This window comes from Sorghum bicolor, chromosome 1 (genome assembly GCF_000003195.3).
Source record: "Sorghum bicolor cultivar BTx623 chromosome 1, Sorghum_bicolor_NCBIv3, whole genome shotgun sequence".
Lineage (NCBI taxonomy): Eukaryota > Viridiplantae > Streptophyta > Magnoliopsida > Poales > Poaceae > Sorghum > Sorghum bicolor.
In genome coordinates, this window is record NC_012870.2 from 74,978,411 (window position 1) to 75,113,547 (window position 135,137).

The 135,137-nt window shown below is 42.8% G+C and overlaps 15 protein-coding genes and 1 long non-coding RNA gene across 23 annotated transcripts in view; 5 read left to right on the forward strand and 11 right to left on the reverse strand.

The window, feature by feature from the left end:
- Nucleotides 1-870, reverse strand: part of LOC8057641 (GEM-like protein 1) — a 2,184-nt gene extending 1,314 nt beyond the window's left edge. Inside the window, exons 1-2 of the mRNA XM_002468319.2 lie at nt 512-870; nt 291-392 (exon numbers count right to left, since the gene is read on the reverse strand). Coding sequence (XP_002468364.1) covers nt 291-392; nt 512-728 — 319 coding nt within the window. The 5' untranslated portion in view covers nt 729-870. The remainder of the gene's footprint in view (nt 1-290; nt 393-511) is intronic.
- LOC110432010 lies at nt 1,616-2,349 on the forward strand. The gene is made up of 2 exons (XR_002449457.1): nt 1,616-1,984; nt 2,091-2,349. It is a non-coding gene; the product is annotated as an uncharacterized LOC110432010 (long non-coding RNA).
- LOC8057642 (transport inhibitor response 1-like protein) lies at nt 5,815-8,504 on the forward strand. The gene is made up of 3 exons (XM_002465692.2): nt 5,815-6,489; nt 6,592-7,111; nt 7,184-8,504. The coding sequence occupies exons 1-3, from the start codon at nt 5,963-5,965 to the stop codon at nt 7,943-7,945; spliced, it is 1,809 nt and encodes a 602-aa protein (XP_002465737.1). The 5' UTR covers nt 5,815-5,962; the 3' UTR covers nt 7,946-8,504.
- On the reverse strand, nt 19,388-21,709 carry LOC8081998. The gene is made up of 2 exons (XM_002468320.2): nt 21,199-21,709; nt 19,388-20,142 (listed from the first exon to the last, which is right to left on the reverse strand). Exons 1-2 carry the CDS (start codon nt 21,372-21,374, stop codon nt 19,725-19,727), a joined length of 594 nt encoding a protein of 197 aa, XP_002468365.1. The 5' UTR covers nt 21,375-21,709; the 3' UTR covers nt 19,388-19,724.
- Nucleotides 24,097-45,456, reverse strand: LOC8057643. Its single transcript, XM_021453397.1, has 33 exons — nt 45,004-45,456; nt 43,452-43,678; nt 43,235-43,308; nt 42,968-43,024; nt 42,538-42,884; nt 41,999-42,067; nt 41,812-41,900; nt 39,517-41,643; nt 38,844-38,921; nt 38,637-38,748; nt 38,340-38,390; nt 38,184-38,230; nt 37,769-38,057; nt 33,522-33,614; nt 32,150-32,218; nt 31,904-31,981; nt 31,201-31,335; nt 30,999-31,106; nt 30,551-30,679; nt 29,875-29,990; nt 29,657-29,774; nt 28,831-28,936; nt 28,567-28,706; nt 28,303-28,473; nt 28,115-28,225; nt 27,594-27,705; nt 26,897-27,219; nt 26,697-26,787; nt 25,948-26,043; nt 25,805-25,875; nt 25,240-25,352; nt 24,724-24,817; nt 24,097-24,638 (listed from the first exon to the last, which is right to left on the reverse strand). Exons 1-32 carry the CDS (start codon nt 45,319-45,321, stop codon nt 24,748-24,750), a joined length of 6,135 nt encoding a protein of 2,044 aa, XP_021309072.1. The 5' UTR covers nt 45,322-45,456; the 3' UTR covers nt 24,097-24,638; nt 24,724-24,747.
- On the reverse strand, nt 49,669-52,301 carry LOC8057645 (protein EMBRYO DEFECTIVE 514). The gene is made up of 2 exons (XM_002468323.2): nt 51,817-52,301; nt 49,669-50,194 (listed from the first exon to the last, which is right to left on the reverse strand). Exons 1-2 carry the CDS (start codon nt 52,210-52,212, stop codon nt 49,853-49,855), a joined length of 738 nt encoding a protein of 245 aa, XP_002468368.1. The 5' UTR covers nt 52,213-52,301; the 3' UTR covers nt 49,669-49,852.
- Nucleotides 52,434-56,290, forward strand: LOC8057646 (protein CutA 1, chloroplastic). Its single transcript, XM_002465693.2, has 6 exons — nt 52,434-52,721; nt 53,346-53,437; nt 53,844-53,906; nt 55,537-55,568; nt 55,716-55,810; nt 55,908-56,290. Exons 1-6 carry the CDS (start codon nt 52,462-52,464, stop codon nt 55,990-55,992), a joined length of 627 nt encoding a protein of 208 aa, XP_002465738.1. The 5' UTR covers nt 52,434-52,461; the 3' UTR covers nt 55,993-56,290.
- Nucleotides 56,483-60,799, reverse strand: LOC8081999. Its single transcript, XM_002468324.2, has 4 exons — nt 58,407-60,799; nt 57,269-57,308; nt 57,075-57,120; nt 56,483-56,844 (listed from the first exon to the last, which is right to left on the reverse strand). The coding sequence occupies exon 1, from the start codon at nt 60,762-60,764 to the stop codon at nt 58,644-58,646; it is 2,121 nt and encodes a 706-aa protein (XP_002468369.1). The 5' UTR covers nt 60,765-60,799; the 3' UTR covers nt 56,483-56,844; nt 57,075-57,120; nt 57,269-57,308; nt 58,407-58,643.
- On the forward strand, nt 60,801-63,770 carry LOC8057647 (protein CutA, chloroplastic). Of its 4 annotated transcripts, XM_021452029.1 has the most exons (5): nt 60,801-61,090; nt 61,736-61,827; nt 62,092-62,154; nt 62,906-63,000; nt 63,093-63,770. In XM_021452029.1, exons 1-4 carry the CDS (start codon nt 60,813-60,815, stop codon nt 62,914-62,916), a joined length of 444 nt encoding a protein of 147 aa, XP_021307704.1. In that variant the 5' UTR covers nt 60,801-60,812; the 3' UTR covers nt 62,917-63,000; nt 63,093-63,770. The 4 variants fall into 4 exon arrangements, 2 of the variants coding, with proteins under 2 accessions (XP_021307704.1, XP_021307705.1); XM_021452030.1 differs by lacking the exon at nt 62,092-62,154; XR_002449525.1 differs by having other exon boundaries at nt 61,005-61,090; nt 61,728-62,154.
- LOC8082000 (aspartyl protease 25) lies at nt 64,322-65,979 on the reverse strand. The gene has a single exon (XM_021452028.1). The coding sequence runs from the start codon at nt 65,920-65,922 to the stop codon at nt 64,627-64,629; it is 1,296 nt and encodes a 431-aa protein (XP_021307703.1). The 5' UTR covers nt 65,923-65,979; the 3' UTR covers nt 64,322-64,626.
- Nucleotides 70,909-75,828, reverse strand: LOC110431643 (vacuolar protein-sorting-associated protein 37 homolog 1). Of its 2 annotated transcripts, none has more exons than XM_021450870.1 (8): nt 75,517-75,828; nt 74,909-74,947; nt 74,282-74,497; nt 73,638-73,725; nt 72,181-72,220; nt 71,986-72,032; nt 71,630-71,750; nt 70,909-71,363 (listed from the first exon to the last, which is right to left on the reverse strand). In XM_021450870.1, exons 2-8 carry the CDS (start codon nt 74,932-74,934, stop codon nt 71,203-71,205), a joined length of 699 nt encoding a protein of 232 aa, XP_021306545.1. In that variant the 5' UTR covers nt 74,935-74,947; nt 75,517-75,828; the 3' UTR covers nt 70,909-71,202. The 2 variants fall into 2 exon arrangements, with proteins under 2 accessions (XP_021306545.1, XP_021306544.1); XM_021450869.1 differs by having other exon boundaries at nt 74,282-74,500; nt 75,517-75,827.
- Nucleotides 84,649-95,090, forward strand: LOC110431897 (MADS-box transcription factor 47-like). 4 transcript variants are annotated; one of them, XM_021451665.1, is made up of 9 exons: nt 84,649-84,868; nt 85,008-85,245; nt 89,567-89,648; nt 89,789-89,850; nt 93,777-93,876; nt 93,969-94,010; nt 94,215-94,256; nt 94,348-94,505; nt 94,658-95,090. In XM_021451665.1, exons 2-9 carry the CDS (start codon nt 85,058-85,060, stop codon nt 94,680-94,682), a joined length of 699 nt encoding a protein of 232 aa, XP_021307340.1. In that variant the 5' UTR covers nt 84,649-84,868; nt 85,008-85,057; the 3' UTR covers nt 94,683-95,090. The 4 variants fall into 4 exon arrangements, with proteins under 4 accessions (XP_021307340.1, XP_021307342.1, XP_021307341.1 ...); XM_021451667.1 differs by having other exon boundaries at nt 94,354-94,505; XM_021451666.1 differs by having other exon boundaries at nt 84,675-84,913.
- Nucleotides 95,760-100,892, reverse strand: LOC8057649 (transmembrane protein 131). Its single transcript, XM_021451664.1, has 4 exons — nt 100,669-100,892; nt 98,623-100,348; nt 96,777-97,885; nt 95,760-96,687 (listed from the first exon to the last, which is right to left on the reverse strand). Exons 1-4 carry the CDS (start codon nt 100,773-100,775, stop codon nt 95,796-95,798), a joined length of 3,834 nt encoding a protein of 1,277 aa, XP_021307339.1. The 5' UTR covers nt 100,776-100,892; the 3' UTR covers nt 95,760-95,795.
- Nucleotides 115,433-120,362, reverse strand: LOC8057650 (uroporphyrinogen-III synthase, chloroplastic). The gene is made up of 10 exons (XM_002468328.2): nt 120,079-120,362; nt 118,364-118,451; nt 118,047-118,113; nt 117,657-117,775; nt 117,435-117,530; nt 117,118-117,173; nt 116,437-116,522; nt 116,042-116,176; nt 115,838-115,889; nt 115,433-115,749 (listed from the first exon to the last, which is right to left on the reverse strand). Exons 1-10 carry the CDS (start codon nt 120,253-120,255, stop codon nt 115,735-115,737), a joined length of 891 nt encoding a protein of 296 aa, XP_002468373.1. The 5' UTR covers nt 120,256-120,362; the 3' UTR covers nt 115,433-115,734.
- LOC8057651 (uncharacterized protein At5g64816) lies at nt 125,525-126,492 on the reverse strand. The gene is made up of 2 exons (XM_002468329.2): nt 126,318-126,492; nt 125,525-126,206 (listed from the first exon to the last, which is right to left on the reverse strand). The coding sequence occupies exon 2, from the start codon at nt 126,192-126,194 to the stop codon at nt 125,817-125,819; it is 378 nt and encodes a 125-aa protein (XP_002468374.1). The 5' UTR covers nt 126,195-126,206; nt 126,318-126,492; the 3' UTR covers nt 125,525-125,816.
- Nucleotides 126,691-133,942, reverse strand: LOC8057652. Its single transcript, XM_002468330.2, has 10 exons — nt 132,981-133,942; nt 130,626-131,780; nt 128,930-130,054; nt 128,708-128,749; nt 128,271-128,347; nt 128,065-128,149; nt 127,905-127,988; nt 127,714-127,815; nt 127,543-127,641; nt 126,691-127,204 (listed from the first exon to the last, which is right to left on the reverse strand). Exons 1-10 carry the CDS (start codon nt 133,653-133,655, stop codon nt 127,079-127,081), a joined length of 3,570 nt encoding a protein of 1,189 aa, XP_002468375.1. The 5' UTR covers nt 133,656-133,942; the 3' UTR covers nt 126,691-127,078.

The window sequence follows — 135,137 nt, forward strand, 5'->3', positions numbered from 1 at the left end:
GTCAATGCCCACCATAAATCTCGAATTTAGCGCAAACTAATCAAATAAGGTGAAATTTGAGTCGAATTAGTTGCCCCTCTTTTTGTCTGAGTCTGAGCCCATGAAGAGGGATTCCAGTTCAATTCATTGTGGCTAAGTAACAGTACAGGTTAACGACAACCTAATTCCATACTACAATAACAAAATGTACTTGAAAAATGCACAACACGATTAGCAATTTGATGGAGAACACACAGCAACAACTTCGGAACCCGATTTTGTGGAAAGACGGCAATGGAATCGAAGCTCACAGTGCTGCCAGAAGTTGCCGGTGATGGTCTCGGTCTTGCGGGCCGCCTCGCCGAACCTCTTTCCCATCTTGCCGAGCACATCCTTGACGGAGTCCATCGTATCTGCAAAAACACACCAAACAAGAGCATCCCAGAAAAAAAAATAAGGAACGATCGAAATTTCGGACGAATCGGCAGCTAACGAGGCCAGATTTTAAGGCGCGGGGGGCGAGGGGACGCACTCTTCGGGGCGGTCGCGGCGCCGCCGGCGGGGGAAGAGATGTAGGGGTTGCCTCCGTAGGCGGACGGCGCGGCGGTGGCGGCGTGATAAGGCGGTGGCGGAGGCGGGGCCACCTCATCCGGCGAGAGCCTCGGGTACGGCGCGTACGCCTGGGCTGCCGCTGGCGGCGCGGCGTGGCCTCCTCCGCCGGTGGACGCGGCTGCTGCGGGCGGATTCATGTCGCCGGCGAGGGCGGTGCCGGTGCGGTGCCGCTGGCGATGGGGTCGATGTCCGTAGTTCGTACGTTTCGTGGACGAGATGACACACGACTGCGGGAGGTTTCGGTTGAAATCTGGCCTGGAATTTTATTTCGGGTCTGCCGTGCCAGGTAGTATGTATAGTTGTCCATTTTCCTGCAAAAAAAGAAAAAAAACAATTATCGTGTGAATAACGCGGTGGAGTCGTCGCTAAGCACACACAAATACACAATGCACAGCGCTTCAAAGTTGATCAAGCTCGACTTGACCAGCCAAAAATGCTTAGCCACGAAGGTGTTTTAGTTTTTTTTTAATTATTATTTTCGCGTCCACGCAATTTGAATATGCAAACCGCTCCTGAGTCACGTTCAAAACTCGAAATCCCAGGCCGCGTGATGTTCCGGTGACGCCTCACGGATTCCAAAGGACGCGTTAACGCAATGTTAGGGGCCCACCTGTCGGTCTTCCAGGTAAGCTGACGGGGCCCACATGGGATTCCTCTTTGCCAACGGTTCTATTCCGGGCTTTTTCGACCCCGCCCATGGATCCGGAAGGTTCCAGCCCCACCGAACGGGCTAACGGCGCGTGGATGGTGGTGGACTCCTCTTCCTTTTTCCCGAGCACCCAGCCAGGCCGCGTTCGCGCCGGCCTTGCAGCTAGCCAAACGGCCCAGCTCGCAACCGCAGGCTGCCCGGCGCGGTCCAGGCCTGTCTACCAAAGGGCACAGGCTACCCATGTAGTACACATCCGGCCCAGGAACTGGAAGCCCGTGCCGCCGCCCGCCGCCCTCTCGAACCCCGCGCGCGTGATGGAGACTGGAGAATCTCCGACCTCGGGCCTGCGGCTGCGGGCGTGCAGCAGCGCGCGCCCGTGCGGGAACCAGGCGGGGCCGCGGGGCCGGGGGAGGAGCTCAGGAGCAGATGCGGCCTCGCGTCTGACCCACGCCGGTGCCCCCCGCCGCGGCCTCCGTCCTCTCCTGCCCGTTTTTTCTGCCCACGCCAACGCGCTTCCGTCCGCTGTCCGGCGATCCAATCGACCGCGCGACCGGCCCGACCCGACACACGGCCGTGGCGTCGTCGGCCTTGCGCCGCTCAGATGCAGAGCAGAGCCCGTGCGGCCTACCACCAACTAAAGATCACCTTTGGACATGCACAGCACAGGGGGCCTCCGCGCTCCGGCGCCGGCAAAAGTTTGGCGCCGATTGGTCACTGGCGACCACGCTTCGCACACACCAAATGGTTAGTACTGTCGCTTTAGCCTCATCACGGATCCCTTTGATGACCATTACTACTAATTTACTATAACCATTCGCCACCATCTTCGTTTGCTTACATTGGACTTCAGTATTGATTGAAGCAAGCAAACCCGGCTGAGAGCACGTAAGCTGCAAAAGGCAACGCACTTTCCTTTTGAGAGGGGGGTACAGCCACAGCGGCAGGAAACGGGGAAAGAGGGTGGCCTTTCGCTTCCATGAAAGAAAACCACAGAGATTTATTTACTGATGAAGAGGTTTCTGACATGAAAATGGGGGAAAAAAAGCTTATGTTTTTAGTTTGAACAGAAGTTCCATGAATGAGTTCAGAAGAAGCTTAAATTTGCATAAGACTGTCCTTACTAGTAGTTTTTGTGACTGGCCCTGGATATCAAATCGAACGTCAGTGTGCTCCTTCCTTACCAATCCCCATGTGTGCAGTCATAGATGTGCCTTATTGGAGGAGATGAGCCATATGATCCTATCCTACCTCTTCTGCCCTCGTCCTTATCTTCCACCTCCCTAAATAGCATGACGATGCAGTAATAAAGCTAGATATATGAGAAGAAAAAGAACAATTACCTTCATGCGCCCAAAAAAATAGTTTCTTTCCATGTGCACACTTAACCTTATGCACCAATTAGCTGGTTTTAGGTTGATAGTTTAAATACACTTTTTTAAAATAATGCATGGCATATTTCATCAAAAAATAATGCATGGCATAACTGCATAAGTGCCATGCTACATGTGAGTGCTTAGCATTAGGGATCTATAGACTGTTGGTTCCGATTCCAGCTTGTAAACAAATCGTAGAAAGTACAGTGTATGGTCAGCACTATATAATAAAATTTAACATGGGACAGATCAAAATGTATTCCCACCATGAAATAAAATAGTTTATCATCCCAAATACTCAACAAAAATATATCCTTTCATGTACAGAGGTTGATATGGAGTCACATGGCACCGTGCAGTGTGATATATATATATTTTTTAAAATAAAAGTGTTTGCAGAGTCCGTGTAAGTTTGCTGGACAAATCAATCAGCTACGAACATGCAGATCAGAAAAAATATTGAACGAAAATCGAGATTTGACATCTATGATTTCTTTTTTCCTTTTTATTTATTTTTGCAAGGGGGGAAAGATACTCCTGCCTTGCAATACCGCGAGAGGCCAGCCAGGGTGCAGCAAAGTGGGCAGTCTGAGGTACTAGCTTAGCTGTGTGTGCCTTTTATTATCACCATCTTTCAGCAAGATCGTAATTGACTTTAATCAGAGATTCAGAGAACAAAATCAGAATATCTCTCGTCAGGCGCCTCACCTGGTCATGCATGCATCAAAAGATGAAGAAATCAGATTACTAGCACTCCACCGCGAGTGATGCGCAAAGCCTTTAAACGAAACCAAGTGGATTTGTACTTGAAATCTGCCAAGGACGGTGCACATACTCCCTCCACTGTAAGCTAAGACAGCAGGATGCATGGATCGGTGAGACAGTTGTGTGTGTTCTGCGAACGCATGGTCCACCGCCCGGGTACTTTTGATTGAGCGCTCGAGTTGCAAATGATAAGTTGAACCTGAATATGCCGTGCAGGAAGTCCACTGAGAAAGGTGCCGACTTTTGGCACCAGTTTGCCGTTTCTCCGTGCGGGCAATTGCAATATGATATCGTCAAGTCAAATTATAGTGCGTGGCCTTTTCGGTGTTTGGAGATGGACAGCCCATCTGCAGCTCGTTCGATCGAAAAAGAATCCGCAGTGGCTCTGCTCTAGTGACACCATCGCCGATCTGGGCCTTTTGAATCTCTTGCTAATAAACAAGGAGCAGCAGCAGCAGCAGCCGCCGGGTAAAGTAATTGAGCTGATGCTGCGGATCAGAAGTAAACTAATGCCACACCCACCGGCCAACGTGATGTGTCCAAGCATGATGTGATAACTGCTCTCTCTGCAATCAGAAAATGCACATATATCATCGTCCAACCACATCTCATTGCATTGAAGATGATTTTTTTTTGTGTGTGTGTGGTTGAACGCAGTATTTTCTCCTGTGAGAGAAAAAAGGGAAAAAGAAAGAAAGAAAGAAGAATCTGAAACTGAAAGGATGGATGCTGAAGATATGTGTACTTGATACAATGTTACTCGTGTGCCTGAAACTGAAATTTGGCAGGCATCAGCATCACAGGCCCTGACGGGTGATTGAATAGGACCAAGCTCGCTCGCTCACGGGACAGAAAGAAGACGTGGCCTTGAGATGATCTGAGATAGTGAGATGACTGCGGCACCGAATGCTCATTCTGCACAGCTCTAGTCTAGTGACAGAGTAGGAGGGCCACTGTTGATCGGAACATATCTTCGAGCTGCTGCCGCATCGAGTACTATGCCATGTTCTCCTTGGCATGCATGTCACTCGAAAAAAGGTGAAAAAAGGAAACTTGATTTGGAACTGGGTAAAAGGGAAAAAAAAAAGCGGTGATGGATTCAAGCCATGATCTGGTCTTAGTGCTGCTCTGAACATGGGTTTAGCTATTTAGGGTTCTCCGTTACCGTTCAAATCGAGCATCTCTGCATCGCATACGAATACAAATGCAGCGTGGACATCGAGCAAAGCTCCATCGACGGACGGATGGCAAAAATAAATACAGTAGTTAGTATAGTATCTGCAGAGAAGAGAGAGCGCAGCAATGCAGATGCAGCATGGACAGCCGGAGCCGGGACATTATGAGCTGTGCCCCGTGTTTTTGTAACAGGAAATGAAATGTTTAGGATTTTATTAAGCAGCAGGAGGAGGGGGGAGGTTAAACAAATGCGTGGCGCTAAGAATCCCAATGCCTTGACTGACAGCCATCCCTGCCCGAAAGGGCCGACCAAGCGCAATAAAAGATGTGGGAAGAAACAAAAACAAACGAGCAGTCCCTTGGCTGATCTCCCGCTCTTTCCTACCGCTGCCTTGTAAACTAAGCCCCTCTTGCATGTGGACTCGGCAACAGTGGGGGGCTTAGTTTTTGCGCCGGGTTTTGGACTGTGCTTGCTTTTATGCCAGTGCTCGAGCTGATCCAGCTCCAGCTGACATTGTTCATTTGTTCAACACCAAGGCTTACAACAGCCTCCATGGTTATCTTCGGCAAGAACTGGTTTATACTCGGCACCCTCGCTTTCTTCGTCGCCTGATCTCGACTGACAGACCTGCCAAGTGTCGTTTGCAAATGTTCAGAGATAATTAAGGGGCGATCTTGTTCAGGCTTTAGTAATAAAACAGAAATCTTTGGGTTTTTAAGGATTCAAAATCAAATGGCAGATAGTAAAAGTTTGTCTACGGAGGAGCACTGTCGAAATTCAGGAGCAGGATTAGAAATGTCTCCTCCAAGCAAAGGCAACGGCTCCACCCTCCACCTCCAGTGCTAAACTGGCGGCAATTCCCGACAACGTGAGGGGCCTCGTCAGCATAACGCAAGTGGCTGTGGCCCGATGAGGCCAGGCCACCACACACACCACTACTAATCCTCGTCAGTGAAAATGCGATCACGTGAAATAGATATAAATAAATAAATAAACAGATCCGGGAAAAAGGAAAAACGGAACTGGATTTTTACGGGCGATTTTTTACCCGGCACCTGAAAAATTTGGGACAGATAATCAGATCTACCGCGCTCCCTCCCTGGCATGGCAAAAAAAAAAAGCCAAAGGGAGAAAAGAAAAGAAAAGCCAGAGAAAGAGAGATCTACCGCTCCGCAGCAGCGCGGGGCGGGCGGCTGCGTCGACTGACTGGACTCAGGCCTCAGGCGAACACAAGTACACCTCACACCCACCCCCCGCACCCCACCACCCAGCCCAGCCCGCCGCGCAGAGCAGCTCCACTGCGCAGCCAGCCGCTGCTCCCCCTCCCGCTCCTCCGTTTCCTTCTTCTCCAGCTCGGCCGCCTCAGCCCGCGCCGCGACGTCGTCGAGGGGAGCCAGCCCGCGCGCGATGTCAGAGGAGGACGAGGACCAGCCGCCGCCCAAGCGTCCCACCAGCGCGTCGCCCTCGCCGACCGCGGACCAGGTGCTCGACAACGTGCTCGAGACGGTGCTCCAGTTCCTGGACGCCCCGCGGGACCGGAGCGCCGCCTCCCTCGTCTGCCGCTCCTGGCACCGCGCCGAGTCCGCCACCCGCGACTCCGTCGCCGTCCGCAACCTCCTCGCCGCCTCGGCCACCCGCACCGCGCGCCGCTTCCCCAACGCCAGGAGCCTCCTCCTCAAGGGCCGCCCGCGCTTCGCCGACTTCAACCTCCTCCCGCACGGATGGGACGCCTCCGCCTTCCGACCCTGGGCCGCCGCCGTCGCCGCCGGGTCCTTCCCCGCGCTCGCCTCGCTCTACCTCAAGCGCATCCCCGTCACGGACGCCGACCTCGACCTCCTCTCCCGCTCCCTCCCGGCGTCATTCCGCGACCTCACCCTGCACCTCTGCGACGGCTTCACCTCGCGCGGGCTCGCCTCCATCGCCTCCCATTGCAGGTATCTCTTCCTCTCCCTCCATTTCGATGCGTGCGTTGTTCACCTGTTCTAGACTTGGACTCGAGCTTGACGGATCCTATTCTCCCGACACCAACACGACAGCGGCCTGCGAGTGCTCGACGTGGTGGAGTGCGACATGGCCGAGGAGCAGGAGGGGGTCGTGGACTGGGTGGCCGCGTTCCCGCCGGAGCCCACCAACCTTGAGTCGCTCTCCTTCGAGTGCTACGAGCCGCCCGTGGACTTCGACGCGCTCGAGGCGCTTGTGGCGCGGTCCCCGCTCCTCAACCGCCTGGGGGTCAACATGCACGTCTCGCTCGGCCAGCTGCGCCGCCTCATGGCGCTCGCGCCGCGCTTGTCGCACCTGGGCACCGGGTCCTTCCGCCCGGCGGATGGCGGCGAGGAGGGGGCAGGATTCGGGGAGGTTTTCTCTGCATTCGTGTCCGCTGGACGAGCGCGCACGCTTGTTTCTCTCTCCGGCTTCCGTGACCTCGCGCAAGAGTACCTGCCGACCATCGCCGTGGTGTGCGCCCACTTGAAGAGCCTTGACTTAAGCTACACCGCGGTCACCCCGAATCAGATTCTCATGTTCATTGGCCAATGCTACAACCTTGAGACACTATGGGTACTAGATTGCTTCCTCGACTTGTTTGCCTGGTTTTTGTGCTCTGTTTTGCTGACGAAGACTTGTTTGCAGGTACTTGACTCGGTGCGTGACGAAGGGCTCGAGTCCGTGGGAATGTCTTGCAAGAAGCTCCAATCTCTTCGTGTGCTCCCGTTGAATGCACGTGAGGATGCCGACGAGTTGGTATCAGAGGTTGGCCTTACTGCCATCTCACGGGGCTGCCCTGCTCTCCGTTCGATATTATATTTTTGCCAGACGATGACCAATGCTGCTGTTATCGCCATGTCGCGCAACTGCCCGGAGCTCAAGGTATTCCGGTTATGTATAATGGGACGGCACCAGCCGGACCACGCGACTGGGGAGCCTATGGATGAAGGATTCGGTGCCATTGTTCAGAATTGCAGCAAGCTTACCAGGCTATCCACGTCGGGGCAACTTACTGACCGGGCATTTGAGTACATTGGCAGGTATGGCAAGTCCCTGCGGACGCTCTCTGTAGCGTTTGCTGGAAACAGCGATGTGGCGCTGCAATACATCCTCCAGGGCTGTTCAAAGCTAGAGAAGCTTGAGATAAGGGACTGCCCTTTCGGTGATGCTGGCCTCCTCTCTGGGATGCATCATTTCTATAACATGCGGTTCGTCTGGATGTCAGGCTGCAACCTGACCCTGCAAGGGTGCAAGGAGGTGGCTCAGGGTCTACCACGAATGGTGGTGGAGTTGATAAATGGCCAGCCTGATGAGAAAGAAAGGAATGAAAGTGTGGACATCTTATACATGTATCGTTCACTCGATGGTCCAAGGGAAGATGTGCCACCATTTGTGAAGATCCTGTGAAGCTGCTTCTGCGGAGGAGGCCGGGCATGAGTGGGTGCATGGGAGTATCATGCTGCTGCACTTGATATGCTGGCTGGGTGCAGAGCATTTTATGGAATATATGTAAGTTGTTGAGCTGCAGATATGGTACACTTTTATCTCTTCAATTTCTTAGAAGGATTTCCAAAAGCGGCGGGCAGGGTGTTCAATTGATGTTGTTCTAGTAGGAGTTCATCAGTGTATGCAAAGCGTTCTACGGCAAGACTATAAGCGCAGGAGAGCAGGCTTCTTCGAGGGGGCCTCATGGCTGCCTCAGTTTTGTTTGCTGCTCTGGAGGCTCCAGTTTGAGGACCGTCCTTCTGTGCCGGTGCAACACCATGTTTTCTCTCAATTTTTCGAAATGGAGCTTGTTATATCAGATTAGATTCATTAGAATTCCCCTTCTGTTGTTGTTGTTGCTGCTGCTGCTGCTTCTGCATATTTTCTGTTTCATTATTTCGCATTTTGGAACTATGAGATGAGAAGAACCTCCTGATCTGAGCTACTATATATTGTTAAATTCCAATGTTCCTTGTCTCAAGTTTTGTGATCTGATCTGTGTGTTGATGTTTTTGAAAAGTCCCTGCGCCTGTCTTTTCGATATCTCATCTGAATCCGGAGCTTTGGCTGTTGCTATCATTACTGGAGGACCTACAGTCACAGCCTGAAAGCTCTACCATCCCATGGGTTGGGTTCCCCCACCCTCCTTACTGAAAGGTCAGCAACAGCAAAGGTTCATGGTTTAGGCCCTGGTCCATCAAGTGATGATTGCCTTGCCTGGCGCCCATTTGTCTTGACAGCCCTTAGTTTCTCGCCGACGTGTTCGCCGTCCACAGTCGGCCGGGCGATAAGCGATAGCGACTGGCTGGGTCTTGCTATTAAAGCCCTCCCCATCAACTCCTGCAGGTTAGCGATTATATGATGATGATGACTTGATGATGGGGATTGGGTTTTGCCCCCCCAATGCAAATATCACGATCCATGATCGGACGGAATAGCTGCCACCACGGCCTTTCTCTTTCGTCCCAGCTTCCTTTTTAATTTGGCTGCCTGATGGCCGTACCGGCCACTGTTCTGGCGAAGAAAGAAAAAAACCTGCTTGGATGGCGACCAGTCCTACAAGGAAGCCTCTGGTGGTGGTGGTGGTAGTGGTGGTGGATCCGGACCAGAAGAACGAAAAGACGACGACGGGGAAGATGGCGAATGATGAGGGAGTGATGACCGGTCGATGGCGATGGGCAGATCCATCGATCCGTCGTTTGACTGCCCGTGGCTGCCTCCTGCTCTTCATCAGTCCTCACGAGTGAGTGAGTGAGTGATGAATGAAACGGGGTAGTAGTAGTAGTAGTGCAGGCAGTAGACGCCAAGCGAGCGTGAGGACTAGAGATTCACAAGGACAGTGAAATCTGCAGCTGGTGAAAGGGCTTCCCCAGCAAACTCATTGGCCTCCTTGACCATCCCGCTGTCCCCGGAGGACAGGTGACCCTCTGTACTCTTCCTGTTCTTCGCCGCCGATGATTGAAGGTGCAGTCGAATTTATTGCGAATTATAGCTAGCACTAGACATGTGCAAACGAGTCATACATACTGTACTCCTAGCGTATCAGTATTATCAGGTGGTAATTCTGCCCAGCCCTGTTGTCTGTTTCTGGTAGTAAATCCACCTTTAATTCTGCCCTGTTATCTAAACAAGGTTTGAGCTAGCCACCGATCGCCGCCAGCAATCGTCCGAACGCTACTGATCGCGATCTGCCTAGAAGAACAGGAGATCTCCATCTCCATCTCCATCTCCATCTCCATCCGTTGCTATCGTCCTAGACCGAACTGAGTTATCGCGTGACGATGGTGGTGGTGCCTCGAGGCCTAGCGGTTGGGATCCGTCGCTGTTCTTGAGGCCGCGCGCATCATGTCAAATAATTGGCTCGACTGCTGCTGTTCCAACTCCGCCTCCGGGAAGAAATAAAGAGATCGGGAAATCCGGCCGGCAGATCTAGTGGACCTCATGCTTCGACTGCACTGCATGCAAAGCGGCCGGGCCGCCGGCCATGCAGTTCTAGCTTGAGGCGATGTGCAAGCCTTTGGTTGGTTGTTTTGTTCGAGAAGACGATGCAGGAGTGGGGAAAAGGAAACTCAACTGTGACGGATTATTCACCTCGCGGGAAAGTTGCAACTGCTATGCGCCATGTGGAACAGCAACGCACGGTATATATGTGCAAAGGCAAAGGCTTTATTACTCTACATTAGGGCTAAGGGCCACTGCTACATACAGACAGGAGTGCTGTTTCTTCTTGTTCAGTCCGGTCGTCGTCAAATGTAATGTATGTATCCATCCAGATCCACTTCATCATAAAAAAAAAAGGTGCATTACGGTTACGGTGCGATGCTAAGCAGGGGGGGATTCAGGATTGTTCATGGCAAAGTGCATCCTCCCTCTTACGGTCGTCAAATGATTGCCGTGCCCCGTGCTTTTGGCTCTTCTCATTACGGTCTAAACCACGCCTTTCTCAGGCACATTATGTTGGGTTAAAAGGATGGAAATGATGACAGAAAAGATGATTCACCATGCATGGTGCTGCTCGCCTGTTTTAACCGCTCCAAAACTGGGGAAAAGGAGTTACCTCACCTTTTCAAAGGCCATCAGCACGGAGGCATGTGGATCATCGGGTGTATGTGATGTGGCCAATCGATTATATATCTCTTCTGAAAGTTAGGCGCCATTTCAGGCAGGCAGGCAGGCATGTGTTCCCAAATCTGCAGAGGCAGGCGTTTGCGGTTTTTAATTGTTCATCATTCAGATCTTGTCAGACAGACGGACTTCATGCATGGTTCAACCGAACTGCTGCATATATATGAAGAAAGCATGCATGGCTGGCCGGTCATCGCTTTTGGCGGATCATGATTATGAGGCTATCAAGCGCGAGTTTAACTCCTAACTGCTTCTCTCCTGCTGCTGCGAGCGTGGGCCCGTGGAGAATAGGACTTGTCCAATCATATGAATATGCGAACAGTGAAGAGATTGGATTTCTAGGGTTACTTTATAAAGTGTCAACACCTTAGATCTGTTTTTTAGTTTAATCTTGGGGGTGTGGTTTTATTTTTTTTTTGTCACATCACCTTTTCTCACCACCCCTTTGTTGATTGAGGTAGCAGGGCCATGTTCCTAAATATCCAAGATTACGCATGGGCAGCGTGTCCACATGCATCAGAAGGAGCCCTAGAAAGAGGAGTGCTCCACTAAATCCTAGAGAGAGAGAGAGCATGCACTTGAGCTCTTGACCCTGACCCTGATGCTCAGCTCGTGCCGGCCCGTGGAGGAATCATTCATCTACTACTGCATCCAAATGTCAAAGTTGCTGCATGGTGAAATGAAATGCACCGCGCCAGCGCATCTTTTGTCGAAACATCAGCAGAGGGATATATCTTGCTCTGCTTTACAGAAAAAAGGAAAAGCAAAGCGGCTTTTGAATTTGTGGAAGCTGGATTGCGAGAACATATTCTGTAATCTGAACCGCCGGCGAGATCAGTCAACTGCTTCTGGTACGTGCAATGTTCCTGAATGAGGTTGATTGATTATACTGAACCTAGCTCTAGCTGTGAGGAATCAGTTATTTTTGAACCTAGTTCACCTCATCTAGAAAAACTGCATTGCTCCTGAACAGGCATAGTACTCTGTACTTGAGAGTTCTTCCCTGAATCTTGCTGATGTTCTCATCAATCAACAAATGCCACAGATATCATTCTGAAAACAAGCAGGAGAGCGCGTTTATAAGAACGAATGATAAAATCTTGTACTGAACTTTACACTAATCATGCATTTATCTAGTATTGGTCAGCATTCGTTCTTATAAGGTGAAAGCGAAACACTGACGTTAAATAAAATCTGAGGTATTTATTATCACTACATAAAAAGTTTTTGGAGCCGCATTGCCTCATCAGTCAAGCACTTTGCTGTTGATCAACAGCTCACTTCCCGCCTCCCGGGGTCCGGGACTTGAACATGAACATGCCAATCCACAAGTTGCTCGCTGCTCCCCGTCCATTCCAGCGGCCACGGCCATCCAATCGTCGGAGAGGACAACTCGATCTGGACCGCCCCGACCAATCCAGTTCCGGTCTCCTCGACGAACATGCACGGAACAGCCGCACAGCCGAGCCGAGGCAGCCGCCATCGCTGTCCTAGCAAAGCGGCAGGTGAGTTTCCGTTTCCGTTCCGTGGCGCCAAGCAATGGGGGCCGTGCTCGCGGTTCACCAATCACCATGCATGTGAAGCCAGCCAGTTGCATCGCATCGCAGGTGTGAGTACGCGCACATGATTGAGGCCTTGAGGGGCTCCTCCTCCTCCTCGCTCTGATGTCTGATGAGCCTGAGAGATTTGTAAAGGCACGCAGCAGATTGCAGGCATCAATGTTTCGCAGCGAGCGCAGATCTACAGCAGCGCGGCTGCGGCAGGGCGCTGCTGGCTGGCTGCTGCTTGTGCGCGCAGGTGACAGCCACTACACGAACAGGCACAAGGGGTTGAGGAGAAGAAAACAAGGGGTCTAGTTAGCATTGCAGCACGCCAGGACAAGCCTGAATCGATTCTTTGATCCCATCCTCTCTGTTCTGTTATCTCTATTTTTTTTTTGGCCTTCTTTCATTTAATCATTTCAAAGCAGGTCTGTTCATTGTTTTGTATTATCTATCTATCTATCTATCTTTGCAGCAGCACAAACCTGATTGACAGCCAAGCAGTTGATCATATGGCAGATATTGTATTTTACTGCTAGGCTAGCTGCATGTACACAGTACAGATGCCATGAGTTACTTGGAGCAAGAGACGCTGTTTAAACATTTTTCTGCTATAGTATAACTTTTCTTTTCTAACATTCATCAAAGTGAAAATAAAAAAGGGGAATCTTGCTCATCGTTTCAAACCCCAAGAACCGGCCATGGACTTGTTGGGACACGAACCGCATCAAACTGACCAGTGATAGGAGAGGTAAAGAAGAGCAAAGGCTGCGTTGCCCTTACCTTACCTTGCAGAGGCCAAAGTTGCAACTTGCAGATGCATTTTGCCTTTCATCCCTACTCGCCAATTCTGAACTAGCAGCACTACCAAGTGAAAACTTTTTCACTGACTATCAGCTTTTACTGTGTATCCTACGTACTCCACAATCATCTAGTATGATGCAGGTAAATCTTTTGAGCTTATAGTATATAGTATAAGCTTCAAAACTGAAGCCTTAATGCCTTATTAATCAGGTGGATCAGGTCTCCTCAACTGATAACAACTCAGTTTTGAAGAGAGCGGCAGCGGACTGGTGTTGGTTGTGGCAACTGTGAGACGGTCAAAGGCGTGCCATTCAAACCCCGGTGGGGGCCCGGCCTCTCTTTGCAAAGGCAAAGAACTGTACTGCCATGATCTCCAGTTATTATCAGTGTTCAGTCTCTGCTGGGGCCAGTCCCAATGCCAACGCCAATGCACATCCAATCCAAGGTGATGGATCCACGCCAACCAGAGCCAGCTTCCACAGCCTCCCTCTAGTCGTCTTCAAGGTGACGGGCGGATCCATCCAACTGGTTTTCTGTGGTCATGGAAAGGCTCGAGTGCTGATCGCAAAAGAGCACAAGTGAATGCTGCACAGTGGCACGAACAGAGCACGCAGCAAAGCAAAGGCATCTATCTCTGTGGCTAGATGGATAGATAGTCACTGATGCGGAGGCATGCCTCTGCCTACCTCAAAAGAATGAGTTGGGATCGACTCTGCGTATGATACGCACACCACCTGTGCCACTGTGCCGCTGCTGCTGGAGGATATGCATGCACAATGCTGCGTTGCTTTGCTGGGGTCCTCGCTTCTATCATTGCAATCTTTTGCCATCGCTGAAGATGACACAGGACACCATGATCATATGCCCCCTTGCCGTTTCAGGCTTCAGTTCATTCATTCATCACAGTTTCGCGTCCACGGATTTCATCTGCAAAGTCTGTACCTAGTTATATGAACAGGTGTTGATCCTTTTTTCAAAAAATGGAAAATATCTGGTCTCTGCATCCGCATACAACCGAGCCTTACAAAATTTTCAGCTCAAACACTGAAAAATTGTAGAGGGGAAAGAGCACACTCAAATGTAGAGAAACCAAATGCAACGTCCATTCTTGGCGAAGCAGGAGGTATTCTACATGCTGGACTCAAGTATTTGGATTTTACCACTGAATTTTCATTACTGCTGCAGCCTGCAGTCAATTATTTTCCTAGCTAGCAGGTGGACCATCTAGGACGGGCACTGGGAAAAACAGGTTTGGTTTCAGGCTTAGTCTTTCATAACATTGGTCGGCCCAGATCCACAGCAGGTGCTGCCATGATCTGGCTCTCTGCAGCTCATCACTCTCCAGGTTGTTGGGCACATGATGTATCATAGCTCCTATTGACGTGAAGCAACGAGATATTTGTGCAATTTTGAACGCTCTGTTTAGCAATTTTGTATTGTATCAACCATCAAATGCACTCATTGAATCTTATCTTAACAGCACATGGTGATCATACATGAACTGACAGGGTGAATCTATCCACAAATTAAAGGCATCACATTCAACCCATCCTTTGTGAAATCATGACAGGTATATGTTTTCAGAAGTAAGGATAGCAGAATCATGGTTGCCTACAGGGCAGGATAAGATTCTGCTGCTCTGGTTCGTTGAATGCCATCCAGTTCACCTTCTTATAAAGTGATTCCACGTTTCAGTGCAGAATCCATGCAAAGGTTGAGAAATGCAAGGAGCTTAAACAACGGCAAGAGCAAGATGATGATCCTCCATTTGTCAAACAGCTCTTAGAGATGAATGGTCAAGGTGCCAAACTTTCAAAGCGTCATCCTGGAGTTACACGTAATTCACCCAATTAGGGAATGCTGCATCTTGCTTTAGGAAAACTGGTAGAGTGCTGAACATTTATTATTTTTCTAAAGGTAGTCAAGCACTGAACGTTAGGATTGGATTCTGAAGAATCATGTCATGCAGCCATGCAGGCATGGACACCTCTATTCACCGCTGCAATGGATCATGCTAGTGCAACTGACAAACCGACTATACAGCAACAGGTCAAGGGTCAAGAAAATGATTTTGCTACTCAAAAGTCAAAACTAGGCGTCCTTTTCCTGAATTAAGTTCAAAGCCGATCTATAATTGTCACCGTTTACTATGGTAGGTTAGGCTTTACCTACTTTCTGACCACACTGCACATATGCTCATATCGTACTATCCTACTGAAAATTAAGGCAGTACTAAGTAGGAGCTGCCGCATAGAAGCATATATATAATCACGTCCACTAAGGTAGGTTCTGTCAGTGTCAACGTAGGATATTTGCATAAACAAATCGCAACATGCCAACGAGGTGCACGAGCTCCAGTGAAGAAGAGTCGTAGTGGCGATGATAGAGCTACGTCACATCGATGGAGCATCAGGATTTGGCACCACCAGACCCAGACCACCCTAGAATTAGCAGGCATTTGGCACAAGTGAGCGGAGATGAGTTGACCTGTGCGGCTGTGCCATTGTGTTGTTGGTCAGCATGAGGGAGTAACACTTGTCGGCTGTCAGTATGGCTAGAAACTAGTGCTGGCCCTGCAAGTATTTCTCTGTAGATTCTTCTTCTAGAACCTTGTGAGCATATTCCTCGTTCAACACTTGCCTGCGTATTGCAGTGTTGATATGATGGCTCATCAGGCAACAGCTGAAAGAGAAGGTTACATCTTCGGGCATCCTGTCCATGTCATGCGAGGGGCTATTCTTCACATTTCTGAGTTTTTACATAATATCAGAGCCAATCTACAATGGCCACCTCCTGTAATGCCATGCGAATCCTCTCGTCGGCATCTCTATCTCTGAGAAGTTGTCCAAGAGCAACCATGCAATGTACGTAGCAGGCACAAATTTAATCCTCGCACACCTGATGGGCTAGCACATCGATAGTGCCCCCTGCTGAAATTGACAACAAGGTGGGCAACAAGGTAGGCGTATGAAGAATGGTAGGACAAGCAACAACACCTGTCAAGAACACACTATGTCAGGTGGACTACAAAATTGGGCAAACGGCAAATAGATGCTAACATATACTTCCTCCGTCCCATTAAAAATATTACTTTTGACTTTTAGACTTCTTATTTGATTGTTCGTTCTATTCAATTTTTTTTATGCAAATAATAAAATAAATAGATCATTATTCAAGTGTCTCTAATGAGAAAATAAGTCAGAAGTAAATAAATAATATTTATATAAAAAATTTGAATAAAATGAATGGTCAAACAAGAAGTCTAAAAGTAAAAAACTTTCAATGGATGGAAGGAGTATGTATGACGAGACTTATGTTATGGATCAAAGAAACATGGAAATAGTCACAAACTCCTACAATATGGACAACAACTAGTATATCGACACTGGTGTCACTGACCACCTCATTGGAGAATTAGAAAAGCTTTTAGTTCATGACAAAGTACAATGTCATAGATTAGATTCACACTACTAGCAGTGTAGTTATGAGATTAGGCATATTGGTCTGTCCATTATTCATACCCCTAACTGCAATCTTCACCTTAATAATGTCCTTCATGTTTCTAAAGCTAAGAAAAGACTTGTAACTATCGTCTGTCTTGCTTTAGATAATAATGTATTTCTAGATTTTCATCTTGATATTTCTTTTTGTTAAAGGATCAGGATATGAGGAGCACTCTGCTTAGGGGAGATTGCCAGAAATAGATATATCTTCACATATAAAGCAAGGTTATGGAGTCAATAAACCATCTTCCTGAAAGCTGGCATATTCCGCCTAGGTCATCCTAGTGCGTCTATCACACAAATAATCGTTATAAATTTAATCTTCCTTGTATAATTGAGTACAATAATACTTTAAATTGTGATGCTTGTCAACAAGCCAAGAGTCGGTTGTCGTATCCCAAATCCACCAATGTTTCCTTGTCCCTTGCAACTTGTTTTCTATGATGTTTTCTCTGATGGGTGAATGGTCCTGGTCTCCACTATATATCTCGAACAACCTGCAAAATTAGTGGCAACTGTCATAAAATGCATGATGTTAGGCACAAGAGAGTGGTACATATATATATTTTGGGGAGTAAGCTGATCTAAAGGTTGCTATGAAGACATGCTTCGATGCTTCTTCCACTACTGAAAACTTGAAATTTCCAGACGGTTTTGAATTTTTTTATAGTTATTGCATAAACCTTCATGGTAAATAGCATTATCTTCGCCGTTTGTGAAAAAACACATAGGAAAATTGATATTATCTTGACAGTTCCTGCAAAACACTCAGGGAAATTAAACAACTGTCAGAGAAACTTGTAATCAACTTATGAGTGTACATAACCGTGAGGAAAATACCAAATTCCCAGAGGGTTTCATATTTTTTTACGGTTATTGCATAAACCATCAGGGTAAACAACATTATTTTGACGGTTTCTCAAAAACACACATCTCAAGAACATGGGCAAAAGGTTTTCTCCTTTCAATCTGCGGTCAAATTTTGTAACTAGTCTTTCTCCCTCGTGCTAACTCCAAATGATATGTTTTGTTCTAAAATCATGATTTATCAACTCACAACATTTGTTTGAATACCCATTTTTGAAAAAGAAAACCATTTGTTTGCTATGCATAATTCATCCTTCTATATCCAAATTAAAATAAAATATTTGCAGTAATTCAAAACTTTATTAGAAAATCCTACAAACTTGAATAACAACCTTCGGTGCACCGTCAGATATTTTTTTATTTTCCTATCGCTCTAGCTCTGATAGTGTATCGAGAGAAATCGAATTTATATTTTCCTGATGATATTTTTATGAGTAAAATACACTGGCGGCCCTTTAACTTATCGCCCTGTACCACTTTGGTCCATGAACTTGTAAACGCGAAAAAGAAGCCCCTAAACTTGTCAGCATGTGCCACTTTGGCCCATGAACTTGCAAACGCGAAAAAGTGCCCCCTGAACTTGTCGATCCGTATCACTTTGATCCATGAACATGCAAATACAAAAATAACACCGGCTGCATGGCACTGTTCTGCCACGTGGCCGCCTCTGGTAGGCCATGCATGACACCGTTTATGGTGATGATGTCAGCACTTCTTTTTAAATTTACGAAATTAATATATTTTTATTCGTAGCGCCAAATATATCAAAAAATATATCAATTTTAATCGTCTCGTCGAGCTCGCCAAATATATTATTATTTGATATATTTGACGCTACAAATAAAAATTTATCAATTTCGTAAATTTAAAAAGAAGTGTTGACATCATTACCATAAACGGTGGCATGCATGGCCTACCAGAGGCGGCCACGTGGCAGAACAGTGCCATGCAGCCGGTGTTATTTTCGTATTTTACATGTTCATGGATCAAAGTGGCATGGATCGACAAGTTCAGGGGGCACTTTTTTGTATTTGCAAGTTCATGGGCCAAAGTGGCACATGCTGACAAGTTTAGGGTCATCTTTTTCGCGTTTGCAAGTTCATGGACCAAAGTGGCACAGGGCGACAAGTTATTTTCCCTGACGGTAAGTGCACGGTAAGGGAATTTCAGCATTCCAATAGTATTCTTGCTTTGAAGTCTTCTCCTTCTCCTTGAGTTCTTATGCCATTTCATTGAAACAGTGATCTTGGTGGTGTGACCGACGTTTTCGCCGCATACATTGCACAATGGGATGCGGGCTTGGGATGGACGGACTCGAGGTTGCTTGGAACCCAACGAAGATCTATAAACAACTGGGAACAGGCCCAAGGAACGTTAACATATATACGGTAATTATACATGCATGAAAAAAAGAAGCCTTTTTCGTTCAAAAAAAAAGAAGCCTTCTCTTTTTTAGTTACCTTTGAGCTTAGAAAAAAAGCAATGTATTTCCTCCACCGTCCCAAAATAAGTGTAGTTCTCGCTTTCTGAAAAATAAAAAGACTTTTAATCTAACTAAATATATAAAAAAATATTGATATTTATAGTACATATATAGTTAATACCATTAGATATGTCGTTGAATTTATTTTTATAATAACATTATTTGAGGATAAAAATGATGCTAATACTTTTTATAAATTTAGTCAAACTTAAAGAAAGTTTGACTGATTTAAATATCGTACTAACACTTATTTTAGGACCGAGAAAGTACATCGCAAAACACAGAACTATATCCATTGTATGTAACACTTATATATTTTAGGACGGAGGAAGTACATCACAAAACACGGAACTCTATCCATTGTATAATTAATCAGTTAGGCCTTGTTTGGATGTAGTCGTATTCACATCGATCCACATGTGTTGAGGTGGATTGGAGTGGAACTTGAACTAAATTCCACTCCAATCCACACCAACACACATGGATTGAAGTAAATACGACAACATCCAAACAAGGCCTTAGTTGGTTGACTAACCGAGAGTAAGGATCATCGATCAAAGCTATATATAGCTGCACACCGCATGATCGAGCTGCGCGTATATTATTCCTCTCATGTACCACAACACGAAGCGAGCACCCTGATTAACACCTGAGATCGATCAGCACACCTGAGATCGATCAGCACGTAGTACGTACGATACACTGCTCGATCGATCTCCATGCATGCATGGCAGCACCGCAAGATGCCATGTCTAGTTGTCTACCCCTATACACACACATACACACACACACGTATTATACACCTAATACACGCACACGCACTCGATCGTGTCATCCACGATCGACATCGATATACCACACGGGGTATATGGCTATAGCTAGCTAGTGATCACCTCTTCTAGGAGCTTGTACCTCCGGACCCTCGGCCTGCCACGCGCGACGCCGGGCGACGGCGGCGGTGGCGCGTCGTGGTCGTTGCGGACGACACGGGTGCCAAGGTCCGACGCCGACCGCCGCAGCAAGAGCCGCTGCGCATGCTGCTGCTGCGGCTGCTTCTTGATAGGCTTGCTCAGGTTGGAAGACGCAAAGTCGCCACGAGCGGCAACAACCTTCGGCGATCTTCCGCTGCCGCCGGTCGTCGTGTCACCGCCGTGATGATGAGGAGCCGGCGGCCGGGCAGCCGCTTTGCCGGCGGATCTCGGCGAGTTAGAAGTAGAAGCCACGGCCCCATCCGCCCTGAGGCACCAGTTGCAGGTGCCGTACGACTCCACCTTCGGATACCGATCCGTGCAGTATCTGGTACATACATACATGAACAGCAGAATATATTGTACATACGTGAACAACAGAATATTAGCTAGATGATCATGTAAAATATAGACATATATACTGGCGTGTAGTACGTACGTTATTGCATGCAAAATTATGAGGTGAACATGTCGTACATATTATTCACGTGAACTAATTAAGAGCCGCAGGTAATAATAAATAGTGGCGCTGTTGGATTCGGATAAAAATCAGACACATATATATCTTTTGAATTGAAAGGAAAAAAAAGCTTAAAAATCAACGTCGAGCGAATGTGCATAGGCCCCGTTTCGTTTGACAATTTTGCGACGTGCGGAAAGAAGTGTCCGGAGCAAATTAATTAAAAGGACAGGCGACGAAAAGGATCGTCGGGTAGATGGAGATGAGATGCACGTACACAAACGATAGATGCATGGTTTTATTTTTGGAGTTCTGCTGGCATGGGGGCGAGAATAATAGCTAGCGCTGATGATGAGCTGAGCAGTGTCGTCTACAGGTTCACGTGTTGTCCAGAAAAAAAAGGCTGTGCAGATTGACATCATCAACTCATGAACTATCAGTTCGATCGTGTGGTGTGCATTTCTAGATTCAAAGCAGCCAGATGGTGTGGTTCTTCAAGATTATATTCCGAATTCAACATCTTTTCTTCTTCGAGAATGCGCATGATGAGAACCAAGCATCTTTCCGTTAATTGGAGAAATTTCTAAAACTATCAGGAATAGGACTAGTAGTATATGTGGGCAAGAAAATCAAAGCAGCTAGCGCACGCACATGTATATGGCCCCGATTCGATTCACAAATAAAAGTGCGAAAATAATAAAGTGATGAACAAATCCCCGATGCGCACGGCCACAAGCAAATAAAAGAGATCAATGGAATTTTAATATACTCATAAGTACAGTAATCGATGCTACTGATAGTGCAGATCGAATTAGGGATCGGATCGCTCGCATGTACGGACACGAGCAACGACGACGACGCGCATTTTAATTTTAAGATGAAAAATAAAATTGACTGATTAGGAGAGTGGATGGATGCACGTACGTGTGCTGGGAGCGGACGGAGCAGGCGGAGCAGCGGAAGAGCTCGGGCAGGAGGCCGCGGTCGCCGCACATGCAGCAGACGGCGCCGCCCGGCGGCGACGGCGAGCCGCTCCCGCCGGCAGCGGCGGCGGCGGCGGCGCCTGGCGGGGCCGGGGATGACGCCTTGCCGCTCCCCATGGAGCAATCGATCGAGATCTCAGGAGACGGATGCGTGGAGCATCCGTAGGTGCCGTATGCGATCGATCGGCCGGATCGAACCCAGGGCTGCCGCTGCCGCGCGCGCTCGACTGGTAGCTCGCGGCTCGACGATGGGGCTGGGCTGCTGGCAAACCTGCGGGGTGGACGTCGTGGGGAGGGTGGCTGGACGGCCGGAGGCAGGAATTAAAGGTGGTGGTGGTGCTGGTGCCCGATGCGGTGTCTTGTGGCAGTCTTCTTCACACATCTCAAGATCTTGCGGAAGCTGCCCTCTTTTGTCCTCCTCTTCCTGCCATGGCCGGTAAAGATTTCCTGTAATATATTTTATTCACTGGTTGGTGTTTTTGCAGTCTACGCCTTCATCTTTTATAGTTTTACCTTTTTGACCTGCTCGGCTGTCTTTCTAGATGGTGCTTCGCCTGCAAACATGTATTATTAACAGCAGCGGCAGCCCCCGGCAGCAGCAGCTGATTTGCTTCAAGCATGAGAATTTTGATCCAACAAAACTAAAATACAAAATCTAAATTTCAAAAAGGATCTTGTACAGTGTCTTTTCGTAATATATTATGCTCTTCAAATAAGACACGAACTAAGTTTTTGCTCCATTTGTTTTCCATATTCAAGATTAAGGATTAAGTTTTTTTTCTTTCTATCAAAGCCATAGGAACTTGTAGGTCAATTGAAGCTGTCACTGTAATATACAACATGCTTTCATGACTACACTCTCTGCCGTTCGTTACCATCGACTAAAAAATAATTAACAGCCACGGTGGGCAGGTCGGCCAGGGACTAAAAAAAAGGACTCCATGAATACCATAACTTACAAGGGGCCAGCGCAAAAACTCACCTCATGAGTAAGGCCTTGTTCAGTTCGCAAAAAGTTGTGAAAAACGTCACTGTAGCACTTTCGTTTTTATTTGACAAACATTGTCCAATTATAGAGTAACTAGGCTCAAAAGATTCATCTCGCGGTTTACAGATGAACTGTGCAAATAGTTTTTGTTTTTATGTATATTTAATGCTCCATGCATGTGCCGCAAGATTCGATGTGACGGGAAATCTTAAAAAATTTTGCGAACTAAACAAGGCCTAAATAAAATAATCATATAGCAGAACAAACAAAACAAGACGTCCTTGCGAGTGGCAAGACCGTGAATAGGACGGCATCGAAGGGCCAAACCCTTTCCTCTTGAGGAATAATTGCAGCTGGGTGGATGGACATCGTTGGACGGCCGGGCAAACGTGGGCCGGCCTTCACGGTACGAGAAGCTACCGTCCCTCCACTGCCGCGCGGGGCCCATACGGCAGCGGCCCGCCTGTCAGATCGACGTGGTGCCGTGCGGCGAGAGGAGGTCGGTCGGCTTTGCTGGGTGCACGGTGGCCGGTGGGCCTAAAAAGCAGACGAGCCGATGGCATCCCGTGTAATTTGCGAGCGAACGCGGGGGCGGAGATAGAGTGGTACTGGGGTCCATGTTTGACCCCTCCACATGACGCGACCGCGACAGCCAATAGGAAGGTACGGGGACCACGTTGATCCGACGTGGCAATAACTTGGACCGGCCGGCCCATCCGAATGTGACTAGGGTATTTTCAGTGCTAGATTTATTCTACTTCTTTTCTAGGTATCGTTTTTGTTAAGGTGACATCTTATCTTATTAAATGTGAATTAAACTTTTATTGGAGTTCGGGGGAGAGTTGTTAAACAAGACGCGAGCTAGTGCTTCACGTTAACTAAACTAGCTTAGTGGCAAATTTCGACTTCTTCTGATTCTGATGACTTGATTTGATAATGATGGGTGCCCGCATGCACGTAATACTGAGATTACCATATCATTCTTTGTCTTGACTCTTGCGTCGATGAACCTATTTTTTTCGCAGCGGCAGGCGTGCAAGTTGAGAGACACAAGTTGACGAGGGTTTTGTTTGGTCCAAAGGAAACCAGAATATATGTAATGATGGTTGATGAGGTCTAATCCGCGGGCTGGCCTCGCCGCGCCGACATGCCAACCGGCAGAAGGTAGTGGGCAAGGCCTTCTTTAGTTTCAATTTTTTTTTATTTTGAGTACGGTAACATTTTCGTTTTTATTTGATAATTATTGTCTAACTATAGACTAACTAAACTCAAAACATTCATCTCGTGATTACTGTGTAATTAGGTTTTATTTTTGTTTATATTTAATGTTTCATGCATGTGATGTGACGAAAAATCTTAAAAAGTTTTTGGTTGAACTAAACAAGGCCTAAGTGGCCCGGGCGTGCGTTGCTGAACCTAGAAGTAGAGGGGCATTTAGCTGCATGCGGATCGGTATCGCTCAAGTATTGCTAGGGGGCTAGCTAGAGCCTTCCGGATAGGACCGGCAAGCAAGCACCACATGGTCCCGTCCCCTACTCCCTGAGTGGTATACAACACACAACAGCTTGGGGAAACCGAGGCCGCGTGATGCCAACCATCATCTTCTCATTGTTTGTTTCCAGGCTGCGAGCTGCTGTGGTTTTCGAACACTCCATTCCGTACAAGAATATGAGTCATCATTTACAAAAGACATAATATATCATTAGACAGCTCTAACAACCAAATTTTACATCAAAGAGTGGAAACCATTCTGTTTTTTGAAAGCAACTTTTTATAGCAAATTCGATTTTCTTGCGACCAAAACCATTAATTTTCCGAACGTCCAATCACTCAAATTTGACATCATATATGTCCACACAAAGGCCATCTCCAGTGGTCTCATTCATTGATTATTCATCATACGTCAAAAAGGGGATATTCCTAACCTTAACATACGCAGGACGTACAAAAGGCAATACACCTTACCTAAGCCTAAGAAAATAGACAAAATATATATAGCAAATAAAAAGTAAGTGTTATACAATAACACAGTTTCTACACCACGTCCACAAACTGGAATGACCTAACTGCGGCACGCAGACAATACTGCACATGTACATATGTTATTTTCACTTATTGCAAAATGTCACCTATCTACAATCTGTACAAGGGAATGAATCCACACAGCTTTGCACACGCGTATGAATCATTATACCACCCCAAACCACAACATAATTCCAGTATTTATTGACATCTCAAGTAATAGTTTCAGCACCGGCCCACCTGCTTGTCTATCCAGGTGTGTCTACACTCTATAATCGCAACAAGGCCTCGCGATTTCACTAATTCAAACATAGGCTGCTTGTAGCTTGGATGATATCATTCTTCCAACTAAAACATTTTTCCTGGAAAAGCTAAAACAAAAGGTGTAATTGTGTTTAGCTCACTTTAGCAAACTGATTCCTCTGGATGCCTTAATTTTTATGTGAATACAAGTACCTCAGCAACTCCAGCGATAGTAAATCAGCTCTGGGCACACTCGAAACCTTCAGAAAACTCATGCATCCGGAATCGTTCCAAAAATTCAAAAGGCCTGCATATAATATGTAGTCTTCTCCAAATCAGAACTAAAAGATAATACAAACACACTGTGCTTAGTCAACGTCATTACATTAGAGTATTAGACACAAGTCATGGCAGGGTGAGTAACATCAGCCACGGAGAGAAGCACATGTGTTTATATAATTCAATTTAGCTATTCTTTCTCCTTTTACAATCAAATTGAATTGTTGCAAAATTCATGAAAACCACGAAAATTGAGTAAGCCAAAAGCAAACATACAAGGTGTATGTGGTAATGCACAACCAAAAAAAATCTACTGCTGACCTAATTTCAAAGATTTCTGAGACCGGAAGAAAATGGCGGAATTGTGTCAAATATTACTTTCGATAATTTGATTGAAGAACAGCAATCACAGTAAGGTATCAAGTGTGTAGTAAAGCTTGGATGTCTTACAGTACAATTTGACGGTTCCGACATAACTTCCGCTGATTATTCTCTATGGCACTTAATACATCAAGTTCTGGTCCAGCAACCATAGATGTAGCATTTGCATCAGGTGTCCATAGCTAATAACAAAATAAAAACAGAGTGAGCCATTAAGTGCATCAGTAGAACCTGTTTCAGAGAAAAAGAATATGTGGATCTATTTTAGAGAAAATATACTCCTCGATTCGAAATTATAAGACGTTTTGGCTTTAGATACATAGCTTTTGTTATGCACTTTGATATACACTATGTGTAGAGACATAATAAAACAATGCAGCTAGAAAAGCTTCCTAAAAAAATATAGCTAGAAAAGCCAAAACGCCTTATAATTTTGGAATCGATGGAGTACCACTGAACAATGACATGTCACAACCACTCGCTCATTGCAAGGCTGAGATGAAGGACCAGGGCCAACATGTCACATGTCAGTGATACAGTTGTTGCATATATGAACATAGAAGTCCTTTTATGGAATGCGGGAAACAGCACTGTATTGTATAATCAATTGCATCTAGAAATATAGATTATATACCTTTATCGTGTTATCGATTCCGCTTGTTGCAACAGCACAATCGAAGGGATGAGACTGTATGCAGTTCACGACTATGGAAAATGTAAAACACATGAGAAGCAGTATTAAAAAGGTATCAGAAAAGGAAGTTGAAATATAATTACCAGCTCCATCCCCTGCAAGCATTTTAATAAGCCTTCCTGTTCTCTTCTCCCATATGAACCATCTACCATCATCACTTCCACTGGCAATGAACTCCCCTGTTGTAAGAGGAATAAAGCACAAGAGTCAAGAACCACGTGGACAAGCTCACCTTAACCAACAAATCTTCAATCCAATAGGTTGTTTCACAGGAAGATTGGCCATTTCAATGTGTCCACACGGCAAGGACATTTACTATTTTTATTGACCCGAGCTATGTTTATTTCATGAATTTCATAAGGCAGAGCCAATAGAGGCACTTATGCACAGTAAGTTTTAGGTAAGTCCAGACTCCAGATTTTGCAATACAATCCATCTTTATATTACCTTCAAAACAACAGTATTTAACTAAAGGCTACTTCCTCCGTCCCAAAATAAGTGCTCATCTTGCACTTCGAGGAGTCAATCAAACTTAGACTAAATATATACAAAAAAAAGTATTAATGTTCATGGTACCAAATAGATATCATTAGATTAATCACATCATATATTTTCATAGTAAACCTATTTCGAAATACAAATGTTGATACTACTTTCTACAAATCTAGTTAAAATTATGATTAATTGACTCCTCGAAGTACGAGATGAGCGCTTATTTTGGGACAGAGAGTACAACACAGAACAATTCTCTCTTAGTCTTACACGAATGGTTTCTGCTATTATAAAATCCATAGATGAAAAAATACAACAATGCAACAAAAAATAGCCTAACCTTGCTCGCCAAGAAAGCTGGCTTGTTTTATATCTGTCCCTACATTGCAGTGTGCAACATATCTTTGTTTCATATCAATGGCAACATCTGACTGCATTGCACAAGTTGTGAATTTCCATGCAACAGGCCAACAGCATTAAATGCATGCACATTATTAGGTATAGAAAGAAAAAGGTAAGAATAAAGGAAACAAAGAATACCTGAAAAGCAGAATCATCGGTTTGAGCAGACTCAATTAACCCATTCTCATCAGTGTGTTCATTGGTTTGATCCTCTCTTTGATGAAATCGGAAACTTAAACTACCCCGGAAAACACCTTGATCATTCTCTCGGCTTTCATCACCAGATACCGATGTCTCATAGTCCAATTCCATTTCATCATCATAATCTGAATCTTCTCGTCCCTCCTGTGAGGAACCACCAACATCGGGTCTAAATAATATATCACTCAATGAGCGTAATTTTCCATTAGTATCAGCTTTGGAGTTCCCATTTTGATCTGTTCTGTTCTTCTCAAGCTCAGCTGCTTGCACAAAAGAAATCCATTAAAATAAACAAGAGCAACACATGTTTAAAATTTCAATTCATCAACTTCAACACCGAAGGCATGAAAGTAGAAAGAAGAATAACGGACAGATGGGGGGGGAAAAAAGCAAATGCATGTTCACAAGAAGTAAATTATATGTTCATCTGTTTATCAGTGAACAACCTAAATATGTTCATGGAAACAGCTACCATATAAGGAAGATTAATAAGCACAGTTCATTAGACACAAGAAAAGCATCTTCTTGGCCATTTAGAATACACATAATCTCCAAAATAATCAGAACATATGCTAAAGCCACAAAGCATTACAGCAAAATAAAAAGTTTACGCTGTTATTGTGCATGTACTCACCTGAAGCAACACGTTGCTTGAAATCATCCACCTGCTCACTCAATTGACAATGAGGTGGAAGAAGACTATTTGCCACCTCTGCATACTCAGATGCCTCCTTCAGTCTTCCTAACTACACAAGGCATGGCAGCTATTTATGAGATGGAAGGTTATTGTCATCCTATTTCGTAATCGTAAGCTCATTTAAACGAGGATTTGAATTCCATTAGCAAGTTCCAAAGTCAACAATTTTAAAACCAACTATATTCAATACAGGACTAACAAAACCAAAAGAAGATGACATAATTAAACAAAAAAGGACAGCTTATTGGGATAATTGAGGCCCCTCAAGTAAGAGATTGTTTATGATCATATTTTCCTTAAAAATTTATCAAACCCTTCATGCTAGTGTGAAACTTAATATTCTAAAAGAACATACTCAAGGCAGACTTGACCAATTCCGTATAGATACAAAAGTACCAGACTATTTGACAGTAAATCCATATGTTGTTCTGAGTTCTAACTGATTTACTGATGCTTACCTGCAATAGTGCCTCAGCCATATGTAAGTGTGCTTGATATGATGTGGCATCAATCTTCCGCGCTCTATTGCAATCTCGAATCGCCATGTAAACATCATTTTTCCACTTCCTCTGTAGATCAAAATTCTATGATCCCTACTTTGAATGTGGAACAGAGCTCTCACAAATGATAAAGAAAGCAGACAAACCTTTAGGTACAATGCTGCTCGAGTACACAAAAATTCATGCCTCATGTCATCATCAATATCAGGTTTCATTGATTCAAGAACTTCACTGCATGCTTCAATCCCACGCATTAAGTTCTTGCTTGTCTCCAGAGATCTTGCTGCGACTTGCATAAATTTCTTGCACATATCTACCTGAAACGGGTGCCAAGAAAGGCACAGGGGTTCAATATGTGTCGCAGACCAAGATACGGATATGGTAAAACATGGTGATGTCATTTTTCTCACCCTAGACAAATTTCTTGAAGTTGTATTTACTGAAGGCTTCTTTTCTTTTGCATGTTCTTTTGTTGGTACTTTGTGGAAAGGGGGTACAAATAATTGTTCCCGTACATAGTCTGCTGTGTATCTAACTGAACTCATATTATCTGCACGGATAACATTATAAACATATCAGCATTGTACATGTCATTGAATTGAAACAGTGGCACATGGACTAGAAGTGTCTAATAGACACAACAAAAAAGCACAAAGTGAGTTATTTTATAATACCTGGGTCAACATCGAACAGATAAACATGTTCACCACTGTAACTTAAAAGAACCTCCTTCCCATTTGGGCTGAATGCAACATGTGTAAGGTGCAAATATGTCTTCTTCTGATAACAAATCAGTGGCAGAAATTCAACGAGAAGAACACAACTATAGTTCAAGGCAAACTCATTGAAGTGGAGTACTGTGAACAAGCATAAAAGCACTAGACCTAGTATTTTCTACTCCCTCAGTTCCAAATCATAAGTAGTTCTGGTTTTTCTAAGTACAACACTTTTGCTATGTATCCAAATATACACTGTCTAGATACATAGCAACAGGTATGTACCTAGAAAAGCCAAAACAACTTATAATTTGGAATGGAGTATAAAATAAGACAGTTAAGACTCATTGCCATTATGGCATGAAGTTGAGACCCAGTTGCCAAAATACCATCCAAAGTTATGAGTTATGTCACCAAAATAACATCATTTTGTCTATGGCCAGTGGGTCCAGGCGTCCAGCAGATGTTTTGGCAGTGTCACAACTTTGGATTGTATTTTGGCAATCATCAAAGTAGTTCAATGGTATGGAGGCATTTTTACCATAATAAGAACAGAACTATCGAAACTGATCACACCATTCTACAAATGCTCTCTGGCTCAAGGGAGGAATCAGAAAAAATAAGTACCTTTACCATGTTTCCCTCTCACATGATAACTTTTGTAGCACATACATATAGGATTTACAATTATTGACTTCATACAAGCAAAGCTACAATGATTGCCGACTTCATCATAAGCAACTGAAACAACACAGCATAACATCAAATGCAAGAATGAACTCACACTGTCAGCAAGATGCAATGGGCAGAACATTTTAACGCATGTCGGTGGCTTCCTTTTGGTTTGACATGAGCTCAATGGTGGAAGCATTCTCCTATCGTACAGCCTAGCAAATGCATCGCTGCATGAACATCATGTAGCAGAGAAGTGCTAGTCATTAGTCAGGTATAAAACAGAAAGGGCTCGTTATGTAGTGACTGTTGATGACAAGAAGTGGTTACCTCCCACCAACAAGGATTTGATGGGGACAAACAGAGCTAATGTCACAAGACTTCAGTGCCAAAGGATGTTTGGGTAGATCAGCTAAAGACTTCTTTGCTCCACATCGTAGATCAAGCTGCCAAAAATGTGTAGTGCAGAAAATAAAATCAAAACCACGTCCATAACTAGATGTCTAGATCAGCTAATATTAGTAGCAAGCATTTATCTTCATTCTTCAAGCAGACTTATCCATGCAATTCAAATAGAATCCAGGAGAAAAAATGGACTACTGGTATAAATCAATTAATAAGCAGGTGCATGAGAAGCACAGAATACTGAACACAAAGCTACAAGTGATTTTTTTCAACAAATGAAGCATTATGAGTTCACTTTTTCTTAGATTTATAGATTCCAAGGCAGAAAATGATGTCCAGATCCAGATACCTCCAAAAGTTCTGAAAAACTGAAGTAAATTACAAACATAGCATTTCAAATATATATAAAAAAACAAAATACCCCCAAAGTATAATTTGGATTGCCATTATTATATTTCGAAATATCTAAAACAAAGGAAAAGTTATTGACAGAAATTGAACAGCATAAGCTGGACAGACTAAAATGCAATGCTCCACATCAAGAATGCAGTGAAGCAACCACAAGTAGAACACAGCAAGGTAAGAAGTACAGAATGCTCACAAGCACATTACGGCATTCCTGGTTAGCAGATCCTGCACGAGGACAGGAACTACACTCCCGAAAATCATGCTGTCTTAGAGTACCATCCTCGCTTGCACTCCACACTACATTAGGATTGCCAACTTCAACCTACATGTGGCAACAAACAAAAGTATTACAATGCAGAGGCTCAAAAAAGTAGAAAATATAAGCGCATGGGTGAGCAGAACACATCTCAAATGATAACACAGAAAATGCAACACATCAATGTCTACACATGCAGATACGGAGAACAAATTTAGAGCGGAGCAATATGTCAGGATGTCAGCTGTTCTAAAGAAAAACTTGCAAGTTTTCCAAAAAGCAGTTCATCCAGGACTTCTTTCAGAATTGTCAAAATTAAATGAAAATTTTGTCATGCTCTAGAATTTCAAATACGAAACAATGCCCCATCAGCATGCTAACTTACAGCTAGTTTCTTGACCCTTCTCGAGTGACACTGGTAAACCGCTGTTGGTTCCATAGAAATTTCTCTAGGCCTTCTTCCACTTAATCGAGACATATTGAAAACACGAACCTGTAAAGAAATTAGTAATTGAGTTGAAGAAAGACCCAAGATAACAGGGAATACAAAACTATAAAAAAAAGAAAGAGGTAGGAGGTAGGTGTACCTCTGCATCTCCTGCTCCAGAGACTACTACTTCGTCACATGTTTCTGGGACAAACTTTGTGCAAAAGATATTTGCAGAATGGCCAGTGTCAATATCATGCACCAGCTCTCGGTTATTATAATTCCAGATGTTAATCTGCAGAACAAGTAGTCACCAATACTTAACCATTTGTCAAGAATCTTTTCCTAGTTCAAGGTCATGCCATAAAATATTAAAGCAAGTCACATAGGAAAAAACTAAGGGCTACTGAAGCTACATCTCTTTTCATAAGAAGATGGTCACGTTCCTAAAAAAATTCTTTTTATTCCTTTGGTCCACAGCTTAAAATCCAGATACCCAAATGAAAACCAAGATAACTTCTTATGTTTGTAAAAGCATACACACACTACCATGCCACCTTTCAAAGACAAGATCCACAATACAATTAACCACAATGGTCTGTCCTGTAACATATACAAGAAAAGACTACCATGCACTACCTATATCAATAGATACTATCATTTAACCTTATGACTTAGTCCTTCTGTAAGGGAAAACACCAAGGCATATAAATGCAAAAGACAAAAGAAGTTCATAAACCACTCAAAGCCACTTCCAGAGTTCCAGGTACTATAATTCAGATAGAGAAGTGAGAATCCAAATAAATAAAAAAGATCGTGAAAAACAATCATGTTAGCTAACCAATCTAGGCTTAGAAACTTACTCTAGTGTCATCTGATCCTGATACAAGAAGCGAACCACTTGAGTTCCACGCGATAGCATTCACACAACCTGCATGACCCTGTTCAATACCACAAAAGAAAGAAGTACATCATAAAAAGTAAGCAAGAGCAAGTAGCTTCAGCTTTTTACTCAACAGAACACATAAAGTCCAGCACGCCAACATGAGATTCATTCATATATATTAATGCGCATGGTAAGACAATGAATGAAAATGTTAGTTAGATACCTCCATCTCCTTTTCCAAAGCAAGCTTTTGCACTAGAGAAGAATGGAACTGTACTTTTTTCTTAATGTCCTGCAAACGAGAATATATTAGTTGCACTTGCATTATGCTTTGGCTTAAACCATAACTAAGGCATGCAAAATTACAGAATGCAAGAGCAAAGCAGTATAAAAGATACAATTAAGTGTCCTGATAATTCAAGATATGCTCCCTCTGTTCCAAATTATAAGTCGGTCTAGCTTTTCTAGATACATAGTAAAAGGTATGTATCTAGACATAGTGTATATCTAGATACATAGCAAAAGTTATGTATCTAGAAAAACCAAAACGAATTATAATTTGGAATGGAGGGAGTAATATATAACCAAGTAATGCTGCCAGGAAAGCAGTTGCCGACCGATATAAAATTAAATTTAAATAAAAGAAAACCCTTAGTCGTGAATGTTTCAGTTGATGGTGATGCTGGACCAGACCTCTTTGCCTGATAACTAATAAGTAAAGAAGAATGTGAATAGTTGGGGGGATTGTAAATAGACAAACTGGGCTTCCTTTTCATTGCTCTCTTTCTAACACAGATGACATGCTTCAGGTGGTGGATCAATTTGTTCATAGGCTTATATGATGTTTGTTGCCTTCTTTTATAAATTCTAAATATAGTTTCCTAAAGAAATAAATAATTATTGATGCCCATGTATTTATGACTGGTCCATAAGTCACCATACATATGTAAGTTGAGAGGAAAAGAACTACTGCGCAGAGCATGCCACATATTAGGTTGTAAGGACCAGTATGCACACACTGCACACAGAACATATGGTATTTTTTTGTAAGAAAAACATCACTCAATTAATCCATTGCTCCATGTATATATAATTATGTACAAAAGGCCATATCATTTCACAATTACCTAAAGATCTCACAGCCGCCGAGAATTGATCAATCTATGTTCTTTTGTATTATTTTCAGGTTTGCACCGCATAAAGAGCAACAATTCTAAAGTCAACTTGATGCTGCTGCATTTCAGAAATGGCCCGAATATGAATTCCTAAAGACAGATAAGGTATATAGCAAACCGCTATTCTAATCCAACTACTGGTATCCGTATCAGGCTGCCACATCGAAAGCACTGAAACAGCAGCTGGTTCCTCCATGTCCACAAACCCTTGTGAGTTTCAACCTAATCAAAAGCACCGATCCGGAAATGGAACCCAACACCCACTAACTCATCCAAAACCGCCCCGCCAATCACTCATGCCCCATCGATTCGCCGACACGAACCCTGACGAATCGGCCAATTCGATCCCAAAGCAAAGCACAAATGCCGCCTAAAGCGCTAGGAGAAATCTCAAGGGTTTGCTGCTCTGAGGGGCCTTACGGGGGAGCCGTGGAGGCTGCGAGCGTCCAGGAGATCGGTGACGCTGCCGTCCGAGAAGGGCCACCTCAGCTTCTCCGCCTCGTCCATCTCCAGCTAACCCTCGCCGCCTCTCCCTCTCCCGCGTCGCCAGCAGCCAGTTTCCGCGCGATCGCCGCGGGCCGAGTGGGGGGATGCTTCTGGACACTCTGCGCCCTTCGGGGCTCGAGGGTAGGGGAGGAAGGGTTGATGAGGTCTGGGTTCCAGGAACAGGAAGGCTGGGAAGGGTTCCAGAGACAGAGAGAGGGCGCCCCCGGGTCTGAAGTGGGGGAGTGGGGCCAGCCGGCCAGACACGCGTGCAGCCACCGCTGAACGAGGCGTGGCCTGCCAGGTGGGGCCTACCACCGCCTTTCCCTTTTTCCCCTTTTTATATGCCCTTGGATTAAGATGGTTTTAGGTCTTTGGATCTCTTGGATTAGTATTGGCTAATAAAGTTTAATTTTAAATGATTAGACACTAATTAATGAGCTAAAGTTTAGTCAAAATCTTAACTAATTGTTAGTAATTTACTACTCCATCCGTCCTAATATATAAGACGTAACTACTTTTTAGTCATGTCTCATAATACAAAACGTGCTCTTTCATAGACATTAATGCAGTAGTACTAGTGCTGAGAGAGAGAATTAAATGTGTTTTTGGTCTTTGAGGGAGTAGTCTATAAAACCTAACTATAAGAGACTAACAACTAGTCTATTTCTATAGAACCTAATAATTAGTTCAGGATCCAACTATCAGGGAGTTAACAAGTTCTAGTATGTAGAACCCAACTATTAATTTAGAATCTAAATATGTATGGACTAGCTATTAGTTGACTAATTTTTAATCATGATTATAATTAGTCCTAGTCCATCTCAAGAGGACCTTAGAAGCGAACTTAGAATCATGGGTGTCCAATAAAAGACTAATCATGTGAGGCAATAGGCTGCAAAAATTTGCTGCTCGTAGATTTGAGTGAGGAAGTTCTTAAAAAAAGAAAAGGCATTTCTAAACTAAGTTCTAGACTATTTAGAATGCATGAATTTCGTGAGAATCATGCAGAAATTGGACAAATTGGGGGATCTCAAATATGCCCTTATCGTGTGCTCGCTTTTGCAGCAGCCTAGGCCTTGTTTTTTTTTTTGCAAAAATGGATACCGTAGTATTTTCGTTTGTATTTGATAAATATTGTCCAATCATGGACTAACTAAACTCAAAAAATCTATCTCGCAAATTACAGATAAACTGTATAATTAGTTATTTCTTTTATCTATATTAAATGCTTCATACATGTGTCGCAAAATTTAATGCAACGTTTTTTGAACTAAACTAGGCCCTAGCTAGCGAGCAAACTACTGCAGTAGCTTTGAAATTGGACTGAAACGGCATCTAGTACAATTGATGACTTAATGTAGTTTGGCTTTTTAGAATCTTGAGTGTATTTTGCAATTACATGTTTGGACTTCTAGGCATCATTTGGGTTTAGGCAACCGCCAATCTTCATGTCCTGTGAGAATTTAAATGAAACGGGATGCCAAAAAACTTTCTTGGACTTTTTTTTTAAGTGATAGAAACGTCAAATTCCAAGACAACCATTAATGATTATGTTGCTGTTTTTATCCTAAATTCCTAAAATGGATATAATAGATCTACCTTTAATCAAATTATTATCTATTTATAAAAAGTAATACTACTCTCTCTATCTTAAATTATAGGACGTTTTAATTTTCTACATACATAGTTTTTGTTATACACTTAGCTTATACTATGTCTAGAAAATCCAAAGTATCTCAGAATTTGGAACAAATAGAGTAACATTTATGACATAAAATATATATAAAAAATATTTTACAGTAAATCTGATCTCACTAATTTCATACCATAGATATTGATATATTTGTTTATATAAAGTTGATTAAATTCATAATGGTTCAATTTGGTGCTACGCTAGATCTATATTGCTTTTAGAATGGCGGAAGTATGTCAATCCCACAGAAACACAACAACCACATGTTTGTTTCGCTGAATTTTAGTTTATGTTTGATGCTGAAAAAACTATTCACTAACTTATTGTGAGAGAAGAATAATGTACAATCCCTAATAAATTGTGCTGATAAATTCAAGTTATGTTAGAAATTCCCTAGTCTTCAATTTGATCTTCAAAATTTGTATTCTCTATCTTGGCATCTCACTTGCCAAAAGGAGAACGGGTGTGCTAGCCATCTGCCTCGCGAAGGTCTTTCCTGCACGTGTCCTCTCCTTGCCATTGCCCTCGTTAGAACAAAGGATATTCTATGCATTGCTAAGAATAGCACATGATTTGGAATAAAATTATACTACTTATATTTACTTATATAAACTGATAAATATCATAATTCATATTAGTGGATATGATATAGCATAGAGTTTCATAACAGCCTTTGTATAGGATAGCCAGTGAGAACGGCATACTATATATGACAAGCGAAAGTTTAGTAATAGCAAACTTGCTATTTTAGCAAACCAGATAGCACACCTGCTTAATTTTTGCTTTGGAAATATAGAAATAGCCTAGATAATATGGATAACATATCTGTTGGAGTTGCTCTAATATGGACAACTAAATATACATGTAAGTATGATGTAACTTGCTGACTTTCTAGCTTGAATAAAGATATAAATACATGTGTTATGTGTTGTCATAGTCACATCCAGATAGATATTAACATGGACAGTTTGTATGACGATGTTAACGTAAATTGAAAATATATAAGATATCTAGAACTAGATGTTAGATTAAGTACTATGTTACTGGTGCATCACCAACGTCTTCGTCGCCAGGTTCCGCACAGCATGAGGGGAAGACATTCCTTATTCAGTTCCAGCCATGCGTACTTTTTCTCTTGGCGATCCAAAATATGAAACTAGAGATCTTAACAAGGAAGTTTTAATTTTAAGTAAATGTTATAGGTTAAATGTGATCCGTTCTGCTAGGATTGCATTATATCTGTTTGTGGTTTGTAATTTCAGTTTCTTCCCAAAAGCTATATTTAACTTTTTTAGCCCCAAACGGTTTTCAAAAACATGAACAAAAATCATCTAAAATCCAGATTCAAAAAGAAGTGTCTTATCATGTGATTTCGCATCATAAGTGTTATGGTGAAAACAGAAGTTCTTTCACAAAGCATATATCAAAGAAAAAATTCTAAATTTGAAAATAAAATCGGAAGCATGATGCACATGTATACGCTCCATAACTTGCTTAGAATTATCATGAACAAAAATCATCTAAAATCCAGATTCAAAAAGAAGTGTCTTATCATGTGATAACCCATCATAAGTGTTTTGGTGAAAACAAAAGTTCTTTCACAAAGCATATACCAAAAAAAATCTAAATTTGAAAATAAAATCGGAAGCATGATGCACATGTATACGCTCCATAACTTGCTTAGAATTATTTGGGTTGTTACAATTATGCATTTGCCTATACTTTTGCATGTACATATATAAGGCCTTGTTTAGTTCGCAAAAATTTTCAAAATTCTCCGTCATATCAAATCTTTGGTTGCATACATGGAGCATTAAATATAGACGAAAATAAAAACTAATTGCACAGTTTTATCTGTAATTTGTGAGATGAATCTTTTGAGCCTAGTTACTATTTATCAAATAAAAACGAAAATGCTACAGTAACTAAAAATCAAAATTTTTGCGAACTAAACAAGGCCTAAGTATTTGTAAAGAACGAAGGCTGATTCCCCATGAAAATTTCAAAGAATAGAGATCATCTTTATATGTAAAAAGTTAAGAAAGGACTGTGTACCTATTTTGAGGATCTAAATAGTTCTAGAGAGCCAGTTTAAAGATCCAAATTTCCATATGGTCTGGAATTGTTCATCAGGATTGGTCGAATATACTGCAGAGCATATTTCAGAAACTGAACTGCAACATTAAGGAATTGATGTATGCGATAAAAAATGTAAGAGTTTTCTCTCCCTCCTTCAAAACTTCTTCTCTATCGGCACTACAGACTTCTTCTCTATCGGCACTACAGATATGTACACAGTTAGCAATTTGCTTCAGTTTGGATCACACTAATACAAAGTGATGTACAATGACAGGAGAGGAGAGATCTCGCCCTTCACAGGGGGTTAACAAAAAAATACAAAACATCTACAAAGAGAACCACCCGGTCACAGCGCCAAACTAGCTGCAAAACTGCTGATTTAAGGCCTCCTCGCTTCCTCAGACATCACTTCCTCCCCGAGTGATGAATCAGGGCTGTCTCCCCCATGCATTGCATCGGAGGTGTCCAGCAACGTCATTGATATTTGAACTGTCCTTGCCTCCACTTCACCGTGATGACTATCAAATTCAGCATGGTGATCCTGAGAATCACGGTGTCTCTCAGGTTTCCTGTGATATGCGCCTTTGACTGAATCTTTCCAAGCCAAGCAAACTTCTACAAAGGCAAAGCATAATGCTGATGCCCAGACGTTATCAGCCTTGACAAGTGACAGCCTCTGAATCGCAATTGCAAATGACCTACATAATTGCCACAGATCAATAACGCAGTTCAACATCGGACCTCAGTTGACTGTTGTTCTGTAGTGCTTCAGGGAAATTATCAGTTAGAACTTAACTCACATGTCATGAGTGTAAAGCAGCTACTCATTTGAATAGGCCTCTGTAAAATCTTTAATTCTTTGCTTAATAATCTGGGGTAACAAAAACAGGAAATTAGAAAGCAGATAACTAGAATGGTAGCCGAAGTAGAATTTGGTATAATCAGTTGCATAGTAAACTATTACTCATGATATCACACACCTGCAGTTCCTCGTGAAGTAAAATGAAGACCTTCTTCATCAATTTATGCCTCTGCAGGAGATAACATTCACAATCACACTTTAGAGCTTCAGTTACTAATCAAGAGTTAAATAAATAGCAGAGTTGTTTAATAGCATCCCTTAATAACCCCAATAGCAGAGTTGTTTAATAGTTATTTGTTGGATAAGGATGCATGTAGATAGAAAACTTTTAAGACAAGAACACAGAATGAGGACCACTTGGTCCCCCCTTCAGGATTCATGTTAAGTATATTGGCAGGGAAGGCAGAAAACATACTGCTCCTGATTCACGATACATGTCTCTGAGTCTTTCCACAGTGTTATAATACTGTTCCTTGTCTCTTTCTTTCGCAACATTGAGATCATCCTGAACCTTTAAAAATTCCGACCTGCATTTTAAAAAGGAAAGCAGTTCCAGGAGATTGTTATGTTATGGACTAATGGAAAGAAAAATGAAGTGCAGAAAGATCTTCAAACCACATACTTAGTTTTGTCTATCTGACTGTTCAAGTAAGAATAAACCCCATACTTCTCATTGTATTCCTGCACATAATCTTTGTATCTGGAAAAGAATATAATCAATGGGTTGTATGCATAAAAACAAGTTATTTTGTTTAAAAAACAACAAAAGTTATTTGGAAATAGAAAACTGACAGCTAAGAGCTTCAACAATTTGCATTTAAAGAATAATTAAATTATACAGACACCTTACTGAAATGTAGGAATGATCATACTAACTATAATATTTTAGACAACACAGGCAAATTAAAGTGCCTATTGAAAATACCTCAAGCATTGGGACCAAGTGTAAACAGTTTTAAGAGTAAGAGGGGAGGTCAGAGGCATTATAAATTATAAATTTATATATTGCTGGTCCAGGCCTGCTGATATAATTCAATCATTCTCAGAAGGTAAGCTGGACTGCGAGGGAACCCAAGAGAAAACAGAAGCATATTCTAGTCTGATAAATACCACACAACTTACTAATTTCAAGATCTGTAGGAATATCCAAGATCATATCAAATAGTTCGAGAGCAGGATAAGTCAGTCTATCAGCACAGTTTATAGCAACAAAAGTAGAGGAAAAGTCAAAATGCACTAAACAAAATATTTCAAGGAGATATAAAACTGACATTGTGGAGGATATTGGAACTTACTGTGAGTAATCTTTTATTGGACCTTTAAGTTCGGGTGCATCTTTATCATACTTGGAGAAAAATAAATTATCATCATCTGAAGAACTGTCCCTTCTCTTCCTACCTGCCTCTGTCTCAATCAAAGAGTTATTCCTACTCCTTTCCTCATTATCTGATGGGGATATTGATTTCTGCATTCGAGACACCATGACATTATTAGTACCATTCTGTGGAAGCCTTGAGGTTGATTTCTTCTTCTGCATATCAGCATATTCTAGCATTCCACCGTGTGCAATCCTAGTTTCCCTTTTGCTTGTTTTTTCTCCTGATCTATCTGGATATATTACGTTCTCAGAATCTGAATTATCAATCCTTGGCAAATGCTGGTTGTCTGGAAAATTTTCTCTTTGCTGAGGCCTATTATCATCAAACTCATACCCTGCTGCCTTCCTGGGAAACCCTTCCTGCTGTATATGGCCTCCAATTCCATATTCTTGAGGTGAAGGTTTCCTCTTATCATGAAAGACAGTTGCAGGAGCCTTCCTGTCATTCATACTGGGGTAGGAGTTATTTACACTAGTTAATTTAGCATCAAGCGACTTGGAGGAACTATTTCTCTCAAATTGCTTCCTTATCCTTCCATCATCATTTTCCAAAGAAGTCTCACGAAGTTCACCCAACTCAAGATCAGAGAGCTCTCTCTGGAGCTTTTTTTTACCATAAGGTGATCTCTCAACATTATCTCTTTGTGAATTTGATGGCTCACCATTACTTTCGTTAGATTCAGGAAAAGCAGTTATCTCATCAGGCACAACAATTTCTCTGGAAACTTTGGTTAAATTCATGGAATTTACATTGACATTAACGTCCTTCGAGCGCTTAAGCATTTTATCATCAATAAGAGGATTCCCATGTCTACTCCTTTTTCTTGTGGAAGAATCATCAGAGCCATCAAAATTGGCATGGTGATCTACACCATGTGAATAACCTGGCCCAAAGTCACCATCCATACCATGCCATGGTTTCTGCATCTTATCTGATTTTTTCTTCGAACTTGATTTCACAGTATTTTCTTTTGTTTTCTCAGAGTGCATTGTTGGGACAGGTAAATTTGGGCTCTGATCTATCCTCTGTAAATTTCCAGGAGCCGAAGGTCTTCCTTTCATGCCAGGACTGCTATCCCGTGAAGCATCGCGGCTAACATTCCCTGTCTCCTTGTTCAACCTATCACTGGTATGTTTTTCAGGGGGTAAACTTCTTTTGTGCTCTGATAAAGAACCTATTGGCGATGCTATGTCAGCTTTGACCTTTTTGGCACTCTCAGGCTTTGCTGTGGAGTTCTCACTACCAGAAGACCTTTTCAATTTGGGTTTGGCAATACTCACTGGGCCGAGTTTTGATTCATCCTTTGATGTTGATTTTCTCTTGTTGCCATGCTGCGGTCTCAATTGACCAGCTTCCCCCTTGGGTGAATTTTCACTGGCTGTTCTCATGGAGTCATCAAAAAGGTTGTCCAGAAAAGACATTTCATTATACTTGTTATCGCCTCCTATAGAATCTATTCTGGTGCTTGTCATGTTCTTGCTTCCCGGCATTTCAGATGGCTTGTTCAGGTTGCCAGCACTAAAGCCCTCTGCTGCTGCATCATCATTGCCAGTATTAAAATTATTCAGATCAATATGGGGTGATGTACTCCTGTAGTCAAGATTTGTTCCAATGTCAATTTGTTCATCATCAACATCAAGTCTTGTCAAATCTCTTGGTGATGAAGACAAATTAAGGTCATCTACTACTTTTGTATGTGCTGTATTTCCTTTGTCATCATCACTTGTAATATCAACAATTGCATCAGATCCTTCCTTACTGCTTGATGAGGCATCACTGTCACTATCACTGCTGCTCCCGCTACCAGTTTCTGCAGCACTTCTGCTTTGGCTCCCACTATCACTTCCACTGTCACTGCTGTCACTATCGCTATCGCTATCACTTCCACTGTCACTGGAAGTTCCAGCCTTACCTTCACTGTCATTACTGAGTTTTCCATCTGTTGCAGCAAGTGGGGAGCCCACAATGTCAATCCTCTCACATATATCAGGATCATCAATCTTTAGGCTTGGAGCAGATTCCTCAATGTTCTCACTGATGGATCTGCTAGACACAGCAATAGATGTCTGTTAAAGCGTTATGGTAGAATTACAGATACATATAGGGATATAATTGTCTAAAGCTGCAGAAGGAACATAATGAAAACCATGTTCTGCGAGATCCAAGAGAGGGGGGAGAGAGAGAGAGAGGAAAAGGACCAAACGATAATACCTTACTCCTTCAGATGGATGCCTTTTAGAGCTTTCTACCTCCAACCCTGGTTTGAGAACATACCTCTCAGGTCCTTGGTAATTTGCAATCTGAAAGAACATCCAAATGTCAAGTGAGTTTATTCCTTATTCCTTAAAATTTTCCTAATTGGGAAAGGACGTGGTAAAAAAAATGTTTTATTACTCACATTCTTGACGACGCTCTCTATTTTCTTTGTTGCATTTGGAAATGCATCTGCAGCAGCTTTCTCCAAGGCCTGCATATGATTCATAACATGTGAGCACAAAATCAGACAAATCTTCGTGGAATACTAAGTGAAATATGCAATTTAAAAATCAGGGGAAAAAATAATGGAATATGACGTCCATAAGCTTCTACAAAGTATGATAAAACGAAAAAAAAAAGTTTTTACTGTACATAACAAACAAAAAACATTTGCCGTGTATGATTGAACAAACAAATGTTACTGTGCACTATGTTCAAAAGGTAAAAGAGAAATAATCAAACCACAAGATCGAGACAATGCCACTTGATGAAAGCACCAAGATACAAATGGGTTTGACAGCCAAAGGAAAAGGCAACAAACTGTGCAGAACTGTAAGTTCCAACACCTTCAACATTAATAAGGTACGAGTCTTTACAAACAAGTGCAGGAAGTTTCTGAGTACTTCTCCCATTTGCACATGAACTTGATTAATATCATGTGCAGGAAGAGAGATTTATTACCTTTAGGCCCATTCCTTTTGGATTTTTTGAGAGCACAGATATCAAGTAGCTTCGTACTTCATTTGTATTATTATCATCCACATTTGCAGCATGAGAACTTGCTCGGCGATTTATACCTTTGTTAGACATCTTACTTGCAGCTGATTTCTCATATTTACTGTTTTCCCCTTTGTTCAAATCATAAGGTGTTATGACTTCATTATTTGCATCTGATCCAACAGGAAACGAAGGATTGCTTGCTCCAGGTTGTTCAGGAGAAGGTGCAGGTGAACTTGAGATATTCCCTTTGGGAATATTGTTAGATAACTTCACCTTGGAAACTGATTTGGTTGGGGTGATAACAGCAGCTGGAGCAGGCGAACAAACGATACACAGAGTTAAACATATAACGAAATAAAACAAAGAAAATATGACCCAGCAGGATTAGAACCTTTATTCTTCTTAAAAAATTCATTCTTCTGCTTCCAGTGCATCCTTCGTGGATTACCTGGAATAATAACATCAGTAAATTGTAATTACAGCCACTAACATTAGCCAATTGAGAATTGGTATTTAGTATTGCACATAGAAAATTCTGACATAGAATAATCATGCAGCAATGTGCATTTCTATTATGAATGCAGAATCCAGGTAGAGATCATAAACTCATAATATAATGTTGAGAAAGGAAACATGAGGCATAGTTGAAAGGAAAGACCTTCTACAGCAGCAGCAGCCATTGACTTGGCCTGACTCTTGACAGATGGATTGGCAGGATCCAGCACGATTGATCTACAGGCGGAAAAGTTGATATATAAGCGGTTGAGAAGAAAACTACAATATCATAAAACAGAAAATTTTGAAACCCTACATATCACGATTATCATAAATCAATAGAAACCAAGAGGATTATAGAACAGGGAAAGCAGACAAACTTTCGAGATTTTGAGAGACGTTCAGCCTCCTCTGAGCGCATTTTCACAAGGTTCTTTGTTGATTCATCCAAAATGCGTTGCACATTCACCTTGCGCCAAGCAGAGCCACACTCCAGAAGCAACCCATTTCCATCCTCTCCACTCTGACGTTCTTCATAAATATCACACAATTCCCCACGTTCAGATGCCCAGGTGAATTTGAATTCTTTACCACTAACATCTATAACCTGACGCAGAAAAAAAAGATTTGAGTACTCCAATTGAAACATTAAATGTACAAGTGCAATCATCATGTTGAAAAAAGTTCTCATGTCAAACAAATCTAGTTTGGATCCAGTAGGGCAATTTTAACTAAGCACTGTAACCTTGAAATTCTTTAAAGCATCCTGCACTCAGCCTCCACAATTCCAGTTTGGGCTGGACATTCAAGACAAAATGAATATGTGTATTCTTTGTTGTTTCAGAAGTACTGACCATACTTGTTGGTGATTCCATATATATAGAGAGAAAAAAAATAGGCAACTCATAAAACACAAGAAAACAATCTGCTACGAGAGAGGGGGGCCTATCCAATCTATGCAGGCCAGATGGGTCTGCTTATACTTCAGATGTTAGAGTATGTATATGTAAGAGGCCTATTGGGCCTAGGCTGGCTATATAGCCCCAATAGGCCTCTTACGTACTCTAACATCGGAGCTGATATTTCAACTCCTGATCCACAGTACAAAGCTAATTGAAATATGACATGATTGTGCTACATTAGGTCTGGATCACCATTAAGGGAAGATTTTCAGCAGCCATCCAAATGTAACAACACAAGAACTAATTGTACAGCTATAAACAATGAAAATGTGGACACGGAACAAGAAAATGAACTGAACCGAAAGAATTATCAAATAAGCAATGTGCTACATATGGAACAAGAAATTTAGCTGAACTGAAAGAATCATCAAATAAGCAATGTGCTTGTTCCAATAAGCCTAAAATAAATAAGAATAGCCAGAAGTCTAAGACCATAACGCATGGGAAAACGCAAGATTCCTGAGGAAAATCACTAAGCAAAGTCCCAACCAAACAATACAAATGTCCAATGAGAATATAATAAACATTCAACTTTGCCCTGACAAATCGAAGTAAGTGCAAAGTAAGCAACAGTGTGCCTTGAATTGGAGCATAAGACACAGCAATGATATGAAGGCTTGAATTGCAAATTACTAAACCAAATGCTGTTTGACCCATCTAAATCATATACACTGAGACAGGAGCAATGCAAGCTCGCGGTACGAATCAAAATACCCCAAGACCATCACACTAGATGAAGAGAACCATCATCGTGCCCTGACAATCCAAACTATCTCGCCAGTACCATGCTTAAATTTGATTGGCGTGAATGCAAATTACAGAACTCACTCAAACCCAGCAAAAGTGCCAGAAGAAGGAAAAACAACTTACCAGGATATTAAAAAGTATCTAAATTTGTTAGGTTAAAACTTAAGAGGGACTCAAAAGGGACAGACAGAGCTGAAAGCCAGAGGGTGAGGGAAAAGCTCACGTTTTCCGACGAGTTGTACATGTTAGGGTTGAACTTGATGCGTGCGCCTCCACCGGCCTCCTCCGCCCGCCGGATCTCGTCGACGAGGTCGGGCGTCAGCCGTATTATAGCCGCGAAGGCGGGCGGCCCGCTGGACTCGAGGCTGAACGCCTCGTCGCGCCCCGCCGGCTGCGTGGCGGCGGCGGCGCGACCGCGGGGAGCCCCGGACATCCCGCCGATAGAGGAGGCGCCGCCCCGGCCGCGGCCGTGGGGAGGCGGCGGGCGCTTTGCCGCGCCGCTGCCGCCGCGCCCACCGCCACGGCCGCCGAGCTTGTACATGGCCCGCGGCGAGCGGCGGCGCCGGCGGGAGGGTTGGTCGTACCGGGGCTCGCTGGGGTAGAGTAGCGAAAACGCCGAAGAAGAGGGCGCAGAAATCGTATGAAAAAAATTTGCCCCCTTTTTTTTTCTTTTTTTGGTTGGGTTTCTGTTCTGTATTTCCTGCCAGACTGTTTTTTTCCCTCCTTACTTCTGAGCTTCTGTACCCTGTTTCTGACCAGGATACAAGTCGAGAGGCATACTTGTATGTATAAAGAAGTTTTATTACCGTCTGAAATCTGAAAAAAGACACGGTAGATAGATCCAAATGTTATAGAGAATGTTTTTCTAAACGCGATAAACGTATATTCACTTACTGTTTATCTACTATTCAAATTAAAGAGAGTATTTAAATAGACTAAACGGCCAATTAGACTGAATAAAAAGTTGATTAAATAAAAATGATGTCCTACTATATAATATTTACACGGTATTTAAATAGACTAAACAAATAATACATATGTTTTGTTGTGAACATATCCAAGTCTTGTAAGTAAAAAATCGATTTGACTCACATGAGAAGAGCATATACAATACATGAAATACAAAAATATGTTGCAAACAGTATTTGTTTGCCAGTATAGGTGACTCCGACAAAAAGCTACACACATGTGCTTAAGAAATCTAGTACATAAAATCCTGAAACAAATTTTTGTACGCGTATCAGAAGAGGGACAAGTATAATGAAACTTAGGCCTTGTTTACTTCCAATTTTTTTTACAAAATAAAAATAGTAGCACTTTCGTTTGTATTTGACAATTATTATTTAATTATGGACTAACTAAGCTCAAAAGATTTGTCTTGTCAATTCCGACCAAACTGTGTAATTATTTTTTATTTTTATTTATATCTAATACTCTATGCATACGTCTAAAGATTCGATGTAACGAAAAATCTGAAAAATTTTGCAAAATTTTTGGGAACTAAACAAGGCCTTAGCCTTATTATAGGGTTATATACTGTGATGTAGCATTGTTATATTATGATATGTTCCAAATTCTAAGTATTTTTTGACGAATGTGCTTAATTAACCCCCGTTTCTTTCATTAAGAGAAAGAGTTTTTTTTATATATAAGGCCTTGTTTAGTTCTCCAAAAATTTTGCAAAATTTTTCAGATTCCCCGTCACATCGAATCTTTAGACGTATGCATGAAGTATTAAATATAGATAAAAATAAAAACTAATTGCACAGTTTGGTCGGAATTGACGAGACGAATCTTTTGAGCCTAGTTAGTCCATGATTGGACAATATTTGTCAAATACAAACGAAATTGCTACAGTGCTCATTTTGCCAAAAATTTTGGAACTAAACAAGGCCTAACATTAGAGCAACCCCGCATCCTAGGCGGTGAAAGACCAGGTAGAGGTATAGGAAGTCCTAGGCTAGCAGAAGATATTACATTGCTAAAATATTATGGACGATGCGACACGAACTCCAAACTTGACTATGGTCGTGTTTAGTTGATGAAGTGAAAAATTTCATGACACTGTAGCACTTTCGTTTGTTTATGGTAATTATTATCCAACCATAGGCTAACTAGGCTCAAAAGATTCATCTCATAAATTTCGACTAAACTGTGCAATTAGTGTTTATTTTTGTCTATATTTAATACTCCATACATACGTCTAAAAATTCAATGTGCCGATAAATCTTGAAAAAATTTAGGTTTTAGAGTGGAAGTAAACAAGGCCTACACCTACCATATTTTTGTGTCTTCAGCCGGAAGAAGCAGCCGAACAAAGTGATTTTGTTTTTGTATGTATACTTATTTTCTATATATAAACCTATAATATATCACGCGTACATTTGTTTCTTTTTAAATTTGCCATGGCCATTGCAATCAACTGATCATATGGCACTGGCTAGTGGCTAGTGGATGTGTGTACTGTGACTGTGTTTATCAAGTCCTCGTCAAGCTAGAACCCTTGTTTATTTGTCTGAGCTGATTTTGAGAAAAAAAAAATTGAATGTTCGATAAATTTGGCTAATAAGCCTAAACGAGCCAGGAACATATCACGTGGGCCACAACAAGCGAGTCGTTGTTGTTAACTTGTCATGACGCGTCATCAAATACAAAAGGAGAAAATAATCGGCACTTGCAACAAGAGGGGGGAAATTAAAGCAACTTCGTATCTCAGTGCTTCATCTCAAATCAGTACTGGACAGTACCTTGGGAAACCACAGCGATTCTGATTTGCGAAGTGAGCACAACCTTACTTGTTGTACCTTGTCATCACGCGTCCGAGAGACCGCAGCTATACGGACCGCGACTTGTCACCCAGCAAGCCAGCCACCCGGACCGGTCTCGGCGGCGATAGCGATCTCGACGACGATGGGAAAAGGCCAAACAAGTCGGTGAAACTTATCCGCTCGCCATGCCACTGCCAGCCCGCACATCGCCGTTCCGGCTGGCGACGTCACCGTCTGGCTGGCTCGGGCTCATGAGTCATGACACCACACCACATGGGTGGCATATCCTCTGGCTCCCTGTAATAAAAAAAAGCTCGGATCCTCTGATGGGTGGACCCTTTCCGTTCCAAAAGCGGGCGGCACTGTTTGGGCCTACGAAAAACGAAAAATTTTCGGTACCATAGCACTTTCGTTTGTTTGTGACAAATATTATCCAATCATGGACTAACTTGGATTAAAAGATTCGTCTCGTGATTTACAGCTAAACTCTATAATTAGTTTTTATTTTCATCTATATTTAATATCTCATGCATGTGCCATAAGATTCGATGTGACGGAAAATCTTGAAATTTTTTTGGTTTTCAGGGGAACTAAGGCCTGGTTTAGTTTGAGAAAAATTTTGGATTTCGCTACTGTAGCACTTTCGTTTGTTTGTGACAAATATTATCCAATTATAGACTAACTAGGATCAAAATATTCGTCTCGCGATTTACAGGTAAACTGTGTAATTTGTTTTTGTTTTCGTCTATATTTAATACTTCATGCATGTGCCGCAAGATTCGTTTTGACGGAAAATCTTAAAAAATTTTGGAAACTAAACAAGGCCTAAACAAGGCCTTGCTTGAGCTGACTTGCGAGGCGTGTGCCCTGCCTCTGCCTCTCCCTCCGGCGGCCTCCGCAGGCTGCAAAATGCAAAAAGCAGCAACCAACCAGAGCGGAAAGGTCCCGCCGGCGGTGTGCTAGTGCTAGGCTAGGAGACTACGCATACGCACGTACGTTTCGATCGCAGCTGCGGTGTGCTAGTGCTCTTCTCTCGCCTTCTCGGGAGGCTGTTAATTAACGGCAAATGCAAATCGCAATCACAATCCTAGCGCGTGCACTGCATGGTGGCTGATGACGAGCAAGCACGCAACAAGCAGCACTGCTGCTGGTCGATGATATCGTAACCGGATAATGGATGGATCGCCGCCGCAAGTGGCAAAAGCATCTGCCTTTCGCTCCCACTTTTCCCAGAGAAGGTGCCCGGCCTTTTGGTCTCAACAATACGGATGCCAAGCGCTGAAGCAAGTGGTAAAAGAGTCATTTGCGGGGAATTTCGGATATCTGGTGTTCAGTTTCAGCCACGCAGGGAAACTGAGCTAAATTTGTGGTTTCCGGCCAACCGGCCCCAACGTTCCCAGTACAAAGTACAAGCGGCGAGACTTGTACCCAGCAGATCAGGATCGCCTTCATCTTCATGTACGCGTACTTGCTCCCCGTACAGGGGCATGTGCCAAGATCGCGTGAACAACCGATTTCGTGTCGGATCGATCAGATGTCCCTTCCATTCGTTCCTGGGACTAGAAAGTACAGCGGGCAACCAACTTGTTCTACACCAGACTGTTCATGTGCTGCTCACATTGCAAAGAACCTGAGCATGTTTTTTTTTTTTTGACAACAAAGAACCTGAGCCCATGTTACGGTTCAGTTCAGTGGTTCCTCAAGGCGGAGCTCGGCTGGAATCACCATCAGTTAAAAACAAAGAAAGAAGCGTCAGCCAAGCCAACACAGCCCAGTAGCCCACGCAACGCGCCGGTGCAAAACAAGTCGCAGTAAGGCCTTGTTTAGTTTCAAAAAATTTTGCAAAATCGACACTTTAGCACTTTCGTTTATATTTAACAAAAATTATCCAATCATGGATTAACTAGGCTCAAAAGATTCGTCTCGTTAATTTCGACCAAACTGTGCAATTAGTTTTTATTTTCATCTATATTTAATACTCTATGCATGTGTCTAAAGATTCGATGTGACGTGAAATCTAAAAAATTTTGCAAAATTTTTTGGGAACTAAACAAGGCCTAATCACATCCCGACCGAAATTACCAAATCAAGAAGAAAATAAAGGCGGGCGGACTGGCACAGATTAACAACATCACACGGCAAAGCACTCGGCGTGGATCATCATATCCCAGTTGCAAGGTACACAGAGTCCGGCATCGGTCTCTAGGACAGTCATCTCATCACATAATAATAATATAAATGCCTTCGTTTCCACGACCACCCCAGTATTATTAACCGGGCAAAACTGCAGGGTCTGTCAAGATCCTACCCTCCCCTCCTGCCCCGGCCGCGCCCACCGCGCCAGCCGCCACGGCCTCCGCCCCCGCGTCCTCCACCTCCCTGCCCCCCTCCGCCGCCACCCTTGTGGTGGCCGCCAGACTTCTTGCCATTGCCGATCTTCATGTCCTCAGGGAGAGGCAGTATGTTGTCGACGCATTTGCGGAAGCTGAAGTCATCCGCAGATCCATCAGTCCTGCGGACAAAGAAGCAGCGGCTTTGCCACACCGGGTGGTTGCGTATCTCGAATGCTTCGACTCCTGCCCCAATCTTCTTGGCAGGGTCAGCATGGCCTTTCTTCAGCAAATCCTCCAGCACCAATTGTTCATACTACAAAAAGTTGAGATGCAAATAAGAAAACCATGTGTCCACGAGCAGATATTAATGACAGCTAAGGCTTTATTTATGGAGGTTGACTGGGGTTTCAACTCTGGAGATCAATGATGCTACCTTTGTGGTGCATAAGGTCAATTAACTAGTGGGCACTACATAGATAGCAATCATTTTCAACAGCACAACAGCCAACTAACAGATGCTTCCATCATTCATCAACTTATAATGTATGCTCGCTTCAGGAAAACTAGACTGCAGTCATGTTAAAAAGTCATCTACTTTACTTTCAAGTGCTACAACAGCCATGGTTTACTTAATTTTTGCTTTAAGCACCACAAATATAGTAAGCGAGGTGAAAATCACAACTCAAAACACAAGTTATAAAGAATACAGACTTAAAAATAAACATGGAAATTATGTTTAAAAAAAGATCACCAGCACTATACCAGAAAAATTAGTAACTTTTTTTTTGAGCGAACAAATTAGTATATCTCTTTCCATCTACGATATATATAACACAGAAGTAATGAGATCCGAAGTATCCCAATTGTCTAAGATCATTGGTAATAAGGTTAGAATGCATAGCCAAGAAAAAGGGAACAAACCATCCTTCTAGAATCACATATGTTCCAGAATTGGAAGGAACAAGTAAACAACAACGCTAGGACAGTGATTCATGATGCTGTGGATAGCTCAAAGCTATCAACAGCAGAGTTTTCTTACTCAAACACCAGAAAAGCACTTGGAACTCCAGACTGAAACTGCAAGCCCCACTAAGCATGTTTTGAGTAAATCAAATAGCAATGAACGATTAAGATCTCAAAGCTGCGCCGCTTGTGACTGTGATAGCGATGTTAAACATGAATGAAGATTAAACATATTTACATATACATAGATCTGAACACCATGGAAAAGGAATATTATTACATGCACCCAAAAACATTACAATTATCAGAGCTGATCAAACATAAGATGGCGACTCACATGAAACCCCAACCAATCAAGCCAAATAAGCATATAGATCGTAATTTGGCCACGAGTTTAATCCAAAACTTGATTAAACAAATCATAATAATCACAGGAAACTCAAACAAAGCTAAGAAAAAAACAAACCATCCAAGCAAACGGAATGAAAATGATTAGACTTCCCTAGCAATAACAGAACTTGAAAACCAAACTGCATCATGGCACAAACAAGCTAACCACTAAAAGTAAGATCTTTTCTAGTGCATTCATTTCCATAGACATGACTGATGAAGTCAGTGGAGCTGGAAGGCCCAGGACACAATGCAGGATCCGACTTAGAACCCTTCAGAACAAACTAATCAAGTAATTGCAACTCAGCCTTGAAGAATGGATTTTTCAATTCAAATAAATATGATGCCTGCAGTGAACTGATGTTTGAGAGCAACCTTGTCTAGTACAAGTAAATGCACTCCACGAACTCGCTGAAGCTTATGAAATTTACCTAGCGCTGGAAGCTTGTTACTGCCACAGCATGACAAATTGACAAGCAATTCATCAGACCGAACTACGTAGATTACACCACATACTATATCAGATTAAAGGTAAAGGAACAATCTTCTTAGCAACCAAGATAAGCAAACGCTAACCCTCACCTTATTGAACTCTAGCTGCGGCGTCCAGGAGTGGAGCAGAGCGAAGAAGTAGTCGAACATCTCGACGGCCGAGGCGAACTCTTTCGGCCCCAGCTTCACAGGCTTGCCATCCGCCTCCACTGCCTTCTCCTCATTCGCCTCCTCTGTCTTCCCCTCTGTCTCCTCTGCCTTTCCCTCCTCCACCTCCTCTGCCTTCCCCTCCTCCGCTTCCTCTGCTTCCTTGGCCTCCTCCTCCACCTTCGGCTTCTTAGCCGCCGCCGCCTCCTCCGCCGCCGCCTCGCCGCCATCAGCAGCAGGATCACCTCCTTCCTCCCGCTCCCTCTTCTGACCAGCTGCTGCAGGTGCCTCGGTTTCCATCTCTGTGGCTGCGGCCACCTCCACTTCGGGTTCAGCCATGGCCGGAGAAGCGCGGAAGGTCGAAGCGGAGCTTCAACTGTCGGCGCTGGCGGTGGAGGCTGCTCTGACTCGAGTAGGGTTTGGGGCTCGAGAGTTCCGTCCGAGGAGAGAGGAGGGGTTAAGAAGATGTTGCGGCGTTGGGGCCGAATGGATTGCTGAAAGCCCAATAGTGGCCCATTCAAGCCCACCAGAGCCCAAGAGAGGTGCAAGGAAGGAATCGGGTTCGCGAGCCACCAAGGCAAGGAAGGGATGCGCTTTCCCGGCGGCCACGCGTACATAAGCGGGCTATCGAAGCTGCCGGAGATGCCACTCCCCGCGCCGTTCCGGGTTTTCTCCCCACCCTCCTCCGCCTCCGCCGCTAGTCCCGCCGGAGCGCAGCGCGCGCTGCTCTACGGACGCCGCTCGCCGCTCGCGGGAGCGCTCCTGTTCTTCAGCATCGGCGCCGTCAGCGCTGCGGTCGCCTGTAGGACGGGGTGCGCCATCTCCCACCGACGCCTCCCCTTCCTCGGGTAACTTCCCCGCCCCCTTTGTCTCTCTTGAACATCTTTGGCTGATGTGAGGAAGGCACTCGCATTCCCATGGGCCATGGGTTCGCAAAATTTGGTGCTTTGACTTTGTGGAATCACAGACCTGTACCCCAGTACTTTCTGATTCCAGAAAGCGGGTGCTATGCGGAGCTTGCCTAGAACTAGAGCCTTGGCGTTTTCACACCAAAGGTGTCTTAGAAGTTGATTTTATGTATGAAAGTCAGACAAATTAGAGACGGATGAAGATGAATCATGGTCACAGAACTCTTGGATGCATTAATGTTAAATTCTTTGTTGTGATTTGGAAACATTGCTAGAGTAACTAAGTGTGATTTGTCATTTGTGAGGATTTGTAAGGTCATATGTAGTACCATTGCATGATTTAGATGGCGCAATGCCTCTTTTGAGTTCTGACGCCCATTGCTACAATGAACTAGTGAATTGCTAATGAGAGTGTATGCTATGAGAAACCGTTGTTCATGTGGTAGCATGATGCTATGAAAACCATGGAGGGTAGAAATGATAGGTCTTATGCCTTTCATAGTATCTACAAGCAAATTTAGTGACTCCAAGGTTGAGAAACTTCAATGATGTAAAATTTTGCAGGGCAAGAGGTCTCAGTTCTACTCGAATGGAGTCTGCTTCCACCACAGTGCCCTCCATTGTCGTGTATGTGACAGTTCCAAGCAGGGAAGCAGGTAACCAGTGCCTAATTTTCTGTGCTGTTAATGCTTCTTTACCACTTTGAGTCCTTGCTAGTCAATCTGTGCAATTCTCTCCAATGAGAAAGCAGGCAGTTTAGTACTGCCACCGTTCCAAATTGTAAGTTCTGACTTTTCTAGATACATAACTTTTACTAAGAATCTTGACATAATGTATATCTAAGTATAACAAAAGTTATATGCCTAGAAAAGTTAGAATGACTTACTATTTAGAATGGAGGCAGTACCTTTTATCTTGTGGGCATCCAATATTTGTCCACTTGATTAGTGTGGTTCTTCTAAGTTTTTGCCTTTTTGTTGTGTTATTATTGCATTTTTTTTTGGGTGTCTTTCTGGATTTTTCTTTACTTGTCTTAAATAACTTGTCCCACATCTATCGCAGGCAAGAAGCTGTCACAGAGCATCATTATCGAGAAGCTTGCTGCTTGTGTCAATATAGTACCTGGTTCGATTTCAGTTTTCTCATTGCTTATTTTTGACAAAATTTGACATTATGAACACAGTGCACAACAAAATGTGATTGCTCATTTTTTTCAGTTATTTATTTTCCTAAAATGGAAGATTATTCTGTGTAAATACAGCACCGGGAAGATCTTATGCTATAGTATCTGAATTAGTTCGGCTCTTGATCTCCCTTTTTTTTTAATCTTTACTGAGTATTAAACAGTAAACACTAAATATTCCCATTTCTGAATTAGATGGTAGGTTTCTCTTTTAAGTTGTGCCAGGTGAACTAAGGCTACGAATCTACGATACAACTGTAAATGAGATGAGCCTGATAACTCTGCATTGTCAGTATAGCCTGTAAGAACTAAATTGTGGCATATGCACATAGCTTACTGAAACGATTAGTTAGACTCACACGTTAAATATAAGGAAAAAGTCTACATCACCCCCTGAACTATGGGGTGGTGTCTACTTTATCCCCGAACTATGAAACAGTCTAATATACCCCCTGAACTATCCAAAACCGTTCAAATCACCTCCCGGGCGGTTTTTTATGGCGGTTTTGCTACAGTACTGTGGTTTTGACTTTTTCTGTTTTCCTATTTGTTTTCATATAATCTTTGAAAAATCATAGTAAATCATAGAAAAATCATAAAATAGAAAATCTAATTTTGTTCGACTCCGCATGAGTAGATCTACGCAATGAATATATAATATGATATACTTTAATATAAATTTTTTTTCTGTAGCTTTAAATTAGTTAGAAAAATTAAATTTTATCTATAATTAATTGGAATAATTCATAGCTGCAGCTTCTGTGGTCCAATTGTGGTGAAATTTTTATGGTGGACTAATTATTCTATGTTTGAACTATAGTAAATATTTCATACTCATAGGATCATGTATAACTAAGTTTATTCAGGTTTATGCTTGTTAAATATAAATAAATCTATAACTAAGTTATACATGATCCGATCAGTATAAAATATTTACTGTAGTTCAAGCATAGAATAATTAGTCCACCAAAAAAATTTCACCACAATTGGACCACAGAAGCTGCAGCTATGAATTATTCCAATTAATTACAGATAAACTTTGATTTTTCTAACTAATTTAAAGTTATAGAAAAAATTTGTACTAAAGTATATCATATTATATATTCATTGGGTAGATCTACTCATGTGGAGTCCAACAAAATTAGATTTTCTATTTTATAATTTTTCTGTGATTTACTATGATTTTTCAAAGATTATATGAAAACAAATAGAAAAAAGTCAAAACCACGGTTACTGTAGCAAACCGCCATAAAAAAACAGGGGGGGGGGGGTGATTTGAACGGTTTTAGATTGTTCAGGGAGTAAATTAAACTGTTTCATAGTTCGGGGGGTAAAGTAGACACCACCTCTGAACTCAGGGGGTGATGTAGACTTTTTCCTTAAATATAACTATGCATATAGCTTCAGGCAACCAAGAGTCAAGACAGCCATAAACTGAAATGAAGAGTGTAATTTTTTTCCTCCTGCCCAAATCAGTAGAATATCTTACTCTGTGTTGTTTATACAAGTTTTGGAATAGAACGTGCTCTTTGAAGTGGTGAAATAAGCTGAAGTCCCCTATATCTTTTTCAGGCATTGAATCTGTTTACTGGTGGGAGGGAAAGGTATGGTGCTAAGATTTGCGTGCAGACTAAATTTGTAGGCCTTCACTTGTACCTATTTGTTATCCCAAACTTTGTAAATTCCTCTTGAAAGATCCCTCCCTGCTTATCAAACTAAGCATATCTGATGAAGAAGCTGCCCTTTTTCAGGTGCACTCTGATGCTGAACAATTGCTCATCATCAAGACCAGGGAATCACTTCTGGATGCCTTGACTGCACATGTCAAAGCCAACCATGAATATGAGTAAGCTTCATTTAGCTTACTGATGCTGTGTGCGTTGAATGAAGTACATATGATATGCTATCTTGTTCTGGGATTTACGTGTTACTCGTCCATGCAGTGTTCCTGAAGTTATTGCTCTACCCATAACTGGCGGTAACACCAAGTATTTGGAATGGCTCAAGAACAGCACTAGGGACAATTGATCTCTTTTAGTGCTCGAAATAATGCAAAGATGAAAGTGCCCAAGAATATGAAGTGATTCCTCTATTCTTCCAGTGGCTTGCACAAGGGAGTTTCCTATCTTGACCTGTATATCAGTTACATCGCTGTACCAAAATCCATGTTTACCATCTTGTGGTGACAAATAATTTGATGTCTCGTGTGGGTACTCAAATGCATGAGTATTGCCAGATTGACCCGTGTGAGTCCAAGCCAGATCATCATATCCAAACGTGCATATTGTTTGCCCTTGATCGATATATGCGCTGAGTTTTCTGCTGATGTGCCTGAAGCTGGCGTTGTGCCACCGGCTGTTGAACTATTCCTGTTTTCACCTGCACGCTTTTTACGTGATGATTTTACCCAATGGCTTATTATTTTCAGATATTGTATGGGGCAAGCCCTAACTCCTAATATACCTTCTAGGCACAAAGTCTGGGCTGTGATTTTTTTTTAAAGAGCAGAGAATGAGAATTTTATGCTAAAGGCAATAGCCCACACAACGCAATTTGGGCATCACGGCTCGTTAGGATGGTCGACGCGCAGCATGACACGACTCTACCCTACTCTAGTCCTCTATACTGGGTTTACTGTGATGGTACATATAACCAGAAGATAGCTACGCACGACCTCGACCGGAATATGTACACGTTTAGAGCCTGTGGATCGCCTCGCAGCCTTTGTACTGAATTGTACATGCTCGCAACACTCCAAATTAACCTCTTAAAACAGGTCACAGCATGACCTCATAATGTCATCCTTTTGCGCCTCCAAATCAATCAACCAGTCTTGAGCACCAGCCAGTTCTCTCATTCTCTGGTTCTAATTATTGTGCACTGCACAGCACAAGATTATAAATGGAAATGAAGTGTCAGCAACGGAATGAAGCGCTGAATACATAAGAACAAAATCACTAGAAAGCTTCACAGTAACAGTATTACAAGGTTGTCATTTCATGGTGTTAACGATTTTTATAAACTATGCATGATCCTTTGATTTAATAATGAATAGCACGACCACAACGTTTGCTATCTTTCTTCATGACATATAGGTGACAGTGCTGCACCTGATTCCTAAGCTCCAAAATCCGCTGCTCCTTTTCTAAATTTCCCCTGTAGTTTACAACACCAAAAGAGAGTAAGAATATGTTACATATTCTTATTTGAAGTTCTGTATATCAAAGGGTACTTTTGAAGCACCATTATTTTTTTGAAACCAATTCAAACACCACTATTTAAACAAACAGAATGTATAACTCACTTGCAAGTTGCAATGTCTCCTTTCTAAGCTCATCATGCACCTGAACATTAAGAAAGAGGGCCCAGTCAGCAAATACACAAGACTTCAGTAATTTCCTATATCGGTATGTCAGAGATGAGGCATTGACAAAAATATATAACTTTCAAGGATTTCGTACACTATAGGAGAGACTCTAAAGAAGAAATAATGAACAAAAATAGTACAACAAAACTCTGACATAATTAACTAATCAACCAGTGTAGCGAGGATTGCCAATATAGATGAGGAGACACTCTTGGAACCTCAATAATAATTGCAACCACCGAACAAAAGAAAGCTAGTTTCAAAGTTCAAAATCCAAAGGAACTTCAATAATAAAATTAGATGAGGAAAATCTGTTTGGATTGTGGGAATTTCAAAGAATTCCAAAATCCAGAGGAATCCAATTCCTATGTTTTGCTGACATCAGAGGGCATTTGGATTGGAGCAATGAATCTCACCGTTCCTCTGGAAAAATTCGCTTCCCTTCGCAAAACGCAGGAACAATCAATACTTAAATGAAATCCTTTTAGGATGGCATTGTTATGTCAAGAATCAGGCCTTCAACTCACAACTGGTTTAACCATAATAATAAAAAAGAATAGAAGGAACAATATGATAGCTGTGCCATCATCAGAACTAAATTTAAGATGGAGACAATTATTATAACATGCCCATGTTGATAGAAACACAAAGGGTTGCACAATGATAACTTAAACAAGAGCATAGCTCATTATCATCCAGAGTCTAGACAACAATAATAAGACAAAAGGGAAAAACACATGCCTATCATAGCCAGTTGAATGAGCAATCTAGGAACAGTAATAGCATATGAAACTGTAGATGTTGCCATGCAACTCAAAATTGCAATGATAGTAAACTATTCCAGATTTTTATAAAAGAGAATACACATGAAAACAAAAACAAAGAATATACTTATACTTAAGAAAGCCATTTTATACCACATAAAGGATAATATAAGAACAACAGCTGTGCTCATGTAGTGTAACAATGAGTCCTCCAGGTGAGACTTGAGAGTGAAACTGGCCAGACGCTTGGTAGCTCAGTCTCACCGGGGGATTCACAAGCGTCTGTAAAAGTTGAGAACAGAAGGGTTTACCTTGATAATAGGTGAAATGTTTCTGTAAAAGTTGAGTAGTCGTGGCTCCTGAGTGCCAGAATAGATGATATGTTGTTCATGAATACCCATGATTATTCTCTTATAATAATGAGAACTAGGTCATCTGTCAACAGTTCATGGATACCGGTGAATCACAGGAGAAACATCAGCTTGATGCACTATTGAAATATTACATATCAATAGTTCTATAAACAATCAGGAACATAGGACTCAGAACTATGTATCCAATAGAAGTTGCTTGTTCCCATTGATAACTTCACCATTTCTCAATTCCTTGGCGCCAACCAAGGATCTTTTGTCATCATAAACACCATGAACTTTATAATACCACACCATCTTTGATATGTCATCCTGTGGTGAACTTATTTCCTGACGCTTGATAGTCTTGTGAAGTTCACAAAAGAACTTTGGATCTTGCAGCTTAATATACTCTTGCAATATAAGTTCATGGTGTGGCACCCAGTTCCTAGGGAAAGGTGTGTAGTCACACGATGGAATCGATGACATGCGTGCAAATTGTACACCTTCAATAAAATCAACTAGTCCCATCCTCAAAAGATCAGAGTATTCTGGTGCATCATTCCTTGTGCTTTCTCTCAAAGGACGGCTAAGATCCCGTGAAGCAATCTTGTAGACCTTAGCTCGAGACTTCAGTCTATATCTTGCCGCGTAGAGCTTTGCTAGTGAACTCCTTATGACATAAGCACAGAACCCTACAATCTTTTTCCGGTTATCTGCATACCTGTACCAATCAGCCATTGTCTCAAGAAACTTGTTCATCTGGGAATTAGTGTGTGCCTGCCCAGAGTACAGCATCGGTGAGCATGGCAATGGCTCAGGATCCCTGTCCCCCTTTACAAGCTCAAGCTTCCTGAAATGTCTTATGCACCTCTGCAGGCTCGCTGTTACAGACAACAGTGTTCCGACACCCTTCTCGCTGACAATGTTCCCTCCACTGGCAGTATATCGCAAGGTTGGGTAGATGACCCTGCGCGTGATCACATGATCCAAGAATTCAATCCCCCTTGTGATATGCTCAATTTCCACCATCGAATTCTCTGGCCTTAAACCAAATGTTCTCTCACAAAATTCCATCAGTTGTCTCCTTATCTCAACTGCATCCTCCCTCGGCCCCCTGATCCCAATCAAGACATGGGAACCAAATCGAAGGAAATCCATCTTCCTTGTCTTCTCCTTCCCAGCTGACGGGACGAACTCAGGCCAAGCGGGATTGTGGCACCCATCATCACCCACCTCCTTCCAAATTGAATCATGTTTGGATGGGCAAAAGTACTGGTTAATTTTCTCCTCCATCCACCAATCCAACTCGTTAAGGCACACATTGGCAAGCAAAGGACTGATTATCCCACAATGTCCATAATTCGGCACATGGCATGCCTGTTCTGGAGCAAACCCAAAGAACATCCTCAACCAATATGGGTCAGGCTTCGGCTCATTCTCGTTAAGCACCTTCTTCTTCCTGCTCTTCCTGAGCACCTTCCTTTTCAGCCTCTTCTTGGTCAGCCCATCGAGGTCCTTCTCCGTTGGCGGTACAGACCCAGGCCGGACAGGGGCGTTGAGCGCGGACTTGAGCAATGACAGCACCTTACGGTCGGAGACGGCCTTCTGGACGCATGACAGGATGGTGTCCGGCGAGAGCCCGTCGACCACCGCCGTGAGGTCGGCGGAGACGAACCAGAGGTAGGCGGCAAAGCGAGACCGAACAGAGCGGATGGCGCTGTGGGGCCCGCGACCGGGGCGGAAGGCATGAGACTTAGGGGAGAAGCGCGGCTCGAAGACTGGTTCAAGGAGGAGGAGGAGGAGCTCCTGGACGACGCGGTCCTGGAACGGCGGCGGCGCGTCCGCGAACCGGGCCTCGAGCTTGCGGCGGGAGATCGGGACGGTGGAGGGCTTGTCGGCGGGGGAACGGAGGAGGAGGTGCGTGGATGCGCCCCAGGGGAAGGCGGGGTGGCGGCGGAGCGCGGCGGCGCGGAGGCGGAGGAGGGAGTGGAGAGTGAGGAGCGGGACGGCGTGGCGTGGCGGGAAGGTGCCCGTGGCATGGGCGCAGGCACGCTGGTAGGAGAGGAGCCAAAGGTCGAGGCGGGAGGCGTAGCCGGAGAGGTTCGGGAACGGGGAGGGGAGCGGGTGCGCGAACGCGCGGCGCCACAGGGAGGAGAGCAGGTCGATGGGGTCGTGGACGAGGAGCGCATTCGGGTCGGGAAGGGGTCCCTCGTTGGTCGCTGAAGCCGGAGGCGGCGCCTGACGCGGAGCGCGGCGAGCGGCGGGGTGGTGGATGTGTGTGGGGAGAAGGCGGCGGAGCACCGCGCGTGGCGGCATGGCGCGGGAGGCGACGTTGGGGACTTTGGACGAACTGGTGGTGGGCGAATGGCCGCACAGGCAGCTGCGAATACCTGCGCTCGCCCGTCACGTCCCACTAGCTGCGCCCGCGCGCTGCTAACGTGCCGCAGCGCGCGCTCACGGGATAAGCGCGCCAGGGTTTTCCGCACCCTCCGCCTCCGCCGCCAGTCCCGCCGGAGCGCACCGCGCCCTGCTCTATGGACGCCGCTCGCCGGAGCGCTCCTGTTCTTCAGCGTCAGCGCTGCGGTAGCCTGCAGCTGCAGGATAGGGTGCGCCATCTCCCACCGACGCCTCCCCTTCCTCGGGTAACTTCCCCCTCCCTCTCTCAATCTAATCTTGAACATCTTTGGCTGATACGAGGAAGGCACTCGCATTCCCATCCCATGGTTCATGAGTTCGCGAAATTTGGTGCTGCCGCAGTTTACTACATTAGTGATTACTAGTCTTTAACTTGGATTTATTTTGTGGAATCACAGAGGTTTTAGAAAGCGGGTGCTATGCGTAGTTACCTAGAACCTTGGCTTTTTAATGCCAAGGGTGGTTTAGAACTTGATCTATGTATGAAAGTGAGACAAATTAGAGACGGATGAAGATGAATCATGGTCATGGAACTCATGGATGCGTTAATGTTAAATTATTTGTTGTGATTTTGGAAACATTTCTTTAGAGTAACTAGGCGTGATTTGTGAGGATTTATGAGATCATATGGCATACCACTGCACGATTTAGTTGGCGCAATGCCTGTTTTGAGTTCCAACGCCCATTGCTACAATTGAACTAGTGAACTGCTAATGAGAGTGTACCTTATGAGAAACTGTTGTTCATGTGGTAGCATGATGCTATGAAAACCTTGGAGGGTAGAAATTTTGGCCCTTATGTCTGTCATAGTATCTGTAAGCACATGTAGTGAGTCCAAGATTGAGAAACTTCAATGATGTAAAGTTTTGTAGGGCAAGTAGTCTTAATTCTGCTCGAATGGAATCCGCTTCCACCATCGTGCCCACCATTGTTGTGTATGTGACAGTTCCAAACAGGGAAGCAGGTAACTGGTCCATAACTTTCTGTGTTATTATTTCTTCCTTCGGCACCTTGAGTCCTTGCTAATCAATCTGGCAATTCTCTCCGATGAGAAAACAGACAGATTAGTAACTTTCAGCTTGTGGGCATCCAAAATTTATCCATTTGATTAGTGTTGTTCTTCTAAGGTTTTGCCTTTTTTGTTGTTATTACTGTTGCGTATTTTCTGTGTATATTTCTGGCTTTTGCTTTAGTTGCCATAAGATAACTTGCATCACATCTATCATAGGCAAGAAACTGTCACAGAGCATCATTAGCGAGAAGCTTCCTGCTTCTGTCAATATATTACCTGGTTTGATTTCTATTTTCTCATCACTTATTTTCTTGAAAATTTTTGACATTACGGATGCAGTGCACAAGAACATGTGATTGTGCTTTTTTCAGTTATTTATTTTCCTAAAATGGAAAATTTTGTTCTGTGTAAATAATAATAACATCACTGGGAAGATCTAGATATACTTGTATTAATTTTTGCTGGATGTTAAACACTAAATATTCTCATTTCTGAATTAGTTGGTAGGTTTCCCTTAAGTTGTGCCCGATGAAGTAAGAACTAATTGTGGCATAGGCCGATAGGCCAAGCATAGCTTACTGAAATGATTAGTTAAACTTACATGTTAAGTATAACTTTGCATATCTAAGCTTCAGGCAACCAAGAGTCAAGACAGACATGAACTGAAATGAAATGTAATTTGTTTAAAATATGAGGCCTCCTGCCATACAAGAATGATGAGTAGAATTGCATATAATTTGTTCCTTGCTGTTCATTTCAGTGGTTATTATGAACACCTTACTGTCTGTAGCTTATACAAGTGTTGGAATAGAATGTCCTCTCTTTTTTCCTTTGAAGCAGTGAAATAAACTGAATCTGTTTACTGGATGGGAGGGAAAGGTGTGGTGCTAAGATTTCCGTGTGGACTAAATAAGTTTGTTATTCTCGTTGTGCTTATTATTTGTTATCCCAAACTTTCTAAATTTCTTCTTGAAAATCCCCCCTGCTTATCAAACTAAGCATATCTGGTGAGGAATCTGTCCCTTTTCAGGTGCAATCTGATGCTTAAGAATTGCTCATCATCAAGACCAGGGAATCACTTCTGGATGCCTTGACTGCACATGTCAAAGCCAGTCATGAATATGAGTAAGCTCCATTAAGTTCACTGATGCTGTGTAAACACGTATGATATGCTACTCTTGTTCTGGGGTTTACATACTTGTTACTGGTCCATGCAGTGTTCCTGAAGTTATTGCTCTGCCCATAGCTGTTGGAGTTGCTCTAACACCAAGTATTTGGAATGGCTCAAGAACAGCACTAGGGACAACTGATCTCTTTTAGTGCTCGAAATAATGCGACGATCAAAGTGCCCAAGAATATGAAGTGACTCCTCAGCTCTTCCGGTGGCTTTGCACAAGGGAGTTTCCTCGCTTGAGGCCTCGTTTGAATGTTGTCGGATTCACCTCAATCCACATGTGTTGGAGTGGATTGGGGTGAAATTTAGTTCAATTTCCACTACAACCCACCCCAACACATGTGGATTGATGCGAATCCGACTACATCCAAACAAGGCCTACACATGTGGATTGATGCGAATCCGACTACATCCAAACAAGGCCTGACCTGTAATTTCACAGGAACATTGCTGTACCAAATCCATATTTACCGTCTTCTGGTGACTGGCGACAAATGATTTGGTGTCTCGTGTGGGTACCCAAATGCATGCATTGCTCTGAGTATTGACAGATTGATCCGTGTAAGTCCAAACATGCATAGTGTTGCTCTTGATCGATTTTTGGGCTTACGTTTCTGCTGATATTCCCGAACCTGACGTTGCGTCACCTGCTGTTGAAGTATTGTTGTTATCACGTGCACACCTGTTACGTGATGAATTTACCCGATGATTGATATTTTCAGATATTTGTATGGGACGAATCATGATATGCCTTCTATTCTAGTATTTTGTAAGAGCAGAGAATGGGAGAATTTTATGCTGAAACCAATGGCACCACCACAACGCAATCTGGGCATCCTTGGAGGCGCTGCTCCTGCTACAACACGGCTCGTCAGGATGCTCGACGCTTGCCACGACTGCCCTGATGAGGCCGTTGGTGCACACGGGACGGGGCGCGAGACGCGTCCTGCCGGCGTGCGCCCGTACCGCAGCTAATCAGGCGGTTCTCACCCATTCCCCGTGAAAATCACACGGACTGCATGGCGTGCGCCCGAGCTGATCGGACTGCCAGGTGTTTCCGTTGCCTGCCTCTAGTCCTATACTGGATTACTGAGATGGACAAATAAACCACAAGACAACTACGCACGGCCTGGACCAGAATGGTACGTATACACGTTCAGATAATCAGATACGGCCAAGTGACAGCTGGTGAATCGCATCGCAATCCTCTCGCGTATCCAAAGACGAGGCAGCTTTTGTACTCTACTGTACATGCTCGTGACACTGCCGACGTACAGTACGAATTTGAAGTCTTCGCCACCTCCAAATTAACCTCTTGAAACAGGCCAACAGACATTTTACAGAACATCAACGAAAGCAATACAGAATACACACTCTGGCAGGCACTTTTACGTGATTCTCACTAGCTACCCGTGAGTCCGTGACGAAACAATTTTTTTCTCCGTGTCACGTCCGTTATTGCAGACAACATTGGAAAGGAGCAAAAGCTTAACAGCAGGACAGGACAAGCACACCGATCGATGCGGCAGTGCCGTCATCCCGCCGTGCATGGAATGGGAGCACGGACGGATTCGGGCTCAGTTGCAGGGCTCCCTCGCGAACCCGACGCGCGAGCCGGCGACGTCGACGACGACCCGGACGTTCTGCTGCTGCAGGTTGGCCACCACGTTGACGACGGAGTTCACGTTCTGCGGCGCCTCGGCCATGGCCAGGCACGCCAGCGGCGTGGCGCTGCTGTGGATGAGCGTGTTCTCCATGGGCAGCGTCAGGTCCACGCCGCCGCCCATGTGCAGCGTCACGGGCGGCGCGCCGCCCGCCGCCACCTCGTCCGTGTTGAAGCAGGTGTCGAACGCGCCCAGCGACGTGTACCCGCTCGGCGCCGCCACCTGCCGCCGGAACTCGTCGCGCAGCGCCGCGTACACGGGCGCCGTCCACCGCGTGATCACCGTCCCCGAGTCGATCACCGTGCCGGCGCCGGTGGACGGGTCGAACGCGAACGACCCCGCGGGGGCCTTCACCAGGGCCCGCCCCACGCTGAGCCCCGTCACGTTCACGTAGTAGAGCGACGGCCGGTGCGGGTTGGTCAGCAGCGGCGTGTACCGGACGTTCCTGGGCTGCCCGGCGGCGCCCAGCCGGAGGGAGCCGGAGAAGTAGTAGGACCTGTAGCTCGGCAGGCAGTAGGAGAAGACGCCGTTGTACCTGCTCCCGGTCTGGGACAGCAGCGACATGGGGCCCCGGCCGAGGCCCAGGAGCCCCTGCTTCGGCAGGTTCGTCGTCGGCCCGGTCACCGCGCCCACGCACCCGAACGCGTAGCTGGCGATGGCGTCCTTGCCCAGCCGCAGCGTGTCGCTGCCCAGCGACGCCTGGAACGCGGTGTCCGCGAACGGCTTGGAGAAGGCGCACGTCGGCAGCGGCGCCGACGCGTCCTGGCTCGCCGGGCACGGCTGGCCGTCGAAGAGCGGGCACCAGTCGGAGGCGCACGGGAGGGAGGCGTACGAGGAGGAGCTGGCAGGGATGAAGCGGCTGCCGGCGGGGCACGTGTCGCACGGGGCGCAGTGCGACCAGGTGGCGTCGGCGCTGGTGTCGAGCGCCAGGAGGAGCTGCTGCACCGGGGTGCCCAGCCCCGCGCGGACGACGTACGAGGGCGGGGTCTGCCCGGAGGCGACGGGAGCGGAGGTGACGCCGCCGGACGACGACGCCGCCTTGGATGAGAGGAAGAGGAGCCGCGCGTCGTCGGCGCGGGCGAGCGCGATGATGGACTCGAGCGGGGACGGGGACGGCGGGTGCACGTTGTGGTACACGGAGAGGTCGGCCGCCGAGGCGGCGGTGGCGGCGACCAGGAGGAGAAGGATGGTAGTAGTGGTGGCCGCCATGTCGAGGGATCGGAGCTAGCTGGGGAGTGGACAGTGGAGTGAGTATGGAGTGTGCGAGGTGGCCAGGTGGGTTTATATAGCAGGGTTCTTGGAGTACGTACTGCCGGTGTTATTATGGCTAGGAGCCTAGGACTTTGGTTATTTTAGCTCTTTTTTTAATTTTTTTAATAGGGGAGCTCATTTTAAATTATAGGTAAGTTTGTACATCTGGCAAATCTTGTTCTTGGCGTGGCCATATCCTTGGGGAGGGGTTTGACCATCTAGTTTATCTTGGTTGGTTAGAATCGCTAGAAAGAGCGCAACAACCAAGTCATCCGTCGGCCGTCGCCCTCTCACAGACCATGGAAATGAGGGATTCAGAGGGTGTTTGGCATTGCTCCCCTTCATGTGTTTTAAGCTTCGCTCCATATTTTTAGTCAAATGATTTCAGTTCCATGCACTATGTTTAAGAAAAAGAGTGGAGTTGCAAAAACATCTAAAAAAGATATTCTATAAACTCTAATTTTTTTAGTTGCTCCACAGTGAAGTTCGTGGAGTGGAGTTTATAGAGCAGTCTCTCTCCCGAAATTTGTTTTTAGCACTTCTTTTGTACTGTGGTCATTCTCAAATAACCATGCATAGTTTCATGATATTTTCGTTCTGAATTTCCAAGGACGACGAATGATTATATACATACTGTATGTATGCCCAGCCAGATGGACAAATGCCCAATCTGAAAAGCACGGTGTGAACTGAACTGACAAGTTAGAGTGCGCTGTGTACTGGGAGGAGTACTGCGGGAAATTAAGTAATTTACGGCTCTAGTTGTTGTACCCTGCTGCCCTTGTGTGAAATCTTGCCTGCTGCATGCAAATGTGCATATGCAGCCGTATACCCTTACTACGGGCCACGGGGACGAGGACGAGACAGCTTCTTCACGGGTCAGCAAGGACAAACATCATCACATCTTGTCGACTCGCCATCGCCAGCAAGTATTCATGCATTCTCATGCATGCATGCATGTAGCCACCAGCCCGCCAATCAAGTTATTCCTACGCGTCTCTGAATCACACGAGTCGATCGCTCGCAGCATGCATGGTTAACTGACGAGTGACGAGCGACGACCATATATACCCACGTACGGCATACAATACATTCGCTGGCTGGTCCGCTGGACCATTAATATTCCACGATCGTTCAATTAGTAACGAATCTAGCGAACCATCAGCTACTTCCGCAACTTTCCTTATTTGGAAATGATAATTTCCACAACTTTTCATTTTTAGAAGGTAACTAAGTTATACATATATGTTATAGAATATAACTTATTTCTATAAATTATACTAACAACTTGGTATAACACTTTGCAAAACTTATCACCATATGACTTATACCATATAACTTACAACTTATGCCAAAACTTTGAAGCACAAAAGTTATAAAACATTTTTTAATTTTTCTTTTGCCTTTTTTCTCTTTTCATTTTTTATATAAGTCTATCAATTTTTTATTTTTTATATATGTTGTCAACCTTTATTTTATTTGAGCGATCGTTCACTTAGATTTGATGTAACAAAGGTTCAAACTACCTCTCCTTCTAGCGTGCTTTTCCATAACCACCGTTGATGTCATAAAAAAAGTAAAAAAAATATTTTAAAATGCTAGATGTAAATTTTATAATTATTAACTTTCTACACGTAACTTTTATATCTAACTTTCCGTACGCAACTTTTATATCTAACTTTCTACATGTAACTAGTAGATATTAACTTATAATTATTATCTTTTATGTCTAACTTTTTGCAAAGCTATTTGATTTATTATATTTTGTGCTTAACTTGCAGTTATTAACTTATATGTTAACAATTGGTCTAATGAAATTATATTCTTAAGTTTTAATTGTAACTTTTTTGAACGTTCGCTAAATTGTCTCGGCATAAATCATGTAGTAAGTTATATATATAAGTTATGTGTGTAACTTTGTCACAGTGAAGGTATATATTAAAGTCATGTATATGAGTTATACGTAAAAGTTTGTTCCATAAGTTTTACGTAAAAGTTGTGAGTATATTTTTTCAAAAAAGAAAAGTAGCGATTTTTTTGCCTAAAATAGAAAACTTTCCAAAAATAGAAAATTGCGGGATTTCTTTTTTGCCAAAAAAGAAAAGTCGTGGGGGCTGTCTGATCATTCGCAAGATTCAAATCTGATGAACGCTCGCTATTTAGTGAGTCCGGTTGGCGTGCCGTGTGCCGATCGATCGCATTGCTGGTGTGGGTGTGGTGCACGCGCGGCGCGGCCACACGTGATTTTGATCAAGGACCACATACACGAGGAGATCGATGGATGGGATCGGCACACTGCATGGTGTGTCCGCGCAATACAGGAGGTAAGCTACAAAGATGATAATGATACTGCATGCATACGTAGATGCATGCGCATCGATGTGTCTCACCATATTTTTTGTGTCTCACCAAAAAAGATGATAATGATACTGCATGCATACGTAGATGCATGCGCATCGATGTGTCTCACCATATTTTTTGTCTCACCAAAAAAGATGATAATGATACTGCATGCATACGTAGATGCATGCGCATCGATGTGTCTCACCATATTTTTTGTGTCTCACCAAAAAAGATGATAATGATACTGCATGCATACGTAGATGCATGCGCATCGATGTGTCTCACCGTATTTTGTGTCTCGCCATATTTTTTTGTGGTCGCGCCTGCCGCGCCTGGACTCCTCACAATGACGATGAGCTCCTAGAGAAACAGGAGCCGTTTTTGTTGAAATTATAAATTAGAACTTCGTCAAAACGGTTCCGACTCCTTTGCTTTTTATAAAAAAAACGGTTTCTGTTGGAAAATGAGCCTCACTCGCTCAATGATGATAATCCATCTCCGTCCACCGTTGGCTGCTCAGCCAAGCCAACGAGCGGCACCCTCCAGCTCGGCGTGCACGATACGGCCACTGTACTGTTCAGCTGCGGCTTCCACTGTTCCACACCCACCGCATGCAACCTCCCTGCATCCGCATGCATGTGTATACTACAGTGCGCGGCGCCGCAAATTTTGTTGGCGTTCAGTTCACGAGCGGCATCCTCCAGCTCGGCGTGCACGATACGGCCACGCCGCACGTACTTGGGGGGCCACGCACTCAGGCAGGCCTAGCTGAGTAGCTGTGCCTCTTTTTTAAAAAAAACGTTTTTCTTTTCAATTTAGGCCTTGTTCGGTTACTAAAATTTTTCAAGATCTTCCGTAAAATCGAATCTTTAAACGTATGCATAAAACATTAAATGTAGATAAAAACAAAATCTAATTATATAGTTTGCCTGTAATTTACGAGACAAATCTTTTGAGTCTAGTTAGTTTATAATTAGATAAAATTTGTCAAATATATAAACAAAAATACTACAGTAGCTAGAACCAAAATTTTTCATAAACTGAACAAGGCCTCAGTACCATGCAAAACATTACACCCAAATAAACTCCTCATCAAAAAATAAACACCTGAACTGCCCAGCATCCAACACGCTGGCTGTCGTCACGACACACGCCAGCAGTCAACAACAGTTGGCCGAAAAGACGGAGGCATTGCTCGAGAACGAACTCGACGTCTAACCAGTATACATCCATGGCAAAAGCATACGTCCACGGCTATACGGACAAAAGGCATCGCCATCGCGTATAGCTTAGGAGATTATTAGTAGTAACTCTTTGTCAGTTGTCACCGAGTAATCCTCTGATGTCTGAGTTAACACGCCACGCCAGCGGTCAGAAGCGTACGAGATGCATGACCGACGAGCTCGATCAGCAACCACGGCGAGTGTCGGCCGGCCGGACGGAGCATGCATGCCAATGACAACAAAACCTCCCCTGTTCTCCATCCTACGTGAGCGTCCAACCAAAACAAATCAGCTCCGATTACCAAGACTAGACTACTGATGACTGTAGGAGTAATAAAAAAATACTCTCTGCAGCTAGCCTTCCTGACGAATACTACGATTCCTCCGTGGAATTCCCGTGCGGTCCACGGGCAGGGCCAGGAGGTTCCCTGTCCTGTCCACGCGCTCCCTACACGCCGCAGCATGTATCCAAAGGCAGCCAGGTCACGGGTCCCTGGATCCGCAGCGATGCAGACAAGGCTCGCCACCCTCTCATCACCCTGTATTGTTTCAGTAGGATGATAGGAGTAGCTCTAGCTCCGCTGTCGCACACGCGCCGCCGTACGAATCGTGTGCTCTTCCCCAAGCCTCAAGGAATTAATTCTTCAGCTGCGCAGCCGCGGCACGAGATGCTGCGCCACATCTGGATCTGGGTGTGCTAGCCTAGAGTACTTATGCCGACGAGCTCCGCGATCGGGACGCATATCGTCGTGTGCGCAAGCACTGACCACATCTTGCCAGCTTGCATTTCTAACCCAGCTGGACGGAGCCGGGAGATGCTCACATATACCAACACAGGTTTGATCGAGTTGCAAGTGTGGAGCTAGAGCAAGGGAACTTGCTCTGTTTCAATAATATATACATACTCTCTTTGGATTTGTTCTGCTCTTAACACACTACGTGTCATGGGAACCACAATACAGAAGCGTTCGATGGAGTTAGGTCCTGTTTAGTTCCCTGCCCAAAATTTTTTTATCCATCTCATCAAATCTTTAGACACATACATAGAACATTAAATGTATATAAAAAATAAACTAATTACACAGTTTGGTTGAAAATCGCGAGACGAATCTTTTAAGTCTAGTTACTCCCCGATTAGCCTTAAGTGCTACAGTAACCTACATATGCTAATGACAGATTAATTATACTTATTAGATTTGTCTTTCAGTTTTCTAACGAACTATGTAATTTGTTTTTTTATTAGTATCTAAAAACCCCTCACGACATCCTTCCGACACATTCGATGTGACACCCAAAAAATTTTCATCTTCAATCTAAACAAGCCCTTAGATTTGTTCCAGTGTGCTTCGGTTAAAACACTGAACGGACGTGCATCCACGAAACATCAAGCATACCAAATCTTTATTATCAATGAACAAATCAGGCTAAGTGTCTAGTTACCGCAAATAAATCCAACTTGGTCACTCGGCAGGTAAACAACCACTATACCAGGGCAGAGTAGGCAAGACGTTTTTGCAAGGCATAGTATAACTATACATGCGATCTCCGCTGATGTTTGGCAAAGCCCTACACAATACGCTGTGCTCATAAAACATGGCCAAGCAGAGTGTATGTAGAACAAGAACAGGCGAGCCGGAATACAACAAAGTTTGACACGACGCCGGGCCGGATGTCAGCGTAGTGATGTCTGGCCAGCTAGATGGAGCAACGCCTGCTTGTGGTAAGCCGTGCGGAGCTTCTTGTACTTCTGCACAAAGGTTGCAAGGTCGATGTCTTTCTCCAGGAACTTCTGGTGCAACTCCTCAGACTCCTCGTCCAGCTTTGCCATTGATGCTGAGGAAACAACACTATGATTAGTTTGTGTGACAAACACCTCACAAATTCAAATACTTGAAATTACATATTACTTTTCTGTTGTTTTTTGAACTGATAACGAAAAAGTTCAGAAGATTCGAGCATATAGCGTGCACATACACATGTCTGAACACTGATATGCAATGTACACTGTAAAGATTATGAATCAGAAAATAACCAAACTCAGATACAATTATGCTACTCATAATAAAGGAACTGACGATAATATTCTTCCAAGTACTTACTTTGGAGCTTGTCGAGCAGTGCGGCAGGGGAATAGGACCGCATAATATCATCCTTTTGCCTCTCCAAATCAGTTAGCTGGTCTTGAGCAGCAGCCAGTTCTGTGGTTCTAATTATTGTGCACTGCACAAAAAAATTATAGATGCAAAGGAAATGTCAGCAAAGAAATGAAGCGCTGAAAACATAAGAACAAAATCAGTTGAAAGCTTCACGGTAACAGTATTACAAGGTTGTCGTTTCATGGTATTAACAAATTTTATAAACTATATTCATGACCCTTTAGTTTAAAAATGAATAGCACAACCACAATGTTTGCTATCTTTCTTCATGACATATAGCCTAGGTGACAGTGCTGCACCTGATTCCTAAGCTCCAAAATCCGCTGCTCCTTTTCTAAATTTTCCCCTGTAGATTACAACACCAAAGAGAATAAGAATATGTTACATATATCTTATTTGATGTTCTGTATATCAAAGGGTACTTTTGAAGCACCATTATTTCTTTGAAACCAATTCAAACACCACTATTTAAACAAACAGAATGTATAACTCACTTGCAAGTTGCAATGTCTCCTTTCTAAGCTCATCTCGCACCTGAACATTAAGAAAGAGTGACCGGTCAGCAAATACTTCAGTAATTTCCTATATGGGTATGCCAGAGATGAGGAATTGAGGGGAAAAAACACTAAACCAGATAAGCAGCAGTCACATCACAAAATAAATACTTGCTCAACCACCACCAACACATGGATTAGGCACCAGAGAAAAGATGAAACATGTGTTAAAAACTTAAAACTTAGCCCACAAGAGGATTGACAATATGTAAGCTTTCAAGGATTTTGTACACTAGGAGAAAGACGGTAAAGAAGAAATAATGAAGAAAAATAGTAGCATTGGAACTCTGACATCATTAACTAATCAAGAAGGTTTCAAAACTGTTTCTATAACCAGTGTGGCGAGGATATCCAATATAGACGAGGAGACACTCTTAGAACCTCAAGAATAATTGGAACCACCGAACCAAAGAAAGCTAATTTCAATGTTCAAAATCTAAAGGAACCTCAATAAAAATATTATGTGAGGAGACACTCTTAGGTGCTGTTTGGATTGTAGGAATTTCAAAGAATTCCAAAATCCAGAGGAATGCAATTCCTATGTTTTGCTGACATCAGGTGCTGTTTGAATTGGAGCAACGTTCCTCTGGAAAAGCATGCACCCCTTCACAAAACGACACAAACATCTGCTCTGACCCAAAAGTTTTCGCGGATGGCCAAGGTGAACATGCGCATGAGAGAAAACAGAGGTAAAGGAAGCTCAAAGAAGCACTTGTGTCATGGCCACCAGGATTGAAGCAAGATAGTCACCGCTGCAATGACACCATACAGCTATCTCAACCTCTCCTCTCTTTCCAGCTTCCACATGCTACATGAGTGCAAAATGGACCTTCTCGAATGAACGACATTGAGAACCTACCCTTGCCACTTGCCAGTTGGGAGAAGTACTCGTGTGGGATGAGAGAGGTGCTGTCCAGTGAAGGAGAGAGGCCAGATGAGGTTTGGGGAAGATATAAGATCGAGCTTGGGAAGGAAGTAGATAGATGAACTACTCAATCTTCACTGCTGTGGGCTAGCAATTTGAATGGTTCATATATCAGTGGCTAGGAAAAAACTCCCATGCCTATAGAGATGAGTTAATCCATCCGTTGATGACTATAAATAAATCAAAAAAAGGTTGTGCACATCCAGTACAGGAAAATTGGATTCGTATTTCCAATTTTTACTATGCTCCTATTCCTGAATTCCAAACACCAACTCATAAAAAATTCAAGTGTTTCAATCCTCTGTTTTGCCACTACACTTCTTTCCTATTCCTATAGTTTTTCTTTTCCTGTATTTTTTATTCTTTCATTCCAAGCAGGCCATAAATTGTGGGTTATGATGCAGAAAGAATTTCAGTCTCTGGTGAACTCAGCATCACAAACATAAAAAAGTGGTCGTGCAACAGAGCTTACATTGTTCTGGGTTTTCACTTGATCAAGTGAGTTAAAGAATGCATTATATGCCTCTTTGTCTTTCAATATCCTCTGTAACTCCTCAATACTGCACAGAAATTTTTTATTAAAAAATAGCATGACATAACAAGGCTGTCAACTCCAGCCAAATGATGCATCATCAGGAAATTTAATATTGTGTAAATACATATGCTGCCAACATATAGAATTCACAAACACAGCACAAAGAATCAGCAATGGATAAATGGCCGATCCAAAATTATACATCACTTATCAACTAGTTCTAAAACCTACACGAAATGCCTTGTTCTAGACAATCAGTTCATCTCTAGTTGCTCGCTCAGTTTTCCTTAACATATGTACAACACAGATATGAGATGCCAATCCATAACACGATGGTATATGCTGACGGACCATGCACTACATAGTGTTAAGGTATCAAAATTTGAGCAGTCATATGTTATAGATCAGGACACAGTTTTTTGCTAAATGTCCCAGTTTGGGGATAACCCTAAAGCATGTGGTTTGTAGGAAAAGGATGACAAAGTATTTTGACGCAACCTAAAAAATATGAGACAGGAGACAATCTTGTATGCAGGAAAGCAAGAGATAAATCATTAAACGAAATAAGACTATGTGCTAACCTCTTATCCTTCAAACGGGCAATTATCCCTGCAGCCTCAGCAGGAGATGGTTGCCCACGGGATGAAGACTGTGGATTATCTGAAGCTCGTTGATGTGGACTACCACTAGAAGAGGTAGGGGTGGATGGGCGTGAAGATGAACCTACCACAGAGGGAGGGTACCAAGACTGCGTAGGGATGTCCTGGAAATTTGGATCTGTTTGCTGCTGCTGAGAGCTGCTATGAGCGCATTCAGCAGAGCCAATGACAGTAACCAAGAGAAGCAAAACTGTCAGAACTTGTAAGGCATAATTTCTTATATGGCATCCTTAAACATTCAGTATTACTGTTAAGATGCATCCACAGGAAATGGCGCATATAGCAATCAGGTAAAATTCTCTTTGGTTAACTAAATAACTTTTGGACTGCAGGGTTGTACAGGGAGAAAAAAAATAAAACTAGACACCATAGTGTTGTGATTGCACACCTTATTTGAACTAACAGTTTCCAAAGAAACATGTAGCATGTGCACATAGGAAATTAGGAATATGTAAAACCTAGCTAATTAGACAGATAAATGAGATGTCAGGGCTCATAAAACATAGACAATGGCAACACCAGAGATTTATTTCAATAAGATCAACATACCCGAAAAGAGGAAATCTCCAGCTCATCGTACAGAGAAATCTGCATTGACAGAAAGCAGGTTACGGATGTCAATTGATAAACTGATTGGTGGTGTAATATGAGATGTTTGAACCCTTCTTATTTGAGAAGATCAAACTGACACCCAAGTAAGTTCTGATGCAAATAGCATATTAGTGGCACTTAGTGCTTGCGAAGATAACACTAGTCAGTAGCATCATCATAAAACGATCATTTCAATAAACTGCCTATATGTGCTATACTTGACAGGTTAATCCATCATTCCAGATGTCATGTACGGCAGCAGTGACTTGTTACTATCATACATGAAAGTTAGAATGGGCCATTAACTATGCAGTCAAATCATCGGAAGCGGGCATGATCCCGAGCAGGGGTGGACACAGTAAAGGACATGGGTGTACACCCAATAATTTTTGCAAAGCAATCGAAGTTAGTAGTCATAATACATGCATATACACCTGTAATTATATTCAGATCCGATTAGGAATGGTATGTTAGGGTTTGGGCGCACGGTTTTACCTACGAATTAGGTTAAGGTTTGGGCGCACGGCTTCGCACAGCAGGAAGGCAGGATCAAGGGGAGGGAATACCTGGTGTCCTGGTGGTGCTCGTCGCCGGCCAAGGTGGCACGTGGCTTAGTAGGACAGCAGCGACGGTCGCGGGGACACCGGGGCTGCAGAGAGCGGACGCCGCGCCGGAGCTGGTCGCGACTCGCGAGGACGCTGGGCCTCAGGTGGTGCTCGACCGAGCGCAGTCTCCTCTCCGGATTGCGGCGCGGCGAGCGGATGGAGAGGATCGGCCGCGGGAGAGACGTGTTCCGGCGGCGAGCCAAGGGTCGAGTCTACACGGTTTATATTTGCTTCTGCCTTAAGGCTTCTGCCTCAGGTATCCTTTTCGTCTACAATCAATCGGACTGCAATTCGATCACTCAAAAACCAAAATTTTCAAGATTTCCTGTCATATCGAATCTTGCTTCGTATGCATGACGCATTAAATATAGATGAAAATAAAAATTAATTACACAGTTTGTCTGTAAATCGCGAGACGAATCTTTTGACTCTAATTAATTTATGATTAGACAATATTTGTCACAAACAAACAAAAGTGCTACAATAGCGAAATCCAAAAAGTTTTCGCATCTAAACAAGGCCTTAGTTTCAAAAAAAAATCCTATCACATTGAATTCTTAGATGTATGCATAAAACATTAAATATAGATAAAAAATTAATTACATAGTTTGTCTATAATTTATGAGACGAATCTTTTGAGTTTAGTTAGTTCATAATTGGACATATATCAAATACAAACGAACATACTACATTAGGTAGAACTAAAAAATTTTCCTAATTAAAAAAGGTCTATAGCACTGCATATGGTGGACTCAATCCACATATAATTAGTTAGTTAGATTTTTTATGGTGAAACCTACTTATCGAAAAGTCTTTAACTTGACATTGATACTCGTGTACCTGTAAAAAAACCGAACAACAAAAAAAAGAAAAAAATGGAATCGAAAATCAACTGGTAGATTAGTCGGCTAGACTCTGAGAAAAAAATGCTCTTTATAAAATTACTCCTTATATAAAATATAAAACTATATACAACTACTAAATTTTTATAGACTATTGTTTCCTATTAAAAAGGGTGTTAAGTAGCTGTTATAGTAAAGGGGAAAGATACTGAGAACAAAAAATAGTAAATACTCAGATGGTACTATTTTTCAAGCTTTTAGTAAAAATAGAGAGGAAGAAAACTTACATTTGTATTCCTAAATATGATTTTTTATATTTTAATGACTGTTATAGGAGAACAAGGTGACAAAAGAAACTAGAAAAATACTCCATCTCTTACTCTTTGCAGCCCTGGCCCTCTCGCGAGCTCAGCCCGCCCAACGGCCATCGGCCCGTGCAACGCGTTTGACGCTGCGACGCATGCCCCTCCTCTTGGCACAATCTATATTTTCACGAAATGGATCATAATAAAATAGATTTTAGATATCTAGGAAGATTCACTTGGAAGTAACTATTTCCTAATACCCATGCACCATGCAGGGGACTTCGCGGTGGAATGAATCAACTTGAAAAATCCCTAAACTAAAAAGACCTAAAGTTAAGGATTTAGGGTCTGTTTGGAACGAAGGAATACAAAACAGAGGAATAGGGAAAAACACAGGAATAGGAAAGGAATACATGTGTATAACAGAGGAAAGAAAAACGTAGGAATTCTAGAGGATTTGGTGTTTGGAACAAAGGAATATAAACAACATAGAAATGAGTATTTGGCTGTGTATCTCCATAAAAGCCAAGAACAGAAAGTGAGTATTAGTGTGCATGAGCCTTGGACTTCGTGAAGGAATTGAAACCAAGAGCTAGAAGTGGATTCTTTCTTTCCTTCAAAATGTACATGCGCAGGAATTTTTCCTTTGGAAAGGAACTTGTGAATCCTTCATTCCAAACACTGCTACAGTGTTTTAAACTATAGGAATCTGGTTCCTTTAGAATTCCTTTGAAAATCCTGTAAACCAAACAGGCCCTTATCAATGGATAATGTTGCTCCAATACCTAACCAAAGAGCTACTACAGTACTGATTAAAAAAACGGTCGTAACTACTGGGCGACGAAATGGATTTTGGAATTTATTGACATTCTCTAGAAAGGGTAGTGTCAATAAGCCCGTTGGCACATAAACCATTAAGAGAACGCCGAATAATTTATTGGGTACTGTACGGAGTATTTGAAATACGGGAAAGAAGTACCACTCGGGTAATATTTTCTAAAGGAGTTGCAAACGGATCCGCCGGTTCACGAATCATTGACGGCTCTAGAACCGCTAAACCCACATTACACGCAATAGTACCTAGAATTACTAATACGCACCCACCGCAGACGACTGCCGCTAGGACGCTACCACGTGCGTCGACAGCCTTATCATCTTGACTTGCGTCTTGTTTAGTTCACTCTAAAACCAAAAACTTTTCAAGATTCTCCGTCACATCAAAATTTGTGCCACATATATAAAACACTAAGGCCTTCTTTAGTTTCAAAATTTTTCAAAATTTCCCGTCACATCAAATCTTGCGGCTTATACATGAAGCATTAAATGTAGATAAAAAAGATAACTAATTACACAGTTTATCTGAAATTTGCGAGTCAAATCTTTTGAGCCTAGTTAATCTATAATTAGACAATAATTATCAAATAAAAACAAAAGTGCTACACTGGCGAAATCTAGATTTTTTTCATGAACTAAACGAGGCCTAAATATAGATGAAAATAAAAACTAATTGTACGGTTTATATATAAATTACAAGATGAATCGTTTGTTAGTCCATAATTAGATAATAATTACCAAATAAAAACGAAAGTGCTATAGTACCGAAAACCAAAAAGTTTTCGGAACTAAATAAGACCTTGGTTCTGCTTCTCTACTTTTTTAAGAATACCGAGTCGGATTCTTCTTGTGTCAGTATCGAATAAAACATACTGAACAAGATCTTCTTCATGGAAACTCACTTGATTTAGATCAGAAAAATCGTATAGAAACCATGTGTTATAGCTCGAATCTATAATGAATCCTATTTTTAACTGGACCAGTTGACAATTGAATCTATTTTTTTATTTGACTGTCCATAAAAGTGTGGAAAGAAAACTCAAAGGAAGAGTGGCATGGCCTTGAGTTTCTCGCTCCTTTGTCTTAGGATTTGTTAATTCTCTTTTTTGATAGGACGAGAAATATTTGGGGGACGGGGGAGTTCAAGTGTTCAACAAAAGCAACACGAAATGTTTCCAATGGTATGTCCAGATGAAGGTCAATTGGGTTGTTGGGCCTTGTTAAGTTATTGGGTAGGAAGGAAAAATAAATAGAAAGACATGTATTTTGGGCCAGATTCATTACAATGACTTAATACTAGATTTTGTTTGTTTTTTTGAATACATATGCATCTATATACTCAAATTTAATTGTAGTGCAGATCAAATTTGTATTGATCGAATTAGTTTGTAGTTGTTCATGTATTTGGTATAGTGTGATTGTACGTTCCATAAATTTTAATGAGTATACACTTCAAGTAGATAGAGTGAAAATTATAGGCAATTGAAGACTAGTTGAAACATCATAAGCGTTTACTACTTGACAGTTCGGTGTCTTGCATTAATTGTCTAAGTACAATATTCATGTTATTAGATTATTTGTTATAAAATCTGTTATAGCTGATGATCAACCATAAAAAATTATTATTACTATCAAATCTACTGTTATTATAAGTTGACCTCCTATTGTGTATCTATGTACTATTGTTTAAGTCTAATAAGGGTGTTCTCTCTCCAAATAGCAGCTAACATCACAAGACAGTGAGAAAGGCATGAAAAGCAAGCACTTTTGATCGTAGTTGTTGCCTCTCTCATAGATGGATCGGATGCTTTAACTACTTAAGTTGCAGACTTCATCTGGTCTGTGTCCATGACTTCATCCTTGACATCCACCCTCCGATTAAGATCCAAGGGATGAGATCGATTCAGGACCTAATGGCCGCCGCTCGCAGGCATGCAGCGCGTCTACCAGTTTTCGAGCCTTCGACAACACCGGTGCATCCTAGCACAGGCTATACCTTTCATTTCCTTTTTTAAAGAGATTAACTCTGCTTTTAAGAAAGCAATACGACTTGTTATACCAATTTTTGATAACCAGAAAAAGAAAGATACAGACTGCACCCTGTAAAGACTACTAAACAAAGAACTACTAGCTATGTTATCTTATTATATGAAAGCAACATCCGAACTAGTAACTTGCTGATGAATGCATTTGCGACTCCATTCCTCTATGTGTGACACCATATCCAGAAGCTAAGACTTAGCATCTTTAAGTAGATCCCCCACATCTATCTTATAGTAGCAAAGAGGACAACATCAAGATTAGAGGGAAAAACTCTCTCTATTCCTATCTTATTTCTATTTTTTCATAGCCCAAGCAAAGCTAGCGAAAAACAAAATAACGAGTCGTTGGGGTGTTTAGTTCCCTTCCAAAAAAATTAGGTTTTGGTTCACCATTTTACATAATTTTGGTCCACTTTACAACATCTTCTTTTGAGGTGTCAAAATGCACCCTTTCTAGCAGCTACTGTAAGGAAAGCCAGTCCTCAATCACTCATCTATGTAGATTTGTTCTAAAAGATAGATTCCAATCATCTCCATCCCAGATGTCACACACCAAGTCATGTTGATTCTCACTTATCTCATATAAAGCCTGGAATTGGATTTTTAAGGCTACACCCCCTGACCATGCGTCATGCCAAAATCTGACCTTGTCTCCTTTATGAACTCTATACTCTGCTCCCCATTTGAACAAATGCTTAATCTTGTGGAGGCCTTTCCAAAACTGAGAGGTGCCTTTCTAACCAGAGCAAAAGAAATTCCCTGACTTCATATATTTGGCCTTTACCAACTTGCACCACAGTTCCTCAGACCCAGACTCGATTTTCTAGATCCATTTTGTCAATAAGCATTGATTCATAATTTCTATGTTAATAATCCCCAAGCCACCATGGTTTTTGGGTTTGCAAATAGATATCCATTTAGCTGTGTGATATTTGAAGGCATCATCTGCCCCCTCTAGAAAAATCTAGATCTGATTGTATCCATTTTTGAATGTAAACCCTTTGGCAGAAAGTAGAAACCCATCACATACATAAGTAAACTACTCAAGCAGTAATTTGTATGGACTAGTTTTGCTCCAGAGGTCATATCCTTCCCTTTCCATAGGTATAACCTTTTAATCATTTTGTTAAGGATCCACTAAAAGGCCCCAATACCTAACACCTTGTCGGATACTGGAATACCATTGGAAGCTCATCCAATTTTGTAATTGAGCATGTTAGCCTTCCTTTTTTTCCTCTTAGTTGTACCCAAAAAGAATAACTTCACTTTTATGATAGTTAATTTTCAACCCGATAGCCACTCAAAGCAATATAGGAGGATTTTGAGATTAGTGATGGACTTATCTGAGCCATCTACCATGATGAATGTATCATTTGCATACAGGATGTGTGATGTACCATTGGGAATCAAATGAGCCACCACTCCTTTAGTAAGTTGATTGTTGATAGCCTTGTCCAATAAAGCACTAGGGGAGTCAGCTACTAGGTTAAAGAGCCAGATAAAGGATCCCCTACCATAGAAAAAAATAGCGGGCTATAGCGGCGCGGGCTATGAGTGCATCCACAGTCATGTTTACTCGTGTTCCGCACGTCGGGCCGGCTCTAGGGACGGCCCTCGGGGCCCAGATTTGTACCAATATAGTGTTGAGCAGCAGACCAATATCTAAGATTCTTTTGGTATTTGACCGTGCAACTATAGAAACAACCTACTGAACTCTACGTAACACCATTACCGGTTGATACAAGCCAATAGCAATAGGTATCACTGATTATCAACCGATAAGGTTACCCTCTCTTGGTCCTGAATTATGAACCGACAACACCCTCGTTTGCCCTGGTTTCATGGGCCCGCTCGTCTGCAAAAAACGCCATTACGTCCTGGGCTGCGGCTTCAGCTACCGTGTCCATCAAACTGGTGAAAACGGTAACAGTAGTGTTTTTTTTCTGGGGTAGCAGCACTCACGATATATCCTAAGAAACGTACCAAAAAAACCATCATATTCTACAATGCAACTTTTTTATCCTGCTCATGTCTATCCAATCAGGCCTTGTTTAGTTCCCTAATTTTTCAAAAAAATTCGTCACATTAAATCTTACGGCACATACATGAAGCATTAAATATAGATACAAATAATAACTAATTGCACTATTAATTTATAATTTACGAGACAAAGTTTTTAAACGTAGTTAGTCCATAATTAAACAATAATTGTTAAATACAAATAAAAGTGCTACAATTGGCGAACACAAATTTTTTCTTGGACTAAACAAGGGCTCATTCACAGCTCCTCCGCTCGGATCCTCTGCTCCCACTCTTCCTCCTCCCCTCGCTTGCGGGGGATGAAAACGGATCGGATACGGACGGATATCACTGATATCATATTTGTTTTCATATTTCTAGTCGGATTCGGATTCGAATACGGATAATGTCAACCATGTCGGATAAGATATGATTGGATGTCGATGTCACAAATATACGATTTAAGTATTCGCATACGGATACGGTATCGGATGTTGAATATTCAGACTCGGATATGGACAGATCTGAATCCTTCTAAACGAATTCGATCTCGAATACGGTCGGAAAATATCCGTACCGTTTTTATCCCTAAGTTGCGGCTACTGCAGGAGGTGGCCATGCTCACAGCTAGCACCGGCTACCCTGCGCTCTTGTGATCCTTCCCGTCGACAAAGCGCTGGCTGCCACGCTCGTGGTGATGCTAGGCTCGGTCCTCCTCGATTTCACGACCTGCAACAATGAGCAACAGAAATGGTATCACCGCCTACTCCAACCTGTTTGATCGCATTGTCGTGTACGGGCGCACGCAGGGTGCGTCACGGCGGGCGCCTTCGGCACCATCATCGACGTCGTGTGGCTATGCCACTCCAATCGATCTATATAATGCAGGTCTGCTTGCTTCTTGAGGTGCTTCTGCTTCCAATCGATCTGAATAGTACGCTTGCTTGCTTGCACGTCTGAATAATGCACATCCGCTTCGAATCAATCGAGCATCCAACATGTTTGCAGTTCACTGAGCTGGTGAGGAGTGCGTATTACATGGTGCTGGAGGTACTGGAAGCTAGTGGAACTACAGGCCGGAGGTGGACGTCTAGAGCGCCGGCATCATCCCCTACACAGTGGTGGAGCTAGAGAATCATATAGGGCGTGTGGTTTGCGGTCTAAAGATGGAGTGGCAGATAAATTTAAGCCAACAGAATCTTAATGGCACCATAGCCATAATTTTAGCTTGAATGATTAAAACACATCAACAATGATGTAGCGGTAATAATATATTTGTACTTAGTACCATTTATCAAAACACAGTAAACGAATCCCAGTATCGAGGTTGGCAAAATACAGAATCCTTAAACATGGAATCCTCACCGAAAAAGAAATAAAACATCATTGTAAGCAAGCAATTTATATAATGTATCATTGAAAATTTGAAAATAGGTGCATTACCTCTTATAGATCAAATCTATGCCCTTTTTCTTTTATGTTCACGAAGCGATGAACCACAACATCATTTTGTAACTTTCTTTAATTCTTCTTTGTCGACATTGCAAATAAGTCTATTACTCAAGTGCACATCACCCATGCGGTTACTAAGAGTTGTTTTCACAATCTTCATCCCCAGAAGTATTTCCGCCACCGTTGCAGTAGCAATTGACAATATTAGCAAAAATTTCAAAAGTTAATAAACTAATGGATAACACTGTTTTTTTCTTGTCTCCACCATTCTTTGTGAAAGCTCAAGGATAGTATTTATGTTAGAGGGTCAATTGTCTTCTTTCACATCAGCAATGTAGAGGCCAAGGTGGTGTCTAAGATTTCTCAAATCTCTAGAGCTAAAATCATCAGGATATAATTTTGCTAGGTTTAACAAACTCTCTACATCAAAATCATGAAATGAATCGCTTAGATTGAAACGTGGCTTTAAGCTCTTGAATTAGCCAATCTATAAGATCATTAAAACAATCCACTTTAGCAGGATAAGCTACTTTTTTTTTTCCTTTGGCTCTTTGGTGTACTCCTTTTATCTCAAAGTAAGTGCATATCTCACGTCTCGACGAGTCAACCATTCCAAATTTGACTAAAATTATAGAAATTAATATAAATATTTATTTATATCTTTAAGTTAGTTTATTATTAAAATACATAACATGATCAATATATATAATGATATTTATTATATTAGTATTTTTTCATATATATTTGGTCAGAGGTAAAATTGGTTGAGATGCAAGGAGACGTTTACGCCTTGTTTAGTTGCCAAAAGTTTTTAAGATTTTCAGTCACGTCGAATCTTTGGACGCATGTATAAAATATTAAATATAGATAAAAATTACTAATTATATAGTTTGTCTGTAATTTACGATATGAATCTTTTAAATTTAATTAATCTATAATTGAACAATAATCACCAAATACAAAACGGAAGTGGTATAATAGCCAAACCAAAAAAACTAAAAAAAGGCCGAGGAGATATATGACCGGAGAAGATAGGGTGTTTGGTTGGAGGTGTCCCGTATCTCCTCGGCTGGCCATATGCCAGCCGTGACGCCGAAAGCCGAGCCACAGGTGGTACTGTGGTAGGCACGGGCACATAGGCAGCGCAACCCCTTGTAGCCCATGGGTCCATCCGCGGTGCCTTCGGCCTTCGTCCCTACCGAGAAAAACACCCCAAAACAGTATCTTCGGAGGAGAGTAAAAAAAGGATGCCTACAGTGGTGTACCAAGGCGTTCAAGAGATCAGACGCAGAGGCCGGGCCTCGGCGTACATACAGCTACAGGAGCAGCGTGGATACGGTGACCTTTCAATTTCAGCACCAGCATCCTCTGTCTCTCTCACAGTCACAGCAGCGGGAAGCAACAGGCAACAGCGGGGGAGCAGGGATGAGGTGACGCGCGGACCAATGGCGCCGAGGGTAGGGGGCCACTCTCCTCTGACCACCTCGTGGCGGACACCTGGCTCCATCCATGGGCCTGGGGGATCGGAGCGGCAGTCTGGCAGGCACCACCGTGACCTTTGCCATAAAAAGCTACTGCTCCTTCGTACGACGCTGTCCTACACCCTGCACCCTATACACTGCTACAGGCTAGAGCTTCTGTTCATGCTGCCGCGAGCGCCAACGCGGCCGTCCTCATCCCATCCTACCAGCCAGCAAGCCTCTCGTCGCAATTGGCTAGTTCCATAAATAGGAGTAGTAGGCAGTTGCTCACTGGTCCTTTGCGCCTACCCAGCCTCTGGACTACTCCCGAACCGCGCCGCAGATCTACTCCAACACCTGTAAGGATTTTGCTGTCGCTGTGGCTTTTCCGGCAGCTAGCTAGGGTTCTTCTCCCTCGCTCCGATCCTCCTCTTCTTTTCTTTGCTTGGTCAAATTACTCACTCCATCTCTTTCTCGTCTTGTTCTGGTTGTTGGCAGCTGCAGCGGCGGCGGCGCCGCCGCCGGTGGAGGACAGCAAGAGAGGCACGATGGCCGGGAAGAGGGAGCGGATAGCGATCCGGAGGATCGACAACCTGGCGGCGAGGCAGGTGACCTTCTCCAAAAGGCGGCGGGGGCTGTTCAAGAAGGCCGAGGAGCTCTCCATCCTCTGCGACGCCGAGGTCGGCCTCGTCGTCTTCTCCGCCACCGGCAAACTCTTCCACTTCGCCAGCACCAGGTACCTATATCTATCTATCTATGGACACAGACCTTGCGCCGTGCCACACGGCTGCCATCCGGCCAATCTATCTTGCTCCTGCGCGCGTAGATTCCGTGTTCTTGGATTTCGATTTCGTTCTTCCATCTGGCCTGGGTCCTAGACCTGCGCATCTTGGTACTGGATGCCCTAATCTCGATTCCGTATTTGTTCTTCTTTAATTCGGCGTCTTAATCGATTGATCGGTTAATTCCACAATTAGAAACCTGATTTCTCTATTTCTTGAGATCGGGGATTCTTGTCTCCCGGTCTCCAACAACTTGGGTATGTGGCTGATCCGCTGTCCCTTTTTCTAGACCAAGCTTGTCTACGACATGTGTCGCATGTCGATTGATATTTGATGGTCGATATTTCAATGTATGATTAATTAAGTAACTCGTGCCGCTCGTTCTGTTGATCGAAGGAGAAAGTTCTTGCTTGTTCGCCAATAAGTTCCTTTTCCCCACTGTCAACAATGACTAAGATTGTTTGACTGTCGTTCCGAGATCGATCATTATGTCTTTGCGCGCGGTGTCATTTTCTCCCACATTTTTTCAGAGATTCTCATATGCTCGCTTCGTGGTCCTCGCCTGTTCTAAGCTGGGATTGGAGGAAAAAAAATTGTCCCTGGATTTATCCTGTCGCTCCCTAACATATTCAGAGTTTATTAATATTAATTAGTGTTATTCTTTTTTTTCTATCCGCATAAGGATATATACTTCAAGGTTTGTGTGGTAAATTCGCCGGATTAACTACTTTCAAGTAATTAGGCAATACTTTCAGTAACCCACCCCAGAAAATTAGTGGGAAATTCAAGGGCATGCATGTTGATCAGTCAGTGTGATTTCATCATATCTAATTTCTTATCTATTGATGTGAATTGAGATAGAATAAGGATCCTTTTCTTATCTTGGCTAAATTACTAGGAAAATATAGGATATGCTTTCAACATTTCAATGACTTTTTTTCACCGCTCTTCTCCTGCTCTTGCCGTCCCTAAAGAATGCACTTCTTCTTTTTTTTAGTAAACATATATTACAAATATATTATAAATAAGTACTATTAAATATATAATAATGAAATATATTCTTACAACAAATATAATTTATTAATGTTAATATTTTTATAAATCTAGGCAAAAAATGACTTTTGAAAAGAATTGTGTATTTCTTTTTTAGGGAGTGAGTATATATAATACAGTACTAAAAGAACTTGGAATGCGTGGAAGAGACTAGACAGATGGAGGGGTTCTCTCTTTTGGCAGTGTGGCAGTAAAAAACAGATGCTCTTTGACAAAAGGTAGATGTCACAAGTCTTCGTTCTGATCTGCAACATAATTTTTTCTGCACCTTTTGTACAAGTTGCTTCGATTTCCATGTTTCTTCTATTGCTCTTGTTCTACCACGTTTACATTTCTATTTTTAATGCACGTTTACATTTCTTTTGACTTCACCGCCGATGTGGATCGTCCAAATTAACCCGGACATCCTACCTAGAAATGCTTTCTAGCTGGTCAGAGCTTTCTCCACATGTATCCCGGGCTTGACAGGAAATGCCTCGGAATGTTCATGCGACTTACATGATCTATCGTTTTCACCCTAAGAAAAAAAGGAAAATGTGATACCTCATTCCGTACTTTATAACTGTATACTCGGACCTTTATTTCCTCTTTAGAATATAATGATATGTAACTCTCCTTCGTATTTTACACCTAATGCAAGGCACATGCCATTTTGTTTTAACTTCTGCTCCCTCAGTTTTGAAATATTAGAGATTTTTAGTTGTCCTATATGTTAAACCATCCTAAGTTTTACTAAGTTCATAAAAGAAGTATAATACTATTTACAATATCAAATGATTTTTCTGGTAATGTAGCTAGAGCTGTGAAAGGCTGCAGGTAGCCAAGAGGCTAAGGTTGTTCACTTGTTTTTTCACAACACATATAGTTACAAAAATAGTTCTGAACCAATTGTATAAATAGTTTTTTTTACCAGTGGCATGATCTCATCATGCGTTATATTGAGATAAACTTGGTAAAAAAAATGAGAATGACATGTGAGACAAAGGTCAGAAATTGTGTCGCACCATATAGCCAAACTTTGACTAAGAATTTTGATGACTGAAGTATAACATGGCAAATGTTTTGAATGAATGAAGCATGTCCTTGACCCTAAAAATGTTGAGTAAAGGCAGCCCGAATCAAGAAAATAATAGGATAGTCTCGATATTAACCATGTCATAACACTCCATACACAGATCGAAGAAACTACATTTTCAATAGATAATTTCTGCAAAATACATTTTTTTCAGCCAATCCACTATCGTTTCTCCGCTATCGTCTACCTCATACACATTTAATCTTAGTTTCCATGTAGAAATAGTTTCTTGTATAAGAAACCATGTTCCTTCTCTCAGCCTTTTAATTTCCAATACTACAACACCATTTTACTTACTTGGCATCCTAGGTGAGAGGAGTCCAGCACTAGGCGCATGCAGAGCCCCAGCGCCTAGTATCCGTGGATGGATGGAGGGGGGGGGGGGGGGTAAGAGGAGTCAAGCACTCCAGCAGTAAATCCACCCGCTGATCCAGCGCATGCAGAGCCCCAGCGCATAGTATCCGTGGACAAATAAAAAAAGTAGTTGCGCCTAATATCCGTGGACGAAGGGAGTAATGCTATAGAAACTATATTCTAGTCATCTCATTAGGACTGCCCTAATATTTGATTTATATTATATTACAGCAGTAAGTGTTGAAGTCAGCCTTTTTGGCATTTTGAGCAGCTAAGCCTTAACTATCACTATACCATGACGTTTACCCGGATTTGAGTGTCATGAATTGATCTAAACCACAGCTTTCAGGGTGAATTAAATGCTTGCTATTTAAAAATTATGGAGACACGAGAGCTTTAGACATGGTGGGCAGTGGTACATGCACTGTATACTCCGTCTAAAAAATATAATTTTATATGAATCAGGATAATTTTTTAAATTTTAGTTGTAAATTTATATGAAATAATATCAACATTTATGACTCTTAATATATTTACTATAAAAATATATTTTATACTTAATTAATTTAATAATATTTATGTGGTATAATAAACATTGGTAATTTTATATAGATTTGATTTGAGTGAATTGCGTTTGTTTAGACAGTTAAAATTTGTTTTTATATCCACAGAAATTCATGCTCATAGAAATTAGTCTCATCTTTTCGTGACCAACAGTGTGAGATGCTGGATCAGTTTCGAATTCTTAAAAACCAGTTTTTGCCTCGGTTTTTAAGAATCTGAATTTATGCATGTATTAATCTTTGGTCATAAGAAATGGGCACAATCTAGTTACCAACTGACAAAAACTGACAGCAAAAACTAACTTGTTTAGATCATACATAGTTTCTAAAAACTAAATTCTTAATAACTAGTTAAAACTAGAGGGATCCAAATGGGCCCTTAAATCACTTGCACAGTCGCACTAGCTGCCTGTGTGCATGACATCATCAGGAGGGCTAGGGAAAAAAGACTGACCAATCCTATCTGAAGGCATTTTTGCATCGTACTTCGTTTCATATTTGCCCTTGGGTGTCAAAAGGCAGTGGGCATTTACTACGTAGCACGATAAGGTTAGCATTGCTGCCCCGCCACAGGACGAACACAACTCATCTTTTGCTTTGTAACACAGCAACATCATTTCATTGTAGGTGTCTATAGGATCAATCTTGAGGCCAAGCATTTTAATTCTAGGCACACAAATTTTGTTGTGGCATGGATGATGTTTTTGCATACCATTGTGCATAAAAAATGTTTTCAGCCAAACACAATTAACCGAAAATTTAGAATACCAATCTGCTAACGAAAATGCAATTGTGCTGCTGACCGTTGCAGTGCATAAAGTTTAAGCAGGTAGTTAAGATTTTCTTAGAGTTTAACACTAGGAACACCATTGCTACTATTTTCTCCTAGCTAATTAACACTACAAGTTATGAGGCTGTTTGCTGTCATGTAAGCTGGATGAAGTAGGGCTGAATAAAATCCCCGGTACAGTGCATGAAATATCAGTAGTTACACAGCAGTATATTGCTGTACTAGCCTCCCGTGTAGACTGATATCTTCATTTCCCAAGCATGGCCTACTTAATATGGGTTTCTAGAAAAATAATACAACATCTAGTTGCTGAGACAAATTGTCTTGGTATTGAAGCCATCATCTTTATCTGAAGTATACGTCAGTCAGTCGTATTATTATTTAATCTTTACTAAACTGTGCAGTCAGCTGATCAGTTGATCTGCCCAATATTTCTGCAGCATGAAGCAGGTAATCGATCGGTACGACTCCCATTCCAAGAATCTCCAAAAGTCTGAAGCGCCGTCTCAGCTGCAGTCACATGTGAGCTAATCTGAATTCATCCTGTAATTGTTAACTACTGTTTACTCCAAATTGCGAACACAAAAGCAATGGCAGAATGGGTACAACGATGTTGGTACTAACAGCTTTGGGTTCTGTGATGTGTCACATGTGTGTTACAGATTGATGATGGCACTTGTGCAAGGCTAAAGCAGGAGCTTGCTGAAACCAGCCTTAAGCTCAGGTGCACAGCATCTCTATATATCCTACAATTAATCTTCACATACGGATGTAGTTCAAAAGCAGCACAATAATCTACATGCGCCTGACAGTTTTATCTTTTGGAACAAAGCACTTCTTTTTTAGAAGGACACGAAGTTTCCACTACTATACAGATGATTTAGAAAAGCTCCAATTGTTTCACAGAGATTTATATGTTATCTTTTAGAACAAAATGGTTCTTTTTTATACAAATCTCGATTTAGAAAAGTCCCATTGTTTCATGAGATTATTGGGATTTTCAGCTGGCCCCAAAAAATCCAACAGAGGGCTCAGCTAATATATAGACTGCCTTGGAAATTCTAGGAGTCACTGTAACGCACCCATTGCCTTTGAAAATAAACATTTCTAGGAACGGTTGACGTTAGACCCAAGCATTTCAGTCCAAGATCGGGTCCGAGCCGGTTGGGCTTAGCCCAACCCGCATTCCTGACATGGCCTAGACGGCAAAACATGATCCCCAAAAAAAATATTGGCCTAAGATATGAATTTCAATTGTCTTTCTACCAAAAATTAGTGGGCAACCTGCTGAAGCTCGGGCCAAGACTATAAAACAGGCATGACTCGCCCAATGGAACGATACTAGCCATGGCCCACCTTGCAAAATGCTAATGCCTGGTTGGTGTTTTTAGATTTTTCAAGGCCTATTTGTAAGGTGGTTCTTCTGCAGAAATAGTTGCCGCACAAATAAATCATAAGTTTTTAAACCAAGTTATATGAAGACAAATTTTATATTAAAATTGTACAACTCCAAGAGACATAAAATTTATAGTTGGTAAGTTTTTTATTTGAAATCGTTTAGGGGACGCAAAATATTTATTTTCATTTGAATTTGCTGGACCCAAATATTCAATTTAAAACAATTATTTTAAATTTAAGTTTTTTAATATTTCAGATGGCCTATGATGGAGGCACACTTTATACTAAAATTGCAGTGCTCGATGGGAGTCGATGATTTTGTCACCTGATATTGTTTAAGAGCATAAATATTCCAAAAAAATCCAAAGAAGTTTTTTTGCGAGAAAGATCCGAAGAAGTTAATACAAAAGAATAGCTTCTGATATCTAGTCACAAGTGAAGGGGGGCATAGGGAGACTTGAGGTAAATCCTAAGAATAGCTCCTGAGATATCTAGTCAGCACCAGTCTTTTTTGCGTCATTTGTCCTCATTCGTGCGCATCTGGGAAAAACTTTCCGATCGGTCACCCATCTCTAAATTTCTTTAGGCCAAGCACACTTAATTTTAGAGTTCTTTGGAGATAAACTTCCGAAAAAAGAACTTGCAACTTGTTGGTATAAATATTCTATTAATCCTATTAAGCGCTGGGCCGAGATGTTACATCCTCACCCTCTTAAAAGACCGGCGTCCTCGTCGGTCAACCCCAAGCTAGGAACATCCCCTCTTGACTACGTCCGTTTGTCCAGTGCCAACGCATGTGTCATGTTGTGTGACCACTATGGGTCCACACCAACCATGCGCACCATATCTGCGCAATTGCAATACATGCAACCCGTGAAACCACAAGAGTCAGCTCTGATACCATTATATAACGTCCCACCTCTTCAAGGTCAGGCTCGCTTACATTTGGCAGCTTTTCTAGGACATAGACTACCCTAACAGACCAACATCAGTCTTTTTCTGCACACTTTGTCCCCACTCATGCACCCATGAAACCGCGAGAGTCAGATCCGATACCATTATGTAATATCCCACCTCTTCAAGGCCGGGCTCACTTACATCTAGCAGTTTTTCTAGGACATAGACTACCCTCACAGATCAACACCAGTCTTTTTTTGCACACTTTGTTCTCACTCATGTCCACTCGGGAAGAACTTCTCGGTTCACCCATCCCTAAATTTCTTTAGGCCAAGCACACTTAACTTTAGAGTTCTTTGGGCTTTTGGGAAAAAAAGTTGCAACTCGTTAGTATAAGTATTCTATTAAACTCTGGGTCGGGATGTTATATTGAGGTCATGAATTCAAATCCTTGATACGCGTATTTCTTTTTTTTTAAAAAAATATTACTGACTTATGGGGGTAGTTGCTTGGGCATGAGAAAATTATTTTCCTATTTTTTGTGTTTGCATTCTCCGGAAAATATTTCCCGAGGCCACCAATCATATAAATCAATTTTTAGGGACTAAGATGGTGCGAACCTACAAATCTTTGATTTATAGAGACCTTTTCATAGAGGTATGCGCAGATTTCGCCTGGACAAATCTATTTTGACCTCAGTGACATTGTTTTTGTAGTAGTGTCATGTTGTTCACCATAGGTAGAAAAAGAGTTTGATTCAATTTACAAAGCAAAACCTGGCCTAGAACCATACATATGGTTAGAGGGACACAAGCAAAAGACCAAAGTAAAAGACCCCAAACGTCCAACCTGAATCAACCCACCCTAAATGTCCAGCCTGAATCAACCCACAACAAACAGATAACCATTCTTGAATACATTATTTCATAAATTATGGTTATTATTTTTCTGGCTATCCTCTCCACAAAGTTGGCTCTCTTACCTGCCCCAAGCGAGTCTCACTGGCTATCCCTATGTCTTTAGCCATCGTGGTACCCAATCATCACACACTTTGGGGGTGGGGGCCATTAGGGTCACCATACACCCTTTGGTTCTGTTGGGTTAGGAGTCCACCAAGGGGTTGTTGCGTTGGTTGTTCATCATTTCTTTGCTTAGCCTTCGGATGTCCTTCTAGTCATTGCTGTAATTCTATGCCCTATAGTGTTGTTTGGTGCTTAGGGTACAGGATATGTCATATGGTGTATGGTGAAAGCCCTAGCTAGATTTTTGTCGCTGCTATACTTTTGTGCTCTAGGGTTGTTTGGTGTGGTCATGGAGGTGTGGGGTGAGAGCCTACCTAGCTCTGGTTGAGACCAACAATGGTGATGCTCTCAGGTATCATTCACCTTGTTGAGGGCATTGTTATGAGACCCCGTTCCACCTATCTTCCCTAGCTAGGTGAAAACCTAGTTCACTTTTGTCAGATGAACAATGGCATCGCCGTGTGGGTAATGTCCTTCTAAGTGGCATTATCTTGAGAACTACTCCACTCTACCGTTGCCATTAGCTTAGGTACGAGGTCGTCTTCTTCCACACTACTCGTCGGTAATTGTTGCTTGGTCATCACTTGTGGACCTAAAGCGGCTGCTCTCTCACCGTGAGTTATGGTTACTACTTGGTCACCATTGTGGTATTGTGTCACCTACTTTCTTGTCGTGGACTGCTTTTTGTGCAGTCATGCTATTTAGTTGGGTGTTTGTTCCTTGGTTGTCACTTGTGGAGAGCAAGCTTCTCTCTTGTGATGGGCTCTCTAGACATTGCTTGGTCGTCGTTGTGGTGCTATGAAGGCTACTCTCTGGTTATTGCTTGGTGATGCCTGTGCTGTTTTTGTGTTTGCTTAGTAGTTATAGATATTGTTGTTGCTTGGTCATCCTCATGGAGCTGAGGTGGTTGCTCTCATGCTGCAAAGTTTTTGGTTGCTTAGTTGTTGCTGTGGAGCAAAGGTGGAAGAGGACCGAACCGATGCCGGCAGTTGTTCTCTTGTTGCGGTATTTATTTGCTGCTTTGTTGTCTCATCACCGCCTCTCACATGCTTGTTTTGTTGTATTTGTTGGAGGTCTAGGTTGTAGGGTTAGTCTTTTGTCTTGTGTGTGAGAGAGAGTTCTTGGTTGTAGCCTTAGTTTTGCTTGTTTGGTAGTTCGGTTGCTTTATGACGTATGTTTTTGTTCCTCCATGGTCGCCGTTAAGATGGTAATCGCTTATTTAACTATTACCTTTCTTTCTGTTATTTTTTATTTAGTCGTTCTAAAAACTACTCCTTTTTGACAAAATAGGTTATCAGCATGTTATAAAAGTAACCCCGTTAATTCTCTACAGGCAGATGAGAGGAGAGGAGCTCCAGAGGCTGAGCGTCCAACAGCTGCAAGAGCTTGAGAAGACCCTCGAATCTGGCCTCGGCTCTGTACTCAAAACCAAGGTATCTGATACTCGTGAGTTGTGACAGCATCAGACTGGACTGTACAGTAATGATGCATAGCATAATCATCTCTTTCCCTGTCAAAATTGTAGAGCCAAAAAATCCTTGACGAGATCAGCGGTCTGGAAAGAAAGGCAAGCAAATTCCCTTTTCAAACTGCTTTAGTTAATTTATTTCAAAACAAGATGCATCAGACCTAGGCTAGTGCTGCAGCTTAATCAACTGCTGTATGGAAAATTTCAGCACCTCACCAACTGATGCAACTGAAATATTTCAGATTACATTCAGCCAGATCCCATTTCCTGCCTTCTAACAGCGTCAGTTGTGTTGTTGAACAGAGAATGGAACTGATCGAGGAGAATTCAAGGCTGAAGGAGCAAGTAAATCCCTGCTCTCCCCTGCTGAGTTTTCGATTCTGCCCTTCCTTTGTTTCGAACGATGTCTCGGTGCTTAAGCCACGGCGATCTGAAGCTGCAGGTGACCCGGATGGCAAGGATGGAGACGCAGCTTGGCGTCGATTCAGAAATTGTGTATGAGGAAGGGCAGTCATCTGAATCTGTGACAAACACATCCTATCCGCGCCCATCAACAGACACTGACGACTGCTCCGATACATCGCTCAGGCTAGGGTGAGTCCAGAGTTCTTCCCAAGCAGACCTCACACCAGATAACTTGTTCATCTCAAGCCAACGCACATAAGAAATTCCATGTAAATATGCTGGTGACTCGTGAGATGACGCATATGGAAATAGCACTAACCATATGAATCTGCATACTGTAGGCTACCATTCTTCAGCTCGAAGTGATGGAAAATCAGGAAACTTGACATGTTCAGTAGCGGAGCGGTGCTGATTACTTGCCCTCTCCGTTCTGGATTGGGGAGCAGGATTGCTGGATTAGTGACCAACGCGTCGCATCAAAATAAGGCATTCTGAGTGCTGTATGATGTGTGTATTCTGAAAGTGAGACTGCTTTTGTTATATACAGGCAGCATGGTAATAATACAACGGGTACCCGCTAGGATGCTACCTGCAGTCCGTGTTCTGTCCTCTGTTTTTTAGTACTCGTATAATCCCCCTGCAAACCATGTTTACCTGCAGCTCATGCTTTTGTTATACAGCATGATCATCTTTAGGAGTTATTCCAGTCCCTGCAAATGAGTTCCAGTACTTGTGCCCTTCGCAATATCGGACATGTCACGCTGTTAGTATTGAGGATTTGGAGTCTGCATGCTTTTTGTAGTAGGAACTTTGATGCGAATGTAGCATCAGAGCAGGTGAACTTGCAGCAAAGTAGCAATGGAAGATAAACTAAAGATACTCCAAGCTAAAAGAGACACCCACTAAAGATACTCCTTGGCATCCACAGGGAGATTTCTTTGAACTTTCTGCTTAATTCGTACGTGTTACACCTACTCATGGTTCGCATTTTGGCTTTAACGAATGAGACACCCACTAACATGCATGAAGCCTTTCAAGCACCTCTCTCCTGCTTTCAGGGACATAATTGTCCTCATATCTGCAGATGATAGCGAGGTGAGACATGATGGCACTTTAGAATCTTTATTAGCTGAAGCCTGGAGGCTAATCATGTGGGGTCGGTTCTGTTCTCCGAATCGCGTTCGCCTGAAGCAAAAAATGTAATCAGGCCTACAGTTTCTCTAACGTTGCAGTCAGATCTTTACTGCTCGATTTACATGCTTTAAAGCAACACAGTTTAATTGTCAGTTGTGAAAAAAAACCGTCAGTTTTAACCTGCTTCACTTTCTTCGGCTTTTATATAAATTTTTTATTTGCACGTGCGCTGTCAACCTGCATCATGTAATCATGTTAGGATGCATGGTTAGTACTAGAAACGGAGAGCGCATGGATGCACGCGAGACGGGGCAAACCCGGGTCAAATTATTTCAGCTTTCAGGATCATTTTATTCCATAACCAGATGCTACATCAGACGGCGGCGAGCCGCGGCCGCGAGACATGGGCGGCGGTGCAGATGGCTTCATCATGAGGGTCTGGGGCTCTCTAGCAAACAAGCTATAGGAGGCGCCTTCAGAAGCGTCAGGCATCTTGCATGGTGCGGCCTCCCTTGCGATCACCAGCAGGTTTCCAGGGAAATGGTCTCCCCATATGTCGTAGGTGAAGTCTTTCTTCGGCGCACCGACGTCTCTCTTCACAGCCTTGTCTTTCATCAGGTTGGAGCCAGGAGCACGACAGTGTGGAGTGATCGGGGAAGATGTCGCCAATGATGGTGAGTGCCATGCAGTGGCGGTCAGTGCAGGAGATGGAGGTGATGTCATTCCAGCTCCAGGCGAGGCTGAACGCGAGCGAGGCTGTTCCTTAGCGACTTGCGACCAAGTTTTCTTGTCATGCTTAGTGCCAGTTGATGATGTGGTTGCCTCGACATCGAACCCAGTCTCGAGTTTATTTCCATGCTTTGGCTCTGATGGTGCCCCGGAAAAAGACCAACCTTGTTTTGGGGTTGAACTTTGCGACAATGGTGAAGACGGTGTTGAGTTCCCACTGTGGCTGCTAGAAACCTCAAACTTCCCTGCCAGTCCTGCACCACCTCTCCGCTTCCTTCGTTTCCCTTTGTCTCGGGCAATCCTGATAGTGAGATTTTCACTAGTCTGTGGAGTTTCTCTTGAGGCCTTGTCTTCCACTGGATTAGCTCGGGACACAGATACAGTTGAAGTTGTGTGCAGTTGTTCATCAGGATTATTCTTATCATCTGTCCTCTTTGAGCTATCAACAACATTGGCAGGGTATTTCTCAGCAACAGCTTCTTCAGTTCTTTTGTGTTCCTTATTTGTCCTGTGCACAAACCACAAACTACCAAAACTTAAATAAATGTGAAATTGAAGTGGACTTGGGAAAAAGTAGAGGTACTGGTCAAAAGTAACCTGGACTTTTTGCTGCTTTGGTGAAGGAAAGAGGGCTTAAGAGTCTTGCTAATGGTACTTTTCTTGTTCTCCGCAAAAATGGTACTTTTCTGGTCATCGATCTTGATGTAATCTTGAGAGCCCACTGTCAAAGAATCTGGGACATATCGGACAAAGACCAGAGTAAGCAGTGTTAAAGCTCCAAAGAAGACTACCAACAGCTTCCAGTGGGCAGATCTGAGATAAGATTTTCTGCACTGGTTAAGCATGCAGACCGGAATAGTTGCAGTCATAGGGATCGGAAAGATGCCAGTAGTCATGACCAACTCAAGATCTCTCTGAACCATAGCTGAAGAGAAGTCAGCTTGAAAAGAAATGAGCATTCTTATTGATTCACTCGGAGCTAAGCTAAATCCCTTGCAGTTGTCCACAGTAAATCCATCCACACCACAATCAGCTCCTGAAACTTTAACCTTTGTCACTTGGAGAGGAAGGTCACCACTGTTTTTAACATGTATCTCTTTGGTTAACTGTTGACTGCACAAAGAGCTTGGGACCTCTTGTTTGGTCATTGTTGATTGGTTCTGAATATTGGATCCAAGGCTAAACTCTAGCTTCCAAGCAGGTTCAGATTCCTCTAGAAGGACAATAGATTGCCGTCCCCCATATGCCCGCAGAGGCAGCATCTCCACGCCTGACAGGTTGTTTCTGATCAAAACCATGGTTGACCACATGCAGTGATTCGAGGGACGGAAGACAACAGGACCAAGCAAAGCAGTCTCTGAAGGATCAACATAAGCCTCTGTGATTGCTGCATCACCTAATGAGAAACCAAATCTAGTCTCAGTTGAGTTAATCTCTGGAGATTTGCTTGAGAATGTGAGTTCACATACATTGGTTACAGTTTTGCATTGGTCAATGATCTCCTCAGAGTTCACTATCAGCTGCATGGCTGCACGCTCCAGGCTTGGGTTATGGACCTTTATCCATTGAGAAAACTGTGAACCAATTTGCACAACGGGAAACAACATTTCAGGATCCATAAGAACAGAAATCCCGTCACTTGTTCCATGAGATTTCCATTGTCTAAGTATTCTATCATCAGCTTTGACTGCTCTCATGACCATTGGCTGCATATAAATTTATGATATTACATCAGCAGACTTACAAGCAAAAGGATATATATCGATGTATTGTCCAACTGAAATAAGGAATCAAACATCTGCCAGCACTTAAGCACAAGGATAATGAGAAAATGTAGACAATTGGAAGGTCAAGTTCTATTTAGAAGAGCGATTTTAACTACTATAACAGGAATCAAGTTACCAAGGTACTCTGCTTATATACAGCTGTAGGCATCAATCTCAAGACCAGAATAATCTATTACTAGTAGCAGGATCAGATAAAATTAAGGATTACTAAAAAAACATTTTTTCTCTAGAACATCAAGCCATTTTAGAGACACCTGATTAAGAGTTAAAGACTCAGGGTTAGGTACTGAACATATTCTCTTCAATAATAATTATAGAGCAAGCTCCAGGTGAGTAAGCATAGAATACCAATTACTTGCCAGTTAAGCATAGACTCAACACCATGCAGTTTCATGTTAAGGGATGAAGACATCGCAAAGGAAACGGAAGTTACACGCGTGGATTATGTGGGATTGACATGAAAGAAAAAAGAACAATACAGTGGGCTAGATATAACTAATATATATCAAACAGCATCAGGTAGTACTCATACTAGGACATATGTCAAGTACAACTCCTAGTAAGCATTTAGCATTTCAACAAGAAAAAGCATTTAATATCAATGTAATCAATGAAGGTTCTATTTCTTTGTGAAAGAAAATTGTAAGGAAGAATACCTTCACATCATGCGAGTCTTCTACTTGCAGCATGCTGCCCAATGTTCTCGTCCTTGCATTAGCAGAGATCTCTTCCTCATATAATGATCTGGCAAACGGTCCATCGGATTCAGCAACAATAGCATTGCTAGTATAGAAAAGAGATGCACGCACTAAATCTTTGCACGGTAATATGATTGAACTACCAAGGGTACTGTTTGTTTCTACAACTATATTGCAGCTGTCAGATGAAATGTCCTCTGGAACTGAAGAAGTATATCTTACTAAAGCTATATCTGTTACAGTATTAGGGAAGAGTATCGATCCATTCAGGTACTTAACCTGAAAGATCATTGGGCCATTTCTGTCATCCTCAGTAACACCTATAACCCTCAGTAACTTTGGTCCATCATTCCGTAAGGAAAGTGAAAATATCGAACCAGTTTCATCACAAGTCGATATATGCTCAAATGTGACAGCAATTAAGCCACTGGAATCATAGTAAGTTCGCGTATGCACCTCTAGCTCAATAGGTATAACAAAAGTACGAACTGTACTAGGAGTGCAATTGCGCAGTTTCAAGCAGATAGCACCAAACACCTTGCCTTCAGAAACAGCTTGCAGTTTTAACTCTATTACAGTGTTGCTCTTTGAAGGAAGCACCTCCCATTGCTCACTAGGCCTGATATAGACCACTGGCCTTCCAAATTCCTCATTGCTTGCTGTATACCAGTTGCTACCTGAAGAAGATAGCTCCAATGCTCCATCAGAGGAGCCTAGCTGGCAAACAAGGTGAGAAGAATACCTTGTGCTCTCCAATGAAGACATCCAAACAGCCACTTCCTCAACATAGAGAGTATCATCATAGGGGTTGTATATCGATAAGTTCCTCTCTAGCTGTCCACCAATCACAACATCTATCCCAGTCAATGGCAGTATCTGATAGGGCGAACTGACAGCCATGCCCTTTGCATGTATAATAAATCCACCAAAATTTGTCTGCACAACTAGATGTGCTGATGAAGAGCCCAACAACTTTGGCAAGAAAACGAAGGTGACTGTAGCATTATCCCCAGGCTGCAGCTCCAGATCCTCATAACCATACACATAAAACTGGGGGTCAGTGCTGAATGGCTCATACAGACGCAGGACACTGTTGTTGTTCAAATTCACCACGGTCAACTTGGCCTTGGTTGCGGCATACAACTCGCTCCTGCCCCAATCCAACACCGGGGGGTTAATTTCCACATTCATCGACAAGGGACTTTGAAGACCATTCGGGTCGGCATCTGTGGCCGTGCTATCCACCTCCATGGGCACCCCAGCTGATGCCCGCATCCAATTGTCTGGCACAAGCGGCGCCTGGCATGACGCGACATTATACCTCGCTCTAGCATCGTTGTCTTTCCCCAATCCATTGCGCGCCCGTGTGAGCGACGAGTCAAAGCAAGTTACCATGCCTCCGCCGCCGGACATCGGGAAGGACAATGGTAGAGAGGTCGGTCCCCGGTCCCTTGACATCTCCAAATCCGGCGCCTTGGTGCCATCCTCGCTTGCAAGCAGCATCTGAGCCACCGAGGACGAAAAGCAGAAGGAGCTCCGGTCTGCGCAGCCATCCCGGAAGCTGAGACAGCGACCGTCGCCATCAGCGCCGTCACTCTCGTCAGCGCAATCCTCCGCCGCCACGGCCGACACGGAGAAAGCAAGGAGCATCAAGGTTAAGCAGCATAGCGCAACCAGCGAACCCCTGCAAAAGAAACCCAACACGCCGCGGCCGCAAAAGAATTAGCACATGGCTGCAGTTGATCGCCGAATAGGGAAAGTGGTAACGAATACCAAGCAGCTCATCGCCAAACAAAACCTCAGGATAAAATAAAGCATATAAGAACCTAGAGAGAAAAAATCGATGCTTTTGAGCGGTTGAAGCACGGATCAAGCTTAAACCAACCAACACAACTTCATATAGAGAGAAAAAAAAAAGAAAGAAAGAGCAGTTCGTTCCCTTCAGGATTGCAAGAAACAGACAAGAAAAAGGATGAGAACGGGAGAGGGAGGAGCGGAACTCACCCGGATACGTAGGAGCAGGAAGGCGCCGCCGGCGAAGAGCCGCGGCGGCGGCCGCCGCTCATGGCGAAGGAAGCATGCGGCGGTCGAGACTTCACTGTGGTGACCATGGGAATCCACAGCGGAAAATGGAAAAACGAAAAAAATAGAATAAGGAGAGGAGAGGAGGGGAGGGACAGAGGCAGGCAGCGCCGCAGCGGGGGGGAATGAAAAAGAAGGAAGGCGAAAAGAAAAGGAGGAAAACAAAAATGAGTTGGGTGTAGGTTGGTTTTGGTCCCGAAGGAAAATCTGAGACTTTGCAGTTGGAATTGACCGTCCTGCCCCTGTTTCCTTTTTAGGTCTCCCGAGTGGGTGGAAGTGGAACACTGGAACTAGGGATGAAACCCGTAACCAGAAAATTCGATTCCGGGGCTCATTTCTGTAAACATAGCACCGTATCCAATTTTTTCATACTATATAATCGTCAACAAGTAGGAAAAACAGTGAAATTGTAGAATTTTTCATTTCGCATACATGTTATCCCTGGTGTAAATGTGCTCATGTCATATAGGGCTTTATTGGTTACACGTATTTAGCCGAGCCTGGTTGGTCCGATATAATTCACAGGTGATTTGCCCGTGTCATATACCTCATTGATTGGCCGAACCTGGTTAGTCCGATTCAATTCATAGGTGATCGATTGCCTGTCTATTTGTAGACTTTGACCAGCCCCTGATGCAAAATTGCCAACACAGCCTAGCTTCGAAGAAAGTTTCATTTCGAGTTTGCAAAGAGTGGTTGTGAGATTGAGAACCATGGAACACATGCAACCAAACATACTATCTATGCATCCATGCTATGTCCGCACATAAACCAAACAAATAGTTGTCGTAGCTAAACATCCTGGCCAGTAGGAGCCTGCATGGCAGATGCGAGCTGAGCCATGCCGCCTCCATGCAAAAGCCACCCTTCGACCTACCTTACCTGTGCGAAAAAATCAATATTCCTAGCGATACAGGCCTCGCTTTATGCAGGAAAGCGTGTGGGACCAAGTGTGTGCAATGGGAAAAAACAAGTTGAGTGATAGCAGGATACAGTCAATCAAACAAGTATCGTATCTAACGTGACTGTCTGGGTGTGGGCAACCAAACAAAAGGCTACATGTGCCAAACCTAGCCAGCGCGTAGCGAAAACCAATTAGCCCTTGGGATGATGGTTTTTGCAGTTGGCGGGCCAAACTTGGCAGCTAGTTCAATCATGCAATCATGCGTGGGCTACATTATGATGAACCTGGTTGGGGCGGCTAAAATCAAGCATCCAATCGCGCCTAAGAAAGTGTAGGAGACACTAGGGCGACTAAAGGTGCAGAGGAAAGGAAATGGAGAAGAGATGTTAGAGAGTTGCAAGACTAGTAACACAGAATCATAGTATGAATGTCTCATACAAATACCCTAAGCTCACACCTAGACTCAGGGTTTTTTAGGCTTTACTAGATACAATCATAGTCACGCCTTGTACGCACCACATGCTTCCCATGCGCCTAAATTCTTGTTTGACGCACCTTCATGTGGACATCACACATACCTAAATTCTTATTTGACACACTTTGTCACACTATCTGATGGCATGCAGGCACACGAGTTAGGGGATGGGCAAGTGGCAATGGGGCAAATTGAATGTAGAGAAAGAAGAGAGCGAAAAAAGGGAAGATGAGATACATTTATGGGTGATACAACTAGTAACGGATGATCATCTGATAAGCGTCACACACACACACATGTTGTACACACACCTAGAATTTGTTTTTCTCCTTTTTATTGGGTACAACTACATTTACGTCTTGCACGCACCACATACCTAGAATTCAAAAGCATGTTGTCATGCTTTTCAACAACACACTCACACGAGTTAGGAGAGAGTGTGGTGGTGAAGTGGTCAGGATGCGGACAAAGAAGGAAAGGAAGAAAAACTATGATTGGGGTGGTACGACTAGTAACGTGCAATTATCTAATAAATATCTCACACTCACATGCCTTGTGTGCACATCTAGAGAACTAGGCATGTGTGTTCTCCTTCAGTATCATAGATAAAAAAATGCTATCCATCAATATATAGTGTTGAACACTAAAAATGTGGTTTTCCCTCTTTGTTGAGTACGACTATAATTACGCCTTGCACCCACCACGCACACTTGAATTTTGTTCGATACATATTGCCATGTTTTTCAACAATATGTTAACATGAGTTAGGAAACAATGGTAGTGAGGTGGGCTAGGGATGTGGACAAATAAGGAAATGAAGAAGAGCTATGATTGCTGTGTAGGGGAGGGGTTTGACACTAGTAACATGTGGTTGTCTAATAAGCAACACACACACGCTCTATATGCACATCTAGGTGGCGTTTGGATTGTGGGTTATGGTAGGTGGGATAGTGATATAGTATGTGCTGGAAGTCTGATCCCGCGATTGGTTTCAGGAAAAGGGAAAAGGGGAGGGTATGGAAAAGGGAAATAAGGTGCTTCTATCCCACCGTGAGGGGCGGGTTGTTGCTGGGATAGAAGCTCCTAGTGCTGACGCTAACTCATGGTGCGCACCTCCCGTGACAGCACTATCGTCGTGGCATGCGTCCTCCCGGTGCTCGCTACCTCCATCGCGAGGGCAGGCTCCCACTCCCCTGCCTCAGGGTCCTTGGTGGATTGCGTCTCTCAGGCCGCCACCCTCATAGACTGCCTCGACTACATCCAGCAGGGAAGGAAGGCTACACACAACATTGTCGTCGATGGGGAGAAGGGCGTGGAGAACAGCCTCGTCTGCACCACCGTCGTCACCAGAGCTGCAGTCGCCTCCACCACCCACAACACAGGAGGCTGAACCACGCTCACTGCCAGAGCAGCAGCAGCCTCCACCGGTGGAGCCAGTCTCGTCGTCTGCATTGTTAGAGCAGCCGCGTTGTCCGCCAACAGAAGGCCGGAGTCGATGGCAGGGAGGAGAAAAATGGAAGAGACAACGAAAAGATTGGGACCATGTGCGAGGAGATGTCGATTTTTTTTTCTCTTTTTTTGACCCACAACATTTTTCTAACCCAAACCATGGACAGGTATAGGTATAAAACATCACATCCCTAACTCATACCCCTCTTTCCTACCCAGCTGTATTTTCCTATCCGTATTCCAACCCCTGTCCAAACGCCACCCTAGAGAATTCAGACATGTGTTCTCCTTACGTGTCGTAAATAGAAAACGGTCTCGTCCTTCAATAGTGTTTTAGAGGGAACATTTATTTAAATAGAAAATGAACCGCGATCATTCTTGTCAACAAATCCATATTTATGCCAGTATCATCGGAGGCACTATGCAATCCGGGCGGCTGGCAAATGATGGGAGGAGGATCGGACATCGGAGAAGATAAACGAGTCCATGCAGCAGCAGCAGCCATGGGATGTGGTGGGAATCGGGATCAGATTCGACGGTTGAGGAAGCTCCAGGCGTGGAGATCACGCTGCTGCGGCTGGCTGGCTGCAGGTTCTTCCCTCCCTGCACGCTGCACGTCCAAAGAGGGGGTTTTTGTTGCCTTGCGGGTACACAGAGGAAGCTTGGAGGGGCCCCCGCGGCCAATGACGTACCGCGTGACGTGAACTCGTGGTTCCATCGCCCCCTGCTGCAGCTGCACGTCCTCGATTGGACGCCGGTTGTGTACGTTTTATTATGCATGCTGCAGTGCACATCATGATTGGCTAGCTAGTACTCCTACAGTAGATGATACGATTACGATACGAGTGGCCCAGGCACACGACACTGTCCCATTCCCAGCCGCACTGGACTGCTTGTGTGTGTGTGTGTGTGTCGTCGTGGCAGGGATGTTTCTCCATGTGTTCTTTATTCGCCACATCAGATCGAGCACCGTTTATATTATTTGACATAACAGAATAAATATGATAGGCGTATCTGATTGGCCTGCAGCACTACTGGGTCAAGAAAGGAACGTCTGCTTTTGCCTGTGATTTATGAACCTGGACGCCCGACGAATTTGGACATGGAAGCGGTCTTGCTTTGAAAAAAAAAAATGAATGGCAGCTAGCATGACCCGGCGGCGGCAGGGGAACCTGAGTTCTGACCAGCCGAGGACCGAGAATGAGAATTTTTCGACTCTAAAGACAATTGACCGCGCATGCTGTGACGATCCATGCATGCATCATCCCCATCGACTTTGTGCACTGACATGATTCATCCCCCTCCCACTACACCTGTGTGTTCCCCGCTAGTACACATTTAGAGTCACAAAACATGAAAGCAAGTGTTGTTTTGAGAATTTTGTGTCGTTGATAGATGGCTGCTCTCTCATGCATGCATGGTAGAATGTGGTCACACAACTAGTTAGTGTTATGTCTTGACCACACTTGCTCCCGAATGACACATAAGTTTAGTTATTAGGCCAGTCTCAGTGGGAGTTTCAACAAGATGTCATGCACATTTATTAGAGCGTCAGCAAAACTGTACTTTTTGCATGAAACAAATAGGAGAGAGAAGGAAGTAGTTTCACCATGGTGAAGCGTTGTTTCCCACGCGGTGAAACATGATGAAATCCCCACTGAGGACTAAATCGTTTCACCATCTTGCATGTGATCCAATCATTTTGCAGTAATTAAATGCTTTGTCCAGCCTAGGAAACATCAAGGTGAAACTCATGCATTGTGGAGGTTGTTTCATTGTTCGTTTCATTGATGCTCTGTCAGCAGATTTGTTTTGGAAACAGTGCATTGAAACGGGCCATTGAGACTGGCCTTAGGAATAATTAAAACTTGTAGGAACCACTTATTACTAGATAAAAATGGTATATATGTACTAAAAATGATGCTAGGTGTCAAGGTGGAGAGGGTGGAGGTTAAGGGTGGGTCGTTAAGACTGCAGACCCACTTTAAAGAGCGGCTAGAGACAAACTTGGTTAGTGAATGTGACGACCTTCAACATGCTTTCTAGTTGTTGGTATAATACGTGCCGTAGTATTGGATTGCTCTGCTCATAAAAGATACACCAATAAATCTATATTTTATATGCCTTATTATTATTGTAGTTAGGAGATATTTGCTAGCTTCAAAGATATATCACATATTGTACGAGAGCATATGTGTACTGAAAGACTTTCTCGAATCACATCATGTCATGTATTGTATATAGGAGTACTAGCATTGGTTGCCCAACCAAAAACATGTCAATGAGGTAGCCACACTTTTATGTTTCCCTTTCCTTATTTGTATCTGATGATTTCCGAGAGGGTATATTTGCATAAACCAAATATTTATTCGGATTGTTAGGATCAAGTTATTACTGATCCAAGAGATAGGAACCTAGACTGCCTTGCTAGCATGAAGATCACTAGGACTACACTTGAGCTAGGTGGGCGGAGTTGCTGAAGTAAGGCAGCGAGGGTCTGCGTTCGGAGGAGGAAGAAGAGGCGAGCTAGAGGCTAAACGATGGGACCCATATTTGATAAGTGGTAGGAAAATGGGCTCCATATTTGATGAAAGATAACCACGTAAAGAAACTCATTTGAATCCCTCTTCTTTGTCCCTCCAACCAAACACAAAACAAAGACACATACATCTACTCAACCAAATAGGGACATGGAATCCTCCCATCTAGAAAACTAAAATGAAATCATCATTTTTAAAAATATAATAACAAGAGCTCTAAAGATAAATAACGAAAAAAAATAAAAGTAACCTAGTTTATGCAAAAAAAAATAAACTAGAACAAAAAAAATTATAGTCACAAGTTTATTAAATTAAATCTGAGAAAATAAACTAAACACAACCTAACATTATACGAGTTTCGTTTTTAGTGAGTCTAGCTCTCTGGGTGTATATGGCACACATGTGGAGAGTGGTTGCGATAGCGAGAACCAGGAAACTATGTGCAACCAAACATATTCCTTATGCATGTGCACATAAACCCTATGCTCACACCTAGATGGAGGGTTTTTATGCGTTTACTAGATACAATCGTAGTCACGCCTTGCACACACATGATAAACCACATGCTTCTCCTACACCCAAATTCTTGTTTGACACATGTTGTCACATTATACGATGCCATGCACACATAGAAATTAGGGGAGGGTCAGGTGGTGGTGGAGCGGATGAGATGCAGAGAAAGAAGGAAGCTAAAAAGGGAAGACAAGATATATAGTTAGGGGTGGTACAGCTAGTAACGGTCTATCGTTCGATAACTGTCTCAAACACATGTTGTATACACACATAGAATCTGTTTTTTTCCTCCTTTTTATTGGGCACAACTACATTTACGCCTCACACACACACACACCAAATACCTAAATTTTGACACATGTTGTCACTTTTTCCACAACACACTCACACGAGTTGAGATGGTGTGGTGGTGAGGTGGCTAGGGATGCGGACAAAGAAGGTAAGGAAGAACAACTATAACTAGTGTTGGTATGACTAGTAACCCTATATTTGGTATGACTAGTAACCCTATATTTATCTACTCAACATCTCACACTCACATGCCTTCTGTGCACATCTAGAGAACTCGGGATGTATGTTCTCCTTTACTATCATAAATATAAAATGTTTTGCATCAATAGTGTTCTATAGGGAAAAATCTTTTCGCTTTGTTTGGGTATCTTGCTATAGGTCATAAGACAATGGGTTAACAATCATTATCTGTGCACTAGATCACAATGTACCCTAAATTTGTAGAGTTTGTTTTTCTCGAGAATTAAATATGTTCTCTCGCCTTTGGTCGAGTATTCACGGTCCTTTTATTTGGATTCACCTTGAGTAAAAAATGGTGATGACCGTGCATTGTGACAGTGGGTACCACGGTGAGTGTTTTCCTCACCAAGACATCTTGGCGATCATGGTTGATTGGTGGTGGAAAAGGATAATTGCCGAATAACTGGCAACATGCAATTTAGTTAGGCTCGCTGTAGCATGCATACTAATGTGAACTGCATGGGCCTTGGGTGGCGGCCTCGACCTACCTCCACCACCGCTGATCCTTCTCCCTTCCTCCTCCAACAAATGCTGACGTGTGGAGGGAGTGGGGATTTATCTCTCTAAAAGAGACAAAGGATTGAAAAGATAAATAGATTATATGAGTTGCTATGTTAGCTTAGTGGTAAGATGGAGAGAGGAAGAGAAGAGAGAAGATCAACTCTCCAACAAAGAAACTTTATGAGAGAATAGTGTCAGCCATGTATTAATAATATAGATATGAATATCTAACTATTATCAAGAGGACAACTATTGTATGAGTGAGCTTCAAATTGTCTATATCCTACATGGCACTAGAATAAGATATCAAGTGACTAATTACAGAAGCAACACATGCTCATATCTATGAACGCACTCACACATACTCTGCTCCTATGACTATGAGCACTTTTGAAGGATTGAGTTGGACTGACAAATGTCGGTCTACTATTGAATGAATAGCGTTATTGACGAATTAAATTCTGGTGGACATGTTTTATCATAAGGAACCCAACCAACTAAGCGGTTTCAACCTAGTGAATTATTAGCCATGCTCTATTTTTTTTTTTTTGAAACTCATGCTGTAGTGATTCCTAGTTTGCTGGTTAGGTGAAAATCCGAGGATCTCATGGTCTCTAAGAGCTGTCCATATGTTGAAATCAGTTTTCACCAGGCCTCCTCCATTTCTCCGTCGTGGGACCAGAACGCCTTTTTCGGTAGGAGCTGATTGATCCCTCAAAAGGCAAGTGTAGAAAAAGGAGGAAATTGTACGACATGGCACAGCTGCTGGTCGTGGTTGGCCTGCATCGTGCCCGCCACTAATCTCAGCTTGCTTACTGACAGCGCCTCTTAAACACATTGGTTGAACTAGTCTTTTATGTTAGAATAACCCCATTTGAAAAGGTTCCGCTTTTTTTTTTTAAAAAAAAAAGTTTCCCGAATCTGGCATTATTGGTTGGGAGAAGGAACTGAAGAATCCTTAAATCTGTGTTGGCTGTTTTGTTAATCTCTCACGTCAACTTCCTGAGGAAGCCTGGGGCCGAACTTGCGTTATTGGCAAAAGTTGTCTGGATCATGCATATGTCTTGAGGTGCCAATATTTCACTAGAAGATTTCCATCTTCAAAAAATCTACGCGCATCGTGCAGCCAAGCAACGTCATCGATCATCTTGTTTATCATAAACAAAAGTCAGCTCGTGCTCCGCGCACATCACAGGTGGCCCTCCTGTGCAAGGATGCCGGTTGAAAACAAATTTTATCCCAGTTGAAACCGGTTAGCTCCATATATAAATAGATTTTTAGGTCCCATTTGACATGGCTCTACTTCACCAATAACGTTGTTTTTTAAGGCTTCACCTTGTTGAACCGTTTTGGTAAATTATTTGGCAAAACAGCTCCACATATAGAGTTTCTTAAAATATGCTCACACGATGTCATGTAAGAAAAAGTGTAGTCGGAAGAAACTACTATTTTTTTTGCTTCTTTCCACCCTAAATCTTTGTGAGAGCATGTTTTTAGAGGTTTTATCGGTGGAGCTATTTTATTTTACTCCATTTAAAAGAAAACAGCTCCAAATAGCTTCTGAAACTGCTGGAGAAGCCCTGATAAACAAGTAACCAATTTCTATGAGCCTGAACAAAAGTTTCTTAGATGAACATTGGTCCATTTATTTTCCTTAGGTCTTGTTTAGTTATAGCCAAAATTCAAAAACTTTTCGAGATTTTTCGTCACATCGAATCTTGCAGCACATACATAGGGCGTTAAATATAGATAAAAAATAACTAATTACACAGATTACCTGTAACTAATTACCTAGTTTGTCCATAATTAGACAATAATTATCAAATACAAATAAAAGTGCTACAGTATCCAAAAACTTGAAAAGTTTTTGGCTACTGTATTAAAAAAAAAATTCGCCCACGCAATTTTAGAGTGATCTAAGTCTCTTTGCATTTATGGCAGTGCTCCTATATCTCTCTCTTTTTCATCAATGCGGCCTCCAAATCCCCCGAACCAAGAGCCTCAGAGGATTAGTTGGATGTGTGTAGTAAATGTTACTCCCTTCTAGTAGGTTGGTTTAACTTTTTTGTTCTTAAATCTACTTTGTATCTAGATACTATCATTGTATCTGGATGTATAGAAAAATTAATTTAAAAAATCAAAATAACTTATACTTTGGAACCAAGTGAGTAGTATATAATTAGTGTGCAACTTGAATAGCCCTCGACCAAGGTGCAACTACTCTGATTAATGAAGGATAATATGGTCTTTTTCTATGTTCGATTCATCTGTGCTAAACTTACTAAGAATCTATTTATTCACGAATGGAGTGGATCCCAGTCATCCCGCGTGTTAATCGTAGGAGTAATTTATGAAAGAACAAAATCACAGACCATCAAATAACCCATGGCATTATGAACTGTGTAGATTAGCTAATGATTAGTCTTTTGCGAAGAGTGTATACCAACTAATTAGATTCTTTGAGATGGACATGTCCACCCGAGTCCTTATCAAAGACTTGCTATAAATATTTATTTTAGAATTGGTTGATATTAGTGTACTATTCTTTTATTAGTAGTAGGTATCGCACACCATCCACTAGGCCTAATTTCCTCTCTCTCTCTCCCACGTTGCTCAATGCTCATGATTACCTTAGCTTCGGAAGGAGAGAATGGAATTCCAGTCTCCCATAATTTGCATGATGCTACCTCGAGTCCCAAGTAGCAATCGTGCCGATTCATGCGCCGAAAACAGGAACTCTCCGGAATGGGGAAAAAAAAAAAAGAAATCCCAGGCAAAAGCGGGGGAGAAAGCAACTGCACTCGCACGTTTTGTAGCGGCAGGTCTCAGTCCCAGTCCCAGTCCCAGTCCCCTGAGGGGTCGACACGCGTCCGTCCACCTAACGGTCGATCTAACGGCAGGAATCTCCCGCGGCGGCGCCGTCGCCGTCCAGGCGGATTCCGCACCCGGTCCGTTGCTACCCGCCTCCGTGGCTGTGCCTGTGGCTCCCTCCGTGGGCCCGCGGGCGAGCAGGTGGGCGAAAGATCCGGGTGAGGATAGTGCCTGTCGTGGGGCCATGAGGTCGGGCCCGCGGAATCTGACGGCGGGCCGCACGGACGTGTCCTGCGGTGGTGCCGTGTCGTTTTCGGTCTGGGGTCTCCTGTAAACAGGGCCTAGAGACGGGGTCTAATCACCATTTTGCCATTGGGTTCCAAGACCAAAGGCACACTGTAGGCAACGGCAAAAGCAAACACTAGTGGCTCATTGATGAACTCTCCCTCGTCCATCAGATATTCAGATCAGTCAAGTGAATTGAATGAATATTGGATTGGTGAAATTATGAGACTTATTACAATGACGACATGTGACAAGAAAGTTTTGAGCGGTAGTAGTAACGTGTGTTAGGACTTTAGTTAGAGCTGGAGATCAAATTTGCTGTCATCACCAAAATTAAAGAAGCAAAGCATCAGAGAGATGGAGGATCATGTGTTTCTTCGGCCGAACGACCTTTTTGACTAGCGAGGTCAGGCGTTACCAGTCACCAACCAGCAGCATGGACCATGAGGCCGGCGCCACTGCCACGCTGCTCCAAAAACTCGTACAGGCATACTACAACATACTGTAGCATGCAAGAGAGTACTTGTTGGCTCGTTGCCAGCGCAAGCTGAACAAACATACTCAGTACTACTAATAGAGTACAGTACATAGCTACAGAGATCCAATGGGGAGGCTTTGCGATATTTGTACGCAATCCCAGTGACCACAACAGACAAATGCACAGGATTAGTTAGTTAATTAATAGATAGAACCAACAAGAGGCAGTACACGTACACGTACACGTACACGTACTGGTGCCAACACCAACAGGCGACAAGTCGTCGCGGCCTAGACAGATGCATGGTTTGCAAATTGCAAGGCGAAGGATACTGCCAACGCAGTCGGCAGTAAGAGCCAAGGTAGCTCTCTGTTACATCAACTACTACTGTAATAATCTATCTTTATCTCTTTGGATCAGTTTGGGTTACATGCTCTTAATAAGACCGAAAAGATGGAGTTGTTACATATACCACTAAATCGTAGCACGCACTAGATAGCATTAGAGTACTTGTAGTAGTCATTAGTCAATGCATTTTTGCAAACAACTAACCGCGCCATATACATAAAACGTAGCAAGAAGTGTCGACCTAATAAGCTAGTAGCTACGCGCACTTCCTACGAACGTACACAAACACAAGTTGTGTATAGCTCGAGAGTATATAGCAATAAGATAAACCAGGAGCTAGCACGCATGGCATTTCCGATCCCAAGCCAATTAAATTAGGGAACAACTCCATGAACTATTACGAGTTTCTTTTTAAACATCCTTTTTGGAAACATGTTCATGGTTGAAGCTTCTAAAACATGTTGAAGTGGAGCGAAGTTGAAAATAATAGATCTTTACAATTTCATCTTCCACATACATGGACCCTAGCTAGTGACACGTGTGGGGTTACATGGGGGCACGCCTGCCAAGGACATGCATGGCCGCCGGGGCATAACCGCTGAGGGCAACCTGTCGGAGAGATACAGCCGTTGGGGGCAGGGTGCTAGTAGAGAAGGGAGGGCATGGATCCTTGAGACAAGGGTTCTTAGGGATACAACATGCAAGCTTAGTCGTGGCGTGACCATCGTGGCTCAGAGCCATTGGGGCGCATTGGGGGCTCACAATGTCTCTACTCTGGGAAGTTGTTTTGACAATGGAGAGTTAGCTGCTCATGAAGTTTTTTTAAAAAAAAGAATGACTTCACTATGAAGCTGTGTTGTGCCAAATGAAGGCTTAATTTCCTCATCGTGCTGCTTGCGCCTCGTGGTCCCTCTCCCAGGAGTGTTTGAGCTCAGCCTCCATATGCATACGAAATGGATACTGTACCAGTGTATTGGACGTGCACTCCTCCTAGACCCTCAGTTCCTCACCGTGCACATTGCATTGGAAGATGACGGTACAACACGTATACATATATACGAAAGCCATGCAATCATTAAAATAATGTAGCTTTGGTATCTTGTTTAGACCTTGTTTAGTTTGGAAACTTTTTTAGTTTTGAGTACCGTAGTATTTTCGTTTTTATTTGACAAACATTATCCAATCATAAACTAATTAGGCTCAAAAGATTCATCTCGCGATTTATAAATAAATTGTGTAATTAATTTTTGTTTTCGTTTATGTTTAGTGCTGCATGCATGTGTCGTAAGATTTGATATGATAGGAAATTTTGAAAAGTTTTAGGTTTTTGGTTGAACTCTCTCTAAGGATCGCTTGTCCGTCCATCTCCCGCGTGCTTGTCCGTCCATCTCCCGCGTCCGGGCACGGCGACACGGCACCTACAAGGTAGTACTAGGAGTACTCAGCTCGGTAGTGTAGTAGCCTGTGCTGTGCTGTACGTACTGGACAGAGGACACAGCACAACAGCTCCTGCTTGGGTTTGCCGGACCGGACTCGTCGATCGGCTTCAATTCCATCGCTGCATGCCTTGTTCCGCCAAACAGCTCATTTTGTGAGCTAGCTAGCTAGCTACTGTTCTCACGCTCCGAAGCCTCCTCGTTGCCCAGTGCCGAAACTGCCAACAACACCAACAATCAACAACTAACCGCAGGTAGGTCGTCGAGCTAGACTAGAAAGAAACTCATATATATATATATATATATATATATATATATATATATATATATATATATATATATATATATATATATATCTTCGGACTACGCGAAGAAACGGCAGGCAGGCAGGCAGCTGATCGATGTCCCCAACTCCAACTCCAACTCCAACTCCAACTCCAACTCCAAGTCTCCAACCTTGACTCGTTGAGATGTGGCCAATGCAATTTCCAACCGGCGTCAGGTAGCAGCGGCTGGCCTGGCAGTCTCCACCATACTATACGCGACGTGTGAACCACCAACAACAGGATCGGAAGAAGAGTGATCATCACTAGTCTAGAGAATCTCGTCGCCTCGCTCTTGACACTTCTCGATCCGGCCAGCTTGATTATATCTTGTAAAAAAAACACTACTAGTATTTCTCTTATATATATATTTTTTGCATTGGTCAGGGTGTGCATCCCTCGTGGTACAGTAATTTAGTATAATCTACCATTCTTAATTATTTAAGCATTCCTCGTGGTACCAGTAGCTTAATTAATATTCGCAGTTAACAACACCAACTCTAGTAGTCCACACCTTTGCGCCCGCTAACAAGTTGCAAAAAGTCGGCGGGAATAATCCGAATGCCCATCGCCGCCGAAAGGACAAAGGACGACGAGCTGGCAAAATTCGCCATAGATTTCGAAGGCGCATATTCGCAGTCCGTGTCCTGCGGGTTTTCTTGCCCTCGGCCTTGTTTATACTTCCACATAAAACCTAATTTTTTTCAAAATTTTCCATCACATCGAATCTTTAGATGCATGCATGAAATATTAAATATAGACGAAAATAAAAACTAATTACACAGTTTGATCGAAATATACTAGACGAATCTTTTAAGCTTTGTTAATTTATAATTGGACAATAATTACCATAAACAAACAAAAGTGCTACAGTGTCATGAAACACGGCCGAAGTGGGTGGGTGGGTAGGGGCCTGCCCCTTCGGGGGTGCTCTCGGCTCGGCCTCGGCGCCGGCCGCTCTCGTTCACGTCGGCGACGGTGACCTTGCCCGGCCGCCCGTGCAGTACGCAAAGCGTTCCGCCGTCGTCAGGCAGCGTAGCTTTTGACTAGCCGTGATTACTGATCAGAATAGTAGTTAATTAATTAATTAGCCAAGCATAGTAAGTTTGCTTGGACCTGCAACCTTCAACAGGGACACGTTGATGGCGATTGGCCCCGTTGTTGGACTCGCAACTTTCTCCAACCAATGGCATTGCTAACTACTACCGGCTGCAGTAAATTAAAATATGTACTACGTAGACTTTATATATTATTAGCAAAAAAAAAGGTACTGTATACTTGGGGGGCGATGACTCGTGACGCTGACACCCGTATGTGCCGGATCAGCAAGGGTAAAAAAAGAGAGAAAAATTCTGTAACGTGATAAGTGCGGTCAAATATCGCTATTCTTATCGTCGCGACTCGCGAGCTGTCGTCACTAACGTGCGGGCTAACAATTTTCATGCCGGCGAGTTTTCTTTGCAAACTATGATTGGTCATTCATCATGTGTTAAAATTCAAAGACGACAGGGAATCTTTGGTGGAGGGCGCAGGGCGGAGATTCCATAGAGCCTCACCGATATTCTGAATCTCCTAGCGTTACTCAATCAAACCGCACAAGATTCCGATCGGCGGCGTCAACATCCACAAGTATTGCACAACGAACCAGGCTGCACTTAGCGTGACGACAATACGCAATTAGCGAAACAGAGACGGCACTGCGAACCTACATGAAAAATGGATAGACTGATGCAATTGTCGCGCGAGTAGGATGGTGCAACTGCAACCTCAGGAAGTGAGTTACAGGTACAGAGATGGGCCTTTCGGCCCGGGAAACAATTACAACTTGGGCCGACCGAAAAGCCATGCAGTTTTTTTTTTTGACAACAGGAAAAGCCATGCACCGCCTCCCTACAGACTGATTTTCCTCAGCATGCACATGATTAGTGCCTCTTTAGTCTCAATTTTTTTCTTTTCGTCCCATCTCATCGAATTTAGACATATACATATAGTATTAAATATATATATATATATATATACATAAATTTAACTAATTGCACAGTTTGCACAGTAGCCAAAACAAAAAAAATTGCGAACTAAACAAGGCCTTATCTGATTTTCTTCTCAGACTGATCTGAATCTGATAAAAAAAATTACTGATATGAATCTGATAAAAAAATTACTGTACATGTACAGGTCAACAAAACTTGGTGTCCCACCACATCATGGAGCCGCGATTCAGCACTTACTGAATGCTACTCTGAACACCTCACAATACAAGTAATTTCATCTACATCAGCTGACGCCACGGTTTCACTGACAATACAACAACAGGGGGTGATTGTAGTCAAAGAAGCAAAGAATTACCAACGTCAAGAACCAGCTCCGCCATCCGGTACAATGGGCTGCCAGTTTTCAACATTTTGGGGCCTACAGCAGAAATAGGGAAGGCTATGACGACAGAAACCAAGGAAAAACAGGAAAGTGTACTCACTCACTGAAAGGGAAAGAGCAGAACCTCTTTTGATGTCCTGTGGACTCTGAGCGCCTCAAGAATGCTGTCAACCCACCTGTGAAGTGCAATGACAAGATGCGTGCAGATTAGGTAGTAGTCAAGGGATGTACGATATGGTGTGCACACCAGTGCGCAATGTTCAATATCCGTGACGTGGACATGGCAATCGGATAATGTTACTCAAAGGACATCGTGATGTATGCATACCCCTCAAGTCCAGGGGTTGTTGGGTAATATATGCTCTTCAGGCCCAATTTCTTGGCTGCTGATGCAGTGGTCTCACCGATGCAAGCGATGGAGTTGTTCCAGCTATCAACTTTTGAAATAAGATTTAACCATGCCCTGCGATTAAAAAAGAAAACCTAAACAATGGAACCACACATAAAAACTAAAGTGGTAAAATGGAAAACGATCGAAGGAGACTGATGATCTAATTAAGGAATGTCAGTTGCAACTATTTTATACTATTAAACTTTGCTCCACCAAAAGTATTTGATGCTTACATGCTAATATCTCCAGATCTATTGCACAACAGCTTTACCTTGCACAGTTCATGAGCATAATTTGTAAAAGAAATTATCCAAATGTCAGTGTATAATTACCTCAGTGCAGAAGGAGAAGCTACCGCAACAACTGGAGCTGATATAGCAAGATTTAATGTTAGTGGTTCCACATCTTCTACAGGAACCTGCATGCACACACAACACTTTCATATGTTACTGTTACTATGTTAGCACAAGACTAATATGTACAGAAACTGAAAATAATATGAAACCGATGGTCAATAATTTCTGATTCTCAATGCAAAAACTCTACTCTGGTCAAGTATGCCACAATCAACTTACAAACTAAATGCCACTACCAAGGGAAAGAAGGCAAGCTGTGAATATATCAATATCAAATGCCACGCTCGAAGTACATCATGATTCATGAGGTTAAGCATCTAGAAAATGAATAGATGACCAAGAATGGCATTGAGTTCAAGAGCTCAAACAATTTTAACCAACAGGACTAACTAAACTGCTGAAAACTAATGAGTTCTAGAGCTCACTACAGGAAGTTTAACCTACACTGTTGAAAAAGTTGGTTCACATGAAGACCAATGGCTAACACAGAAATGAAATAAATATTGCAAAAGCTTGTAATATGAATATTTGTGCTACAAAACAGGTACTACGGACTACCGGAAGCAGCACAACAAGATGCCGATGACGAGTTTGTGTGTGTATGTGGTAGTAAAGTAGAACAAAAAAAATATCCTGCACAAGTGAAGCAAAACCTACAGTTGTATATGTATTCAGTCGTGTCACGTCAAATCCTCGTTCTGATAGCCCATCCTCTGCATCACAAATAGTTAAGTATCATGATCCCAACAGTCATCAAATAAAAAGGAAAGAAAACAAGTTAAGAGTTCATAACCATAATAGTTCAACTAGAAAACTGAAAATTGACCCTGGATCAGAAATCAGATTAATTTGCAACATCCTCAACTAAATACACCATTTTGGAAAAACTGAATACGAGAAACATGTTGTCTTAGTGAAAGCAGAAAAAGAACAGTAATGAGACAAATGCTTATTGTAACACCAAAATGACTCACGAATTTCATGGCCAGCCTTTGCAGATGCAGGATACAATACTTTACATGAATTCTCATTGCTCCTTGGAAGCTCTGAAGCCAAGACTTTACCTAAAGCTGATGAACAAAGAAATGGAACAAATTGATTAACACTGATAAATAATTGAAGATGGATGGAAGAGTATAAAAATCTTGAAAAAACACATGCACCAAGGACATCATAGAAACTACAAGATAAGATACCTTTGGAAGGTGAAAATGCAACCTCAAAAGATTGATCATCAGATTCTGATACTTCATGAAAAACCCTTGCAGTTCCTGCTCCAACAACAGCTATTCGCACCTTAGGACTTCCAGCAGCTCTGGCATTGAATCATTGTGTAACTTGAGTGAAAAATGGCACCCTTAGATTATGTTTCAGCTGGTGATGCTATGCACCAATGATATAAAATCAAAGATTATATGCCTGTAGAAACTCTAGAACCAACATAGACCATGCATTTTGTTAGCCAATAAAACACAAATCTATGGAATGACAAGTTATAAGGAATGAAGTGTAAATTGAGGCATAATTACTACTGGTATAAAAACATTGTGCACATAACTGCAATATACTTGATGCTTATTGCTTACTTCCATCCCTGAAGGAACACTGCAGCTGCCTCAGGAGAGGTTATAGTAATCCAGTCGAACTTGTCATCTGTAAGTACAGAATAGCATTGACAATATCACAAATAGCCGTTGGCTCGTTGCAGTTCTATATAGCAAGTGTGAAGAGGAGTATATATGAAATGGACAATACAATATCTGCAGGAGAAAATGGAACAAAAAGCAAAAGTGAAAGAACAAAATGTTGAATGCTGCATATCCAAAGAATTAAACTCTGTAAATGAAATTCAGCAGATAAGCAGTGTTCAGATCAGAAAAAAGGAAAATACTGTAACACTTACTACGCAAGACATCTGAAAGCCTCTCTGTATCAGGGCCTTCAACATGCTTAATAAGAGGAAGTTCCAGAGAGTGTATATTATGCTTTTCCTACAGAATCCAATTAGAAAATCGATGTAAATGCAAGGTATGAAACAACCAAAGTATTCTGAAAAAATATTAGATTATTATCTTACTTGGCTAGCCCACAAAAACTTGACTGTTATAAGAAAACCCAGTAGATTCATGCTCAAGTCACTCCGAAATGTTTTTATTAAACTACAAGGTTTTGTTATCATCAATTGAAGAGCAAAGACCTGCAGCAGCTGTCACAGGTCCTTGAGCTGTTACAACAGCAGCAGGCAAGCAATCACAAGGATCGGCGGCAAAGCATGCTATGCAAGGGAAATGGGGACCTGGATACCTCCATGATTTATGTCACACTAAAGTCAGCGAGCTCAAGTGAGGATCCATGGGCGAATTTTGTTTGGAAAAACAAGGCACCTCCAAGAGTTAAATTCTTCACATGGCTGTTATCAAAGGGTAGAATTCAGTGCAAGACAAATTTGATCAAGAAAAGAATCGTCGACAACAATATTTGTGATATCTGTCAGCAAGTTGAGGAGACACCAGAACACATCATTTTTGGTTGCTCTGCTGTGCGCCAGTTCTGGGAGGCGATCCAAATACGCACACAGCAGGATTGGTCAATTCAAAAACTGCAGGAGATTGTGAGGCCCACGCATTTGCCACACAAGCACTTTGGGATGTTCTTGATACTATGCTGTTGGCACATCTGGAAGCGGAGAAACAACACAGTCTTCAGGGGGTGATCAAACCAGCCTGATGGCAACCTTGTCGGCATGTAAATCTGAGGCTGCCCTCTGGAAAGCTAGGCTACCGACGAAGGATAGGGAAGTAGCAGACGTTTGGTGCTCAATTTTAGCTACGGCAATGTGATGTAATCTAATCTTGTAGCAAACAAAATTGTGTTTACTTATCAGGCTTCAAGAGCCACAGTGAATAAAATCCAGGTGGGGGACCCTCTCCCCCCGTCGACTTATCAAAAAAAAAGTCACCTTGAGAATATTTCGAAGCCAACATTAATCAGAATCAGCAATGCAGTATGGCCATAAGGCTTTGCACAAAACAGATGAAAAGAAGAAGGAATCACATGGAACCGGAAAAAAAAAATACTCCCTCTATTCCAAAATCTAAGACGATTTGTCTTTTCTAGATACATCGTTTCAACTATGTATCTAGACATAGTTTCCAAGAAAGAAAGCTGCATTTCAATCGCAGGAGCAGGAATTTGGAAGTGCTAACTTAATATAAACTCCTGAATTCTGATAACAGTTCCAAAAGGTCATAGAAGCAGCGAGCCACATTAGCACCCTGAAAAATTTTGTCGGAGTTCTAAATATCAAGCGCCCCATGCTAACCCTTCGTGCAGGAAATCAGTAATTCAGTATGGTACATCGGTACCCCAGCCTAGCGCCAATGGCATGGCCTCTCATTTGGGAAATAGTATAGATAACCACCAATTTGGTCCCTTGTACAGACATTCACCGTAGGACGAAGGTCATCCGCCAAACTGACCAAAATTGGTCAGTAGTAAGGACACCACAGCACCAACACCGCCCAAGCCGTTCGTCCTGTCACCCCTCCGCCCCCGGGCCTCTAACAACTGATTTCAATAAGAAAGCGCAATGAACGAAGTACCCATTGGGGGACTCACCAGCGCGGCGATGAGCCTGGCGTTCTTTCCCTGCTCCCGCGTCACCACGACGTCGGGAGGGGGCGAGGAGGACGCTACGAACCTCCCGGGTGCATCGGCCCGGAGCCTCTTTTCGGGACGGGCTCCGAAGGTTCCAGAAGGTGCGAAGAAGGGCGCCAGTGACGAAGAGAAGGCCATGGCGCACTGGGGCAAAGCCGCTGGGCGTCGGGCCCCGTGGGCCCGTGGAGGTCGGAGCTGAGGAGTGGAACAACACGCACGATTGGGATCTGGGGGAGGAGAGAACGAAGAAGAGGAAACGTGGTCATATGGGCCGGACAGGCTATCCTAAGGCCTAAAGTTACAGCCCAGCGTTTGGACCCAACAGTTACGGCCTTCTTGTATTAACGGGAGAAAAGGAAAACATAAAATGCCACCGTAAAAAAATGCAATTCTAATTCTATCCTTAAATAAGTTATCTAAATTCCAATCAAAAATAAAATAACTAAATTTTTATTATATTTATCAAAAATATATTATTTTTTAATATGGATATTATTTAATATCATAAATATTGATACATGGACTTGGTCAAAGTTAAAATGAGTTGACATGGTGGTGTTATTGTAGAATTGTTCTTTTTCTAGATGGAGAGGGTAGTAGGTATTTCTTTGACTCCTGCTCACCACTCTTGCTTCTCCATGTGTCCTTGAGACGCCACTACCCTGTGTGCTCGATATGGTGGAGTCAAATACTTGATTTGATCAAGCATTTCACCATCCCAAAGCCGGACCTTTTGGTCCTCGCTTGAAATCATGTCAAAATGTCGAGATAAGCCCTTATTGTCTATCCATGATTCTTGGGCTTAAGGGTTGTTTTGTCGCCCCTCCATTTGTGCTCCAAATAATATATATTCCTTGCAAAACATGTTGAGATATAAACACATGGTGACTCAAATCCTACTTGAAATTAGGATAAGAGAGGTCTACTATCTAGAGTTCTAATTCTGTTAGGACTTTGAGCATAAAATCCTACTAGGAATAATACTCCTACTTTTATGTATGGAGGGTCTTGGAGGAACTATATAAATAAGAAGGTAGAGGTCATAGGCATCAACTAAGACAACACAAGGGTCCTATCCAAGGCTTGTAAGGAGCATAAGAATGGTCAAGAAGATTCGACTAGATATTCTATTGCACTAGATTCTTTTTATAGGACATGAATAAGAGAATACTAGAAAGTCAAGCATGGTTATGAGAGAGCAACAATCACTTGTACTCTTTTTAGAGTTGTGCTTTATAAAATTTGCATCCAACTTTATCATGATCGTTTCCATATCGTCATCTGGAGTTTTCTATGAGATTTGTCTACATCGCTCTTGATATGGTGCAAGCTTCTGTCATGCTTGCAATATTTTTCCAAAGATTCTAGAGCTATTACACATAAGTAGGATATCAAATTCTAATAACATGAGCCCTAATTTAGCAACGACAATAAATTCCTAAAACAGAAATTTTTTAGGAACAAGGCCTTTATGCAATGCAAATGGGGTATGAGCTCCCAGTTTTAGAAGAGAGTGCTTAAAGTTAGAGATTTGTTAAAATGAGGGGGTAGAGCAAATGTGGGGAATGATCAGAGCATACTATTCTAGGAAGATGTTTGGATTGGTAATATTCCCCTCAAGTTAGGATTTGTAGGATTATATGTGATTAGCAAGGACACTGGGGTGTTGGTTAATGTTTATTGGGAAGGGATAGTTGGGACATTAGCTTTAGAAAGACCTTTATGGGTTGACGGTGTGTTGGAATGTGAAAGTTTAATGGACATGTTAGATTTCTCTGTCATATTGCAAAAGCTGTGTGGAGATGCTTCAAGGAAGTCTTGGGATGGGAGAGCATGCCAAATGGTGCTGACAACATTATATATCTAATGAAGTTTTCGTATTTCTACAGAAATGGCACCTGTTGTTGAAGGAGGGAGATGTTAGATTCTTGAACGAGAAGATGAAGACGATGAAGGACTCGTTACAGATGTTTTGGAGCAAGACTAAGATATGGAGGTGGAGGGTCTTTTGTAATTCTATTGTGGTTTTAGTCGTAGATGCTTGCTAAGAGTCGCTTCTTTCTGTTTAGTGCTATCTGTGTTGGGTTTAGCTGTTGTCGCTAGATGTTGCTGGTAACCCGAGTTGTTTTCTTTTCTTTTTATTGCTGTAAGATTGGTTACATTGCTTTGTAAAAGCAGGATTTACCTCCATAAAAAAAAATAATACCATGGCAATAGTATATAGAAAAATATAACCATATATATTATATATAATTGACAGATATATAATGTTCCAAATGGTATGGTAAGATTACATATTTCGTGTACATACACTTTGTTGGACCACATACACACAAAATCTCAAAATACACATACGAGGATAGTTACACATAACATATATATAGCTAAATAAGAATAAATCGATACTTACAAATTAAGAGAGGAGTAAATCTGATTTCATCTCTTGTAGCCAAGAGAGTACTTAATTAAACAAACAAATAACATAAAAACCTTTGTAAAAAACATAAAAACCAATTCTAGTCTTAAGCAACGGCGTGGACAATCACCATTTTACGGAGGATGGAAGTAGCACGATCCTGCACAACCTTTCACGCCTCACGGACGTGTCGCATGCTCCCGACGGCGCACCGCCACCCACATTGGCGGAACTCATGTACGGCCCGGAGCCAGTCGCGTTCACCTCCTCGATCGAGGAGCCTCCTCGTTGACCGCCTAGCTTCGGCCCACCCACCTCCTCCGGCGCCCGGAGCCTGAAACACACGAGCGCGAACTGCCTGGTTGCCACCACCTCGCTCGAAGCGTGGGTCGGCCTTCAGGATGAGGTCACGGACGTCCCGCAGCGCGGCGCCGAACGCGTCGTCCGACTCCGGACGCGACGGAGCGTTCGCGGGGAGCTGGTGGCGCAGGGAGACCTCGTTGCAGTGAGAGTAAGAAGATGTCGAGAGACTGAGAATCTGAGGAGAGATGCATGACATATGCAACTAAAATTTGTTATTTTTATATGATTTTTTCTAAAATAAGTTTGAATCTCAATTTTTGTGACAAAACACATCTATAGATGCACTATTGTTGTGCATAGTTTTAAATTTAATGGTTTTTTTTTTGTGGATTACACCGAAGATGTGGTTTGCACCGGATATCTACTTCAATCCACATGTGTATATGTAGATTGAGATGAATATATGCACGTCCAAATAAGCTAAGTATGTATATACACTTTGATGAAATTTTAAGGTCCCTATTTTTTTTTTGTGGCATGTGTCATCGCACCACTTCTCATTGTACGGGCCTGAATGATTGATTAATTGCATTTGGCTACTAAAACATGTGGTGTCTCTCATTGTACCACTTGTCTTTTTTTTTCATATAAGTCTCGTTTAGTTCCGAAGACTTTTTGGTTTTCGAAATTGTAGCACTTTTATTTTTATTTGACAATTATTTTCCAATCATAGACTAACTAGATTCAACACATTCATCTCGTGATTTATAGGTAAACTGTGCAATTAGTTTTTATTTTCACCTATATTTAGTGCTTCATGTATGTGCCACAAGATTCGATGTGACAATAAATTTTAAAAAGTTTTTGGTTTGGGGTGAACTAAACAAGACCTAATTTGTGAAATGAAAGAAAACTTGGGGGTGCTGATCGTGATAGAAGATGATAGCACCTATTGTTTACAGAGGTGGTACAAGTGTTTTGAATTTCAGAGGTGATCGGATATCTGGAAACGAAGGGTAGCCATGATTAAAGTTAATCAAGCTACAGTTCCAACGAATGGTCTTCTTTTCTTAATCCGCAACCAGCAGATTGGTCAAGCGTATTCACATTTCCATTCCAAGCGTATTCACATTTCCATTCCAAATCTCCACTCCCCAGATTACACCGGGGCCACGTCTCCCATTCAACATTTCATAGCTCTCATCCCATCACGCTAGCTTGTCGCGCCTCTGCCTTGTTGATCATGCTTCTAAATTTGAGTTGAAAGTCCAGTGAAAATATCAAAGTAGATCAGTAACATCAGATAAGTACCGACTTCATCATATGAATTTTGGATGCCCCGTACTGTCTTTTAGGCGCATTTTGTTTCATCGAGACAAGATTTAACCAATAATTATTCAACTGGCATTTCGTCTATATAATGTGAAACTATAATCATAAGTCCCTTTGAATACAAATCTAAAAACATTGACTTTCTGTCAAAATACACTATACATTAACAGAGTAATTGTAGGTCAAAGGCGTCTCCCAACACACATGCTCATACTAAATTATGTGACGTTAGAACAGCCAGATATATATTGACTTAAATGTCATCACATTTTTCTGACCCAAGTCATCACGTCATATAATATGACCGGGGGGTGTAGGCCTTATACACAAAAAAAAAGCCTTCGCTGGACATAAGAAGAAAACAATTTTGGTAATCTGGTGAACAAGAAGATTGCATTCACAAGCATAGCATGCATTTGTCCATTCAAAAATTTCAAGCACCAAATACATAAACTTCACTATACACCGAATTATGTTTCAGTCTTTATTACCATGGATATGGGTCCATCCCATTTTTTCTTCTTCATGTTCTTTATTGAGCAGGTCTTAGTTCTATTAGCAAGATGGTTGATTAACCATTATTGCAAACCAGAGACAATGTTTAACCCACTCAAATTTGACAGATGCAATGTTCTTCAGGCAATAAGGTGAGGTGTGGCTACTCTTGTTGCCTAGGCAACTAGGTGACACCCTTAACCAAACACTCTTAAGAACCTTAGGCAGGTGGGAACCAAATACATAAGAAATGGCTAAATGTATTCAAAGAAGTATTACCTTATGCAAAATGCAAACTAGTGAAGTCTAAACAGTATTGGATCTCAGCTGTGGTCAGCCCGAACCTAGTAATAATTTATGCGCCATAATGGTACTGAGTTAGAAAGGTTAACCCAAACAGACATCTGACCTACTAGACAAATGCAATTTGAAGATAGCATTGCCACTGCTTTTCAACAAGAAACATGAGGTACAATCAGGATGGTCAAATGAAATGAGGCATGGCATCAACTAATAAACAAATTATCTAAACCAACATAATCACAACCTTGGATATTTGCATTTTGCACTGGAAAGTAGGTACTCCAACAATCAGGATTAATCTATAATGGTACTGACAAATTAACTCTCAAAACCTTAAAAACCACACATCTAAAATTTTGAATATGAGTTATTAAAGATTTGGAATATGAAGCCCACAAGTATTTCAGAGCTCACCTCTTAGCTTAAACTGGGAAGGGTGATACATGTCATTGTGCAACATCCATCACACCACCCTAGAAACTTATAATATTCAATTCACAAAAATAATTTAATTATTAGAAGACATAAGCAACCTATTAAAAGTGAATGTCGAAGCCAACATTCAATCCTGGAGGAGTCCCAGGCTCTGTTGTGACTCAAGAAATCAGGATATTGCACCTAGTACACACAATCAGTTAAGGAAACAAATTCTGTGGTAGAAATGTGCAAGAGCTAATGGAATGAAAGACATAACAGCCATGGCCAGAAACATTCACTCGCTCCAATTCCTTGAGATAATGACGGTTAACAATGTCTGAAGACTGAAGTTCGTCAACCATGATATGGATAGAAGCAGATAAGAACCTGACTGGTGGTACCTAAGGAGTGCCGCACGGTAGCGAGATGGCCATTACATGAGGGTTGAGGAGAGTTTGAGGCACTCGCTCTGGCACCTCTTGAGGCAGACGTCGTTCCAGTTGGGCACCTGGTGCTGGTTGACGCAGACGGTGCGCGCGCAGGCGTCGGCGCAGGCGTCGAGTTCAGAGACGCCGCAGACGGTGACGCAGGTCTCCGGTATGGGGTCCTTGGAGAAGGCCCCCACCTTCTTGAGCATACGCTTGGAGGTGCACACGCGCTCGCAGACGAAGACCTCGTCGGAGCTCTTCTCCCGCCCGCGCGCCGCCTTGAGGCGCTGCTCCTCGTCGCGGCGGCGCTTGATGCGGACAAACTGACCCGCCACCAGAGCCGGGATCGCCGCGCCCAGCAGAGGCCACCACGCGTCCACCATCGCTTCGCAAGTCTGCGGGGGGAAATCGGGGCAGCACGATCAGATTTGGTCGAATCCCAGGAGCCACAGAGGAAATCGTGAGGCGAGAAGGGGAAGAAAAAGGTGGGGAATTAGGGGTGGCACCTTGGGGTGAACTGATTGCTTGCCGACGCGTGGACGAGAGGCGGGGAGCCGGAGGAGGGCGGCGAGGGTTTTAGGCGAGGACGGCGAGGTGGGCAGGGGTGGGGCGCTGCTTCAATCTGTTCTGCGGGAGTGCGGGGCAGGAGAAAGGATGATGGTGGCTGGAGACGGTCGTCGGGCTGTAAATGGGCCGAAAGCTTGTTTCCGTCTTCATACTGTTTGCATAGCCCACTAAAGTTTTGGAGTGCGAACTCTGAATCAAACATTTTCTTTAACTTTGACCATCAACCTCTGAAAAACCTCCCTCAAAAGGAAATCCCACTAAAAATTTTATACACTCTCATTTTATGAAAATCACTTGTACAGTATAATACTATTGCTGAAAATGATAATATATGCCGCCGAAAGCTTAGTATAAGATTCCCTTTGGAATAAGCTATTGCTGAAAACTGTTGAGATGATACATGCATTGAGGCATATAGCTTCATCTTACACGGGGTGAAGGGGACAACTCTCATGTCAACTAAAACTAAAAGGCAAAGACAGCAATTTACAGCCTAACTGCTATGTGCAATTTATTACTATACACAGTTCGGTGCGAGCTTCATAAAACACAGCACGCCCAAATCACTTTGTCAGATCAACCACCATTTGCCGTTAAGGAGAGAAATCTCTGGAGGAATAGGGAAAATGAAGCCTCCATATTGGTGAAAACTTCGCGACACCATTAACATCCAACTGCATGGTGCACTCTGAAACAAGACCTAGGGTTCTTCTCTTTTCAGACGCAGTTTAAAGTTCTTCTCCAAAAATGCCAAGGTTTCCGCATAAGAAGGATCATTCTTGTTAACTGGCTTACATGAATTTATATGATCAGTGGACGGTAGAACCTGCAGAGAAATAAAAAGAACATAACGGTAATAGTTTGAAATTTGCAAAAATTAGAACCAATGAAGTTATGGAAGCATACAAGGAACAAAATTGGTGGAAAATTTGTGGGAAGAGTCCATATGGCTTAGTAGCCTATGTAACTAAAAAAATCGAAGAAGCCTTGACTATCCCAAAACTAGTTTTGACTATCAACATAAGTAACACAGACATAATCAGAATTAATATTGGACTGCATCACATGTGATGATATGTTAAGGCCCTTGTGATAATAAGAATTCCATCATTTGCAAAACAAAAACAATAATTTCATGTGCAACGAATTGTAAAAAATACTTACGACAAGCTCCCCAAAGCCTGGGTATGCAGATTCAATTGGCACTATCTCCATACGAAGTGCCCAACCGCCATATCCTTCAACAATCGGTGTGACCTGGGTCTGTCATGGACCAATTAGCATATATAACTTAGCATTACGGCAGTGGAACTTGACAGTATGAAATGTTACTACCTCACTAAAACTAAGAACATCAAGAAATCCTTTGTTGTGGCGTTGACGCACAAAATCGTTCAGTTCAACTAGTCTTGGAGATCCACTTCTTAACTCCCCAATCTATCGAAATCAAATGTCAGAACATATAGAGAAGACGAAAACTATCAATTTGTAAGCAAGCTTATCAAATCAGGAATGGAAGACCATACCGAAGGAGCAGGACGAAACACTAAACCCATACGCCATGGCATGTCTGCAAGTTTACTGCCAAAATGGGGACAACTATAGAAAACCTGTGATGCAGAAATAGTTAGATCGTATTCACAGGCACACAGATAATCACAAAATTCAACACACAAAAATACATACTAGCCCAATAGTATTATTCAGGAACTTGTCATAGTTATTCAGCTTTGCTTGATATAAAAGCTGTTTAACCACCAGTCCTCCCATGCTGCAAGTATGAAAATGGGGAGAAAGCAAGTCATAAGTTATTTCAGTAACTAGCAGTTATAGCAACACGCCATAGCAATTGCATGACCGAGTAGCATCATAGACCAAACAACAATCCTTACCTGTGTGTCACAAAAATAACAGGCCGACTACCAATCCCAGCAGCCACCAACTTCCTCAGCAGCATAGAGCTCACCTCCTATAAAACAAATAGGATCTTGAGTGAGTAAAACAACAAATGATCAGTAACATGAAAAGAGCTACCAACATATATAGCATCGGACAGAAAACCTTGAAATCTAGAATTATGTTGGGAAAATCACTGCAGTTGCACAACAAAAATTTTAAGCAATAACAAAAAAAAAAGGGTCCACATATGAAGTTCAAAATAGTTGTGGAGTGTAACTTGTAATGTTGACAAGCTGGGTCCAGGTCCACATATAAAGGGTATATAAGGGCACACAAAAACCCAAGGTTCTTTAGTTTGCCCAGAAGAGAATGTCGAGAAGGAAGCGACCATGCACACAGCATAAAAAGCTAAAGAAATCTCAGAAGTTACCTGAAGAGGCAAGCTGGCTCCAGTCCATTGGGTCAAATTTGTCTACATAAGTTATTCAAAATTGGTAAGGACATTGAAATGTTTAGAATCAACAAAGTCGGTATCAGTAGAAATATTCAAATGTACAAGAACAACTCAAATATAGAAAGGGCCCAATATACAGATATCTAATCGTGACAATAATAGCAGGTGAAGGGAATTGATGAGGCATCAAAGACAAACCTTGTATTTGACTGTAAAAAAACGTGCTTGAGGAAAATCTGCCGCAAGCCATTCTCTTGGCCAGCATGTGCCCTCTTTCCCAGCATCCTCGTCGATGCTTTCCACCAAACCAGCTTTGGTAGTTGATGATTTGTCATCAGCAATTCGCCATGAGTTGAATGGGCCACCACGAAGGCCATGGACAAACACAACATCCATCAAAGGGACACTTTTGGATGCAGCTTCAGCATCATCTCCAGAGTTCACAGTTTCAGAGCCAGGATCTTCAATACTTCCATCTTCCTTACAATTATTTCTTGAAACTCTTAAAATCCGAAAACCACTGTTGTCCACATGAACTTCAAGAGGTAACTCCGGATTTAGCAAGAATAGTGCATCTCCAAACTGAGGGCAGTTTCTTTTATACTCACTTTCTGAATCAGGATATTCATCAGAGGGTTTTCTTGAATTTGGACTCTCGGAACAGAATATGTTCAATAATGTTAACCTGCAGTAGCTTTTTAGTTTTATATCGTTGCAGGAAATTCGCCCACTAGCACAATCCTCGAGCCATTTGCACCATACATCATCAGAAATAATTTCCTTCTTTGAATTGGGTAGAAGAGAGAGAATGGTAAGCAGCCGTCCAGCATGCCTTCGGATATGTGCTGCAGGAGGAACACGTACACTTGAGGGATCAGTGGTAGCATCAGTAGATGAAACATTAGAAGCCACATTCTTGTCTTGCACTTCTCGAATACGAGATGCATCATATGCTTCAATTGCAGCAAGTTTCTCGTAATCATCACCCAGGAGGATGTGCCTCAACAAGGGAAGAGCTCCTAGATCAGCTATTCTCTTTTGGCATGCACCATCCTCGGAACAAAGCTCAGCTAGAGCTTTTATTCCCTTGAGCATTGCTGATGCTGAGTCAGCAGCATCAAACTTGGGTGGATTCTTTTTGTTCATATTCTTGAGAGCTGTAGCAAATGGCTCAAGAGATAGAAAATCAGAAAGTGGCCCGTTATCTTTGTCAACAGACCCCGTCTCCCAGCTCAATTGGGCGCTTGCTAATTTAACAACAGCACTACCTAATTGATTCAAGACCTGAGTTGCAGTGGAAGCATTATGGTAATCAACTGGATTCTGTCAATAACACAAGTTGTATTAGGATGGTAGGATGAAGAACAAGAATGTAAACAAAAAAGAAAGATATATATACCAGTACAAAGTCATTAGGATTATCAGGTAACACGATAAATTCTACAATGCTGATCAAGTTTATAATGTAGCATGGTAATATTAGATCAAAAAACATGACAGGCACATGCCTACATGTATTGACAACAAATGATGGTACAATCAAATGATAAATTTGTTACAAAACCAAAATTCTAATCAAAAGGGATTCTGGTTTCCTGTCAAAGACTGAATGTTTTAAAGAACATGCCTATGTCCACGATGAGATAACTCTAACAATCTATTATAATTATATAAAGAGCTATGACTGTTATGTTTTTATAATGTGTATTAACAAACTACCAGATAAAACATCATCAAAGGTATTGCAAACCGTGATGATGTATAAGGCAATATCTATAGATTGAAACAGTACTCATTTTAATGCTGTGACTGTATGTATACATGCTTAGGATCTTTAAAATGTACCAAACACTCATCCAAATATATTTTGTGCTGATATAAAAGAAATGAGTACCTTCACTTTCTCTGGTTCAGGCTGTGTGGTTCCTTTTGAACTTTGAGCCTTGTTGTCTCCAAGAATCTCAGAAAGGACAAGAGCTAACCATCCCTGAGAAATTGGCACGGAAGCTGGACCATAATCTTCAAGTATGCATGAAAGGATTTTCACAGCTGTAAGATGTGTTTTATCTGATACAGATTTATCAAAAAGCCATCTAAGAAGAATGCCAGACCATCTTTGAGATTCCTCAAGTGATAAAGGAACTTCACCAGCATAAAGCAAACTCAGAGCACTTGCTATTGATTCTTTCATACTGTTCTGGCCATTCTGATTTTCTATCTTTTTTGCAATACTTCGAAGAGGATGAAGGCCCTTCTGCCTTATCACAAATTTTGACTCATTACACCGCATCATAGATAATAGGAACGTTGATAACGACAGTTGACCCAATGGCATATCATTGTTTGCAGTAGCCTGAGAAGCTGTAGAAAGAAGACTAGAGCACCAATCAGGAACTGATGGAGCCAAGGCCAAATTCTGGTCTTCTAAAAGAGCTCGAGCCACCAGAGTTCCATGCCACTTTACAGTTCTTTCAGCTGCTTTCAGCGCAGTTGCAACTGCATGCCCATCACTATCAAGTTCTTGAATACGAGTGCGATTCAGATCTGAAGCTATAGCCCAGTTTGCAAGAGCCCATGTAGCAAAAGGTACCGCTACATGCTCCCTCTGTAAATCATCCCAAAGTCCTGGGACAGCAGAAGAGCTTGATTTCCCAAGCAGTGGAGACTCAGCAGCAGTCTGTTCCACCACAAATCCCCTATTATCATATGGTACATCCAAAATATCACCGTCTGAGTTATCCAACTCCAATGAGTTATTTCCTCTAGAGAATCCCAATATTGTGGTTCCACCAAGCACCTTAATACCTATCCCCTTTAATCCAGTGTCACCATCATTACTGCTATTATCCTCGTGGTCATCAAAATGCATCCCTCCTTGCTCAATAACTTCAATTGCTGTTGCAATATCTCTTGTATCAGCATCAGCAGGCAGCAAAGGCTTAAACAACGAGTAGTCTGCATTATCGCAGTTAGACGTGATGATATCCATAAGTGCAGCCACAAGCATGCTCCTCCCTTTAGAATGATCTGAACCATCAAATGAAGATTTCTGTTTCGAAATTGAAAATATATTAGGTACAAGCAGATAAGTGTCCATGGAAGTGGAAAAGCTAGAACGTTAAGAAATCTGTGTAGCTTCTTTTTATAAAATAAATTGTGCCTGAGAAGAATGATATATATTCAATAAAATAATTAAGCTTAAGAAATGACTGATCAGCAACAAAAGATGTTCATACAGCTTTTACCTTGTAGAAACCAAACAGAAAAAAAAACTGTTTCTGCTATTTTCTGTATTTTGCAACTAATTGACATACAGAAAAAAAATCAACACTCCCCTACTGATGCCAAATCATTTTAACACATTGAAGAAGTATAAGATCCACATTGCAAGATTAGACTCCTTCCTAGTAGATTAATCGTCTTAAGCAAAGGACATGTAAATATGCTGCCCACATATCATGCTAATTCTCTTGTTGTAATTTGCTTCACATCATGTCAACTACTCCCTCTGTCCTAGTATATGCGTAACCACTTTTTGTTCATGTCCCATGATATAAGGCATGCTCTCTCACAAACATAAATGCAGTAGTACAAGTGTTGTGAGAGAGAATTAAATGTGTTCTTGGTCTTTGAACCAGAGGTGGTTACGCCTTATATAATAGGACGGAGGGAGTATTGTGTTTGCCTTTGCCTTTCATAAGTGATAAGTTTGTAATTTTCATACATGAAAAAGCATCTCCAAGTGTTAAGTTTAAGGGCCCTAAGACAAAGCCAACAATGACAAATTTGCACAGACAGTTTGCAGGTTCAGAACTGGAACCAAATTTGGCTACATTCAGTAGAAATAACTTGAAGCAACCAGAAAGAGAATCAATACCAATTGAAGACATGGCAATGATATCCAAATCTTGCAAAAAATGAGCTCAAACTCATTTCCAGTTGCTATAAGCTAGGACACAGCTTACAAATACCCTGTGTCCTTGCTACCAACCGGATAACACCAAATCAATGCCTAGCTACAAAACATAAATATCAATGGATGCTATGGAGTATATAAAAAGTATGAAGAAGCATTGCAGCTTAATATATCGATTTCATGGAGTGGTTACAGCAACAATCACAAATTGGATACATCTAAAGATCATAATCACCTATTCTGAGCTTCTATAGCAAACCTACATTATGTCAATCAATCAGACAAAGCAAAGCAAGCAGAAAATAGAACTCCAAAAGTAAGATCATCCATTACCTTCTTGCCGCGCGTGGGCTGGTACGAGAAGATGAACTGGAGAAGGCATGGCACGGCGTGCGGGCGGCCGAGAACAGCGGGCGCGACCCATGGGTCCGCCACCAGGTGGGCGAGCGCCCTGGCAGCCTCGGCTTGCGTGGCCCCCCGCACGACGCTCTCGAGCAGCCAGTCGAGGACGGCGCCGCCGCCCGCAGAGACGATGGCCGCGCGGCGCGCGGCGCTGGCGGCCGCGATGTCGGCGAGCAGCGCGGCGACCCGCAGCTCGAAGCCGGAGCGCACCTCATGGTTGGCGGACGAGAGCACGGACAGGAGCGACTTCCAGAGCACCCGCGCGGCGGTCCACGTGTGCTGCATCCGGTCCACGACGCGGCCCGCGGAGTCCCTGGACCGCTGCAGCGTCTCCTCGAGGTTGTCGGTGGTGAGGTAGACCGCGCCCGCGGCGGCGAGGGAGAGCGTGGAGAAGGCGAGGAGCGGGGCGAGGCGGCGCGCGCCCCCGCGGTGGGGCGCGAGGTGGTGCGGCGGCGCGGGCGTGGCGGCGATCGGGAGGGAGGAGGCCGAGGTGGAGGGAGCGGGCGAGGCGTGTGGGGTGGGTGTGGGGGTGGGGGTGGTGGTGAGCAGGCGGAGCCGGTGGCGGTGGTGGTGGAAACGGCGGAGAAGGAGGACGCGTCGCAGCATTGCCGGCGCGGGGTGGCTTCTCTCCTCTTCGGTAGGGTGTGATTATCTGCGCTGTTCGGGCGATGCGAGCGGCGGGCGGGGGTTGCCCTGTTGCCGTGGAGAGGAAGGCGAGCGACGGCACGCGGCGCGGGGAATATTCGCCGGAGAAGAGGGGGGGAGAGACCGGGAGAGAGACTATACGGAGGCAGTTTTCCGGTGCGGCAAAGGGAGGAGAGAGAGAGAGAGAGAGAGGGAACGGGACGGAAGAGCGAAGGCGGGTTTGGGCTTGACGCTTTGATTGGCTAGGCCTGTTGGCCTCGACCTCGAAGCCTCTCTCAGCGTGCGTATAGGCGACGCGAGTATACGCGACTGTCCCAGGCAACTGATGCTATTTTGGCCAGACCCGGTACGCAAGCAAGCATGAATTGCGTTTGTGGCTTCGGGGCTGTGGATAGTTAGGCTTTCAAAAGGTTTTGTAAAATCTTTCACATTTTTTGTCACATCAAATCTTACGCATATACATGAAGCAATAAATATAAATAAAAAATAACTAATTACATAGTTTAATTGTAATTTGTGAGACGAATCTTTTGGGTTTAGTTAGGCCTTGTTTAGTTTCCCAAAAATTTTGCAAAATTTTTCAGATTTTCTGTCACATCGAATCTTTAGACGTATGCATGGAGTATTAAATATAGATGAAAATAAAAATTAATTGCACAGTTTGGTCGAAATTGATGAGACGAATCTTTTGAGCCTAGTTAGTCTATAATTGGATAATATTTGTAAAATACAAACGAAAGTGCTACTATTTCTATTTTGCAAAAATTTTTGGAAGTAAACAAGGCCTTAATATATAGTTGGACAATATTTATCAAATAAAAACGAAAATACTACAGTGTCTATTTTGAAAATTTTGAAACTAAACAAGGCCTTAGCCAACTCAATTACACATCATTTTTTGCTCAAAAAATATATTACAAAATACACAACATTTGATCGAGCTGGCCTCGTCGCGTATGCAACTCCAGCAAGCTAGGCATCCCAGTCTGGCATCTACTCCTACATTATTGTCACCTATTGTCTAAAGTTCGGCGGCGATTAATCCTAACCAAAGACTGGAATTCGACGGAGCAGCAGACAAGTAGAGGTTCCACTCGAGGTCTCACAAGAGCCTGTCCAGTTTCAATCATTTCATAGCTTACACATCAGTATCTAAATGTTACTTATTAGTCATATGTATATAGCTCGAAATTCGTGAAAAATATGTACATAGCGCGACACTCTCCCTTGCCTAAAGATGCAAACGGCTTGTGTTCTCTCTTCGCTTCTTCACACAGACACGCGATGAGTCTCGCGACAATGCAAAACTTTTTGAGCTGACCCGCCATCAAACTGTACCTTTTTTTTTTTCAAACTTACGTCGGAAAATACTGGAATCGGATCGAATAAAGCACTTCAGCAAATCAAATATTTCATTCAGGTTTCATGCTTTTTTACTCGTTC

What these genes read in the sequence shown, in the direction of transcription:
- LOC8057642 (XM_002465692.2), top strand. Translation starts at nt 5,963, where the DNA reads ATGTCAGAGGAGGACGAGGACCAGCCGCCGCCCAAGCGTCCCACCAGC. An exon ending in TCCATCGCCTCCCATTGCAG is followed by an intron (nt 6,490 to 6,591) that starts GTATCTCTTCCT and finishes CCAACACGACAG; the next exon opens with CGGCCTGCGAGTGCTCGACG. An exon ending in ACAACCTTGAGACACTATGG is followed by an intron (nt 7,112 to 7,183) that starts GTACTAGATTGC and finishes ACTTGTTTGCAG; the next exon opens with GTACTTGACTCGGTGCGTGA.
- LOC8081998 (XM_002468320.2), bottom strand. Translation starts at nt 21,374, where the DNA reads ATGGGGAGCGGCAAGGCGTCATCCCCGGCCCCGCCAGGCGCCGCCGCC. An exon ending in TCCGTCCGCTCCCAGCACAC is followed by an intron (nt 20,143 to 21,198) that starts GTACGTGCATCC and finishes TGTATGTACCAG; the next exon opens with ATACTGCACGGATCGGTATC.
- LOC8057643 (XM_021453397.1), bottom strand. Translation starts at nt 45,321, where the DNA reads ATGTACAAGCTCGGCGGCCGTGGCGGTGGGCGCGGCGGCAGCGGCGCG. An exon ending in GAAGGGTCAAGAAACTAGCT is followed by an intron (nt 30,680 to 30,998) that starts GTAAGTTAGCAT and finishes TGCCACATGTAG; the next exon opens with GTTGAAGTTGGCAATCCTAA. An exon ending in TGGCTGAGGCACTATTGCAG is followed by an intron (nt 27,706 to 28,114) that starts GTAAGCATCAGT and finishes TGCCTTGTGTAG; the next exon opens with TTAGGAAGACTGAAGGAGGC.
- LOC8057645 (XM_002468323.2), bottom strand. Translation starts at nt 52,212, where the DNA reads ATGGCTGAACCCGAAGTGGAGGTGGCCGCAGCCACAGAGATGGAAACC. An exon ending in CGCAGCTAGAGTTCAATAAG is followed by an intron (nt 50,195 to 51,816) that starts GTGAGGGTTAGC and finishes AACTTTTTGTAG; the next exon opens with TATGAACAATTGGTGCTGGA.
- LOC8057646 (XM_002465693.2), top strand. Translation starts at nt 52,462, where the DNA reads ATGCGCTTTCCCGGCGGCCACGCGTACATAAGCGGGCTATCGAAGCTG. An exon ending in CGACGCCTCCCCTTCCTCGG is followed by an intron (nt 52,722 to 53,345) that starts GTAACTTCCCCG and finishes AAAATTTTGCAG; the next exon opens with GGCAAGAGGTCTCAGTTCTA. An exon ending in TTTACTGGTGGGAGGGAAAG is followed by an intron (nt 55,569 to 55,715) that starts GTATGGTGCTAA and finishes GCCCTTTTTCAG; the next exon opens with GTGCACTCTGATGCTGAACA.
- LOC8081999 (XM_002468324.2), bottom strand. Translation starts at nt 60,764, where the DNA reads ATGCCGCCACGCGCGGTGCTCCGCCGCCTTCTCCCCACACACATCCAC.
- LOC8057647 (XM_021452029.1), top strand. Translation starts at nt 60,813, where the DNA reads ATGGCCGCACAGGCAGCTGCGAATACCTGCGCTCGCCCGTCACGTCCC. An exon ending in CGACGCCTCCCCTTCCTCGG is followed by an intron (nt 61,091 to 61,735) that starts GTAACTTCCCCC and finishes AAAGTTTTGTAG; the next exon opens with GGCAAGTAGTCTTAATTCTG. An exon ending in AGTTCCAAACAGGGAAGCAG is followed by an intron (nt 61,828 to 62,091) that starts GTAACTGGTCCA and finishes CATCTATCATAG; the next exon opens with GCAAGAAACTGTCACAGAGC.
- LOC8082000 (XM_021452028.1), bottom strand. Translation starts at nt 65,922, where the DNA reads ATGGCGGCCACCACTACTACCATCCTTCTCCTCCTGGTCGCCGCCACC.
- LOC110431643 (XM_021450869.1), bottom strand. Translation starts at nt 74,934, where the DNA reads ATGAGCTGGAGATTTCCTCTTTTCGG. An exon ending in GCCCGTTTGAAGGATAAGAG is followed by an intron (nt 73,726 to 74,281) that starts GTTAGCACATAG and finishes ATTTCTGTGCAG; the next exon opens with TATTGAGGAGTTACAGAGGA. An exon ending in ACTGCTCGACAAGCTCCAAA is followed by an intron (nt 71,364 to 71,629) that starts GTAAGTACTTGG and finishes TTGTTTCCTCAG; the next exon opens with CATCAATGGCAAAGCTGGAC.
- LOC110431897 (XM_021451665.1), top strand. Translation starts at nt 85,058, where the DNA reads ATGGCCGGGAAGAGGGAGCGGATAGCGATCCGGAGGATCGACAACCTG. An exon ending in TTCCACTTCGCCAGCACCAG is followed by an intron (nt 85,246 to 89,566) that starts GTACCTATATCT and finishes ATATTTCTGCAG; the next exon opens with CATGAAGCAGGTAATCGATC. An exon ending in TCAGCGGTCTGGAAAGAAAG is followed by an intron (nt 94,011 to 94,214) that starts GCAAGCAAATTC and finishes GTTGTTGAACAG; the next exon opens with AGAATGGAACTGATCGAGGA.
- LOC8057649 (XM_021451664.1), bottom strand. Translation starts at nt 100,775, where the DNA reads ATGGTCACCACAGTGAAGTCTCGACCGCCGCATGCTTCCTTCGCCATG. An exon ending in TCCTGCTCCTACGTATCCGG is followed by an intron (nt 100,349 to 100,668) that starts GTGAGTTCCGCT and finishes TTTCTTTTGCAG; the next exon opens with GGGTTCGCTGGTTGCGCTAT. An exon ending in CAAAGCAGCAAAAAGTCCAG is followed by an intron (nt 96,688 to 96,776) that starts GTTACTTTTGAC and finishes GTTTGTGCACAG; the next exon opens with GACAAATAAGGAACACAAAA.
- LOC8057650 (XM_002468328.2), bottom strand. Translation starts at nt 120,255, where the DNA reads ATGGCCTTCTCTTCGTCACTGGCGCCCTTCTTCGCACCTTCTGGAACC. An exon ending in GTGTTCCTTCAGGGATGGAA is followed by an intron (nt 117,776 to 118,046) that starts GTAAGCAATAAG and finishes ATTCAATGCCAG; the next exon opens with AGCTGCTGGAAGTCCTAAGG. An exon ending in TGCATTTTCACCTTCCAAAG is followed by an intron (nt 117,531 to 117,656) that starts GTATCTTATCTT and finishes TTTGTTCATCAG; the next exon opens with CTTTAGGTAAAGTCTTGGCT.
- LOC8057651 (XM_002468329.2), bottom strand. Translation starts at nt 126,194, where the DNA reads ATGGTGGACGCGTGGTGGCCTCTGCTGGGCGCGGCGATCCCGGCTCTG.
- LOC8057652 (XM_002468330.2), bottom strand. Translation starts at nt 133,655, where the DNA reads ATGCTGCGACGCGTCCTCCTTCTCCGCCGTTTCCACCACCACCGCCAC. An exon ending in AGCCCACGCGCGGCAAGAAG is followed by an intron (nt 131,781 to 132,980) that starts GTAATGGATGAT and finishes ATTTCGAAACAG; the next exon opens with AAATCTTCATTTGATGGTTC. An exon ending in TGTTTCGTCCTGCTCCTTCG is followed by an intron (nt 127,816 to 127,904) that starts GTATGGTCTTCC and finishes TGATTTCGATAG; the next exon opens with ATTGGGGAGTTAAGAAGTGG.